Genomic DNA, 144179 nt, shown 5'->3' with positions numbered 1-144179 from the left:
TTTAACTCACTTAACATTAAAAGTGTGTGTTTTTTTAGGTGCCTACCTATAACCTAAAAAAAAAAAAAACCACAAGCTGATGAAAGAGGCGCTCAGAATTATTGTTAGTGTGTTCTCTGTCCATATAAAACACTATCCTATAGGAAAACAGGTATGTATTAATAGTAACTTTTATTTTTTATTATTTCTAATATAAAAAAGTAAAATGTTATTAAAATAAGTAAAAGTACAAACTTATACATATAAATCTGTATTTTTCCATATAAAATAAATTTTCATCAGATTCATTTGATAAATTTTCATATTCTTCGCATGTAAAATAACATTGATGTTGTAATATTTTATGTGTCATTAGGCCTAACTCCCAGGAAAAATTTATTCATTTTTATTTGCCATACATAAAATGCCATTCTGAAGACTTCCGTTTCTCGTAACTTGTCATCAACAATTCCTTTTTATTGTATCCAAAGGCAATTTTTTTTTTTTTTTGTTTTCATACAAAGTGAAAAGAAACTTTTTTTATGATAAATTATAAAAATAACATAAGGTTATAAAACAAAAAAGACGGAGACGCAGAACATTATAGTGAAGCAACAAAAGAGAATACAGATTCAAAAGCCAATGCAAATTCCCGGTATACATCTATTCACTAACAAAGGCTCCTCCATGCTCAATCGGAAAATAAAGATCTTTTTTGTTCTCTTTTCTAATTTTGTGGTACATCTTATTGGTTTTATTAATTATTATTTCTTATATAATAGTCAAAAAAATGTATTCTCATCTCTATCATTGTGTGATAGTGCCTGGTGAGACTATCTGCAAATAGTAGAACACAAGATAATTTTGAAATGTAATTGTTTTTTTTTTGTTGTGATCTTTTATCTACTTCTGGTAGTCCTGCTAAAAAAATGTTATTGACTTGGATTGGATACATTAGACAAGTTACATTTGTGTGCGTGACACGATTTACAATACAGACAGCAAAAAAAATACAAATTCGATCATATTATTTTATTAAGAAAATATTAAATGAAAGTGCCATCGTGAAAAAATAAATTTATGGTATTTTTAGTCACTGACAATTTTTGATACGTCAATAATTAAAGTGACATCAACTGTCACGTAATAGCAAAAGGACGCATTGTTTATCGCGTTGTACCGTATTTTTTAGGTTTTTTACCCACCGAAGGCTACCGAAGCATTTGAAATTGGAACACCGATAACAATCTATGGAGCATCTAAATTGGTACAATCGTATTATACATAGATTCTCATCAATGATGCCTTTTGTATTAGATGCCTGGTACACTCAACTGTTAAAGTATGCGAGTCATCTTACTTTTACCAAATTGCAAACATCGTAGACCAGGAACTAACGGTAAAACAATCCAAGTAAATTGTTTAAATTATGACGACATTTGTAGGCGTCGAAATTGATAACGAATTAGAAGAAAATAATGATCAAAGCGGTGTTCGTCGGGGTGTAATCGAAAGACGATTCATCTAACTTTTCGTATAATGGGGGTTCCAAACGATTTGGTACAAAAAGATTTTCGTGTTTCCTGATAGATAAATAAATAAAACTAACGCATTTGATTACTGTAATGTTAGATAAGTTTTTTTGTAAGTGAATAAATAATAAATGTCGAATACTTAGTAAATTGTTTTATTACAATATAAATATTTGTAATCTATTATTTCGTAAGTAAAATCAAATCTAATTAATATACTTTATTTAAGTATGCTTTTGCAAGCAATTGTGAATTATTATGTCATTTAAATTACATTTAAAGCTACTAACAGTTCGCAATGTAGATTCTACCGAAAAGAACCGGCAAAAAACTTATTAGTTACTCGTTTCGTATATTACGTATATTGAGGAATAAAAAGTGAAATTATCTATACTAAATATTATGAGTACGAAAGTAACTCGGTCCGTCAGTCTGTCTATTGACGTGACGACTACCTCATAAAACACGAGTAAAACCGCGGGCGAAAACAAGTTCTACATATTTAACGTTATTTCGTCTTGTTCGAAATTTAAAATTGCTTAGCTAAAGCATGAGACAAAATTTAATTATCTTGAAGAACTCGCGATAAATATTCTATTTTGTTTACTCTAGACTGGATTACACTCGGAATTAAAACGCTCACCGCTACTTTCGTACTAAGTTATTAAGCCGTAACATTCTCAGCAACGCCGGTTGCGTTGCCAAGTTTTTTGTTTATGTTTTCCTTTTTCACTTGGCACAAATACGCTGCGATGGTGAAAGTAATTGTTTTAAACTGTAACTCGCAATTAGGTATAGATTTGTTGATAAGATTTCGAATTCATTTATTTGAGTTTCAGGGGCGACCACACTTTCACTTTTTTTCAACTGGTGTTGATTTTGTTCGAGTTTCAATAGTAGCTGTACATTTTTGTTTTACTTTTCTCATAGGGTGACCAATAAAGACGCAACTCTGTCGATACTTTGACATCAAAATTAATGAATTAGCATGACTAGCGGTTACAATACAAAAATATTGGATCAACATACTATATTGGAATATTGGAGTTGAAATAATCGATTGATGATTAGCCCGCGTGTAAAAGAGAGGGTGGACAGGTGTTAAGTACTCTGTCTTTTTTTACCTTTGTACCCCTGACAATGTATATGCACTTGATGATCGGTTGAGAGGAAATCCTGAAAGCCATAGTAGACAAATAAAGAAACTTATTTTGTACAAATATTTATGAAATTTATCAACAAAGAAATTAATTTTAAATGATAAATATCGTATTACAGTTATCAAAACACAAAATAAGTAAAACATATCCTAATCTGAAACTTGTTTTAAAGTACATTTTGTAGTCCCACTACAAACATTATTTATGGTTCCATTTTAAAAAAAAATATGGTACTGTAAACCAAATGAATGACAGCGAAGTGTAGTTAACAAAGTAGCTCTGTACAAACGGAATATTAAAAAAAAAAAAACCATTGAAACATATTATGAAGTGCAGCTCTCGAAAACGTTGCTTTTGCTTTTTTAACAAACATATCCTACCTCAGGTAAAATGTATGAGCATAGTCTGTTTAATTCCACTTTGTTTACACCTACTCACAGATATAAGCTTTCCTTTGTAACATATTTTTTAATGTTAAATATTCTTAATAATTTGTTTGGCACTTTGGTTCGTTTAGGTTTATCAACATTTTGTAACATTTTTATTCATCTATGACAGTTTCAAACTTATAAACTACTAAAACTAAAATATAGTCTAATTATAATATTTACTTGGTGGTAGGGCTTTGTGCAAAACCGTCTGGGTACCACCCATTCATCAGATATTCTGCCGTCAAGCAGCAATACTTGGTATTGTTGTGTTCCTGTTTGAATGGTGAGTGAGCAAGTGTAACTATAGGCACAGGGGACATAACATCTTAGTTCCCAAGGTTGGTGGCGCATTGGCGAAGTAAGGGATGGTTAATATTTCTAACAGCGCCAATGTCTATGGGCGGTGGTGACCATTTAACATCGGGTGGCCCATTTACCTAAAATTATACCATACAATTTAACATAAATTGAATTATAATAATTATAATGGTACAAAATTATAATAATCTAAAAATATATATTTAAAAGAAAAAAGTGGAAACCAAATATATAAAATGTTCTCCTATCTTTATATAAAGCTAAATGGACTGATCTCCGGAATGCAGCTAGACATTTGTTCACAGAGGCATACAGAGCTTATTATAAAGTTGACGTATTTCTGAGATTGACGAGGATTCAAAACTGTTGACCGCCTTGAAAAATACAATAGCGATTTAATTTCTTGGATATTCTACCATTAATCTTAATTTAAGCTATTAACGTAAGAGTCAATTTTGTTATTGAAATAAAAATAATTATTTAAAAAAAGAATACGTTCTAATTTTTGGCTTTGCGTTTGTAGGAATTTATGTTAAGACACGTTGTCTGTCATGATGACTACGTAAATTTTTGAATGTTACCTTCGAATGTTTTCCTATTAATAATAATATTAAGATATTAATAATAATATTAGTCGTCAATATTAAGATGTTAGTGATAAGTTGACGGTGTTACTATTTTAATAAAAAAACTAAGATATCAGAAAAGCGCTTTGAACTCACTCAATCCTAACCATATGTGCAGAGCAATGTGGCTGCCAGATGACTCTGCAAAACTCCAATATTTTAAGTACTAAAGCTTTGTATAAATAATATTTTTGTGCTAGACTCAGTAAATTCCGTTCCATTTCTCAATACTACGATACCTCACATCGTCAATTTAAGGTATAAAAGTTTAGTTTCGATCTAAAGATACTCTCAAATCTCTAATCAACCTAACTTCTCTCAGATAAGTATTGCGAAATAGGTACAGGAAACATAAATTTCAGTGTAATTTTTTGTGGGTAATTTTTTTTTCATATTAAGTTCAGAGCTGTTATCATTGCACTACTCTAACAAACTCTTATACCGCTTTGTTACAGCTTAAATAAAAGGTGTACAGCTTAAAAAATTGTTACTGATATCATTGACAATATCATTCATAAATATTAAAATAAAATAACCGGTTGGACTTGCACAAAGAACAGCCAGCAAATATAATAGTAGTTTATACTTGTCAACGTTAGTTGTTAACTATGAAAGAAGGGCTTAACTGCTTAAAATTATACGAACTTGTTCGTTTTTTTTTTTCATAAGTTACTCTTAATAACTGCGTATGTGTGTTCTTAAATGCTTTTGTTTCGTTGAATAACTTTAAAATATATGTTTGTTTGTTTAACTACATTTACTGTAATTGAGTGTCTGCGCGTTTAATACCTTTGCATTTTCAACAGAAAACAAGTCTATAACAAAAATAATGTTTTTTGTTACTGTCCAAAACATTTTCCTAGTTACTCCACAAGCTAAGGAATATAATTATTTTTATCACAAAAAGGGGTGCAGCAATACCTTCAGTATAATTGCCATGCATAAATCAATAGATAAAATTACGACAAATTAAGCTGGATCAATTATAAAAGTCGACTATTTTAAGCATATCATAGATATGACATCGAGACATATTTAACATGGAAGGCAAATTTTGTCTACGCAACATTCTATGAAACAAAAATTTAATAATAATTTAAATTTTAAAGCAAATAAGAAGTTTACAGATAAATTATAAAAGTCTACTATTTCAAGAATCTTATATAACTATGAGACATACACGGTAGGTTTAATCCTGAATACAAACAAGTATTCGAAATTTGAAAAAAAATGCGTATTCAATTTTAAATATTATTTTGCATTAGTAAACTCAACTCTTTAGTAAACTCGTCTTTTAATTGATTTATATTTTTGACTTTTTTAATATTTAATCGAATCGTGTTTGAGAGTTTTAATTTTAAACAAATAGCGATAAGTGCTAAGCGTGCTTCAGTACTTATTTTAAAAAACACTGCTATATTAAAAGATTATCGTTTAAACGCTTGTTACCTTATATATAGACTTATAAAGATTAATCATGAAATCTAATAAAAATTTATCCAGCCTGACACAATGTTTAAAATCAATAATAATGTCATTAAATATTTTATGGATCTATAATATCCGATAAAAAATATAATTTAGACTAAAATGTATTTTTTAATCCCACAACTCACTCATTATTGTTTTTACTTCAAAGAAGAAAGAATACGGCTTTTTACCTTATCTTAATCGATATATTTACCTATCATTAATAGATTTTAATACTTATTTTTTATAATCAAATGTTTTATCTCGATCCTCGATTTTATCCGTCTTTACATCGCCAATGCGTTAGTAAATTAACAACTGCCGTAGTTACAAATCTCTCACTCATATTTCAAACCGGAATACAACAATACTGTTCAACCGCTAATCAACAATTGATTAGCGGTAGAATATATGATGTGTGGGTGGTTACCTAAACGGGCTTGCAGAAAGCCAATATTTGTTTCCATGAATTCATAGAGCTCTCGACTCACTACATAATTCTCATTCACGCCGAACTTCATGAGAGTACAGGAAATGTTATGGAATTTAATAGAAAAGAACACACAATATAATTAATTCTTTAACACATTACGTAAAGTACTCTAACACATGGACATCTAACAAAAAATATATAAAACTCAACTCAACTCAACTTAAGTCTCCGTGTCTCATTGCAATACTGAACATATTTCAATAGATTTTACGTGATGAACGCACAATGAAACAAAAAATCATATATATAATTGTATGTACAGAGATTTAAAATAATAAAGGAAATTAATTTCCTACGTTGGTTGGTTTCAAATCACTAATTGCACATATAGCCATCGATTCCATCCATCCACGAAAACCTTAATTTTATTTGTTCAATAATAAGCTTATTTACTTTTTTTTAAATCGTAAATTCATATTTGTATTAGTTGACCTGTTATTACTTATCTTTTAGGCATAATTTTCAATTATGTTATATATCTAATTTGGTTTACATAATACTAGGGGTCGTACTAGGATCAATTTTTGAGTCATGATTTTTCCTTATTTGTATAAATGGCCCATTTTATCTTCATAATATATCAGACATAAAACAGCGTGTTTGATTGTTAATTAAATATAAAATTATAGCAGCACGTGTAATGTTCTTATAAGCAAATTTTCATCATAAATACACGTTGTGTCAAAATTAAACAAATTGATCTTTTATTCTTCATATATACATATAATTTGCAATTATGTACGTATTGTTTTATCGATAACTTTATAATGTCAATAAAAACAACAATCAGAAACAAAATTAAATTTATTATCTAACGATTGATATAATCAGTACCTTAAAAAAATATTAAGTACTTTATTAACAACTAAAGAAAATTCTCAACGGAATAGAAAATTTACTGCAAAAACAATTTATGATTAAACAGTTTTGGTTTTGACTATAATTTATGAAAATTCAACAAAGGCAAATTTTTCTTAGGGAAGTAAGAAACGAGAAATTGTTCGAGTTTATTTTTATTTCAATAAAAAATGAGGTAACTGACAATATATAACAAAAATGTATTATATTTCACAGTTATTTATATTATATTAATACTTAAGCGTTTATTACATATTTCGGTCAAGATTTATTTTAATTTTGAATCTTATCGACTATGTTTTAAAAGATTAAAACGTAAAAAGGAACTTTTATCAGGCAACGTATCTATTTCAACCTAAATCTTAATTCTTAATAAATAACAATGTAAGATTTACTGTAATACTTAAAAAAAAATTAAGCAAAAATTATGATACTGTTTATTTTTTTAAATATCTTGTGGATCTATAACTGTAAATCGCGATCTTGATTTATACTTATAGATACTACAACTACTTTAATTGCAAAATAAAAAAATATACTTAAAGTTTCGACAAGATTGTTTTGCTTCGGAAATATATATAAAGCTCTGTATTATCAAGGTATAATGGAAGCTAGCAAAGCGACTAGATGTAAACGTAGAAAATATGATCTAGACGAAAATCTACTATTAATTTAATCGTCTCCTCCCGTCATCACCTCCATGAATTCTGAAAATGAAATAAAATGTGTTTTAGTTTTAAATAAATAAAAAACAATTTTGTCCAATACTCTGTAAGTAAAAGAATGTCCCAATGTCTCGAAGTCGCAATATTTGATTAAGCCTATAAATCTAACATAACCCTATAAATAATATAGTTCAAGGTCCAGACAATCGAAAAACAAAAGTAGCTAAGTATCTTGGATACAATTTTTAGACGGCACAGCATGACGAATTTATTATTTTTGCTTATTATATAGTGCCATTATTGATTTATAGACTTCAAGTATAAATTGCAAAAAATTAGAAGATAGTTAGAAGCAAGCCAAGTCAAGCAACGCGAATCCGACCAGCTGATTTGTAAAAAATGGCGTATACGGCGTATTATAATAAAGACTTACAAAGTTATAGAATAGCAATAACATTTAATTTACAACTAAAGTTAAAGCATCCCGGAATGCTAAGTCACAATGATGTAGTTCTGATAATGAAAATGGAGAACTAAAAACGGGCAAGTTGCCGACAACAGCTGACCTTAAGAAAATACAGATGTCTAATTTAAAATTACATCTTCCATATGTACGTTTCATTAATTGCATTGTCACAATACAATAAGTCATCTTTTAATTAAATTCTTCGTTTTTATTTTATTCTTATTTATTGTTTTATTAATTTCATGACGAACGTCGTGGGTATTAAAACGTGATATGATACGTATTCTTTTTTTTTTAATTGAAGTTATATTACTTTACTTCAATGATCAGACATTTGGAGCCAAACAATAATAATTAATGATATGATAAATCAAATATACGTACACTTGAAAGATTGCCAGTTCGTGAATGATTGCCATTTAACCGCCAATAATACGCAATTGACTTTGGCTGATTAGGATTGGCCCTGATATTAGTTGTATATATAGGGCTGACATTATGCGAATATATCTATATATATATAAATTTATGATTGTATGTATTATGGCATATGTCAAATATGATACGTGAATTACACATTACTATATATTTTATACGTGATTTAGTTAGAGTCTATTATCTTGAACATCAATATAGTTAACCATTATTAACCAAACAGTCATACAGTTTTAAAATGGAAACGATAAATTTGTCATCAATGATGCTTAATCAAGGATCACACGAAGAGAGGAATCGCTGTCTGAACTCACGTTGACTATCGTTTAAATAATCAAATTGTTAATGATAATTATGGTACAACAACTTTAAAGTTCCATATTCAAAAAAAGGGACTAAGAAATCAATAACAATTTGTTCGATAGTTGGCTGATGGACGATGACTGACACAATATTAACTTTAACTGTACAAAGATATAAAACAATAATTTCTTTTAATTTTAATATACCGAGAAACTAAGAATTGTTTTGAATTATATCACGAAACTTTAATACATTTTTTATTTTTTTATTCTGAGTAAGGCCAGCTCATATTATCTCTAAGGGGGATCTACGCCCTTAGATACTAGCACTGTAAGAAATAAAGACCACGTATATACTGTCCACACCCAAGTAAGGACTCTAATATGATATGTTTAATTATACTGGCTTGTTCGATTAGTCTATAAAATTAATCGAGAGAGGGTACAGACCAGGACGAGCCAGTCACTTGAACAGGATATCCTACCACCATCGAGATTTATAGCTAGAAACAATAACAGCTTGTAAACGTCTCACAGCTGTACTGAGACCTCCCATTTTTTAGGGGATAAAGATTGAAGCTAATATCGCCACATTGGTCATAGTTGCTTATGTACACATTCTCTTACATAATTTCAACAGATTATATTATAGTTATTAAAAAACCTACCATCGAAGTCAACGGTTCCTGATCCGTCAGAATCAATTTCCTCAATCATCATGTCTAATTCTTCAGCGCTGATCTTGTCATCGAGCTCTCTTAAGATTTCTCGTAAAACTTGAGTTGTGATGTAGCCGTTACCTGATTAAGCAATTAAACATAACAACCCTTAATAAGTGACTATAAAAATAAAAAATATTCCTTCTGAATGCTATATTGCATGACTAACTTACATAAATACTGTTTTAAAACTGTATTAAGTTTAATTTTTATTATTTAATGGCTTACTTTCCATTATTTATTATGAATAAATTACACAAAACAGTTTCGTTTTAACTTTTCAGAGCTTCGAATAGTTTTTCCTATAATTGGATCCGAAAATTGCTAATCCAAAATTTTGTTTGAATTATACGAATTATACTTCGAAGAATTTTCAATTATTTTTTTAATAATTTTGTTACATTTATATATAGTAATTGTATTATTATATATCTTAAAATAGAGTTTTGTCTTTGTTCGACCAATCTAATCATACAAATATGTATTAGTTGATTTGTAAATATATAATGCTGATGAAATTTACTTTTATGAATATATTATAAATTAATATTAAACATGGATCCTAACCTTCTTTATCATATAAACGGAATGCTTCTTTAAGTTCCGCCTGCATGGCTTCCGCGTCCTCCTCAACCATGAACCTTGATGCCAAGGTTACGAACTCCTCGAACTCCAGCTCTCCAGATCCTGAAATCAGTACACTTCCTCTAAAACAACAGACTATTTAATTATTTTTTTTTTGTATTTACGGCAGCATATTTCTTCATCTTTTACTAATGGAATATTTTTATCAAAATAATTGATCATAAATATTAATATAATATTACATTGTTTTTTTAAATTATTAAAATTTACCTCTCTTCCCAAAAGTATTTCAGTGGTCGTGGTTATTCCCTTTTTTTTAATCTGAGATATATTTGTATTAAAATAAACAGCAATTTAGTCTCATATTAAAGAGTTTTTCTGTATAATTAACAAGTTTAACTCACGCTAACGGATCTTTGACTGGTCATTACAAATATGTACAAAACTTTCAATTAGAATGTAATCTCTACTAATATACTCTTATAATATAAACAAACTCTTATCTTTATAAGATATGAGTTTTATTCTGGAAATATTTTTGCGTCAAATGTATCATTTATTGAAAAATATTCTAGACTATAAATCTTCAGGCTATAGTCCATATCATATAGAACTACAGATGCATTTGAAATACAATACTTATTACAATATTTAAATTAATTTATTCTATTCTTACACACAAATGTAATTTAAATGTAAATAAATGTAAATAAGAACACTCAAAAGTTATTTGAAATCAAAATATCTGACGATTGCGTGCTAGGAAAACACCAATATAATTATATACCTAATTATGGATGTTTTCAAAACTCAGAAAATTGCTAGGATACCATGAAAATTTTAGGTACTTTCAAAATGAAAATCAAATGCTGATATTGAAATATTAATCGTTACGTCGAGATTAACTCCCAATATTTAATACCGGAATGCGAGCGTGGAATAGGCAATATTTCATTTATTATGTGGACATGTCATAACAAGTCATCGCTCATCACAACGTGTCGTAACAAGCTCTCGGATTTCAACGCAATATGAAAAATAAAAACCTCGCAAAACTATTGATATTCCAAAATTGGACGGCTTTGGATTTTGTTTTTACTACCTATCTTTTACTTTTAAAAAAATGTCGAAAGTTAAGTTAAATAGTAGTCACTATTAAACTTAAGTTATTTTTACCATGTTTGTGCTATATGTTATGAGAAATAAGAATAGGGCAAGTTATACTTTTTATCAATAGAATCAGGTGAAACTTTTAAATTGTATTCATTATTTTAATAAAAGACTGAAAGAGATAAAACTAATATATGTATTTGTAATATGTACGTTAATATAGAAATCAAAATCGAAAAATGATTATTATAGTCCAGGAATGATCAGATTTATAAATAAATATATCACTATAAGTTAAATTGCTGTCAATGTTAGAATGATAACAAGCGCAATAAAATTTGTTGAAGACGACCCTTCAAAAATTAACGAATTATCGGACGCATGTAGTCATGACGTTTTCCTTCGCTGCCGAGCACGAGATGAATTATTAACACAAAATACGCTTATGAAAAAATCTGTTGGCCTTCCCAGGATCTAAACGCCAGTTCATATTTAAAAGTAAGGGGTAACCACTGAGAAATGTCGGTTCAATTTTATTATTTTCCGAGTACATGATTAGCGAAATAATCTTAATATTCGCTTGGCAGTTGATAAGAATTTAAAACGACTGCATTCATTTTCGTTCTGTGCCAAAACAATCAAACAACAAAACCACTTTATTTACCTTCTTATTCTACATTTTGTACAAAATATATTTTACTATTTATTTTTATCGTGACTACATTTAGTGTACACTAATATAGCATTAACCTTAATAATACGAACTTCAAATAGTTCATATTTAAATTCACGCAATAAAAATATTGAGCATTTTAAATAATGTTAATGTTATATTTTGTCAAAAATCAAGAAATATTAACGTCACATGATGATGTTGATGTTATAACTTATAATATTTGTTTTGTAATTCATATGTAAGAATATTTTAGGTTCTCACCATCCACGTCCACTTCATCGATGATTTCCTTAAGGGTGTCGTCTGTGACCTGGTGCCCAAGCATGCCTAGGATAGTACCAACCATCACAGTACCGATGCATCCTTTCTTCTCGTGATCGAAAGCCTCAAAGGCTTTTTTGAGAACTGAAAGTAAAATTACTTAACTGTATTTGTATGAAACGCTTTAAAATATCCAAAAAAAAAATGTTAATACGTATAAATTTTAAAATGAGAATTGTTTTTCAATTAATCTTAAATTAATCTAAAAGTCCTTTCGAAGCATTTGAAATATTCCTTAAACGAAACAAAAATTAAATCAACAAATATTATAAATGAAAAAAAAAAAAAAACTTACTGGTAATTTGTTCCTTGTCAAGTTCCTCCTGAAAACAAACAGAGGATAAATTATAAACGTTAAAAATATCCAAAACACCAAACAAAGACTGATTTAAAAAAAGTAAAAAACAACAAAATCCACAATCACTTCACGACGTATCTCACCATTATTAGAAAAACAATAACAATGTGTAGGCGATCGCGAACCAAAGCACTAGGAACACGAGTCCTTTGAGCTGAACGACTTGAGCGACTAGTCGCAACCTCGCGATTATCTCGCCCAGGTTAGCTCGGACGAGTACACGCCACAGTCAACCACGAGTATTCTCATTTTGGCCACACGACCGCTTTTAACCGTTATTGTTAAGGCCGTAATATATTATCTTCAGAACACGGTGATCCGATTTCCGAACGGCCAGGCCAAATTGAAGCAGTATAATACATCAAATTTATTATATGCAAATTAATTAACATAGCATTGGATGCATGCCATCGCTTTTGCAAGTTTAGTTCGTTTGAATAATTTTATCCCTAAAAATTATATTCAGGTCAAATAAAATAACAATCACTAGTTTTATAATATCTTTATGTTAGTAAATTGGATCAGCAAAATTCTTTATGGCGGTTTTGTAGATAAACAAATTATCATTCAATTCAATATATATATATATTTTATATTTCTAAGAAAAATGCTTCAAAACTAAAATTTTAGAATAGGTACTACATTATTCGTATACTTATTTTACCAAAAACAAAATTCCGCTTAACAAATGAATTATATTTTGAATTAAATTGTATGCTGTCGGTTTATTGTAACTCTTCCACGGAAATAGGTTAATAATATTTCTTGAAAATGACAAATGGAAAAAACAATTCCATAATAATTGATACATTTAATATATATAGTATTTTTTTAAATTTATAGTGTAGATAATCTCGTAACACAAAACTAAAACAATATATTAGCGACGTAAAGTTAGATGCGGAATGGCATAACAAAGCGAGTTTTTTAAACGCAATTTATTTGCCCTATTATAATCAAGTACATGAAAATGCAGTATATTAAATTCTATAAAGTTCCCTCGATAAATCATAATAATATGTAATATAATTTGTTATGGAAATTTCTGAAATAACTATTCATATAAATCATTTCATTCCATTAAAAACCAATCTTTTGATGGAATGAATATTACATTATATTTTCTCAGTCACTCCTTTATTTGTACGTAAATAATACTACACATTAAAAGTCTCATTCTGGAGTATCAAAAGTTACACAGTCATAGTTAAAAGTAACACACACACTCGTAGGCTTTTCTCTAGAAATAATATATTAAAATGCTGACATGAAATGTCACTAAATACGCATATTAAAATAAATGAGACTTGTGAAGGTAATGAGGTAAGGTAAAAAACTTCCGCGAATAGAGTAGATTCGTGTAGTATTAGTTTTTTTTTAAAATAAGAACCACCTAGAAGAAAGATAAAAAGAAGTTAATAGAAGATACGTGACTAAGAAATCTGTTAATATTTTATCAAAACGATAACTATATTAAGCATAAGCTTACGCCTGATTGGTTGCCTATTACGTAATCGACTGCCACCGACCAATAACCATTCAGACTGAAACCAATTTACTTAATTTGATTTTGATCAGCTATTCAGAAACTGAAAGCTATTAAATTCAAATTTCTATCAATTTTGTATACAAGCTAATAAAAAACAAAGCTATACTATACTAATATTGTAAATGTGTAAATATCGTTTGTTTCTATGGGGGTAATGTCCACATATACGATTCTAAAATAAATACTGGTAAAAAGCTACAATATTCTTGAGTGCTTTAAGATATAAATAAGAGAAGTTATGGATATGAAATTATAGAACTGGATACGGATATAAATAATAATTTACCGGTTTTAGATATGGTTACGGATACCTAATTATTTACGGATTATCCGATTACTACGGATAGTTTCACTTACGGATATCAGATTGCTTAAGAATTTATAAAAGCGAAATACAAATTGTTACCAAGAAACAATCCGACTTTAACTGTAGGTTTTTATTGAATATGAAGAAGTAAACAATTACAGTTCAAAAATATAAAGTTTCGGATAGATTATTATTTCGGATATCCGATTGTTACGGTTACGGAATTCTATAACATCCTTGGTATAAAAATTATATTTACATCCTAACAATTTCTTTATTAATAAATTGCAACCGTGCGAAGTCGCCGCGGGTCGTTATTGAGTAATTAAGAAATGCAACTAAAGTCATGTTTTCAATAATTTTCCATCATATTAATTTTTCACGTCAATTTAATTATTTATCTTCAAGGAAATATTTTCACTCCAAGTTTTACATGTAATTTAATTACATTTTTACATATATCTATAAAGTTTAACAACATTTAATCTCCATGGCATAAAATTTTCACACTTGTGGTCGAAATTTATTGAGTTAAAATACTTTAATTAAAAAACTATATATTTAAATAGTGTGTATTGCCGACCATTGCCTAATCGGTAATTCGTAATCATCAGAAGGCGAATATAATTCTTCAACATTAATGCACGTTCTTAATACAAAATGTATTATGTCAAACAAAAATATGTACTACCACCGACTGTATGTTACACTTATAACATTTTAAATAAGTCTGTTCTCTATGTGACAGACTGACATATTTGTAGCAGTCCCATTTTCTGTTACTCTTCGGCCGCAGCTGTGACCATACACTCGGAAATAGTTGATATTTTAATATCTCGGAAGTAAGACATAGTAACATTTTTTTAAAAAGATTTAAAAAAATGTTCGTATTTTATCAAATAGTTTTTCTTTTATTTCGTGGGAAATAAAGTATTTTAATATTATTATTGATGTAAAACTGTTATTGTTGCGCATTGGCGAGAATCAAATCGTACGCCATTACGGCACATGGTATGACACTTATGCCTTCGAGTCCCCTCTCTACTCTCTTTTGTCTTCGTGACGCATATTCTATAAACTCATGGCTATATATTGCTATAATTTTCTACAATTATTAATTCTTCAAATTGCCAGCCGGTTGTCTCGTGACGGCCACATTTTTATACGAGAGGAGCACTTACTACTATTTTTATATATAAAAATATATCAAATAAATTAAACGTGTAAGACCGTGAACAACATGAAGACATATAATATTCTTAGTTGATAAATCTAAAAATTAAATGATTGTCTTAAGAAATTTTAAATAAAAATGTATTTATTAAAAGTAAAAATTTTTTTATACAAATTTAATCGTGTTTAGTTTGTTTAGCTATTGACTTGATGGTATTTTAGGCACCTATTGAAAATACTTTTTCAAAAAGTACTAGAAAACTATAAAACAATTTTAAAAGTATAAATCATTGGTTATATTGTTAATAAGCTATCGTACCGATAACCCCCTTTTGTACCTTTAAGTAATGTTTAAACTGCAAAACCATTAAAATAATACCAAATCTATAAAAAACTGAAAAAAAAACTCATGCTGCTGATCCACTACATGATAGTGGACATATTTATATGTATTTTAATTTTTGAAGATTTTAAATAAAAACTCAGAGGCTATCCATATTTGACCTTACGATCTTAGTCGAGGTTTCGTATATTCTGTCCAACGGACAATCTCGCCTCCATTGTATGTGTCTAGACTTATGTTAAAAATGAGTGAGCTGGTCTAATAATAATCACACAATACGTAACATTGACGAGCGTCCGGCTAAGTGGTTATTTGTCTCTCGCATCAAACATCACGAGATCATTTTCTGTCCGTGACATAGAAAATACTGTAAAGTTATCTATGAATTTGACTTACACCAAATTTTGACGAATTGTTAAAACACCTTTGTTTGGAAATTTGGAAATCAAATCAAAAATTTTACTAACCCGTGCTTTAGGGGTCTTTTTCGAAATCTTACGATGCAAATTATTAATAAGACGGTAATTAATTCCGTACAATCATTTACCGTAACCCCAATTCAGGTTATTTCTATAAATAATGTCCCTTGGTGTGTTTATTACTAAAACAGCTCTTATGCAATTTTAAGATTCTAGACCGACTGAGTTGTGCGTTGACAGATGGCTTAATCAGTCAATATTAGTCAGTGACCAGAGTACTCTTTATATGTGTAATATATAAATACATATCTATTATATAAATGTAATACTACGATAGTATTATAACGTATTATTTATATATACGGATATAACAAAACATAGAACAAAAAAATCACTGTACTGTTAGTTTTTTGCAATTTATTATGTACTGTAGTGAATTGGGCGGTGAGTTTATCTAACACGTTATGTTTTATTCACTACATTTCGTCCCAACATCACTCAGGTAAAATGAATATTTCACACAACCTTTTTTTTTTTTAATTCATCTATAAAATAAAATAATTATAGGCCAGTACGTACCAGCATCATCATCTCATTATTATCATGTAGAGGATGATAGCAGGGAGACAAAACTGTACTTATAATACTGTAGTGGGTTAATTTATATTTTTACATTACTGTTTATACTTACTTATATTTAGAATAAATTTAACTAACTAATTTTTGTATCAGATTGAAATTATTGTTATAATATTTAAACTGTCTTAAAAAGGAGGTGTTTATCAATCCATCTGTATGTAGGTATACCTACATATGTTCGTGATTAATATGTCTGTTTACCAGCCGATCGTAATTATACCTATTACATTGGATTCATCATACCCCTAAGGCAGTCCAATTTTAATTTCACTAGTAATGGTTTTTTAATATAAAATAAGTAGGTTGAGAAGATGTGTACTACCTGAGGTAAGTGATCACCATGCCTCATAGACATTGGCACCGTATGAAAAATTTACCGCTCCTTATAAAACCAATGTGCCACCAACCATAGGAACTAAGATAGACGTATCCCTTGTGCCTGTTCACTGGCTCGTTCACTCTTCAAACTGGAACACAACAATACTGAATATAGTTGCTTGGGGTGGAATACGTGATTACTAGGTGGTCCTTAAGCAGACAGACTTGCACAAAACCCTGACACCAAGTATTAGTATTGAACTTGGTCTTCAAACAGTCCCAAAACAACGACGACGTGGACTGAACTTGGACTGCGAAGACCTACAACGGAATTACGGAATGATCTTCTTCTTCGTGTGCTTCATTAGAAGGTCGTGCTTGTTCTGAAGTGCCTACGTCGATTGGTCGACTAGTTTTCTCCTCACACTGTTCCTTCACTCTGTCCTTAGCTTGTTTCAGGGCAGTCGCAATATTGAGCCCCGTTATATTTTGATTTTAATCGGGCAAGCGGGGAGATGATCGACCCCGTGTTCTATACTACAACCAATTTAACAACAGGAACGATAGACAGCACGAAAGTCCAGATTATACTTACATCATGAATATCATGACATCCTTCTGATTATCCTACAGGAAGGGGTACCTTTTAAATGACACCAGAATGAATACGGTAAACGTCTAAAGACATTCCATAAAGTTCATTACATTAATTAATGTACGGTTTCATTAACAATTCAACAATAATGTGCTGACTGGTTAATTTTTGGCTTAGAGAATTTAAATTTCGATTTAACTGAAAAATATTGCTAGAATTATTTCACGTAAATATGATTTGTACTATTGTTACTTTTAGTTTCGTTTATTTAATTTATTGACTCCAAAACAACATAATTTTGTGTATTATATTTTACATTCGGCGTGTGTTAATTATTTATATGCTTTTATGAATGAAAAATAGGCAAAAGTCATAGTTCTTATTGACTAATAAGATGATTGTTGTTTTCAGAAGACATTTAACCGACTCAATAAAAGGAGGAAGTCTATATCTGACGAGTATTTTTTTTTATTTAATATATATTCACTGAATTCTCGTAAGCTTTATGATGATATACCCTTTTTATTATTGAGGCAAGTATCCGAATTTTTCCATATATATATTTTTTTAACGTATAACATAACGATTTTTTGAAAAAAGAACAAAACCAATAGCATTTAGATTATCGTCAATGTCAAAATATTTTCATTCACTTTACCCATTTCATTTGACTAATTTTAACTAATTTTGATATGATTACCTGTTTTAATATTTTCTTGGAAAAAAATATTGAAATGCTTATCTCTTTTCGTAATATAATTATGTTTTTCAGAAGTAGACATTATGTGAGGGATAAATTCATTCGTATCTAAGAATCTTCCATTTTTATCTCAATTACTAAGCGCTGCGCGCTCGATGTATACAATTTTCATGTCGCGCAGATGTAGATATTGAGATGGATGTGTGAAGTACCGAGAATGGATAAAATACGAAACGAATATATAAGAGAAAGACTGAAAGTAGCGCCAAGTAGATTTGGTGTGGACATGTGAGGCACAAAGAGGAGTTACTGTAAGAGTGATAAGCATGAAAGTAGAGGGAGTAGGAAGGGATGAAGACGACCTAAGGTAACAAGGATGGAGTGTATGAGGAGGTATATGAGATAGACGGATGTGAACGATCAGATAATTAATAATAGAGGAGAATGGAAAGAAAAGACATGATAAGACCCCAAATAGACTGGAACACGGAGAGAAAAGAAAAGAAAGATTACGTGTGCAATAATTATTTAATGGGTACCTTTCAATTATTGAAACGAGCATTCGCAAAGGCATCCATGAAACAATAGGAGTAGTTAGCGTGTAGTCAAACGATGGTGTTCGAATTTCAAAAAGAGAGTTCAGTCTTTAACTAAACAGTCGATAAACAACGTTATACTTAAGGCCGATATAGTCTATTTATATAAACATTCTAATGGCTGAGCATTTAGCAATTAGTTTGGCATTAGAACGATTAAATGGTTGTCATAATCACATCCTATACGAATTACGCCAGAGATTGTCGTTGATACAAGTTTGAGAATGGCTATAATATAATCGATATTTTAAACAGGTGTTGAAATTATTTTTGTCCAAAAGAATTATAAGTTAGCAAACAACAGTAAAGTACCGGTTCGAAGCGCCAGCAAAGTTTCAAAATACATCTCTTGTGCTATGAGAGTTTGTATCGAATATGATGCGGTATTTTAAAAGTGACTTTTGAATGTGACATTGTATTACATAGATGTATTTATACTCTGGACATTGTTTCGTTCTACTAAGTAATTTAGTGAAGGATATAAGGAATAGTAAGATTAAATATTTTATGTTACATTAACTTTGAAATCTATATATTTGATGTATTATATCAAAATGTTTAATTATCTTCGAGTGAGGTCTCGCGGACGTATTGAATAATTAAACAAGTTTAACTTCTTCGACTCGAATGTAACCTTTTTTTTTCAAAGATTAAATTATATTTGGATAAAATTTATATACAATTTAAACTTGCGTGAAAATCATGTCTTTTCTATTAAGGATATTTGAATATAAGTTTTAAATATATAACTCGACAGATACATGACAGGATTGACTATGTACTGTATGACTTGTCTATGTAACGTGAATACAATAACATAAAAGGGAAAAAGAAACAAAAAATTGTTTATTGATTTTTCGTTCTTTTTTCAAATAAAATGTCATTCAATATGTTATCTGTCAAATTGAAATTTTATAATAAATGATGAATAGGCAGTAATCCACAATGCTTGCAATATTTGGCATTGACGCCGACACAGACGCAAATAAAATGTTTTAACCGCGTCGATTCTAATCAGGAATGCAGGTGTTCTGCATTTAATAGAGCGATGTCTAAAAATATTCCAGTATATTATAATCAAATTTTAAACTATGTAAACACGTGAAAATTTTGTAATTTATAATATACTTCCTCACGCTTTAATAATAAATTTTGACGCGTCGAGTAATTGGTTATGAATAATTCTATCGTTTTAGTATTGCGAACAGCTATAGATGGATCTATTTATAGTTTATAAATGAGTGCAGCTCGACTTTGTTAGCCTTTTTACGTGAATAGATACGGCAAATATATAAAAATAATTTACGACTTTCTGATAAAACAGAAACGAATTTTTTTTATGTAAATTTATTTTCATAGTTATAGTAGTTTATTTTTTATAGACTTTTATTCATATTCAAAACGTGTGTGAGTCTATATCTAAGTCTTCCAAATCATTGAGATGACAAGACGATAGTATAAATTTAATACCCTTTAATCCAATAATTAAAGCCTTATTTTCAAAAAGTTTTTATATAAATGTATTTTTAATGTGATATGGCCATTGCTGGTTCATTTTTGGCCAGAGGATCGGAATTCTTTTTGTATATAGTTAAGGAATTATTCTTATGTTTTTAATGATTGAATAATATTATTTGTTCCTTCAATATCAACGAGCTTGCTGAAATTTAATACTTTAACTTACCAAGAAATACTTCAAGAACTTCATAAGATACTTAAAAATAATGTTCTTAAATAACCTAAATATCACTAGCAAAGAATTACACAGTCCGTCATGGACAATTTCTGTATTGTACTTATATATTAAAAAGATACAACAATCAGTAAAAAACTAGTAATCATGAAAGTTAAGCAATTTTATATACAATTTATAACCATTGTATATTTACGTAAAACTATACTCGGTCTCGGAAAATATAAAACTTTGGAAAAATATTTAACACAATATATATACTAACAGTATCTAAAACGGGATATTTACCATGTTTTCTATTTTTATTTGGTGGAGCTCGATATTTCGACATTATCTACGAATGTCTTGTTCTCGTGAAACTCCACCAAATAAAAATAAAAAACATGGTAAATATCCCGTTTTAGATACTGTTAGTAATAAAAATAACCATGTTAATTTAAAATCTTATATACAATATATATATATACGAATGAAATCGCTAACATTTAACTCCGAACTATCGAAGAGTTGTAGTCGGGAAGTCATCATCATAATGTCATATCACGAACTAGACCAATTTTATTATCTATTCGTATAGTGTGAAAAATCTATGTGATTCTTTATCATTTTATGCTTCAATTAATATATTTATTAATTATATATTTTTTCAATAAATAAATAAAACATATATATAATATTTTTTTAATTAAAAATTTGGTTATTTCCTAGCCTGTTAATTGATACGTTCACGTTGTAAAGAATGGTTTTAATATTTCTTCTTAATATTATAGAACAAACGGTGACCACTTACCGTCAGGTCGTCATTTGTAAGTATTTCATCAATAAAGCTTTCAATCATTGCATTTAATTAACTTCTATTTGATATTTTAAAAAATAATAAAATATTCCGTACAATATTGCGGAAACACTTATAAAAATTAAGGTACGAATGTCACGCAATCCGGCTGTTTGTCACCAATCTTAAAATGTAATTGGTCCTGGATTTAAATAGATGACAACTGTTTTCCTCTATTGAACAATAGGAATAATTTTGACGGTAAATTTTAATCACCCAATATAAAACACGTGCAAATATTGGTTGATTTAAATTTATTAAACATTGAGTTCACGTCATATTAGCATTTTGTTTAAATAGTATATTATTTAAATATATGAAACATAAATGAAAACAAAAACAAAAAACGAAAACAAAAGAGCAATCATCTTTGACAAGAATCTCAAATGCATATTTTGCTACACCTTCTGTGATCCCCATACGTCTATAACAATATTATGCTTGCGAAAGTAACTCTGTCTGTATGTCTGTTATGTAATCACGGCCAAACCATTTAACCGAATTTGATGCGATTTGGTATGAAGCAAGCTTGAATCCCAGGAAAGGACATAGGCTTATTTTTTATAAGTAACACCTGACCACAGAGACCTGAAACACGATCGACTTATTGGTAAACTAAATAAATGAGCTCTAACTACTCCTGGCTTCATTATCAGCTCGATGGTATCAATCCATTAGAGAAACTAATTTTCTATAAGCACTAGATATTAGGTTATACAAAGTGTTAAAGATACGGCATATTAATTTAAATAAAACGAGTAAAAATAAAAAGATATTCGTTTATATCTGTATAATTGCTTAAAATTACAAGTAAAAATATTTTCTTGACCTTAGAATGTTCACAGTAAGATCTTTAATGATTAAACATCTCGCTATAGAGCGCCGGCTTCGTCACTAAACAAACAAAGTGCATTATTTTTAGTTTTGTTCTGACATTTCTTTGCTCAGCTTTTCGCTACTGCTTTCTAGATCCTAGCTTGTAAAGCGCTTATATAAATCTTCTGTTGTACACTAAAACTGTACAACGTTTGAAAAGGATACATTTAGCTCGCTGTTTGAAGACAAATAAAATGGACATTATACGGAGTGATTTCTTTAAATGTTTGTTTATAAACCAAACAACAATGCTATCACATGACTTTGTTTCCTTAATATACAAAACTTAAAAGTAAATTTAACGTATGGATTAAAACACAAGTTCTCTTCCAAGCAACCTTTGGGCAGTTGATTGATTGTTTAAATAAATGTGGGAAGGGGTGCAATTGTTTTGGATTGTGAGACAATAATATACTGCATGTATAATATAAAAACACACACATAACTATAAATATAAATAAATAAATACATAAATAACTATGTCTGTTATATGTAACTATAATATATACGCACTCATATAATAAATACTCATATAATTTATTATTAAACATTTCCAAATTATAAATTTCTTGTTAGTCTTATAGTTGGCTTCTATTGTACTAGTTTCAGCCCACGAGTTCGCCCGCGTGTAAGGACGCCACATGTTAGGTTAGGTTAGACCTTTAATATAAAACGGACTACGTGTAAGCAAAATTTCATGATGATCGGTTAAGTAGTTAATGTGAAAACGTTACAAGCAAACTCACTTTTTATATTCATAATATTAAAATATATACGGTGATCTTTTCACGAGATCTTTTCCCATTCCAATCCCCCCCATGCCATCCCATTGGACTGTGAGAGTGAGGTATTATAGAAAGAGAGCGCAACTGTATTTGCACACACACCTGTGCATTATAACAACCCCTACGCAAATGACCTTGATGAGCCATGACTAGATGAACCATATAAAGAAAGAAAATTGTTTGAATTATTTTTCGTACTATGTAGAATCACTCGCGTGTCGATTTGTACGTTTATCACAGGATATCTCTCAATCCAATACAGTATAACGTACATCGAATATACGAATTTTAAACCAAAAAAATATTAGAAAATTAATATATTTTTAAAGAGCACGATGTGACGTAATAAAGGAAAATGCTCGATACGAGTGAGACAAATATTACATACTATTTATGTATTAGAATTAAATTTAAACTATTTTAAGAAACTGTACAAAAACTACGAAGCTTTAAATCTTGAAAAAACACGGACTATAAGACTTCACTCAAAACTTACGGGATAATCTAAACTAAAATTCTAAGTCTACAAATCCGTGCGGAAAACTGAAAATATTCGTAAAGAGAAAATGCATACGAAATGTAATACTTAACATCAAATAGACACAACAAGATTAAAAGGGTTCTCTAGGAGTAGCTACAGTTTATAGTTCCGACGAAATGCAGCTCATATTTTGCAGATATTATGTACCTTATATTTTTTCTATTTTTGTTCTTTGATGAAAAGTTTTATCAAATTTAACAATAAATAAATATATTGTGAGCACATACAATTTATTTATAAGCTTATATAAAATATGTAGGTCGAATTTTACAATTGAATTCTTGACTAGGTCCGACCCAATTGATTGGGCTGAAATTTTGAAAAGCAATTGTGTTATGGAAAATCAGAAGTAACGACGGTACCACATACAACCAGACCCAAGACAACATAGAAAACTAATGAACTTTTTCTACTTCGACTCGGCCGGGAATTGAACCCGGGACCTCGGAGTGGCGTACCCATGAAAATAGGTGTACACACTACTCGACCACGGAGGTCGTTCTATTTTATTCTGTCTATAATAAAGTGCTTAATCGAGTAGCATATATTTTTCTATTCTCATTTTCCATCGTACGATAAAATCCAAAGCCCTCACTACACGAATTGGAGTTTCACTTATCTGGATTTTTGTTATTAAGTAACATGGTTCAAAGTATATTTTAGTTTATAATATAAAATCATTTTTAAACTAAATAAAAGTGTGTATGGTATATAATATAGTTAAAGAGTTTACGTACTATATATTTTTAATAGTGGTTATTTAAGACATCATACGATTTTCTAAGAAATGCCGTGTGATGGTGAATTCCGAGATGACACGTTCGGAGCTTTTCTAGGTTAGCGCAGACATAAAGACAGATACGTATTATATTTATTGTCATGTAATTATTGTTATCTTTGTGGTGAATTTTTGAATAAAATGAAATATTTTAATTACATCAGGTCCGTTGTAATACCTACGTTATTATAACACGATCAATTTAAGCTGCTATGAATATTCGTAAAGTTTATATTGTCATTTAAGGGCTATTCCCTGAGGCAATAAATAATTTCCATGGCCGAAAATTATGCTAAACTAAAATATAAACATATTATATAATAATATAATATACTACAAACTCTTGTTTTAGACAGCCGCGATGGCCCAGTTGCTAAAATACGTTAATTGTAACCGACAGTTTTCAGGGTAATCAATAGTTTTCGTTTTTGTTTTTTATTCAATCTAATCGTCAGGTACTGCCTCGGGTATCCAGAAATCCATATCAGCGCAGCGTGGCGGATACTTTTCCTCATCTTATTTTAAAATATCGTTGTACTTGTATATTACTTGAAAGGTACTTAATATTTTTGTTTTTTTTTTTTTTATTATATCAGTTATTTAAAATAATACAAGATTTTGGCAAATAAAATTCGAAAAAAAAAACAAGTGAACAATATTAAACTTACTTATATAATTTTTTAATTGTACATATTATGAATAATAAAATAACTCTAACATCGGTAAGAAAATTAAAAAAAAAAACATTAAAAGAACAATATACTTTATTCCATGATATTAAATATGAAAACAATCTTATACAACCTTAAATAAGTAATTAAAAAAGAAAAAAAAAACTCTTTTAAAATAAGAATCTTAATAATACTTTTAATTATTATCCCATTTTAAGCAACAACGTATAAACAATATATGCATGTGTAACATATTATATCCTTACGATTAATTTATCGTATTTGTTAGGTCGTGTTTCTTTTATTGAGCAATCAATCGACGTGATATTTAAACGCCATAAAAAGCGCCAACGAAAAATAATAAAGACATTTTTTTATGCTTGACAGATGCACGAAAAATAACCTAGGCTCAGGCAGAGGCTATTTAAATTAAAGTTAAAATAAACAGTAAACATAATAAAACAATTAATTAGCTTTATTGCGCATTTTATCGCGTAAATAAAATAAAATAAATAATCAAATTAATTACAGATATGTGCCAAGAGGTGCATCTGACTATATGCCTGGTGATAGCTCTTATAAAGGGTACAGTCGTTTCCGAGCGGACGGCCAAAATAGAACAGTCGTCCAATGACAAAGACAATACATATCGTCTGCGCTGGCGCAGCTCATTCGAAACAGCTGTATGAAATTGATTCACTTAAAGGGCGCGGACGTGCTCATATGGCTGACCGATTTGAGCGTCTCGCACGCGACCAGAATAAATAGTCTCTCTGCTTCCTCAATATAATGATTTATGACGTTCGAAGAACGATAATAACTCGTTAAGAGTTATGTACATTTAAATGGCGTCAAAGAAATAATTTATTGCATATATTTAATATAATACAAGCAAACCCCGCCTTTCAAATTATTTATTTGAAAATGCACATTATATCATCAATCATAGTATTGGTGTTTAATGATAAGTTCTCGTTATATAACACGCAATTAATAAAATCTTGCATTTGTTACATAATTATGATATGCATTGTACTCATATATCTATTTTTTATAACAAAATAATATAGTTAAATTGTATCATAGACAATTTACATTGAAAGTAGCCATTGTGTAGCTATGAATGCGTTTGGAATTATTTAACAGTATAATATCCATATGTTGAAGCTACACCAGTATTCTCACTCTAATTTCCTGTATATACCTGTACCCAGCACGAATATGTCGTGCTGCGCTGCCTTGAGCCATTTTTTAACGTTCTTAAAACCTTTACAATGTTTAGAATTAACTGACCGTGATAATTTTAAATCGCAAAGAAAAAAGCTAAAACTTCTGCATAATTTACCATTATTAATGTTTTTAACATAAAAATAGCTTACTGATTAATAGACTAATATTTATTCAATATTTTTAAGTAAACACAATTTCACAAGTATAACAAAAATGTACATTAAAAATGTGTCATTTATATAATACATTGACTTAAAAGATAAAATATACTACACTGAATATGTTTGATCTTTATCTAGAAGCCTTAAATTTTATTTGTGATAATTTTATTCCAATCAGATACGAAATGTTTGCGTGAATGCCTTAAAAATATACCTTATGATTTATGTAAGAATGATTTAATAATTTTAAATTAATATTGTTTCGGGACTTCGTAAAACCTCTCGCAGGTTTGAATCGAGTAATAAGGTAAAGACTCTTGGTCGTAAATGCTAGACAATGGCGATGTATCGATATCGGTCATGGGTATGTTATCATATTGCTCTACGCTTTGATTAGAACGCCATTCGTTTATCTGTTCCTCGGTAGGTGGCAAAGCGGATATGTAACTTGCATCATTACTGTCACAGCTTCTCATCGAAATCGATCTAACAAAATTCTTGGGAGATAACCTGTCAAAACTATCTGATAATAGGAAAATCTTCTTTTTTTCATAAACATGACTGGTTATCGGTTTTGGCTCACTTAAGAAATTCTCGCGTTTCGGTAACTTTGGTGGTAGTATTAGTGCCTCGATTGACTTGTGTTTAACAAGTATAACTCTTTTGTTTCCCTTCAAAAGATTTGGATATCGTTGAATGATCACGTACACAGACACAGCGCCGCACAGAAGACATCCAAATGAAATGCAAATGTATAATATCAATTCATAATTATTAGATCTATATATTGATGTTGTATTTAAAAAATTAAATGATACACATTGATGGCTTAATACTTTATCGTTAGTCAAATTAAATGGGCAGAACGTATAGCTTACGTCAGAATCTATATTATAAATCTTCAGAACATGCGGTATCGCGTTAGTGCAAAACACTTTTTTAAAACATAACGACTGATACCAAAGCAGACCAAGCCCTGGTTGCTCGGATAATTCCATTTCAACCATCGAATGGATATCACTTTGAATGGAATACACGGGTTTTATCCAAACCGGACGGACACTCATCGATTCGTTATCAATATTATCATTAGAAAAGTTCAGTTCGTTATCATTTATTCTGTTTAAAAAACACGTCTGCTCCTTAGATACTATTCTTACTTGATCGTTGGTAGAATTAGTTTCAGAACATGCATTATTCATATACAAGACTTTGGATATATTTTTACAAGGTTTACCTGTCGAATCGTAAACTATTGCGTTTTCATTAACGACTCCGTTGCAGTAACCTTCTAAATCAGAGAATGTCATCCCACTTACTGTACGTGGGTACCGGCAAATAGGATCAACTATTAATAAGCCACTGTTAAAAACATTCCTCAAATCATTTGCAGAACAATCACAGTGCCAGATATTCTCTTGTAGAGCAATTCTTGGTTGAAGTGGAATAATTTTATCAAACAATCCCACTGGAACTGTAACCAAGTCGTTATCGTTCAGATACAATACTTCAATGCTATTCAAATGGTCAAATGTACCTGGACCAAGCGATGTTATCTTACAAGAGTTCAGAAATAAAACTTTGCAGTAATTTAGCTTGGAAAAACTCGTGTGTTGTAAAATGTTATCAAAGTTATTTAGTGACAAATCAACAAAAGTTAAGGATTCAAGTTTCACAGAACCCGTTAAATTAGTTGGATTAAAATCTATAGTCGCTTTGATGTCCAAAAATTGCAAGCTCTCGGCCACTATTCTTAAGGCATATTTTCGTATATCATTCAGAATACAATTCTTGATATAAAGTTTTTTTAGTCTGGTGAGACCTATTAACATATCGTTATCCCAGTGATTTATTTCTATGTTCTCTAAAATGAGTGTCCTAAGGTTATTGCTGAATGGACTCATAAATGCGTACGAAGGTATATATTTAATATTTCCTCCAATAATGGCCAACTCCCGAACATTGGATCGAATTCTGGAAAGCCAATGTTCCGGTATTTTAGAATTTTCGAATGTTGGTCTGTTCAGCTGGAAAGCAATGCTGTCGCAATTAGCGTCGACTTCCTGTAATAAAATTATAATATCATTAGCATTTACCGAGAGACTATGAATATTACTCTTGGCTTTAATTTACACATTTAAAACCGTTACTTTTTCTCCATATCGTGTAAATTATTTGAAATATTTGAATATAGTACGTGATTGCAAAAAAATTTACATACCGCAGCGGCATTTACAATGTCGTTCTCATAGTTCCCATAGAATGGTGCGTCATTGCAAGTAACTCTGCAATTGTTTATAGTGCATCTCGAATTACGAACTGTCCCTCTATGAGAGCTATTCAGAGCCATGAGCACGATCAAAATGAAGCTGGTCACGATGAGAATACCAAAAATGATTTGTACGACCCAACGTAACCATCCTCTGTTGCAAGATGTGTTCCTGTAAATAAAAAATGTTATGAACATCATTATGACAATATTAGTCACGCATATATTCCTATGTATTATAATAACAACAATAACAACTACGCAAGACATATTATAAAACATATAGATTTGTACGCAAATACTGTGAACTCTCTATTCCCTTAGTCTCATAATCGGCTTGGAGGGTAAATCTGATTCGTCTGGAAAGAGATCAGGTGTAGAATCAACGGCGTTATGTGCTCCTCGAGGTACGGGAGACACAATTCCATCTTCCAGACAAGAGTCTGGAATATTACTGAAAATTTTTCGACAAAAATACCGACTAAAATTTTTAATAGAAATTTATAAGTAGTGATAATGTTTCTAACATTATTTGAAGACATTTTAAATTTTACGTTTTCATTAGCTATTTTGTATTATTAGTTAGTTTGGATAACATTATTTGTCCCCATGTAATATGACTACAATAAGCAAGAAATTCTAATTAATGTATGATTTAGAACAATAATAATGGTAATATAGTGTAGGTGCCATCCTCGTATTTACGTGTTACACGATTTAACAAAGGATAAATAATATTTCACTATAACAGTATATTCTACAAATTGAGTACAATCCCAAAATAAATACATCAACGCAAACTATTATTACTAAACTATCTATAGTATAAATAAAATAGAAAATAACTCACAAGGAATATTAAACCCATAACTGGACAAAGAGACCATTAAAGATTAGCGAATACATATGCCAGATTATATATCAAAATTCTTTAGACCAATGTTAGTTTTCTCGCAATATTTTCCGCAAACACCATCAATATTCAAATAAAGGCGCTCAAAGTGATGCTTGTGAGATTCGAGATAAAAGCGTAAGATCTATTCTTTACTTATTGTATACATTAGACAAACTATACGAGTATGACTAGTTGTGAAAAAAAGTGACTTTAAAAAATTATATTTTAATTAATAAAAACGACTACGCTTTATATCTTTGTAGTGTATATAAATCGATAACCAATTAGAACTATGTCAACTTTCTGGCACCGTATTTACATTACGTGGCACTACGTCATAAGAAACAGCGCGCTTGAAAAAAAAGACTAATATTTGTAGCATAGTTCAAACCTTAAGTACTATTGTGGAGGAATAGTACTGCAGGACGTTTGAGGAACGTATTCGTGAGTTTTCAGTTCATTCATACAGAAAAGCTGTACTATCGGTATTATTCTTTTAAAAACATTTTCTTTTCATTTATTTTGATTTCATTTAATTGTAAACTGCAATTTACTCATCTATATTTGGTGCCAAAATAATGAAACTTTATTCAAATGATTTTTTTAATGTCAAATACTACACATTAGTTAAGTTGAAATTGGAGTCTTGTGATAACAATTTACTTTAATTTTGTTCACGTTTTTCATTGTTTTTCTTATACTTTAAGTTTGTTTCGCTCTCTAAAATTAATTATTTTTTAAATTGTAATAATTTAGTAAATTGCAATCAAGAACCCTATTTAATTCTTTGCACATCTACGACTGGAGCTATCAAAATGAGACCAAAACATATTTTTTATATGCAGCTATCGTCCCATAATCACTGGGACAAAAATCGGCTTACGCTATTAATATATAAGATTAGTTTATATAAGTATGTCATAAATGAGAAACATGAATCATAATTTTATTAGGAAACCTAGATCAAAATGTCTTATTAGAAAAAATTTTTTTGGTAGTTTTGGATTTGGATAATAGTTGTCATTGCACATAATTTATATACTTTGACATCTTAAATATTAATTTGTATTAAAAATCTAAGAACATTTCTAAAAAAAAAGAGAAATTTTTTAAATTACAAAAAATGCGAAAAAGTCATGAAACTAAAAACCTCCCACGTCTTCGTCGGTAATAAAATAACCTTTAATTTTTGCTATGTTGTAATAGATAAAATAATCATCATGAGTTAACCTTAGAAGAAAAGTATGTGTTATTGCTGATTATTGCGGTTTTTCCGAACCGATACGACTTGGGAACCTTCAAGAAAAGAGCGTACTCTTTCCTGAAAGGCCGGCAACGCACCTGCAAGCCCCCCGGTTTTGCAGATGTCCATGGGCGGTGGTAGTCACTTTCCATCAGGTGAGCCTCCTGCGCGTTTGCCACCTCTAACATAAAAAAATAATAATTGCGTAGGACATTTTAAAATCTACAATTTTCTAGTACAATGTTTTGATACATACCCTAAGGTTTATTCATCGTTAACCATGTGTACGAAAACTGTTTTTTGGATATCACACCGTAATGGTACAGTTAGAATTATTTGTTAGAAAATATTTACAAATAATATATACAAACTTTTTCGTTTATCGCTCTTTCTATTAATGAAAACCGTAACAAAATTATTTGAGTGGTTAAGAAGAAAAAACCGGCGGTACAGACAGAAAAAAGTGGTTTTTCATACTATTTATAGATATAGATTTACATCAATATTATAATTTAAATGATTATTTACTTAAAATAGCCATGTAGTATCTAACACTATAATATTATACGAAAATTGTTCTTTTATACTACGTAATTACAGTCTAGTTTCGTACGTCAATACATACTTAACTAAGCTATTTATAAATTCAGTAATTTATTGAAAATTATACCAACGCTGTGTAATTAGGTTACCAATTTAAGAGTTGATCAAATGTAATGTAACTGTCTGTGGGAAAATGATTGAAAGTTCTTACCTTACAAATGAAGATATAGATAACCGTCTCCTCTTAAACAAGTCGATTGGAACAAGTTTCATTTTTCATAACATAATATCAATATCACCTTTAAATATATGACACAATTTATATTTCTTTTTTTTTTTTTTAATAATTCGTTCAAAAACAATAATGACCGCTACTTTGCTAGCACTGTTAACAGTTATAGTCAAATGTAAACGATATATTATTTCCTATAATCCATGTCGAGATAAGCCCTGATAATAACGCTGTATCAGGCTTTTAATGGACGTTTGGAGAGGATAAACTCAGCAAACAATAACATGATCGAGAAGGCAATTTCACGGACAAGGGCGTGATTATTATCAAATATCCTGTAATATTGAACGAACAACATATCTATGTATGTATTGCTTTCTAGGAAATGGTTCTAACGTGCCACGAAACTTGATATATTAAGATTTTAAGGGGTAATAAATTGGACCAGATCCGTATCGTCACACAGTGTATCCATTAATATCTAAACTGGTCCTGTTAATGTTTCATCAAACGTTTATTTATTACTTATTTTTGTTGTGTCAAAATTTGCTTCACGGAACGTGTTTTTTTTTTTCTCATCGAAAATCTAGTATCTTATTATGTCTTGTAGCTTTTCGTACATCAAATACATATTTTTTTTGTGTATGTATTAATGCATTACTAAGATTAAATTGTTTTACTCTAAAATTCATTTGGTTATCTTTTGCACACCTTTATAATATGTATAAACTTACGTACCAAATTCCTTTAGTTTGCCTAAAGAATGATATTAGCTTAATATATAGGACTATATATAGTCCATTCCAATTGAAGAACGAATGAAGATAAACAAACCTTCGATTGATGTATGCCATGCTATTCGCTATATCATACATCATAAATAATTCAAGCTGTCGACCAATAATACCGCGTAAATTCGATGTCAAATGCTGTTTACTTGTATTTTGTCCTTTTATGTTTGGAATAGGTTATATATGTATATGAGCAATGTATATATGAGCTATGTATGTGAGCTATAAGTATGTGCCCCAACTTTCATGGTGATCGATCAAGCAGTGTCGTAGTCTATCGGGGTTAATTTCAAAGAGATATGTATTCACCAGCAGACATAAATAATATATATATAATTACATTATCGAAATAATATATGTTATTATATATTTACTGCTTATATTTAGTCACTCACTCACACAGAAACATAATATTATTGAGTATTGTTTTATAGATGTTTTTTGGTATGTAGGTTAAATTATTTACTCATATCACTTTTAAAATATATGTGGAATGTACATAATTATATATATATATATATATATATATATATAAACATATTACGGTGATAAAAACATCCTTCAATTTAATTGCTCTATAACTTGAAATAGCTTGTCTCTTTTCCGTAAAAGCTTTTATGATAAATGAGAAGACTTCTGACATTTAAATGAACATTAACTCCAGAATTTTGTACACGAACTTTCTTATAAAAAAAAATAAAAATCCGTTGTCTAAATTAATTCATATAATCGTATAATATTTTAGGAAATTATTACAAAAATCATACTAAAAATAAAACTATATACATATATGTAACGAGACCTTCGTTCTTATTTATTCCAATTCTACACGAATGTCTTCAACACGGACACATCCTCTTTAATCTTTACGATTAACAAATATGTTTTTTTTTTTTAATATATGTAGGCGGACGGGAAAATGGGCTAACTGACAGTAAGTCTGATAGTCACTACCGCCCATAGACATTGGCGCTGTAAAAAATATTAAGAATTTCTTCCAGCGCTACCAACCTTGGGAACTAAGATATTTTGTCCCTTGTTAAATTTTGATTTTATTTCCCCTTCTTGTCATTTACACTGATACACTCATCCTTCAAACCGGAACACAACAATACTTATTGTTGTTTGGCGGTGGAATATCTCATAAGCCTAACCTACCACCATTTAAATATACAGATTTTAAATAATTACTTGGTTTTTTTTATGAGGTTTTTATCAAATTTGAACTACAATAATTATTTTTAAAAGGAACCTCAGAAGTCACATTAAAGTAATTTTATTCATGAAACGTTATCATAAATACGTTCTGTTGTTATCAGAAATTATTTCATTTTCCTTTTATATCTAAAGGTAACGTTGAGCGTAAAGACCCGTTGTTTTGGGTTACTACTATACGTTTCTCAAGGGTTTACATTTCTCTAAACGAAATAATTATATTCGTCTCTTATTTTGACATCATTTATTTTCATAAATCAACAAATATTTCAACTTTAAATAATTCAATTTATATTCAAATCAAATACTGTCTCTTGAATATTTCGAATAAATTTCGGTAACTAAATAAAAACAATGAATTTTAGAATAATCTTACTGAGAATCCGTAAATATTCAACTGCTCGCTGAGTTTAACGGATAGAGTCATTAGCGTTCGAAATCAAGGAACATTTTTGCTTCGACATGTTATTCCCAGAATCCACAAAGATGATTTGAAATAACTTATTCACGTTAGTTTCTCAATTTATTGATAAAATCTCGCTACGACTCAAGGGGCCTGAGCGGACATCTAGTGGGTAGAACCGCTCAGAGCCCCTAGTAGCTTATTAATAAAACAAAACAAAGTACTGTTGTTTGTATTGAATTACTAGACATACCGTTGCAAAATAAATAAACTGTTATTCAATAATATTATTTTATTTAATATATAAAAAATTTAAAGTTCATGTCAATTTCGGTTCAAAATTATCTTGATATATTTTTTAAGATATATCGCAGGAGTCTCATCTGATGGAAAGTGATGAAACCACCGCCCATGGATATCTGCAACACCGGGGGGGCTCGCAGGTGCGTCGCCAGCCTTTCAGAAATGTGTACGCTCTTTTCTTGAGGGTTACCAAGTCGACCAAAGCTTATTTACTTAATACCTGGAAAATTCCACGTAATGACAGGTATATGATTATCGACGAATTAAATGTGCACAGATTACAGAACATATATTAAAAGTTTGGCTTAAATCAGGATTAATTAATAAAATATTATAATTATTTGTTCGATTGTTCATTATCCTTAATTTAAACTGTACATTGTTTAAACGGTAAATTTATTATAAATGCTAATTAAGTAATGGGGACGAAATTAATTAAATTATAAAGTTGTGAATATTTATAAATTTCAAATTAACAATATTGTATTATTTTGCAGTAATTGCTTGATAAGTAATTATTTTTGTATATAAATAAATGAACAAAACGATCACTTGAATGGTTATATGCCATATTTATACCCGTGTATCCATTCGCTTAAATGATACAGATATCCATTCTAAGCGAAGTAAAAAGCTAATTTCAAATATAATTACAAACTATTTCGATTTTCTTTTCGAATAATGTATCCACAAGCTTATTAAATATTTTCATCACAATAGAACAAGTACCTCGAATTCCTGATGAATATATTTAACATCAAAGTATAACATTTTTGAAGTTAGAGCCTTTAAGCCACTACTGGTTAAGGCCTCGACTCACATTAAAGACAATGTTAAGATTAGCCTTTTCCGATTCGATATTATTAGTTTTTTTTTTTTTTATTATTTTTTCTGCTTAGTACTGGTCTACTGCTAGCATGTCCTCATCGACTTAAAGTTAATGCTTGGAGTGCTCAGTGGTGGTTACCTAGATTTGAACCCATAACATTCATTTAATCTTTTAGCTTTTTATTATTGTTTCAGGAGAAAATATATTTCCTGCAACAAAATGATTTGTTATTTGTAACAAACCTTGCAGCAAAATTAATATACCCATAGATCCACCTACTTTATAATCCAAGGTTATCACATAAACATCCGAGGTTCAAACAGACATATCTAGTAACGGAATTGTAGGAATTACTGCACGGCACAGCCGTACCGGTCGCAGGAAACGCAATAAATCAAGCGTCGCCAGTTGTTTGAATTAGTTCCCGCATTTATTGTACTTTCCTTGAAACAACGTATACATCACTATTTTACCTGTACCTATATTTAACTGACGTCTAAATTCTTAGAACTATTTGATATTCATAAACACGTTACAATTATATCATAACGCCGGTCTAAGTTCGCTGGTCAGATATTAATTTAAAATGAGCACTTTTCCTTGATGGTAGGGCTTTGTGCAAGACCACCTGGATAGGATACCAACCATTCATCATACATTCTACCGCCAAGGTGTTCCGGTTGGTAGGGTGAACCTGTTTAACTAAAGGCAAAAGGGATGTAATAACTTGGTTCTTAATGTAACGAATGATTAAAAATTCTTACGGCACCATTCTCTACGGGCAATAGTGTCCACTCACCATCATCACTTACCGTTTACCCATCTGCCTATCTATTTAAGAAAAGATAATCCGGACTAATTATAGTCTTATTACAGTTTTATATTCGTGAAAGTACCAGAGAGCGTGCCTCCGGGGAGATCAACTTAAATCCGTTACTCTATTGACTTGCATCCTAATTATTTGAAAATGTATCAACAGATCCAGTACCTCGGAATAGGCGGCAAAAATAGGAACAATGGCAGAAAAATCCTCTAAATACACAACACAGTTCTCCCATAGTACATACGCCCAATAAAATTGATTGTTGTATTGTTATTATATCTATAATTACTTGCTAAAACTATTTTTGAAGAGATTTTACCACAAAATCTTTTTTTAATAAATGTAAATAGTTCACAATTTCTTCGTAGTGTCGCACTGGATAAAATGCGGGTTAAGTTTCAACGTCACAAGCTATTCGTGTCGAGAATTCATAGTTAGTGCAGGATTTATAGTTTAACTTCGAATTAATGCATTCGCGTTATAATACTATTATTTAACTTTTTATTCTATAGTTTCCTTAAAGAATATATAAATGTGGATGTGTGTGTATGTCAATTAATCTCAGCTTATCTAAAGATTTATCAGATAAGTAATTGAAATTATTAAAGAGATTACTCAGACTCACGTAGCTAAGTCTCTAAATTAAATTTATGTTACACTCCTTACTACAGGCGTACACTATTATGACCTTTTTTATAGGGCATAGGTTGGCGGACGAGCATATGGGCCATCCGATGGTAAGTGATCACCACCGCCCCTAGACAATTGCTCTGTAATAAATATTAACTATTCCTTACATCGCCAATGCGCCTGGTATATAAAAACCTTTGGAACTAAGATGTTATGTCCCTTGTGCACAGACACCGGAACACAACAATACTGAGTACTCTTATTTGGCAATAAAATATCTAATGAGTAGGTGGTACCCACCCAGGCGGGCTTGCACAAAGCCCTACCACCAAGTAAATATATTTATGGTTCAAATATTGTAGCCCAACATATGAAAAATCGAAATGATGATTATAAAAATAATGTCATTGTTAAAGCAATGCAGTATACAGTACTTACGCTGCGTATTTCCCTTGAAAGAAGACGTGACAGCATAAGAGACCGTCATTGTATTTTTTTTTTAGATTTACATGTTACTATTTTCACGACCTCCATGGTCGAATAGTGTGTGCACCGGTTTTCATGGGTACGCCACTCCGAGGTCCCGGGTTCGATTCCCGGCCGAGTCGATGTAGAAAAAATTAGTTTTCTATGTTGTCTTGTTTCTATGTTGTCACCCAGACCGGGTGTTTGTGGTACCGTCGTTACTTCTGATGTTCCATAACACAAGTGTTTTAGCTACTTACATTGGGATCAGAGTAATATATGTGATGTTGTCCAATATTTATATTATATACATCTTTGTACCAAATATATGCCAAGCACGAATTGGCCCCAGTTTGAGTGGTTCGGTTTTAAATTTTTTTTCTAGGTCTAATCCCATAATATATTTAAAAGAATAAACAAGTACTACGAATACGTGCTTTGCTATTTTTCTATTCTGCTAGAAGCATCCGAAGCATAACCGTAAATATGAGGATATCTGTACTTCGATTCAATTATTCTGCCGCTAAACAGGAATGAATTGCATCAATATATTCCAGTTTGAAGGAAATTGAGCTATACATGGAGAATATTAGGCTGTCTTCACACGATGCTGGAGACTAAGTCACTGTTAATTTTAAACAGGCTTGCATTCTCGCGTCATAGCGTAGTACTGCGGCGTCAAAGGTGAGCAATTTTTAAAGAAAGTTTTTTTTTAAATATTAACAGCCTGTAAATTTCCCACTGCTGGTCTAAGGACTCCTCTTCCTTTGAGGAGAAGGTTTGGAGCAAAGCACCACGCTGCTCCAATGCGGGTGGGTGGAAACACACTTGACAGAATTTCGTTAAAATTAGACACATGCAGGTTACCTCACGATATTTTCCTTCACCGCCGAGCATAAGATGAATTATAAACACAAATTAAGCACATTAAAATTCAGTGGTACTTGCCCAGGTTTGAACCCGCAATCATCGGTTAAGATGCACGCGTTAGATTTTTTATAGAGACTTAATACATTATGTCAGGATATTTTAAGATAATTTCTATTTCTTTATTATTTTATTATATTTTAAGGTCATAAGACAATAAACGATTATATATGAAACACAAATATTTATTTAGCCATTATAATAGCTGTAGTAATCGTAATATTGTAACAATTAATAATTACAATAAAACCGTAATCAAAATATACTTTATTCAAGTAGGCTTTTACAAGCACCTTTGAATCGTTTAACAAACTATTTAAAGTAAAGCTACCACCGGTTCGGAATGTAGATTCTACCGAGAAGAACCGGCATGAAACTCAGTAGTTACTCCTTTTCAATATTCAAAAATACAGTTATGTTAGTTAAATACAATTATACTAACTTTGTATATATAATACTAACTTTGTATATTGATAATTGCAAAAACATAATTCATATATTCATCAATAATTTAACAAGCAATAACAATTATATTATATCACAAAATTATATCGTACCTTAAATGTTAGCAGCAGCTTGCTGGTCCAGGATCAAAGTGAAAAGTAAAAGTCGAAAGTGTTCTGTACCTTTTTTTTTGTATCTGTGGTTGTGTATTGCTGTTGGCCCTACTGGCCTTTACAGCGTCACCGAACGTTGGGGCGAGTGCTAAGACTCTGCCTTGAGGTGAACCCTTTTGGGCTCGAAAGTGACGTTCGTCCTGAGGGTGTCTCCTATGAGATCGCACCTCGGCTCAGAACGTAGTCGGTGGGGTGTGAATTTAAGCACTGAATGAATTTACTGACGTCACGGCCGTCTCCGTGACGTCGCTAATCTGGGTCCTCGTTTCCGCCGGCGGAAACGCTGTGAGTGTGAGTTGTGTAGTGTGCTGGTTTTCCCTACTACTAGTGGTGCGTTTGCGATAGTGAAGCTATCGTCGTTGTCGTTCAGGACGTGCATAGGTCGCCTGAGTCTGTTGGGTAGATTACCTCTTAGGGAGGTGTACTGGCATGCTTGTGCTATCAGCGGATTGCTGTGTTGTTTAGCTCTCTCAAAATACGCCGTGGAGAGTATTTTCAGATGTTTCGCGATCGAATCGACGTCGAAGTCTTTATGTAGGTCGACGTTACGTATGTACCACGGCGAGTCCGTGGCGATACGAAGGAAACGGTTTTGAATGGTCTGTAGTTTATTTAGTTGTGACGCTTTGATGTGGGCAAAGACAGGGCTCGCATAGGTCATGATAGGACGAATGCAGGCTTTGTATAGTGTCGTCTTATTTCTAAGAGACATTTTACTCCGCCCGCATAGTATCGTATACAGTCTTCCTAGTACGAACGCTGCTTTGTTTCGGACTCTGGTTATGTGAGAGTGGAAGTTTAACTTTCTATCTAGGGTGACTCCAAGGTATTTAGCTTCCGATTTCCACGGTATCGGTTGGTTAAATAATTTAATGTCTCCCGGTTTGCCCTGATTCCACTTGATGTAGACGGGGTTTCTAGTGAAGTGTACTGCTGCGCTTTTGTCGGGATTTACCTCGATCCTCCATTTCCTAAACCAGTCGCCTAGTGCGTTAGCTGCGGATTGGAGTCGTGTGGTGATGACTTTGGTCGAGGCCGAGGTGGTGTATAGTGCGGTATCGTCCGCGAAGAGAGCTAGGTTGACTTTTTTAGTGACGTTCGGTATGTCGTTGGTGAAAAGGCAGTACAGAATCGGGGATAGCGCGGAGCCCTGAGGGACTCCAGCCCTGATGGGGCGAGATGTGGACAGGGTACCTTCGACTCGGTAGCGGAAGGTGCGATTCGACAAGTAGTCTCGTATGATGAGCACGAGTCTGTCTGGCAACCCTAGTAATTGCAGTTTATATAATAAACCGTTGTGCCAGACTTTGTCGAATGCTTTCGCTACGTCGAAGAATAGAGCTCCTGTGGAGGTGGCTTTGCTGAAGGCGAAACCTTTTAGTATGTCTTCCGTTAAGCGGTGGACCTGATTGACACACGAGTGTCCGGCTCTAAAGCCGAATTGCTCGTTTATTGTTATTTGTTTGGCCTGTATGATGGCCTTGATCCTAGCTAATATGATTCTCTCGTATATTTTGCCGAGAGTGCTCAGTAAGCTGATGGGACGATAGCTCGTGGGCTGATTCCTAGGTTTTGGGATTCCTATCACTATGGCTTCTTTCCATTGGTCGGGAAAGGAGCAACCTGCCAGAAGGGCATTATATATTAGCACTAGTAGTGCGATGATTTGTTGCGGGAAACGCTTGACCGCTTTGTTTGTTATCCGGTCCGCACCGGGAGATTTTTTAACCTGTAAGGCTTTGACGATCGATTCGATTTCATCGGCTGACGTCGGCGTCAGTGGTTCGTCCGTTGGTGGCATAGAGCTGATACGATTTACTGCCCCGTCCACCTTTAGGAGGTGGTCCGGGTGTACCGGGTAGTTGCTCGGGGAGCATTGTGTTTCTAGTGCGTCGGCTAAGCACTCGGCCTTATCCAAGTCGTCTATTGCGGGTGGAAGATTTGGTCGTAACAGTGGAGGCATGGTCGTGGGCGATGAGCCTTTGAGAGATCTCGGCATCGACCAAAACGCAGTGTGTGATGGCGTGATTTCCCCAAGGTAATCGCCGTCCCTATAGTTACGGAATTCCTCGAAACGGGTTTTGACGTCCCTCTGAAGGGCCCGGAGTTTCCTCCGGTTTTCTTTTGAAGGAAAAGCGTCGTGCGCTCGTGTGACTGCATTTTTCCGCGTGATAAGATCTTTGAGGTCTTCAGGGAGTTCATAACGCTCGTTAGGGCGCATTTGAATATCCCTGGAGCACTCATCTATCGTGTCGCGTACGTGAGTCGTGAGGTTAATCGCGGCCGCTTTCGCAACATCGACGGAGTCAATACTGTCTGGGATGTTTTTTAAAAATGTCGAGTCTAAGGACTGGATCTGCTGTTGGAATTTCTTCCAGTCAACGATCGTTTTGGTTGGGCGGTGAAGTGGCTGGTGAGGTGGCAGGCCCTAGTTCTATGACGACTGGACGGTGATCGGAGTCTAACTCTGGTAGTGCCTCGATTGAACGCAACTGTAAGGTCACGCCTTTCAAGATCACCACGTCGAGGACGTCTGGCCTATCTCTGTGATTTTCTGAATGTGGGAATCTAGTGGGTGTCGTTGGTGCAATGACTGTGAAGTTACACGATATGGGGTGGGCTAGTTGTTCTAGTTTCCTGCCCCTTGTATTGGCACGTCTTGAGTGCCATTCGGGATTTTTACTGTTTAGGTCGCCGGCCAGAATGACCGCGCTACCTGTTGCAAGAAGTGACCTAATGTCACTTACTAATAGGTCTTTAGTTGGACTAAGGTAAACTGATGCTACTATGACGGGCTGATGGCCTGTCATGCTTATTTGACATATTGACGCTTCGATGTTGGTAAGCGGCGGGCTGTCGAGCGGCACGCAGTGCAGTGACTTTTTGTAATATATGATCGTGCCTCCGCCTTTGGCGGAGGTACGATCGTTTCTGATTGTGCGGTAGTTGGCCACGTTTGGGCTGCGCAAATTTGTTTTCAGAAACGTCTCCTGCACTAGCATGACGTCGACAGGGTGGTTCCGTAGGAATTCTCGAACTAGATCGATCTGTTGGATAAGCCCGTTTGCGTTAAACGTGACTAGCACTAACGAGCGAGGTTTTATTCTACTAACGGCGGCCATTAGGGTAGCGTAGAGCGTCTACCTGTGAGAACAGGTATGAGTACCTCACGAAAAGGGCCGCGATGTTCCTTGGATCGGCTGCGTATTCGTCCAAGAAGCATTGGATGCCGTCCAGGTCTAACTGGTCGCATAATGCGAAGAAATCGCGGATGTTTTCCGCGTCTTTGGCTGCCATAGTACGTGGCCTTGTTGGCTGTCTATTGGCGTTGGCGTTTATTGATGTGGTGCGCGGCGCTGAGTGCGGTGGTGGTGCTGCTGCGGTCTTTCGGACCATAGGCAGCGGTTTTTCCCAGGCGCCTCTGTTGGTGGCCTGAGGGGCTCGCGTCGGTGCCTGAGGGGCTGTCGTCGGTGCCTGAGGGACTCGCGTCGGTGCCTGAGGGGCTCGCGTCGGTGCCTGAGGGGCTCGCGTCGGTGCCTGAGGGGCTCGCGTCGGTGCCTGAGGGGCACGCGTTGGTGCCTGCGGGGCTCGTGTCGGTGCCTGCGGGGCTCGCGTCGGTGCCTGAGGGGCTCGCGCCGGTCTTGAGGCGCGCCTACCCTTTGGGTCGCGTTTTAGCGGGGCCCTGGGACATCCGCGGTAATTCGCGGGGTGGCCCTGGGTCTCGCACAGAACGCAACTGGGTGGGTTTTCGGGATCGGGCTGCTTCCGCTCGCAGTCCTCCGTTAAGTGCCCGCCTAGGCATTTGACGCACCTAGGGTTGCCATAGCAGTGGCGGGCTGAGTGTCCGTAGGACTGGCATCGGTGGCACTGGCCGGGTGTGCCTCGGCTGCGGGGAGCTTCCAACTTGAAGTCGGAGAGGTCGCAGATGGTGTCGACCGAGAATATCTTCTTTCCCTCGGGGGAAAGGGGCAGTACGACCAGAACGAGATCGAATCGCTCTTTCGTACGCTGGTTGTACATTCGGTGTACGTTAATCACCGGGAGATTTTCTTTCTCCAGGCTGGCCTTAATCAAAGCCTCAGGTATTTCCTTCGGCAGGCCCCTAATGACTACGCGCAAGTGACGTTCGTCTTCTAGCGCGTATGTGAAAAATGGAGTTTTTTCACTCCGTAATAATTTTGTTAATGCCCGGTGGGTCGCAGAGTCCTGCACCTGGACTCTGATCCCTTGTAGGACATTTTTTGCCTTTGTGTAGTGGATCCGGCGTTCCACTAGGATACCTGAGATCCTAGGCCATTGTCCTTTGTCCTGAATGACAACCGGAGGTGGTGTTTTTTGCGACCTTTCGGCTTCGCTGGCCTTCGGGGTCGCTGAAGGCGACTTCGGTGTCGCGGGGCGTGCGGATGATGCTATGGGCGTCGCGGGGCGCGAGGACGGTGAAGCCGGCGGCGGCGGGCGCTTCGAGCGCGGGCTCGACTTTCCGGGCCGTTTTTTGGGGGGAGGCGGGGCTTGAGGAGCTTTCGCCTTTCGTTTGGCGGATTTGGAGAGAACGGGCTCGAACCCGTCGCTCTCCGCGTCCGAGAATCCTACATCGGAGCCGACGGACTCCGAGTCTCGCGACCTCCCGCCATCGCTGTCTGATTCGACTTCCATTGTCGAACCGACAGGTGACGTTAGGTAGGGCGACCGAGTTCCGTCGACTCCGACGGAGGGCCCTACGGTGTCCTCGATGTTGAGGGCTATGCTATTAAGTGCGTCGACCGCGTCTGGAAGGTGCTGGTAGAGCAGCTTTAGGAGCTGCTCTTTGCTGAGCATGCTCACTGGGTCCATGGTGGCCCGTAATTGACGAATCGTTTGCCTCCCTGCCGTGAGGCAGGGAGGTGAGTGCCTACGGTGTGATCCCTATATGGAATCTGCCTGTCGGTGGCAGAAATGTGTGCCTAGTCCTATGGTGTGTACCTATTTCGAGTGTACTTACTGACGGTCGGTGGCGGCTTGCTACACTAACACGGAACTCGCGGTTTCGCGCACAACACTTATTCCGGTTTTGCACAACACTGATCACTTAGTTATTGTTTTGTCACTGGCAGGGTGACCCTTAACAACCCAAGGGTCGGTCGGTCGGTGGCTCAGGTAAGCGAGCAGGTATGTCGGCAGGTAGTCGTACCCGACTACAGCTTCGGCGGTTGGTGATAGAGTAGTATCGGTGGATCTTGATAGAGACATCCGCACGGGACGAATGTCAGAACAAGAGTGTTCTGTACCGAGCTTCCATCACTTATATAAGCCTCACTACAAATTACGTGACTCACAATATTGAAGATAAAAGTCAAAGTACCCTCTTATTTAATATCAATGTTATCAACACAATTCAAAAATAACTTAAATTAAATTATTTTTATTACAGAATTGATTAAAACATACAATACATAGTGTAAGCCTTGTTTGTAATTGTCTAATTATTTATTTATTTCTTACTTAATCTGACACACGCGTTCTAACCACTGGGTCATCTCGGCTCTTTTTTTTTAAAGAAAGGATATTTTATGTAAATTGCTTTCATTGTTTTATATAGGTGATAAGTTGCTTCTTGTGTCAATCAGTAAAGGTACACTTACTACCTGGTTGTTCACTTATTCGTTTATCTAGAAGACGCTTATGTGTATACTAAAATATAACTACACAAAACAGCAAGTAAATATCAATGGCGGAATTATTTAAGGGTCACCTGGCGACGTAAAATGTCACCGGATCGATCCGGAGTTCTGCTATTGTCATCTCCTCTCCTAGCACAAGCTTAAAACTTAATTAGAGTAGTAAATAGCAATATTAGTAATTCTTTAAAAAAGGCATATTGCTATTGTTTTTAAAATGAGTAAATAAAAAAAATAATGAATCTGAAAATGTTTTGTCTGAATTGTTTGATATATAGAGCAGTTACCATATATAAATATATTATAGCATATTATAATTGAATTTATGGTTATTGTTCTAAATAGTATTCAGATATAAACACTAATAAAGGAACATCTTAAATTAGTGGTATTTTCGAGTGACTTGCTATAGGAACGGATCAAAAAATTGTTTTTCTTATTTGACACATATACCTTGGAACTAAGATGTTATGTTCCATTTGCCTGTTCTTACATTGGCTAACTCACCTTTGAAACATGAACACAATATTAAAAAATATTACTATTTGGCAATTGAAAAATTTATGAGTGGATACCTACCCTGACGAGCAGCCAACTAAGCAAATATTTATATAATCATTTACTTATTTTATATATCGTTGTGACGTAATCCCTTTTGTATCCCGAAAAAATGAAACAAATAAAACTGTTTATTAAAAATGTAACCGATGTTTGTACATCAGTTGCTATACGAGTATAATTATAATTATAATTATGAAACACGAGCCATTGTTGTCTTTGATAATGTATATGGATTGCTTAATACATACACAAGTACTAGAGTTATTAATTAAACATGTGAAGACGTTGAACAAATTCAAGCATAAATCCTTGTTCGAGATTCTCAAGAAAATTTCTTGTTATTAAAAGTTTTCCTCAGATCTCGAAGTGTTTTAGTACAAGTACCGGTCCCATTATTCTGCAGCCAAGTTTCTTGAAAACCACTTGAAATGTGTTTGTTCAGTATTTCAGAGTATTATTATATTGAACTATAAAATTGTTCAACTGAATTTAATGGACAAATCTTTATTGATATTATAGATGCGAAAGTGACTTTGTATTTTTATTACGCATTCACGGTTTAAATATTTAGTATGTGGGAAGCTTGAGCGTAGAGAAAGAATATCGGTTAATTATACCAATTTTATAAAGCGTAAATTTTCTTCATTCTATATTAATTCTAAACTTGAACGTGAGAAGCAAAGATTTACTTTATAATATCTTTATATCTTAATTATTCTTCTTTAAGAAAAATATTTTATTAAATATATACGCTTAGGCGTTCGATCTTAAACTACATTCCTTTTTATATAACAAACCACCAAACCATCCCGATATTCGCATGTATTTAGTGAATTTTATTTTAGAATTAGATCCTTAGTTCCAAAGATTACTTCATACATACAAACAAACAAAATTAACCTCTTATTATAGATAGGAATTGCTTTATCATAATTGTTTGTACAAATTACGATAAAAAATACCAGCTTCCTTCTTAACATTATTGATACAATTTTAACATATGCTACCAACCTTGGATCCAAACTAAGATGGTATGTTGTTTGTGCCTATAGTTACACTGGCTTACTCACCCTTCAAACTGCAACACAGCAATACTAAGTAATGCTGCCTAGCTTTAGAATATACGATCAGTGGAATTCACCTACCACTATTGAGAAACCGTTAATGTTTTTCTTGATCTTCATAACCCTATGCTCACCGCAAATATTACTCATCATTTTAGTGGACACTTTATTGGTATTATTATTAATATTTTATACAAATTTCTGTTTATTTCCCCAATTAAAATTAAAGATCATATCAAAGTCAAATACTAACATTTAAATAACCCAATAATTTGGTTTTTTTTTATGTTTTAAATAAAACGCAACATCAATCGTATTTATATTTTTATTAAAATCAAAATTTGATACAACTTTACAGCGAAAATTCAATATTAGATTTAACTTAAATAATAAATGTGACTATAAACTTTATGAACACTTCTTTTAAATTTATATCAACAACATCAAAGATTAAAAGGAGGAGTATCATTGAAACATTATTTTTACATACAAAAATTATTGCTCACCGAAACTACGTACCGGTCACTCCCATTAACACACCGCGAATTCGATACTTTTCATTCACAGACAACACCTAAGATATACGGATGAAAACATCGAATCACCAAGCTTCCAGAATACACAACAACGATTAATAACAGTAAATATGAAGAACATTAAAATGCACAACAGTTTACATTAAATGTCTTAATCCTAATTTGATATGCATTGTTAGGTTTTGGTGTGAAGATTGCTTTATGCGTAACTCTCACCTTGTATCCTTCCGATATGTTTGATGTTGGTTCGATTTATATATTTCTATAAGACTCATAGCAATCAATTTATTCATTAATCGATTAGGTATATTTAACTTGCGTCCTATAACCATAAATATATTAAGAGTATAGTTAGTAAACTTGATTAGCAGATTGAATACGATTCAAAGCACAGTCATATCTTAAATATATCAACGTTATTAACTGATTTGATGAAGAATAACGGTTCTATTTATTCAAATATTTATTAGATCGTAACAATAATGATCTGTCGTCATAAATTTGATGTCATCAAAAATAATTCGCATCATCCGTTAAACTATGATTAAACTGCGTTTTGACTCGCGACCAATCACTAAATGAAATTACATAGACAATAATTACAACATTTATATTTTTTTTAAATAATGATAGTATATGAATATATTTCTAACATAGCATTTATAATACTCATCATGAGATGGTGAGGTGTCCTTAAGTTATCAGGTTTTTCGACTCCGACCATTTTTCGTGCTATTAATACGATATAAATATGAGTGCGTAATCGATTACATATAGTGCAATAAATACTTATTCCTAGTGAATAAATACCATTTATAAACTGCAATAGACATGTCCATATTATAACCACATATAATTATATTTATTTATAAAATATGTAAACGCGTGTTAAAGAATACAAAATAGGTATTCAATCTCGCGTCCTACACGCGTTAAACATTTTTATAGAAACATACATTACAAACATTCTAAAAGATCGAGGTTTGAAAGGTATATTTTTTATCATTTCGATATATTTTAATAATTTATTACAGAAGGTTATCACATAGAAAGCTTCAATTTTATTCGCAACATTTGTATATCATACGAACATACTTAAATATACTTATGTAATTCAGACTAGGGGATATGTTTTTGGTTACATTTATCACTTAAATAATTATTATGATCACACATTCATTATAATATTAAATATAATAAGGTTATAAGATAAAACGAACGCTACAAGAATGGACTACATCGTTACCGTGTGATTTCTGAATAAAAATTGAGCGTTTGCGTCAAAGTGAAATTAAAAAAGCAAAACAAAAACGTGATTAAGCATATAGCAAACAGCTTAGAGTCACATTTATTACCCTATTGATAAATTTTAATAAAATCTATACAAAATATCATATAACTCATTTAACTATAAACGAAATAACTAAGGATCATACCATGCCTTTATGTAAAGACTATCAATATTAAAATTATCAAAAAAACTCGGCCATGCAAACTTAATTTTTAATTTAAAATAATTTCATACCTTAAAATCAATTGTAACTATTCTAAAGCCGAGCTAAACAATAATAAATTATATAAAAATATAAATTAAAAAATAAAACTATTCAACTGCATATTTCCTTATATCTAACACTTAACTATTTATTACTAATCTACAACGAACATCCAAGGGCTCCATCTAACGCATAGCGTCAGTAATATCATTTGTAATAATTAAACTAACATAATTCATAAACAAGAGGTAGAATTATTCCAAGGAAATATATGGAAACACATTAGAATTTTAAATATAATTATAATCCTAAATTATATATAAGAGCCCTGCATTCTTACGAATATAGAGATAAACATTGAACAGTCAACAGGGTAAATGCGTAAAAGCTTACTAGAACATTATAAATACGAGTAGAATTACATAGTAAAGGCGAGGGGTAAATGATAAAAAATATTAAAAGTTTATATTAATATTAGGTCAGTTTCAGAAACATTTACGCTTCTGACGCGCTCAAGATTGTTCAGCTCGTTAATGACAAAGTTCTAAAGACGACTCTTTCAGATACTCCAAACTACTATTCCACTTTCGCCTATATCTGGCTGGCAATACTCTAAAGTAAGGCATACCTACCTCAAAGGTATTCTAATTAAAATACCTAGTGTATCTCACATCTGAAATCATCCTTATCACAAATTCATTCCAAAATTCTACTAATTTTTCTTCAGCCCAAATTGATATGTTTAGTTTTTACAAATTCATCACGTTACAAATGAATATAAAGAACGAAAAATCGTATCGAGGCATCCGGCCACAGTTAACCCGACAGACCTTTCGTTGAACTTAATAGGGAAACTAAAAGGGTTTGCACTCTTAGAACCATTTGGTGATGGATCTAGAATATAGTGTCGGTAAGCCAATTTATCTAGAGCCATCTAACGATGGCGAGGAAGACAAAATTGGTTACCATCATCGGGCAAGTGTTGTCGGCGCTCGAAGGTCTTCCGTAGCCAGGTTTCCTTTTGCAGTTCATCTTCTCGAGGGGTATTTTAGCGACGCTATACTCCCGGTGCTCACTGACCATAGTGCAAATCGTTCGTTTTTTCTGCATCATCTCGTCATCTCGGTCGCGGAGTCCAGAAAGCCAAGATTCATACCACGCGAGATCGCAGTCACAAATCAATGGATTATCTAAATGAAATTGAATCTAATTTAAACACTATTATTAAAGTCAAATCATTTGTTAATATTTAAGTGTAACAAGATAAAAAATACATTACTTTTTTAAGGAAAAGAGAAATGAGATATTTTTTTCTTCAAGTCTAACAGATAACAACTGTTACATAAGCACCTAAATACACAAACCAATGATTGCAAAATAGCTACCAGAACTGATTACTCTGGTAGATATATTTAATCAATTAAAATTTAAAACATAATTATGTAATCATTCCAGCTTACCCATAATGTCAACAACTCGAAGTGTATCGAGAATCGGCTCCATGATCTCTTCGGGGATGTGCTGCAGTTTATTGTTCTGCAGATTAAGCGTCTCCAGCGAGTTTAAGTTATCAAAACCCATTGTGGGCAATTGGTGAACCCTGTTAAATATAATTGAAAGATTCCTTATTATGCTCTGTAATTCGGATGCTTTGAAATTATATTTCTACACACTCTAGACAAATTTTTTTTCAGGACGGCATCAAATGGATTTCTCAGAATTATACGATCGGGATCCCACATGGGAACGCTCTTAATGATGGATCTTCACAACCTTACGGGTGGTTGAGTTGCTTACGTAATTAGGATTCCTTTGTCGGATCTTACGTCACCGACGACTCTAGATCCATTGCAATCTGCCCGAACCACATGATTGTATCAAGAACTATAGTATCTAAAAAATGTGTTACCGTTTCTACAATTGACTTCGTAGAAAAAATAACTAAGTTAAGGTCTTTTAGCGAGTTTACGTAAAACGAAACGTAAACAACATCTGGTTTTGCGTAAATCTACCATCGAAATAACCGACAAACACATTATAATACACACATTATATCAATAATGTCGATCAAATAAACTGTACAAAACTGATAATTGGTTAAACAAACCTACTCCCCTCGGGTAGGTATGTATTACGTCAATGTTAGCTGACTAGCAATTCTATTCGAACTAGCAATCTAAATCAACAATGCTTCACAGTGTAATCAATTTGCCTGCTCAGTTAATTCAAGCTGAAGTGATTTTACCTCTTTGTTTTTTTTTTTTTAAAAGAAGAACTCTATTGTTTTGTTTTTTATGATCGATATGGCACTGCCTTGTTGGAAGCAGATCCCAAGGTCCTGGATTCAAAACTTGGTTTGGATTATGAAAAGGAATTGGATATTCAATCATTTATGTCTGTCTCGTGTTGATGGTGAAAAACGATGACATTCGGCGTTCAACGCTCTGTATAGTAGCGTAAATATATTTAAAAAAAAAAACAGTGATTTGACATTAGACAAACGTTCATTATAATTCCTGAAATACATATGGTTATCACTGATTTAGAATCGTTTTTTAAAATTCCTGTCATTAAGATTGGATCATTAGCATTAGCAGCCTGTAAATTTCCCACTGCTGGGCGAAAGGCCTCCTCTCCCTTTGAGGAGAAGGTTTGGAGCATATTCCACCACGCTGCTCCAATGCGGGTTGGCGGAATACACATGTGGTAGAATTTCGTTGAAATTAGACACATGCAGGTTTCCTCACGATGTTTTCCTTCACCGCTGAGCACGAGATGAATTATAAACACAAATGCCTGGGTTTGAACCCGAAACCATCGGTTAAGATGCACGCGTTCTAACCACTGGGCCATCTCGGCTTGGATCACTCAAATCGATTTTATTTTTTTTACCTCGCCGAATAAAAAGAAACGAATACTTATTATTTTGGATCAAATCGTGCATCGTCATTTTCTTATTGGAATTAATTTCTATAACTTTAAATTATGGAAAGATAACAGTTTCTATAAACACAGTTCAAAGTTTACTCTATCGGTTACTGGTTGCGAAAGCTATCTAGGAGAATGTGAATTTAATTGTTTGTGAAGGAAACAAATTAAAGTCGAATTGGTATATGTTTAGAACAACCGTGACACATACTCTCACTAAGATCGTATATAATGTAACGACAGTCGAATCAATACATTGGCAAGGTGCTAGGACGTTCCGCTTTGGGCACAAGACGAAAATATGTGGACAGCGAATTTTTATATCACGTTTCTTGTCTCAGTTTTCTTGACTTCCTTTTTTATTTATTTATACACATGAAAATTCACGCATGTTGCGTCAGTGGTCTTCATTTAAAGCGGACGAAACTGCGAAACGTCGTTATTTATTTAATAAATTATAAACTAGAACCTTCTCCGAAGCATATTGCATTTTCTGTAATAGTTGTATGTATATTGGCTTAGTAGTATTTTAGTTGATTACACACGTTGGGTATGAGATGATCGCCTCCAGGCTATTAACAATATATAATAATAAAAATTATATTTTCATTCATTATATTAAAATGAAAAAAAAATAATAAAAATTGGTAGCTTTTTGACGATCAATAATCAAGCGTAACATTTCCATTTTGATTAAAGATTAGATTTTGTTTTTGTCAGTTAAACTATTGTTTTGTTAATTTTGATTTCAAATCCGACTTTAAATTTTTCTTTAAATTTAAACGAAATCAAACGGGTATTGGAAAAACGGCTAGTAAACAAAGCAAAAATTATCCGAATCAGTTCATAAATGACGGATGTAACAATAAATACACTCAAATTGATAACCTCCTTATTTAAAAAAAATAGTTAAAATAGAAAAAGAAAAAGCTAAATTCCAAAGAAGACAGACATAGGCTACTTTTTATATCAACCCCTAAAACCGGAGCGAAGTCTCGGGCGACAACTAGCAATAAATAATTTAACATTCTGAACTATATTTTCACTGACATTCACTTGAACTTGTCATTTTGTAACACAAAATTTCTACTCTGTATGTATTGCACCGCTGTTACGAAGAAAATGCGACAAGAATACAAAATAAACATGTAAACTGGGCACACAAAAAACCGAAGCTTTAAGCATTACAATTTACAGAAAAATAAAACTTATTTTTTAAAAGAGGTCTTATTTTATTTGTTGTGTCAATAATTTTTTTTTCAATTCGGTGAAGTGTATGTGGAACAAACCTTATAAATAGATTATAAATCCGTTCTATCAAACTAAATAAGCTGACGTTTTGGTTATACAATTTTAATGGTTAAACGTGGTAAACTAACAAGGGTATATTAAGGATTTGTTAAGGGTTTTCTTTTTTTTAATTGATTTTATTTTTGTTTCAGAATAGTAATATTGAACATTCATACAATAGTTCATTCATTCATTCACTGATAACACGACATTCACCGTCGTGTTATCTTGACATTCAGACATTCACCGTTGTGTTATCTTTATTATTATGAAAATCAGTCCTGGGACGAAAACTCTTTTTTTTATACACACAGATGGTCATCTAAGTGGGCCAGCTGATGGTAAATGGTTACCACTGGGCACATTGTCGATTTGAAATCATTGTCATTGAAAATTAAACCATTCCTTACATCGTCCCTTGTGCCTGTAGTTAAACTGGCTCAAACTGAATTACAATATTACAAAGTATTACTGTTTGGGCGTAGAATATACGACCCAAATATACCCAAAAGCACTTAAAAAGCCCCACCATCAAGTGGGACCTATAAAATAATTATTTAATTATTTTAATTATGAATACTGAGTTTGGAAGTTGTCAGCGTTTAAACTCTCTCACACACTCGTGTCCCATAATATCCCGCGAGGTTAGATACTATCTTGTGAATGTGTACACCATTCTTTAGTTAGTATTTAACAATAACCTATATACCTATTATCTAATTCACTACGTGTAACCACTCAATTGATTGATTCATTTTCATTTTAAGATTAATTATTAACAAAATATTTTAAAAATCAAAATATACTTTATTCAAGTAGGCTTTTACAAGCACTTTTGAATCGTCATTTAACAAACTATTTAAAGAGCCACCGGTTCGGAATGTAGATTCTACCAAGAAGAACCGGCAAGAAACTCAGTAGTTACTTTTTTCAATATCTAAAAATACAGTCATGTTAGTTAAATACAATTATATATGTATGTTATGTCTCCTGCCTGGAAGTCGACAAGCATTAACTCCACGCTTTTTTATCATCAATATAATCTTGTATGGAATAATATGTCTTCTTTAACAATGTATTTTTTACAATTGACTTGAATCTATGAAACGGCAAAATTACATACTTTACTCTTCGAATTCATATTATTTATCACATAACAGTTACTTTATATATATATATATATCGCATATATAAAAGTGACTGTATGTGTATACACGATGCTTTAAATATATTCTCGACATGAATCAATTAATAATTTTCGATTCAATACGGACAACGTCACTTAAGACAGAATATTAAACGAATAATTTCTCACGATTAATCAAGTTAAACGTTTAAAGGGCAATACAGTCGAAGAGAAGCTGAAGTAACTCCGAAAATTAATCTCAATTAATACCGACAATGTGCTACGCAACAGAATTAATAATAAGCCCGCAACGTTCAACGAATCGTTGCTTGTAACGTAATATTCGAATATTTTCTTTAAAATCTATAAAATTACATTGTATCGTTTAAAATAATATATACAAAATATTATTTCTCATTTTTGTTAAAAATTTAATATGAATGTTCCTTATCTCGCTACTGATTTTGAATGTATGAATGTAATCATTTCGAGTGACGACGCCTATACGAGGATGGCAACCGCGTTTTTCATTTATTGGAACGAAGTTCTTCTACGCGGCATACACTCGAGTGAACTGGTAGAAATCGTCTAAAACTGGAAAAAGCGTTTCTCTCTGTTTTTTCCTATTTTAATACACTCTTATATATTATATAAACTTATTCGCAAACTTTGTTGTTTTTTTTTTACTTTTATATAATATAGCAACGAAAACAACTTGGTTCTAACTGGGTGTCCCCCACTTTGTAACTTTTTCTGTTTGAATGTCAGTCAAATTTTAAGTCAGATCCACTCATTGTTTGCAATTTGTTTTGATACCGATGATGAAGAAGCGAATTGATTAAACAGCATACACATACATTAAAAACTTATAAGTAGACTAAACGTTTAAAATTTTTAAAAATATCATTTGTTTAGCAAATAAATTGAAGCTAATGTCATACAGCAAACAATTATAACTGTTTTTTATTCATTAATATAATAGTCTTATTTAAATTATATGATGTCTAATTGAATATAACGAACTGAATGTTAAGTCTACCGTACCTATAGTCTGACAAAATAAAGAGGTGTGATCGGTTAAACATGAATATGATATTTTATAAAATGGGGTTATAGTTTATCGAAGGATAATATACATACTGACAACATGACTCAAATTTCTAATTTAGAACTAGTTTGTGTTACTTAAGACAACGTTTACGTGTCAAGAAATATTTAATTTTTTTACTTACATATTCTTCTGCAAATTCAGGAAGGTTATGGAATCTCCGTAGCCAGTAAAGGCATCCTCGCTTATGTATGTGATATTATTTGAGCGTAGATCCAAGTGACGCAAGCGATGCAAAGGTCGGAGAGCCTCGGATGGTATCTCGTGGAGACGGTTGTCACCGAGACGTAGGTATTGCAGGTTTTCTATAAGACATATTTTTTATCATATCTTGTAATGATAATAATTATGTTTATGTTTATGTATGTTTACCTTCCAGTCCAGAAAAAGCCTTTTCGTCTATACGTTGGATTTGATTGCCTTCTAGCTCTAAAGAGTTAAGGAATATCAAATGCGAAAACACATTAGCAGGTACCTCCCGCAGTTGATTATGTGCCAATCCCAATGAATCCAAATTCCGCAATCCTATAAAAAAAAACACATTAAAAACTCAAACTATCGATACCTAAATTAATAAAAACATGTGATATCGATTTAAAAAAAAAATTGTAACGTATGGTTTTACGCAACGGTGCTTTAAACTAAATTTAAACATATGTGCTTGTATAAAATTTGTTTATCAAAAGTAAATACGCAACTTTAAGAATTTATGTAAAATATACAAACAAAACTAAACTAAATTTTACCTTGTAAATCAAAATTATTTAGAAATATAAATAGATTAGGTTATTAATATTTTATAATATTTGTATTTTATACTATTACTAAGTAAAAAATCTTCGTTGTAATATTATACATATCATAAATGGTGACATAAGTTATACCTGCAAAGTCTCCTTCAGTTATAGTAGTAATGCGGTTCTCCTGCATTTCAAGTTTCTTCAAATTCTCGAGTAACGCAAGAGCTTTCTGCGGTACGGCTGTCAGTTCGTTCCCGCCCAGATTTAAGCGCTTTAATTTCCTAAAAATATATTTTAATCGTGAATTAAACTTATAATTGTGATAATTTTTATTTTGAAAATCGTAATAAGTAACTTTTAATGTATAATAAATAATAAATAAATAAATATTGGACAACATCACATACATTACTCTGATCCCAATATAAGTAGCTAAAGCACTTGTGTTATGGAAAATCAGAAGTAACGACGGTACCACAAACACCCAGACCCAAGACAACATAGAAAACTAATGAACTTTATCTACGTCGACCCGGCTGGTAATCGAACCTGGGACCTCGGAGTTGCGTACCTATGAAAACCGGTGTACACACTACTCGACCACGGATGTATAAAGTATAATGAATTGTAATTTAAAAAAAAAGCCAATTTAAAAAGATTATAGAATTAAAAAAAAAAAGAAAGACATACATACACCCTGAGTGCAAAATGTTAACTTAAAGTAGATTTGGAAATTTCTCGAGTAAAATCAATCAATCCCTGTATAATTTCATCACACTTTTATTAAACAACTTAAATTTATTCTCAAGCTATTCCAAGATGAGAAAAGGTTCGAATAAAGCGGAAAATCAATTAAAAATGTATTCCACTTACTTTTCCAAGCCCTTAAAAGCCTCGCCGTCGACAACCGATATTCTATTTTCGTACAATGTCAGGATCTCCAAAGTGTCGAGACCCAAGAAAGCCCTGTTATGTATCGCTGTCACCTTAAAAGAAGGTATTTATAAGACTTTCAGTTTTTAAGAACGTTTGTAACACTTATTTTATTTATTATTTATTTTAGGATTACCAACATGACAGTTATTAAAACATAATAAACAATTTTAAAGTGCAGTCAATATCTAACAGTTGTCATATTAGAGGTAACCACGACATAAATAGACAGTTGCCACGGAACATATATAATTTAAAATAAAATAAATTGATATATTAAACTTAAGACACTCATACAGTTAGTTAGTAAAAACAATAACAAATTAATAAACAATTCAATGATGCAATGGCTTAGTACAAGTTACAAGGTATCACCATAAGAACATTTCCATTAATTTCATATGAGAGACTTAAATTTTGCAATCTTATTTGAGATGTAATTGTTTCCCTACAATTCTACAATCTGATCCGCAATTTGATTACTGACTGATTTCGTGTAAAGGGACGGAATTTTGTAACGGGAAGCTGGAGAAGCGCGCGCTATTTGATTTGACCAATGAAATCTTTCTCGATAAATAATTTTATTGAATATTTAACTGTCAATAACAATAATGTTAAAGATATATTAAATATTTTATACCACAGAGAAGTTAATTGAAACCAAAGAAGTGCACTGATTTAGTACAGACCGAAAATCATTTGATTTTTAATTTGTATATGTATTTTTTTCAATAAATACGACATACGTTCGAAAAATACAATAAGAAAAAAATTAAAATAACTTTGGCTATTGTACCAATTGTAAGACGTTGCCAAATTAGATAAAACACTTTATAAAATGCCAAAGAAGCAATCGAGTGCCAAATCGTGTCATGCTAAAAACGTGGAAAGATAATAAATATGTTCACATACGATAAAACAAGAATATATTTCAGTTTATAGTCTGAGTGACATATATATTATATGCGACATAAAAAAAGGTAGGTTCTCTTTAACCCCGAATTTTCAAGATTAATTTATAAAGTATAAACTCTTGTAATAGTTTTAGTATATTCAATTTGTTTTTGTATTTAAATAATTATTAATATAATAAAGATAAAAAAATATCGATATGTCTATGTCCTACAGCTGTCCAGCTTATGAAAAGTCCATTTTCGGAGCTGGCTCCTGGTTTATAGATGGTTTTCATCCGAAACAATCAGGATCCCTTTTGATGTTTCCCTTCACCGAGATCAATTATAAACACAATTTACATGAAAAATAGTGGTGTTTTCCTGGATTTGAACCCGCAAACATCGATTAATATTCACATATACTAACCACTGGACTGACCGCTGTATTAAAATAATCGTTTTCTACTTAATATATAAAAATTATAATTGAGACTGTTTTAAATAACTATAAATATATTAAAAATCAAAATTAAAGAGTACGTTTACCCACGTTGTATAAACTTACCTTATTGTGATTCATGTTGAGTATAAGTAAATGATTAAGATGCGTGAAAGATGAGGTCGGTATCGTCGCGAGATTGTTTTGAGACACGTCGAGTTGCGTCAGTTTATTCCCTGAAAGTGTTATAAGTTTTAATTAAAAGTGAAGACAACTCCGTTTGAAACCTTCTCGAATTGAATTTAATAAATACGTTTTTATATTATCTGTCTATATAAAATTTTCTGGTTACTAAATTCAAATTTATAATTTGAATAATAATTTTAATTCAGTCGGGAAAAATAATAACTATTTTACTAACTGCCAAATCTGAAAGTTAAGCGATATACAAGCCTTTATTTTTATTAATTATTATCAAACGACAATAGGGAAGATTAATTGAAAAAATATGTACTAAATGTGTATTTTTGCAATTTACAGAGTTTTCAGGGTTCACACTTGATTAACGAGAAAAAATATCAACTGTTACTTACCAATGGAACTTAACGAAGAATCTTCTATAACGGCTAAGCTACTGTTGTGTACAGTAAGATGACGGATGTCAAGGCTCAGAAATATATACGAAGGTAACTTCGCTAGGTTATTATGACGCAGCTTTAAGTAGAATATGATCATGGGCTTCGATCGAAGTGTGTTCATTGCCTATAAGAAAGAATAAAGTTATTTAAGAGTACATTTAAATTCATAAACATTTTACAGAAAGCATATTTACAGACCTAATCTTTTAAAAAAAATATCGGCATCATTATAAATATTTAAACGATCCCTTTAATTTTGCTAAACAAGCAATTCAAAAATTGGAAATGTGTTTTTTTTTTATTACAATTAATTTTTATTTTTTCGAAATATAAAAGAACAAACAACAAATTACAAATTCCCATCACGCGTCTTCGCCCCTGTTTCTTTTTTCCTCAATTAAGTAAGTTTTTTTTATTTTGTTTAAAGCCTTATTTTAGTTGGTAAACTAATAAGTATTTTATTAAAATGTTAATTTAAAGACTAGGCTTGAGATGAAAAGGAACAATTATATAAAAATAATCAACCAAAAATAAAAGTATAATTTAATTTATATTGTATAAAGGTTTGAGTAGTTACCACCCACTCATCAGAAATTCTATCGCCAGGCATTGTTGTGTTCTGGTTGATGAAGAGTTATCGAGCCAGTGTAACTACAGGCACAAGGGACATAACCTCACAGTTCCCAAGGTCGGTAGCTTAAATTTCTTTAATCTTACAGCACCAATGTCTATGGATAGTAGTCCCCGTTAGCTTACCAAATATATAAAAAAAACGAAAATTAGAACATAATTAGTTAAACGAAATTCTACTTGGCATAGCGAGTTGTAAACGTTACTAAATATATGGCTCCACTTGAAGACCCATAAATATTTGTGCGACAAAGTGACAGACAAAGTTGTGTGTCCGAACACGTAATCCGATCAGTACGATTAATTGTTCTGTGATTACGCTCCGAGCTCCTCAGAGCTAGATCCATTATTGTGATTCCATTAATTATTAATTACTGACAGGTCTTCGACTTCTCTTCCACTGTCTGTCATGCTGAAGATTGAACATCTTAAATAGAGCTCGGAACTATAAATTACTGCAAATTTACAATTATATTATTGAGCATAAACAAATCATTCACCTTTTGTATATGTTGTTGCTCAGTAAACTCGCATAAGATATCAAGGCCGTTCTTTTTAACGGTACAGCTGCAGGGAGTGATAGTGTTCTGCGGTGGGCACTGCTGAGCGCCCTGAGGGTGGACCGGCCTCGCGAGCAACACCACACAGCAGAAAAGTAACCAACGTGGCACCATCTTGGAATATCTGGAAAGATACTTGTATTTAATTACATAATTTTATAAAAGAGTCGCACGTAACTTATTGCTATGATATTTTTCAGTTGATTTCATTCTGGCGACCAATCTCGAGGGAGACCATCCTACTCAGGATATATTGTAGTGCACAAAAATAGGTGCAATCTCTATTCCGTGACTCCCATAATCCAATGGGATGGCTAATCCGATACGACTGGAAGAGTTCAGGAGCAGGACCAAGGGCTTTACATGTTTCCCTAGGCGCGGGAGTGTACACACTTCCAACTTCTAGACTTTAGGCTGTTATTGTACATTTTTCGACAAAGACCCCAATATCTTTTTTTTATCGGCCCAACCTTTTTCAACCTCTGGGTTCAAGACACTTGACCAAAAGGAAAATTGCTTTTCAGTTGTTTACTGTCCCTTTCGTACCATAGTCATATTATTACAATTCAACACTCTCATACTTCAAACCGTGAGGGAACTCATTCATTTTATCTTTTAACGGTAGAATAAATAGTTCGTGTTCAAATTTAAAATAAGAACCGAGTGAAAAAGGAAAAGAAAAGGTTAAAGGGGCCTTGTGTCAAATATGTTGCGGAATAATGAAAACATACTGATATAATAGAAAACATTAAGTTTATATTGTGATTTGAATGAATGAGTGAATGAACAGCCAAGGATGAGGTAAATTAGAACTTACTTTTATTTTAGTTCTTTTGAAAAGAAAAAAAATATATTACAGTTACGTAACGCGATTTTCGTGATTGTGAAAACAAACTTAAATATTCTTTAAAGTAATTACGAACACTTCATATTTTCAAAGGCAGATATTTCTTATAAACTGGAAACATTTATCTTTTAAAAGAAGTCCAAAAATATTTCCGTAGGCGAATTTTTGTATTGTGTAACAAAAATACAAAAAGCATTCATGAACATCCATTTCACAAAAACTTGTTTTACCCAAGGGACTTAAACTTTCGTAACGAAATAGGTGTATTATGCTTTTACTCATAATTTCGCATTACAGAAAATTGAATTTTACCTTCTCGCTCGGCGGTAGATTAAAGAACTGGTTTTTTAGATGTTTTTATTAAACCTTGCATATTATTATGATTCAAATAATGCGACTAAATTTAAATCCGGTTTTAACCAACCGAATCCGGAACGGTAAGATAAAATTAAAGACTCAATTAGAATATAATCAGTATATATCAGTCATACTGAGGCGATAGAGACCTGGAAGGTAAAGTGCCCTAATGATGATATCCCTAAGGAAGTTACAAAATAAAAACTTTGGGATTCGCCATTGGTCCACGTTACACAACAAAGTTGGCACAAGATTTAACTCAAGTCACTGGTTGAATTCATTAGCCTCTAAAAATCTTGGTACACTTTTAGATGATAAATGTTTCCGCAAATCAATTGGTCTCCGACTGGGAACACCGCTGTGCTTTGAGCACAGATGCCCGTGTGGAAAGGAGGTGCACTCTTTCGGTTTACATGGTCTCTCGTCCAAAGAGTTCAGGTAGGCTTTTTCGCCATGGTTCTCTTAATGACACAATAAAAAGAGCTATTGCCACCATCGACGTCCCTGATCTTGCTGAGCCTCGTGGAATTCGTATTTGTATATATTTATGGACTTAATGTTAATAATTCTTATATTAATAAAAATATTCATTCATTAGAATATAATGCTTGATATTAAATATTATATGAATTATTTAATTATTATTTGTATATTACAGACGCGTATCTGTCACTTTGTATATTAATAATTATAATATTATCTTTTTAATCTGGCAACACTAACATTGACAGATAATCGTCGTGGCGGAAAAATTGATTCACGGATATATGTATATATAATTGCGCATTGAGTAAAACATTCTTTATAATTTAAAAGTTTTATTAGATAATATTGATTTCATGTATTTAATATTTTTTACCATTTAACGATCATTTTTTAATAACAAGTAACGATCAATTACAGTCGTTCCTATGAGTTTTTACGTCACACATTTCATAGCTTGTGAAATGTTTTTATACGACGCTTTTGAATTACGCCTCGTTGACAATTCTACCATCCGTTTTAGTAACCGGACGTTACTCATATAACATTTTGTTATTTTAATTTTATATTTCACGTCCTAATAATATTTCTAAGTAACTCATGTTGGAAGAATTAATACGATTATATACTTTTAAATAAAATTATGTTTAAAAATTATGTAGTTGTATCAATTTAATTATGAAAAATATATATTTCGAGTATTTGAAAATTAAAAAAGAAAACGTACTAAGAACTGCAGAAACGTAATATTTGTCATTCATGAAAAAGATTAATTACAGAGTTTCGAAACATTTTATTCTGTAATTTATGAAACTGTGTAATTACTGAAAACATTCTGAACTGGTTCTGAAATTAAATTTAATGTCGTAAAATGTTTATATATATAATTAATGTCCTAAATGTTTTGTAAGTATATGGTATATTTTGATTTGTATATGTAGAAAAACGCATCCCGCCCAAAGAAGTACTTTTTATAAAACGCATATCACATTTTATAAAGCAAAATTTTGGAAGTCATTCTCAAGATGCCAATCTCAAACCTCTTTTATGTTTGATTCAACACAGTACTATATTATTATAGCTCTAGTGCCCGCTATACCGACTTCCGGTGCCACGAAGGTCGGTTCGAAACACGAAACAGCTCAAGGTTTCAGGTACCAGCTATTTGAATCATAATTTATGTTAATTACTTTCAATGTTTATGCATTATATTTTATTATTAAATCTATAAATTCACCTTTATCAAAACATTGAAAATTAATTATTTAACTCGAATATTTCTCTTTTCTAGATATTTTGTGTCTCTTTAATTATTGTCCATTAACGAAGATATTGAGGGTAGTCCAGACAACTTTCTGTTTATTGACAATAGTTTATTTGTTAACATTTTTAATTCAATAAGCGATTGGCTGATCACCAGCACCAGTGGTCACTGTCATCAATATACACAGGTGCTACAATAAATATAAACCACTCATTACATTGTTAATTATTGGGCCATCAACCCATGACCTAAAATGTTTTGTCCCTTGCACCTTATCGTACAAAAAAAAAACTAAAATAACATTAGTCATATAAGTTGTGTTAAATAACAAAATGGAAATGATAGCAAAGCGTTTAACAAGCCTCTGAGCTCGGCTTGTGTTGCAAATGTATTCATTTCAGTTGTAGAGAAAATGCTTTTACATTTTCATAACATTTACTTATTTTTAAAACTCAAGTAGATAATAATTTATTCCAATTACGAAAAATCATCATTTATGTAGGTATTTCATTCGTTGAAAAGCCATCTTTTAAATAGTAACCTAATCAAAAGCTTTGCGGAATTATTAGAACGACAAGGATTTTTTGTCATTGATTACAATTCATTTAATAGAATTATATTAGTAAGGAGTTGAGTCACCATCGATATTATTATTTTTATTCCTCTTGAATTTATGATAAACACATTGTTCTTTTTTTTAAACCGGCAAATTGCATATATATATTTATATTTGCCCTATATATTTTAGTCTAAAACTGTAAATTATTGCTACAATCACCTCTATTGTAAAATTCATGATTTTTATATTTCAACTGCTATAGAAGTTTTTAAAAATTCGCATACAAAGAACAATAGATATATAAAATTGTAAATGCTCAGTTTTACATACAGTAAACTACTATGAAACTATGAGCGAAACATTTCTTTCAAAAAAAATTTAATACTAACTTTACGTGGTGATATGGTTTGTGCAAAACCCCTCTGAGTAGGTACCACCCGAATATCATATAGTCTACCGCCAAGTAGCAATGCTTAGTATTGTTGTTTCAAGGGTGAGTGAGCCAGTGTAATTATAGGCACACGGAACAAAACATCTTAGCCCTCTCTTAACTCAAGAAGGTATTGGTGATGTAAGGACTGATTAATATTTCTTACAGCGCTAATGACTATGAGCGGTAGTGACCACTTAACACCAGGTGGCCGTTTGCCCGTCCGCCTAACTATAACATAAGAATTAAAATACAAAATAAAATATAATTTTAATTATATAGAATAAAATATAAAGATATATTTAAAAAAAATAAACATCAAAACAAGCAATATGAATCTACATTTTTGATGATATCATATCAGTAGAAATTTTTAACGAAGAATGTTTACTAAGTATACACCAAATAATATCGGTCACGTGTATACCAAATGTTCACACAATCATAGCTTCCACTTCCTTTATAAATAATACAAGTGTGTGTGTAAATAATACTCACGTATGTATGAGTGCGTGTCAGGTCGGCGAGTACGGTGAGGGGTGTGCCGCGGTCATGTGGCACTAGGTCATATTCTTAGACATCCTCTGCCCACCCTGTGTGAATAATTATATCATAAAATATGCATATAAATACGTACAGCTTTGTCGTACTTTTAAATATGCAATAATTTTCATTACATTTTTGTACTTTAGGTGAGATGAGTGTATTTTTTATATTTTATGTAATTGCAACGTTTACATATTTCTACATATATATTATTTCATGAATTGTGGATTAATAAACATAAGTTTTATATTTTGGACAATGAAAAATATGCAAATTTAAAAAGTAAAAACGTCTGATTTATCGTTCTACTTAAATTAAGTTGGTCACATAATATTTACCCGCGATCGAACATTATTCATACTTTTATCCCAGATTAAGCGAAAGGTAAAATATGCGAAGGGTCGGCGGGACAAAACATTTCCTACATTAATCTACGAACCAAATATTTAAATAGTATATGAGATTAAGTGATCTCATAACTTTTTATTAATAAATGAGCATCGCACAGAAAATAATTTGTAGTACATTTATTTTGATAAAAAAAAAAAAGAAAATGAAACTTATATTATGCAATAGATATCCGTTATAGTTTTTTTTTTTTTTTGTTTAATATAGCAAGGTTGACGTGCAAATCGGCCCCTTAATGGTAAGTCAAGACATTGGTGCCGTAATAAATATTTTCCGTTCCTTACATAGCCAATACGTCACAACCTTGAGAACTAAAATGTTATGTCCCTTGTGCTTATATTTACTCAGGCTCACTGACCCCTCCAACCGGAACACAGCAATTCAATATATTGGCATTTGGCGGCGGAATGAGTGGGTGGTACCTATCTTGACAATATTGCAAAAAATAAATACGTAACACGAAGTTTATATGTCTAAGAGTAAGCGAATTTCGCCAAGAAAAAAACATTAGAACTATTGAGACATCCTTAGGTCGAACGTTTTGATTCTCCCCAGTGTCATAAGCTGTGACGTCACTGGAAATATGACGGATGGTAGTTACAATATTAAGCTCGTTGACAAAAACGCCATTGTTTGAAAACAAAAACAATGTTATCCATTGTATTAAAGGATGTAAACGTTTCTGTAATTTTCGAATGAATTAATTATGTGAATATACGACTTCAAGATTACTTATAATCTTTTATTAAAATTCATTTATGGTAACCTTATTGCAGTTACTGAACTTTTTCGAAACTATTCGCTTATGTATCTGTAGCAATAAACAATTACATACATTTTTATTAGATTTGAGTTTTCTGTATTTACATAGTTTTGGTAATAAATATTCTGTTCACTATCATATTCGTAGATATACGGATAGAGAGAATTTATAGTATTTAACTTAACACAAGGAACACTGGATGGAAAACAATAAATTTTTGGAGATAGCTTATGTAATATTTAACAAATTCCTAATTAATAACATTTTAAATATTATTACACCTTAAAATATATGCATTAACAATACATGTAATATCCCCATAAAATAATCCTAATCATATCATAATCCTCCCCGAGAGGAAAGGCGGGGTTTGTATACATTGTCATTAAATCGTTTATATTGATTAAAATGTTTTATTTGCATTACCGCTTAAAATAAACTTCGGTTGATGGTTCAAGATTGTCTGGTTAATTTATATTTTTCAAAAATTACAACAACCCATATCCATACTTAGAGTTATGTAATTCTGTGTCACATTGTGGTTTGAACGGTTTGTAATAGTCGGTGCAATTATAGGCTCTCGAGAAATTGCATTAAAGTTGACGGTGTAAAAATGCTCTTCTTACAGTTCCCATGTCTACGGTTGATAGTGACCACTTATCCGCCATCCTTCCTGTTATGAAAAAAGACATACTTCAGGTTTTCACATTCTTTTTAACTATTTATGAAAAGTATATCCAAGAATTTCTTCAAGTTCTACGAAAAATTATAAAATTGCTTCGTCTAAATATAAATTATATAATAGTCATTAACATCAGAAAAACACCAAGGAAATTGGGCAATTCTCCTCAGGGAAATTTAAAATTCCGTGATTATTCAGTCTAAAGTAGGGTCGCCATCTAAGTGGTGAAATCAAGGACAAAATGGCGGAGAATTCGGACCAACTCACTTAAAACAGGATGCTTTACCTATATGTTTACGGACGTAGGTTTTAACGAATCAATCTTTGTACTCTTTATACAAAATAGGTGTTATTTTCTTATGCTCCAAATGTTTTTAAAGAATATAATTTTATTTTACTTACTTAAAATTTATCTTAAAAGGATTTATCGGAGACAATCTCACAAATGATATCCGGTTTAACTTATGACATCAAAAATAATCTATCCTAATATTATAAATGCGAAATGTCTGTCTGTCTGTTACTCTTTCACGGCTAAACCGCTTCAACGAATTCGATGAATTTTTTTATGAAGCAAGCTTGAATCTCAAGGAAGGACATAGGCTTACTTGGTGGTAGGGCTTTGTGCAAGACCGTCTGGGTAGGTACCACCCACTTATCAGATATTCTACCGCCAAACAACAGTACTGAGTATTGTTGGGTTCCGGTTTGAAGGGTGAGTGAGCCAGTATAACTACAGGCATAAGGGACATAACATCTTAGTTCCCAAGGTTGGTGGCGCATTGGCGATGTAAGGAATGGTTAATATTTCATACAGCGTTGTCTATAGGCGGTGGTGACCACTTACCATCAGGTGGCCCATATGCTCCTCCGCCAAACTATCCCATCAAAAAGGCTTTTTTTGTTATATCTAACATCAGACAACTAACACATAAAACGCGAGCGAAGCAAGAAGCAACAACAAGAAAGTAATCAAAAAGAACTATAAAGAAAACGAGGTGGGTATATCTTGCTTTCTTTATCCTTCATTTCAAGTTTTAGGACCTGTTCTTGGATAAGAATAAAGTTGGTCACCTTAATCTCAAGTAAAGTAACTAAAAGCTTTAGAATTATTCTGCATCGGATAAATTTCCTTCGATTATTTATTAATTTTGCTTCAAGCAACAACACGGCCTTTGTACACTCTTGGCTCTTAATTACACCAATCCATAACATGTACAGTTATAATCTATCTATTATTTTACGTTGACTTTAATTACCATGAATATATAACACCTGTAAACATTAATTAGCTATTTCAATGATATTTTGTGTGAAAAGTAGTTGCCCAATGTAAAATGACCTTAAAACTCCTGATTAGTAAATATCACTATACAATACAGCTCTTAATACTAAGTACCATATCAAGTACAAGTACGCAAATTAACATGTTTAACATGTTACTGATACTGTTACAATATTGTGACCTCCAGGGACGTCAGACAGATGTGAAACATTGAAATTGATGATTATTGATAACAGCGAGCTCGGTTGATATCCCTTGTGTTATTGGGCTATTTTAGCTATTGGGCTATTAGGCTATTTTCGTACCGTGACGTAATATAATATAAAGAAAATAATTTTATAATAACTATAAAAGGAAAACTTAGTACGTACTAATATTAATTAGCGAAGTATGGATATTTATCTACCTAGGGTACGAATAGCGACTTATACCGGAATATAGTAAGATTATCATTGATGTTATAACTTAAATATGAGATTATTGGCTAGGAGATACAAGTACCCTTGCTTTTAGACTTTTATAGACGTAATATAATATGAAGAAAATCATTTTATGGTTACGATAATGGAAGAACGTAGTACGTAATTCTAGTAATGTGTGAACTGGGAAAAGCGTCACATCCGATTCAGATATGATCTTATTTTGTGAGTTTAATACATGGCTATTAAGAAATATATAATATGGACTCCAAAATAAACAGAAGAACTCCAAGAAATATTTGCACAGTTATTGTATATCAATAAGAATAATTTGGATATGATGATAATGAGGACTACCAACTTTCTTTGTAAAAAATGTTATATTTAACTTTTTATAAGGATCTTTTTATGTTTTTATTTTTTTTGTCTCCGCTTAATATCAATGCACAGACAAAATTAATTATTCTAGGAAGCTGAAATTTGGATCGGTTTGTTTATACAGCAAGCATCCTCTAACGAGGTATTTTTGAAGTTACAATTTTAAGGGGGAAATTCTATAGAGATAGTAAGGGTAACTTTGTATGAGTTTTAGCTGAACGAAGTTGGGTTGGGCAGTACCTTATAAATGAAACATGAGCAGGCTCTAAGCACGAATCTCAAATGAGATAACTTTCCCTTTCTACCCTTATTCGACCATCAGGAAATTATTTGAAATGCCGTATCAATTGGCATTAATGTGGACATTATATGACGTTCTCTGTATTTTATCTCAGGAAGAGAAACAAAAATGTTACCAGGTGGCGCTGTGCAGGATCTGGATAGCCAGTGGAGGCCTGCGTTTGAACATTTGTTTAGTAAATGTTGGCAGAGACACTATCTGAATAGAAAATGTATCGAGGCCCACAACATCTTAACAATACGATTTTTACGAAGACTTGTTATCGTCTGGTATTGGATACTTTCTGACACGATATTTAGTCACAAAAAAAAAACAAAACGGTGAATTTGTCGAAACACTGTCTCATTTTACACAATATTTTATGATATAGGTAAGCGGACGAGCAAATAAGCCACCTGATGGTAAGTGGTCACCACCGCTGTAAGAATTATTAACCATTTCTTACATCGCCAATGGTCCACCAACTGTTTTTATACTGGCTCACTCACTCTTTAAACCGAAACACAATAATCCTTGGTACTGCTGTTTGGTACCTACCCAGATGGGCTGGCACAAAGCTTGGTCCAGACAAAGACCAAGTAGACACATAGTGTCATCTGAAAACGTATACTTCAATCTTTTGGCCAACATTTGACGTATATTTTATCATATTTCATTTAAAGCGGCTTAGCCAATGAAAAAAAACGTCGAGCCCTGATGAGCGAGACACACTCAAAAAAAAGTTTCATTTGAAAATAGAAGATGAGATAAGCAATCAGACACTGTTTACGTTGATAGATACTTTTGTTTTTATTCATACAGCTGGTTATGCACAAATAAATCTTTTATAACACGGAACTATGTAACGTTAAAAAAATAATGTTGAACTTTATTTTTCACGATAAAGAAAATTCTGCTACACTTTACCCTTTCGCTTGAATCACTTTGCAATTTAAAGTGTAAATAAATACAGCAACGTTAAAAGGCAATTTTACCAACAATTCACGATCTTAAGTAACCATTTATTCGACGGCGTACGAAATAGCTTGTCATTCAAAATAGGTTTATTTAGGAAATAATAATATATATTTGTATATGAGGTCAATTATTTACGGAAATCAATTGAAAGACATTTAATTACACTTTGTTAAAATATTCACAGTTGAGGTTAATTATAAATAAATTTTAATTCTTAACTTCATGTAACCAAATTAGTACTTTGCCAAAACAAACTATAACACACAACTGGTATTTTTAAAATTCGTTTTTAAACGATTAAATAACGATTAATATGCTTTAATCTTCACTCTTATTTAATCTCTCTACAATTATTTAATTTATATTAATGTTTATAAACTAAAATCATATGAAATAAATGATCTGAGCTATATTGAAAATGAGTAGGCACAGGCGTATGGTCACTTTGTTTTAAGCTATTTAAAGATAGAAAGGTTACGAACAAATAAAGTGGTTACCTCCGCCCATATACATTGGCGCTGTGAGACATATAAACCATTAATACCACTGTCAAAAAGCTACCGATGTATCTTAGATTTTTTGTTCATTATTACACTGTCTTAGAACCAGACTAGTTTGGTGGCTGTTAAGTGGAAGGTGTGTACCCAGGCTTTAATATTAATTAATACAATTTATAATAAATAATTTTAGTTTCTAAATTATTCTGTAAATAGAATAAAATATTACCTACGTAACAATGATAAATTCAACCCAGCACTAACACTGATTTGATGTACGGTTTATTTAAAACGTCATAATATCATCACATAGGTACTTGCGACACAAAATCACGCACATGAGAAACAGATCAACTTTGAGAATATAACGCGACAAAATTAAACTTCAACATAAATAAAATACGCGACCTCAGACCGCAGGTCTACGTTTAATTTAGTACAGTTTTGAACTTGGTATAGTTTTAGTTTTATTTATTTTGTATAGTAGACTCTTTCGCAGATTGCTATCGACTGCCTAGGCCCCTTGACTGATCATCCATTATCATTTGATAGCCCATCTCCGTCCGCGTGTCATTGTGCGTAATCGCATTCAGTGACGAGCTGCCGGTTCACGGCTTATGAACGGCACTGATCAGTGAGTCGGTGAACCCTTGACTAGGATAGATATCACTTTTGAATAAGACTCATTAAAGGCTTGAATATGTATATATAAAGATAATCTAATTGTGGATAGGTAAATATATTCGCATCTATCAGTATAATTAACACAAAAATTTATATTAGATTTTTTAAACTATGAATATTTTGTGCACCTGTTTGTGAACAGCAGAATATATATTTTGTCAATAAAAAAACTTGCGTATAATTAACTAATTGGGTGTTACGGCTTATCAAAATTTATCAAGTCGACCGTGAACTGCTATAGGCATCGGTTAGATAAAATACTGTGGTGTAATAAGTTCGTATATAATACTCAAGTACAAAATGGAATGAATTATTAAATAATGGAGCAATAAATCCAAATATATTCAGTATAAAATAATCCAATACTTACAATACTATTGAATGATTGAATTTAGTTCCCTCGTGACCTTTATCATACGGAACATACCAGAATACTCTAAATAATCTGTGATAAATAGGCAGTATGTATCCGCCTTTACTTAACCAACACTAGTTATTTAAAGAAAAAAGTGTGACGTAATTTTTCAAGGGCAATAATTAAATTCCTAGTATTGTATGTCTATAAAAATATCACTCATCGTATAAACTAATCAACCGTTGTATAACTGACGTCGAAAATAATTCGAACAAGAACAAGTTTAATACCCTGAATCAAATGGGTTTAGCTGGAAGCCATCCGAACGATGCTGCGAGCGCGGTAGATAATTTTACAGACTAAGATATCGATCCGACTTACTATATTTAGACTCTTCCTGTTGCCCCGTCAAAACACCGAAATTGCGATTCCTTATAGGTACGGTAGGTAAGCACGTTTACGGTTTTATATATGTTCATCGAACAGTAATTTTATAAATATTATAGGATCTGTTTTTTTTTTTTTTTTTCTTAATTATATATTTACTGCTCAGGGTGATTGTAGCGATATAGTACAAAATGCCATGCCCGTATTCAAATTTAAATCTAACTTTTAAAACACAATAAATCATCAAAATCTCTCCAATCGTTTTTGTGATACCCGACATTTACTTGGTGGTGGGATTTCATGCAAGCCTGTCTGGGTAATTACCACCCACTCTTCGTATGTTCTACCGTCAAGCAGCAATACTTAGTATTGTTGTGTTCCGTTTTGAAGGGTGAGTGAACCAGTGTAATTACAGGCACAAGGGACATAATATCTTAGCCCATCCGCCTACCTACATCATAAAAAAAAAAAAAAAATTTGAATTACAAACATAGTCCTTACATTAAATCATTTTCATAAATATTTTATACAAAAATGTGTCATATAAATAATAACGGTCTTCATAAATCTCGCGTTTTAATTCGCATTGTTGTTTTGGAATGGAGTGTTCAGCCTCCAAATAAAATGTATTCTTTATGTCTTATATAAATACTGTACTCAGGTACTAAAATAGTAATTACGCTAACATAGAATTCTATTTTTCGCCCTTCTTCGTCCGCGTGTTGGGAAGTTGTAGGTTTTAGGTATAAAAAATTAAGCTTCTTAGAGGTTCAAGCTTCCTTCTTTCCAAATTTCATCACAGTAGTATTTAGAAAACGTAACAGACAGACATACAGCGTTACTTTGAAACTTATGCGAAATATTCTAAGCTATATAATATTTTTCGTAGGGACTTTTACTGGTCTCTTTTTTAAAGGGTACTTAATTGTTTTAAAAGGAAATCTATACTTCGTTAGGGAAGGTATTCTACCTTTTCCTAAAAACATTGTAACTAAAGTGTAAACTATGGAATAGGATTTTTTTTTATTATTAGGAGCATAAGGCTTAGGTTTTCCTTTGAAGTTCAGTAAAATTTAAGTATTTGTTTTGGTTATGATTTATTTATAGAATTTTCGTAATTCTTATTTAAAACGGAATGTTTAGCAATTATTAAAAATGGAATAAGATTAAAGTAAACTCAGATTTACATTTATAATATTCGAAAGATTTCAGTAATACTTGAAAATGCTCTCCTTTATTATACCTGTAAGAAATGACGTATTTACAGAATATCCTAAATCGCTCGAATTGTACTGAATACTTTTGAAAAAAGTTTTGAGTTAAGGCTCCTTCTTGAGCAATTTATTGTTCGCCATGCACAAAGAAAGACAAGACGAGAATTCTGAAATCGCTATATCATTTTTTTAATATATTATGTTAATACTGCTCGACTAGTAAACTCTCGTTATTTTCATAGTATTATGTTTTATGTCATTTTGCTTTGGGGTAACGCTACAGATTTTGAAAATCTTTACATCCTACAAAAAGAACTATGCGATCTATTTTTTGTTTTTGCATTTTTACATCTTCGGTTTAACAACGAATTCAAACTTCAAATTCGATATACTGAATATATCGAATATATTTATAATGGAGTTTTGAAGTTCGATAAAAACTTTATAAAACATATTTCTACCGACCTTAAAAAAATTGATTTTTGACCCATTGGAATGATTCTCCGGAGTTTTTTTTTTACCCACCACAGGAATTTGAAATATTAAGTGTGAATGGCTGCAGTTTCCTGGTTGAGTGTGTCCAGATAGCTGCTGGGGCAACTCCAAGGGTGGCATGCCTGTTCCCTTAGATATAAACAATATCCACGTGTAGCTGGAAATTTGGTGATGTACCCACTTTAATTTTTTATACAAACTTAGTTACACTGGCCTGGCGAACGGTGTACTAAATAATTAAATATACAATCTTTGAATCGTCAGTGGCGCCTAAATTTTAATATTTAATAAGATAAATTATAATGCATTAAATTTTCAAACATTCCTTTTATCCCAAGTTTTTTTTTTTTTTCTCGCTGGAAAAACGCGTTACGCGCTTTCCCCCACGTGATGGAAAGTGGGGGGGGACTCCCCGGAGCCCTGAACGCCGAGTGCGCCCAGGTACGCCGCGTTTACCCACTAAAAAACCAGCGGTACCCTCTCCGTCTTCCGGCGGGCGCCACGGGATCGCTTGCGCATGCTACCGTGACGTCCTGACGGTCGGCCCGCCTATGCGGCCCTACAACTCCTAGAGGGGGTTCTCGGGGTACTGAGACCCCCCCTAGTCCCTGCGACGCCTATTGAGGCGGGGGGAGAAGGTGCGCGTAGCGCTTCTTCCTCCTCCCCGGTCGTCTTCGGCGGAGCGGGTCTGCAGCGGCATCCTCCTTCCGCTCCCGCTCCGCGGCTTCCTTCTGCGACATCATCCCAAGTGACCCACGCTGAGTCTAGCTGGCATATTTTTTAATTATCTATAGTACGAAAGTTGTAACTAAATTAAATAACTAAACTTATTGTAAGATTTATAAAGTTTGGTTTCTACAATTAAATAGTTATATAACAAAAATGTTTTCTTCAAATCCATACCCGCAGAAAAAGGTAACAGTGGCTTGTCTTATCTTATCTTGGAGTTAGAGAATCTCTTTGGGGTGATTTTAATAAAGTAGGTATACTTACAGATGCCACAATATGTTCACAACAATTTTATGTACATTCACAATAACATAAATCTTTTTAAAAGAAACGATACGATACGGACACGAGGAGGAAAGATAAACTAATAACACCGAGTTTGCGACTTCGCTAAGTTAATACATCCTTTTTGGGGTACGGTATTCGTTTCGATAATAACATTTCACAGTTATTTTTAACTTGGCCTATTAAAAATGTAAAGCTCATGTAACAAAAAAAAACATTTAAATAAGACATATTACTCAATACTAGATTATATTAATGATAAAAAAGCAACTAAGAGAAATTATTGCTTTGTCGAGGTATAATTATACAAATTTAATTGTACTTTATTAACATACTCTGTGATTAGAATGGAGGTCAAGAATAACTACTGAGTTTCTTACCGGTTCTCCTTTTTCAAAATATTGATGTAACCTAAATCGGTGCGGGAACAACACATTTATTTAACATATATTTTCTTTATATAAATGTAATGTTTTTGATATTTTTTGGTGTTTGTATATTTTTAACCATGCGTATGATTATTTACCTGAATTTATTTCAGATATTATTATTTTAAAGTACGAATGGAAACGAACGAAGGTTGTAACCATTTCGAAGTCTTGATAATTGCTTTTAAAGTTCGAGACCCAAAAGTCTGTTCTTGCTGCAATAAAACAGCTAATTTTATGGTAGGAAAAATTGGAGTGTCTGTTTTATTGTTCTTGACAGCTTGCAGCTGTGACATTTAAAGGCATTGTTCTCAAGAGGGTAAAGAAAGGATAACGTTCTTACCTCTTCAGGAAAATACAGCATTTTATGTACTACTTTTATATCATGTGGATTTTTTCATTCCAAATATTTTTTTCTTAGTTTTGCACCCTGAATAGTATTTTTTTTATTAAAATTTTTAATAAAAAAAAAAATACTTACATAGAGGACATGTATGAGTATATACCAAGTAAAATAAAATCGTTTCTACCGCGATGAAATGATCACAAGCTTTTTGCCATTTATTGACCACAATTTTGAACCTCAGACCAAGATATTTGGAACTTACGTTTAATCTACAGTATGTCATAAAAGTATAAAAATTAAATATTAAACGAAAGAGAGATATCATTTATAAATTATACCTGAAATTAAGGTAGAGTTTTCTAAGCGAATTTTTCTTTATGGAATGGGACCATATATTTACATTCATATTAATTCGTTCCACTCTGAAGCTCAAACGTCTCTTTTCAACGAATGCGATTCCCTTAAATTGAATTAATCAAGACATATATAATTCATATGATATAATATTAGATTCACCGAAAGGAACTGTCCGGGTTTTTTTAATATTTATTGGCATTATCAGAAGGTAAAGTATTTCTTTTGATCCAGAAATAATTTCAAGATTATATTTCACTAAAATAGTGATCTGAAACGATAAGACGCCTGGTCTTGCAAACATCGTGGTTTCAAATTCGGTTTAAGCATTGCAATTTCTCTTACTTCATTTGTGCTTATAATATTCATGTCACGATCGATGGCGAAGGAAAACTTCGCGTCAGATAAAATTCCACCATACGTTTATCGATATTTAGGGGTGTACAGTGAAATCATATTCTCCAAACTTTATCCTTTAGAATCCGAGCATTTGCGAGCAGAGGGGTATTTGCTATTTCTATATTTTGACTTTTAGATGAGAAAACTAGAGATGTAACGAATAGAAAAGCTAAATGTAGGTATGATGTCGCTAGGAAGGTATATCAGAATCACCTACAGCTTAACTCTGAAATTTTCTAGTTACCAAAGTACAGGTACATATACCTTTTTATATGTGCTTGTGAAAAAAATTACGTGTATATCCACCAACATATATTAGAGCGGTGTGTAAAATAAACTCCAAACTATCTCCTCTTTACTTTGCTTTATATAACTTATGACACATTTTTCATTCCATCAAATACTAAAAAATCAAAATTGTGTCGTTAAAATTAAATTGATTTCGGGAATGTCATAAAATTATATTAAGAAAAAAATCAGTCAAAAGGTTTTATGTGTACGTGTCAAGTCCAAACCGTGTATTCTGACTGCGAGAATACAAACATTTGATTTACTTTTTATTTATATTTTATTATACAATTTAATGTTTGAATCTGATATCATTCAAGAATATTCCAGTATTTTTATCCGAAATGGAGTCTAAAAATCCAGGTTAAACTTTATTTATTCCATATTTAAAGAAACAAACAATATCTCGGGATAATCCCGCTTCGTATCGCAGCTCACCGGACTAAGTCTAATTCCGGTCTACGTTTGAGGTAATAAAAATAGCATAAAACAAAAACATTGCGCATAACCGAACTAACGTGTGCCGTTAACCTACAAACATAAACATGAAGTAGCCATTTCAGTATACAGACACAATGTAATTCTTTTGTTAAAAAAATACTACAAAAGTCATTTTAGAGCTACCTCGAAATACACTTACGTCATTATTTGATTCATGCCGGCATTTTAATAATAGACTGCGGCTCATTTTTTGGTAATGCCTAACTAACTTTACTTGGTGGTAGGGCTTTGTGCAAGCCCGCCTGGGTAGGTACCACCCACTCATCAGATATTCTACCGTCAAACAACAGTACTCTGCATTGTTGTGTTCCGGTTAGAAGGGTGAGTGAGCCAGTGTAATCACAGGCACAAAGGACATAACATCTTAGTTCCCAAGGTTGGTGGCGCATAGGTAATGTAAGGAATGGTTAATATTTCTTAGAGCACCTTTTTCTATGGGCGGTGGTGACCACTTACCATCACGTGACCCATATCCTTGTCCGCCAACCAATGCCATAAAAAAAACTAAACTAAATTACAAAACAATCATACATAAAGTTAGACCAGAAAATGCAGTATGACTTGAAGATTTTAGTTTATATTAATCTACAAACGTAACTGTGCTTCGCAGTTTCAATCGCTTTAAATTAATATTTTAATAAATTAATAGTTAACATTCATAGCGATAATTACGACAATATTAAGCAATTCTTGCTGTCCCTGTTAAGCAAGAATATGCAAATGAAATAGCAATACTTTTAATCCTATTTAACTAATTTAGTATACAGTGCACCACAGAATCGAAACAATCGCCAATATTGTCAACAATAACATTAATGATACAGATTATAAAATAAAAAAAATTATGATTGACATTATAAATCCTTTTTTTATTTGATTTGGTTTTCACAAGTAACTATCAATTTTTATAACATGCATTCTCTTTTACGCAAGTGGTTATTACTTATTAAGACAATTAACCAATGGTATTTCAATCGTGCAATTAAAATGATTAATTCCTACTCACATAATAATAGTAATTTTAATAAAAACAATATCTGAATGAGATCTGTAACATTAAAATTTCATTTATTGGTCTCACTAGCAGTAGCGAAGCGTTAAGCCTAAGTAATGTTAAATACTAACTTTACACGAACGTCTAAAATTTCGGGAGCAAATATATTAAGCGAAATATATTTCAACGGAGCGAAGTAAAGCGGTTTTAGTAGTTATCTTTGTACGATATCTTTCTGTATAACTTTAAGGCTAATTATTAAAAATAAATTAACAGTATTACAGTAATTAATCAACATTTTATCCAATAACATATTGTAACATCAGTGCTTCTGATCATCGATTATATATTGTGATATTTATTTATATAATGCTGAGGGCATGTTACAATTTAGTACTCTCTCCTCAATTCTTATTTCTGAATCACGCATCACAACAACAAAACATTTGTTCAAATTAAAAAAAAATATCTTCATTTAACATAGAAGGATAACACTTTCTTATTAATTTTAAAATTTCTACTACCCATTCTTTTGTGTGCCAGAATGTGTTAACAATGTTTATGTACTGTATTTTATGAAGGCGTATTGAGTATACTCGTATATACATAGTTAAGTACAATAAATTGTACAGACTAATTAAATAAGTTATAAAAGTTTTCATAAAATATGGAGATCGATCAGCATCGCCTATAATCCAACATTAATTATATTGATCATCCAATGCTTCGGTGTAGCGTAAACTACACTGATATGACAGTCGATTATTATAAGAATGGTATAAAGCAGTAGAAAACAGCACTAGAAGGCACATTGAAACGAATATCAATAACACCACATCCTTCACAGTGCTCAACTTTTTAAAAACGTCGTAAATCACTATAATTGCTTAAGGAAAATGGTCGCTATTACAAACTATAAGAATAAATACACCAATATCACTTAACAAACGTTCTTACTACATAACCTACTAAACTAGGGACATAAAGTGTCAGATCGCAAGGTTGGTGGCGCCTTGGCGATGTATTATGGTTAATATTTCTTACAGCGCCCGACTCTATGAAACTACACCTTGCATCATATTTCAACAAAAATAAATTTTATCGACTCCATAGTGCAGTATAAACACGCCTTTACAAGCAGGTGTTTCAGACACTAATTACCAACTTATTCAATTTTAACCGCTGAGTGCTCGATGTGTATGAAACGTGTTAATGGACTATCAGCGTTAATAGTGGAATAGGAATAGTTTGATCGATTCTCGTAACGAGTGACTACATCCACATTAAACAAATGTAACTTCATTTTACTTTATGGTAGGGCTATTTGCAAGCTCGTCTGGGTAGATACCACCCACTCATCGTTATCAGAGGTTTTCTGGTTGGAAGAGTGATTGAGCTAGTGTTATACAGGGAACTTTGTCTTAGTTTCCAAGATTGGATTGGAGTTGTAGGGGGTAGGGGGATGTTGATATTACGACGCGGTAGTAACTAATTACCATCAGCTGGTTGTATTAAACATTTAGATTTTTTAATTTCGATAAACACAACTTGTTAATTTTTTAAGGTTACATTTGCTGTTTGAATTCAACTTTTACAGACAACATAATAATTTAAAATATTAATATTAGGTAGTTTATTAGTAAAAAAAAATTATAGAATTTTTTACTTTATTTCTCAACAATTATTTTGAATGTATCATCGCAATTACAGTCAAGATCAGGTTACGTCTCCTTATTCACTTAATCAGTATTAATTCAGTACCTCAATCACTCCCAGGCCTCTTATTCCGACTAGAACTAAGAGGCAATCCATTTCAGGGCTTAACAACACTTTTTGGTTAAGAGTATTATTTTACTTACACAGTATACCTGAGTTTTTTTATATTATTTTCATGCTGATTTCATATCAAGCCCTATTAGAGAGCTATTCTATAAAAAGGAACACGTAACTCAGAGCAGAACATGAAGGTGAAATGTAAGATGGTGATATACGCCGTTGACTTTAATAATTATTATATTTATAGGATACACGTATCAAAATGGCGTATCACCGTAAGTCGATTGTCAATATTTCACGAGTGAGATACGAAGTGAACTCTTACAGAATCGCACTACATTGCGTATTCTTAACATTTGAATAGCGTTTGTATGTTAAGCATAATTCGTTCATTTATTATATCGTAATATAAATGATGTTATTTATCTAATATAAAAAAATAGATTGATAACTAAATTAAACAATACACTACCTTGACGCCTTGAGCATTGACTCGCTAAATCAAAAGCCAATTCGGTGACAAAGTAAGGCTTTTGTGAAATTCCACCTTAAAATTAACTTATAGGCGAAAGCTTTCAAAGTAAATCAAATAAGGTATTTTTTTAAAAGGTTTTTTTCGGTATATCGTCTTTTGCTAAATTTAATTTTACGATGAATGTTTTAAATTACGATACATATAATACTAGTAGTAGTAATATGTATCAAATTCATAGTAGTCAAACAAATTCATAGTAGTCAATCAAATTCATAGTAGTTAATGAAATTTATAGTAGTTAATCAAATTCATAGTAGTTAATCAATGTTCAAGGGTTAAAATCACAGACAGGGCTAATCAGTTATTGGATTTAACTGTCAAGAAATTTCCAATATTCACCTGGATTTAGGATGTTCGTCGGTAATCCACTTCTGAACATCGGAAAGAACATAAATACATTTGACTGGAGATCAGTCAGATTATAGATAGTACTATAAGAGTGAGGTTAGAATAGTTATAGAATAGTCATAGAATAATTCTATGCGACTATTAGTTCCATAATGTGTGAGGGAATATGAAATATACCCGTGTTTGCACACACACGACACGGCCCAAAATTAAGGAATGTTATCTAGCAAATGGATGAAAAAAACGTTTTTTTATGATTACGATTTTTAAACGCAAAAATGCAAAATTACAGACACAATTTACAGGATCCTAATTCAAGTAATATCTACATTCCAAATCTGTCCGAACTACTTAATTTAATGTAAATCTCAATTATAAATATAAGTCGAAGTAAAGGAATAAGAGATCAAACGGACGAGGCCAGACAGCGTAACAAATGAAAAGCCCTTGACGTTTAAATATCTCCTTATCCATCTCCATGGAAGCTCGTAATGAGCTGACCGCGCCGCTGTCACTGCCTCAGATATTCGTCTTACTCAAGCCAAAATTTATAATCAAAACCATTTTCTTTTTTTTATGATATAGGTAGTCGAACGATCAAATGGACCAGCTGATGGTAAGTGGTCATCACCGCCCATAGACAAGGGAGCTGTTAGAGATGTTACCAATTCCTTACATCGTCAATGTGCCACCAACCTTGGAAACTAAGTTGTTACCTCCCTTGTACCTGTAGTTACACTGGGTCACTCACCCTTTAAACTGGAACACAACAACACAGGGTACTGTTTTTGGCGGTAGAATGTCTGATGAGTGAGTGGTACCTACCCAGACGGACTAGCACAAAGCCCTACTATCATGTAAACATATTCTTTATTCAAGTAGGCTCATAAAAGCATCGATTGAAAGCATTAACAGTGTTGAATTCAATGTAACGCTACCACCGGGTCGGAAGTAGATTCTATGGAGAAGAACCGGCAAGAAACTCAATAGTTATTCTTTTCCACTCCAATCCTAATTCCAATTAAACAGTATGTCAATAAAGTACAATTAAATTTATTTATAGCCTAAAAATTAACAAATACGAATCGCACGCTTTTTCATAATTAATATAATCTTATATTACGTAATATACCTTATTTATTAATGTTTTTTGACATGACCTTTAAATATTTTTACCAAACCGATTAATCGGGTTTTTTTCAAATAATTTTTACCGTAATGTTAATATTTTCATAAATATATGGATTATTCGGAAAGAGTTCAAATGTCAGACCAATGGGATTATATACTTTTTGAAGTTTGGTAGTGTGAACATGGGAAGGGAAACTAAGAATTTTTCAACAGTAAGACGCAATCGATTCAGTTTTAGATGCCACGATCGCAGGATCTACGGCTTTATAAGCTAGCCACTGGACGCACGAACCAGCTAGTCAGTGTAAACACAGTTTAGCTTCATATAAATTATTTATTCAATGACTTCAGATTATGCACGATAAACACAGATTTCGCCTGAACCGCGTAAACAGTTTATAGTTCTCAAAACAACTAGTAATGAATTTGTAACTTATAACGAACATAGCTTTGTAATTTAGCATACCCAATGAATGACCATTGACCATGAGCCTGCATACTATAAAGGAATCGAACTAAAATACTATAGGAACTTGCATTCGTAGCGAAGGTATCACATGATAACATAAATATTTGATAGGATCAAAGCTTTACAAGCGCGTATTCTCAACAAATGTTCTCAAGCCTGTACTGATCTTTAAAGTAACAAACAAAAGTGTCGTTGAATTATTGACAACGGGGAGGAGAATTTGGGTCTTATTTTGATAACGATGATGGCCGATTTCCGCCACGGTAACCATTCTCAAGTGAGACTAGCTGTCTCCTCTGGACATATTATATTGCAGAAGTATGTGCGTCAACATAAGTAAACTCACTATTCCTTGAATCTCATCAGATGACTGAAATTGTTCAGACGCTGGACCAAAGGCTTTCCATAGCATAGAAGTGTACACACTTTCAACTTCCAGTATCCAGCTGATATTGAAAATATTGCGACGGAAAAATCCCATAACTTTTATCGGCACGAACCAGTGTTTGAACACAGGCCCTTTGAATCTGCAGCCTTATTGGCTAGCCACGAGATTTAAGAGTCAAAATCAGACCATACTGACTGTACAAATGCTCACTACATTCCGTGTTACATAACGTTCAAATTATATAGGTCAGTTGCCACCTTAAGGAGTAACCAAAAAAAAAACTGCGTTAAAAAACCATTAAAAATAATACTTGTATTTCAATTATACTTTCATTTAAAATATTTATACACAAAGAAATACCTTCTATAAATTCAGCAACATCTTAAGACCCCAGGTTTCCAATGTTCTCGGGGGTGTCGTTTAAGAACCGTTTATATATAAAGTGCCGATATTCGTTTAAGTACATGCTATAAACGCAGGAATATAATCAAATTTAGGATATCCAATTATTTTTAAGCGATTTAAGTTTGACTTCCAATTACAAACATATTGTTTTATTGTTCAAACTCTAACGTAGAACATAATTAAATTTTTCACTATAACAAATACTCGGCTACATTCAAATATGATTGAATAAAACGTACCAGGATTGGAACGTGAGATTTATCTTGGAAAATTTCGTTTCATTTCGTTGGAAATGCTTATATAAAGTATTGCATGGAATATGTATTATTTATTGATGCAAAAAAAAGCTTCGTTTTGTTATGTAGGTATATCTAAATAGTAATGTAATTTGTTTATAAGCAGGTATAAAAACGTTTGATAAATAAATAAACCGCTTCCATATATGCAGAAAATATTTTCTTTTCAATTAAAAATACGAATATTTTTTTTTTGTTACATAAACGTCTTGATCTTAGTAGAATAATTAGATTGTGTACTGATAAATTTAAAAACTTTAATTAGTTTATAATTAGTCTGAAGTAAGCTAAACATAGTTTCAGACAGCCAATAAACGCTGTCGAGTAATATCAATATTCTTCTTTCTGCTGGTCCTGCACTTCATTACTTAAGGTCATGTCTTTGAAAGACTTGCGTTGCTTTAATAGTTATTTGCTTTCAGCTTCTCTTAGCGGAGTTATTAGTGTGATTTAGTGTTCAGTAGCGTAGTGTTTTCCCAACATATTACGTCCTGTAATTTATAACTAGTCATATACTAAGTCACTTATATATACTTTTTTCTTTAAATATATTTATTACTAGCTGCTGCTCCCGACTTCGCTCGGCTATATTACAGATTCTGTCATTCATGACTTTGCTTGATCATTGACAATTGATCCTAACGTGATGGAATATAGCCTTCCTCAATAAGTGGACTATCTAACACTGAAATATTTTTTTAATTCTGTTTAGTAGTTGCTTAGCGCGTTCAACCAAACAAACGAACAAACTTTATAATATTGGTATAGATTTCGCCTCAAAACATGATTTAGTACGAATGTGTGATAATTTCCAAAAGTTTATATATAATCAGTAAATAATATTATGTTAATTTACTTTACGAACTTTTATACAGTTTAATAAAGTATTATTATTAGGAATTAATGAATTATCATTCATTTCTAATAATAATAATAAGTACGTTGATTCGAAAGGTATAAAAATTAGGCTCAACTGGGCGATACCTTGTCACTATTAAAAAAAAATTCAAATGTCAAAAATAGGCTCATCAATTTTTAACTTTGACATGACGTGTCATCATTGAGTATGAAGGTAAACTACGAATGTTTCATATTAAATATGCATATAAGCGTGCCAAATGCATGTAATGTTTTCTTTAATAATGTATTCCTAATGCATATTATATAAAAATATAAGATTTGTGCTTCTGTGTAAACTTTATCTGTGCCATATTTGATATTTCGTACTTCTCCGTTCAGGTAATTTTCGTAAAAAGTGATCCAAACTTTGCTTCACATATTCATATAGATGTTTATATATTTTTTTTTTCCTAAGGACTTATATGACTATATAACTCAAAAAATATGTTTTATTTATCTGATAAAAATTAACATTTTGATCTTTTATTCATTATGTACTTTTTTGTATATTTTCTGTCGAGGTTGCAAGACTTGTGGTAAACCTTATAGATATATGTATGTATTTTTTATATTATTGGTATTATATATGTATGCGATATTATTATATAATAAAAGAAAATTAATAAATAACGGTAATATTTTTTATATGTTATAAATAAAAAGTATTTTAAAATCATATCAAGTTTCATTCCGTATCAGTGTTAACCACGTAACCGCTAAAGTTTTAATTAGTCCCGCGTTCATTTCACTTCTTTTTCCCGAGCAAGTGTTAAATATTCAATGCGCGTGCTTTGTATTTTCTTTTGATGATAAAAATAAAATGTCTCTTGCGATGAAAATTGTAAAGGTTGTGACTGGACTTCGTGACGCTCATTCGTAATGTAAGGCAATGAGATTACAAGGTCTTCTATTGATTTTCATCTTATACCGCATTTAAAGATACTTCGATAGATAGATAGTATAGATAAGAACTATCTTGTACTCGATTACAATAACGATTGGAATTTATGCAGGATTTAGGTATGTGTCGATGAGAACGACTCATATTAACATTTATAAAATTTAGCTATGTCCTTTGTTTTTTTTTTTCGTGACACTTCTATACATTGCAATTGTCTACGGTAGACGACAAACCACTAACCATATTTTCATTAGCTACTTGCCAATATGACCAGAAACACATTTTACGTACGTCTTAGTTATATATTTTTCTTCTTTCTCGTAAAAATAACACGACGCATGATAATCGTAGCTTTAAGTAGAAACCTTAGAGGTTTTTGTAATGTCAGTTATAAACTATTTTAAATAATATGATCTTGTTTACTTTATGGATATTGTTTTAAAGACTTTCAATATTTGATGACGTTTATTATTGTTAGCTCGTGATTCATATTGTATGATTTTTCTGGTTTATTGATGAAGCTGTGATTGTTTATACAAAATAAAGGAACATATTTTTCGATTTTTAACGTTATCAGTAAGAAAAACATATTAGAAGATTTATGCCTTGCTATATTTAATAATTCGGTTTGCTTCCGGATGGTCCAATCGCTTTATTAAAAAATATCGCAATAAAAAACCTTTTGTAAGTCTTGAAGTGACGCGGATGACGTGAACGACTACGTCACGAGCCATTAAGGCACGTGACTCGTCAAAAATGAAACTAGCCACAATCATATTTAAAAAAAGAGTAGTGTTACTCTTAAAACTGCATAAAACTATTAAGGCCAGAACTTCCTTACGTTTATATTATAATAACATTAATATCTACGTAATCCTACTAATAACTACTCTTGTAAAATACATATGATATGACGTCCTCTTATCAAACTTCGGGCTACTGAAAATTAGTTGGCAGAAAAACACAATTTTTTTTATTTAACCCGGGGTTTATACATGTGGCATCAGGGGACTAATATCTAGCCACTCGACCAACAAAGCCTAATTAAGTAGAAGATAAATTGAGCAAAAAATTAAATTTTTAATTAAATTACAACCCTAAACTTCACTTAATAAGTATCTTGAATATTAAATATGACCGTCCCCTTCCAGTGTGAATTGAGACTTCAATATTAATATAAATGACCTAAATTAGCATTATAGCATCAATTAATTGAATGACATTATTAATAATAACGAGAGATTATTATATTCGATGTAATGTTGTACGTTGTAATCTTGATTCAAGAACAGCAGCCTCGTTGTTTAAACCTGTTCACCTCTGTTAAATATTGTAATCTGTTTGAATCCGTATCGGTCATTAAAAGTTATGTGGTGTTTTGTTAAGATTATTATAAGCAACGCAATGTAACCGTACATATTTATTCATGAACAGGAACAGCTAATGCCACTGCTACACACAACACACATGTGCTATTTCATTCGTCGTTGACAAAGGAACAAAAAGTATAAGGATAAAGAAGTCTGCCACTACACCGTATTTTACCATGACCGTGCTGTGAACGTATCAAGTAATGAAACAAGCATACGACTAGACGAGGGGCAGATACGACTTCAGTACCTTCAAGAAAATAACCTATGTTTCGTAAAGATCGCAGTGCTTCTGCAAGCCCCGGTATTGCTGATGTGCACGGGCTGTGGTAGTCACTTTCAATCTGAAGCCTCCTCCTCAAGTGCCACATAAACCATAAAAAAAAAATTTAATTAGCTGCGCTTTCCTTTTTTACGATTGACGTGCCAAGCGTGAATTTATCTTCTTGTAATACAGTTACGTTTGTTATAAAATATTAATTAAATATTAGAACACTCGAAAACATAAATAAAACAAACTATTCCTTCAATTATTAATTAATTACATTAATCAACCAGTACTCGTTAAAGTAAAAGGAATATTGTACGTTATTGAATAAACATTCTCGATTAAATGAAATGTAAATATCGGAAAAAATGTAATATATGTTTGAGTATAGATTTTTCCGAGAAATGACTTTTTTTATTCGACACGAATACACTACTGTATCGCCTTACGAATCAACAGAATATCACCCCCGTACATAACGGTATTAGTGACCGTAACATGTTCATAAGATCCGCGTGTCATATCCGTATAGCCGACCTGAAGACCCGTTCTCTCAGTAAATAACTTTCCCGGTGCTGATACGCTCCGAGTACGTGACGGTTTTTATCGGCCTGTCACCGATAAACTGTGTAGTGAGCATGGTTCTCAACGCAGAGTATTTTACTATTCCAAAATAGTTATCACTAATAGTAATATTAATACAAATTAAATACCATAAAAACAGAAGTGCCAGATCTGTAATGTTATGTATGCGATACTCGTGACTTATAGAATGTCGTAAATCTTTAAAAACTTCTTAAAAATAAGCTAAAACAAACTTGGTACGATCTTTGAAGGTAATCGTGATAACTTTATTTAGAAGGCTCGTGACGAAGCTAAGAGACGTGACATTTTTTATCTTATCAGAAAACTGAGAAGATACTATTATTTAAAATGTCAAAAACAATCGCTTTTTTAAGAACCCTACATAGTAGCTCGCCTACGTAACTGCTTTCCAAGATTTTTCCTGCTTGAAAAAAAGTGTCAACCTTCATCCCTCCCCGTTTGTATATAACGAGGTTACGAGCTTCATTCCTGTTGTATGAGACTAAAAAAAGATTCGATTTTACTTTTAATAAAATCTAAAATTTCTAAAAAAAATAAGAAATTAGTATGCCTCGCAAATTTTATAAAGCAGCCATTTCTGTACTTGCACTCTCTCGAAATATAAGAGTTACGAAAGAGAATACTGTTTAATCAGTACACTCATAAACCTACATATATGTAAATAAACTGTCATATACATTTGCATGCTGTGGACGAAAACATATAAAAACATTTGTTTATTTATATATATAAACATTTTTTAAAATATATGTATATATACAAAAATGTATACACATCTTCACTTGTTGATACGTGAACTGTTATCAATGTAATGGTACCAAGCGCTTTTATTCCCCTAGCCCCACTGCAAATGAAATGGACGCCGTAACATTCGTATAGCCTTGTAACTGTCAAAATATTATTTACGAACGCACAGTTTCCCATAAATAATAACTGTAATCGAAATTTATGTCTTTTTTACGTTTAAATACTCGATCGGAAAAGTCCGTCGCTCTATACGGAAATGTTTCATGCAATAGAGTTACTTTAAAACTAAAATAAATTGTACTTACTTATTTCAATGTATGTATGTATATTTTAGACAGTGAAATAAAAATAGTTCTGTAGTTTATAATATATCATATATCAATTTACGTACAAAATATATTATTAAAAATAAATAATTTTTATCGGTAGACTTTCCCTTATACTATTATTTAGTGATTTTTAATATATAATTTATATCAAATTGAATATTAAGTAAAACAGACTAGAAGTACTGCCATCCATAATATTATGAAAGCTTAGAGCACCACTAAAGTCTTGTACAGTAGCAATATACTTCGAATAATTAACCCTTCATAAATTTATAAAAAAATATATAATTTAATCATCTTCAAATTTTATCTATATAAAAAATATTGAATGCCTTAATAACTTTGTAAAGCCATTTAAAAAACCCGTGCAATATTTTTAAAGCTATGTATAGTAAATGCAATTTCCCATACCTTTTAAAATAAATAATTTCGTTTTTGTTCGGTACCCGCGCGATCAAAGGCACGCTGTATTAGATTTTATTCCGTACAATGGCAACCACATTACGGTAACCAACGAAATTATTCTTGCAGTGCATATAAATGTATACTCTATTCCAATCATAACAAGAAAAAGACAAATAAACGACATTTGACAGCAAATTGACGCGATATCATGTTTTTTTTAAATATAATAATATGCTTTATTCATAAAAAATGATTTACAGATAAAAATGAGTTCCCTGGTTCTTGTGATAAGCAAAAGCCTGTGCGACAACCAACCAGTGTTCTCTTCCATTATTTATTTCTTAAAGCTAAATTATACATATGAGAACTTAAGCAAATTATACATAATGAAATAAAAACAATGAAGGATAAGGAGAATGAATGTGTGTTTGTGTGTCATTGGTCGAGAGATATTATTCTATGATATTCAATATGGATTTACGAACACGAAATGAATTATAAACAGAAATTAAGCAAATGAAAATGTAATATTGCTTGCATGGCATTGAACCGTCGTTAAAATTCCTGTATCCTAACTACAGGTCTCGGCTCATACGAGGAATACAATCGTATAAATCTACCGCAATAATTAAAATTATGTAATAGATAAAAGTATTTTATTTCCAAGCTTAAGTTGAACAGTTATTAACGAATATTTAAACTGCTTTACGTAATGCAAGTCTGAAACTTTCTGCTTAAAATTACTTAAGCCGCAATTTTAATAAAGTAAAGGATAAAATGAAATGAATTTGAATGAGAAAATTGCTAAACAGCCAGAAGAAAACTGGTTTGAACATCGCAACATTTGTATTAGACAACATACATATCTGAATTGATGTAATAACAACTAAATACATTCAATATTTTTTGAATGAGAAAATATATAAGTTATGTATTTTTATTGCAATATATGTACACACTCTTTATAACAGCGTTTGTAGGGTTGAATTCGGTAACTTAGAAAGAGAGCTGTGAGCTTAATGTTCAACGAGTGTGACAAAGCTTTCGAATAAAATGTCAAGCTTTGCAAAATTCGCGTATGCAATACTTTTGATATAATGATTTTAAATTAAAAATAATACATGTTTATTGTCTTCCAATAATAAAATAACAATGAATAATAATATATCGAATTGTGCAGAAATGTTCCAAATGACAGAGACACATAAAAGTTATTAAGATTTAAAAGGGAAATCGGGGTTGTGAAATAAAAAATATATACTTAGCGTTATTTTTATACCTATTTTATATATATATATAACCTATACAGTTTAAATTGTTGATGTCATCATAATAATTTTTTTTCGGTTTTAATACTTCAATCACCGTCCAAAACCTACGTATATGACAAATGCGAAAGTAACTCTGTCTGTTAGCTCATCACTCTTAAACCGCTGAACCGATTTATATGAAATTTGGTATAGGGATAGTTTGAGGCACGGGAAGGCTACTTTTTTTAATTCACTCCTCGAGGGGGTAAAATGCGAGGTAAAGATTGTGTGCGCTAAAGTTTTATAAATATCGCTCGGGTAAAGGCACTATTCAACTAGTTATTTATATTTGTTACTATGACTTTGATTACTCACTTAACTTTTGCGTCATAATTGAACAATATCATAATATATCGACTGAAGTTTGTATTCATTTCAGCGAAACCATAGTTTGCAAGTAAAGTGCGCATAACCAAACTTTACGAAGGCGTAATAATTTCATCTCGCTAAGTCGCAGAAGTTACTCGGGTCGGTTAAATTTATGCGAGAAATTAACATTAGTATATCATCTAGGGTGTAATGTTTCACTATATTTACTTGGTAGGGCTTTGCGTTAGTCAGTCTGGGTAGTAACATACACTCATCATAATATATTATATCAATAATCTTGGTTCGTAATATTGATTAATTTCTCTATTCTATGATTTATTTCTATATATTGAAACTATATATTTGAAAATAAGCAAACCAATGACTAGTGATCCACCGCCGCTAATAGATATTGGCGCTGTAAGAAATATTAACCCAATACATCGCCAACGCACCACCAATCTTTGGAACAAACAAGTTATGTTCTTAATGCTAGCTAAAGTTCCAACAAACTTAAATTAAGTACATGAACTCAGTTTCATGCCAGGCTTTGAACTACGTTCTTTAATTAAAATTGACATATTCTATATAATAGTCCATTATGGCTTTAAAATAATTCAATTTCATACCGCTTTATTAATAACAGACACGAAAAGTATAATTTTAATTTTAAATCATTTCAAACGTTGTTATAAGGCGAGGTTTGAACCTGGTGTATGTTCAAGGGCCTCGTGTCCAATTATGTCAGATGCTATTAAACTACACGTCCGATTAGTTAAACTATACGTTTTAAATATATTATTTAAATACATACATATACAGTTAAACCGATTAAAATTGAAAATTAACTTTAAAAATTTACCTGAAAGTACGTTTCAATGAAATTAAAATTACCCAAAATCAATGAATTGAGATGGTACCACATTGAAGCCGTAAAAAAAATATATCGAGTACATCTTAAAATCAATGCCAAGTCAAGTCAAAGTGAAATTTTTTTATTCAATATAGAAATGTTACACTTGTTATTTTTTAACGAATGGTTTGAATTTACGTATCGACTATGTTAAAAACTATATATAATACATATTTACAGTACAATTTACTATGACATTGTTCAAGCATTAATGGTAACATTGACGGCAAGTGATCATGAGAATAATTTATCATATTAATTAAAAATCTTGTCTACTTGTATATAATATAGGTCTTCATTAGCAAATATTTGACGATTACATAAATATTACAATACGGATACGTACTATAAAATAAAAAAAGAAATCCTTTATAACTGACAGAAGTCGCAGTATCGTAATCATAAATGAATTGAAGCGATTTTTATTCAAAACAGATATTGCTATGTTACACATATTGCGAGTTCCATATTCGGGTCTGTTTCAAAAGAGTTTTTATTTGTGTCCCATCTAATAGTTCACGTACTGCGAACGATAGCTGGAACGCGTTTCCATTCATATTTGCACTGTAAACGCTGTACCGGTTTTTTCTATATGTTATTTTTGTAGTTAGCTAAGTCTGATAGCATTACAACGATAGCAGAGCGGATATTGCAACGGTCGTAATAGTATTTTATTTTACAGAGCTGTAAAATAAAATAACTATAGGTTTAAAAGAATCAGATCGACATTGTTTTTAACACGCTTTTATTAGCTTCACTTGTAACTAACTATGTATGTAAGATAATCTTGGATAATATATATATATGTATATATTTACATAATCTTAATTTGACCCACTTCCCGGTCTTCGATTAGGATGAGATTTTGCACATGCTCTGAGTTCTGATGACAATACACGACTAGCTAAGAAACATCATTACAAATCCAATATGGCGGCCTCCCCAAGATGGCGGACTGGCTGTTTGAAATCCAGCCCCATGATATTTATATCAAATAAAAGGGTTTGCTGTCAGGAATACGAAAAAAAAAGTCATTTTGTAATTTTTAGTGCGTGCTAAAACCGTGTTTTTTAGTTTTTTAAACTATTATTTTTGGACAAAACGCTCCATTTGTAATTTTTAGTGCGTGCTAAAAGCGTGTTTTTTAGTTTTATAAACTATTATTATTTATACTACTAAAGTAATATTTACTGCGTAATTTCACGCAAAAGTCTAGTAGCCGCTTTAAAACACACATATAATTGGAATCATTGACGAAACCAATAAACAGAAACTCCTAAAACAGCTTACAAAGTCATGCTGTAATGTCGTCAAGAGTTTGCGCTCTTGATTGAACTAGAGAATGCAATCTACAAACATTGTGAGTTAGACAGTTACCGTCTACAGAATTAATCAACTCCGGTTTAGTACTTGCACAACGCTTCAAATTATTTCAAGTTTCAAACTATAATTATGATATAAACAAAGCACATGCGATAATAATGTATACTTATATATAAGATCTTATATATGTACTTATATATAAGATCCTTAATTCTTTAAATGACGATATTGACGTAGAATTATGACGCGTAATTTGCATTAAATAATACATAACAGCAACACCAAACAGAAAGTTGATTGTGGACTAAATGACATCCAGATTAGAATGTTTAGCCGTTTGTTGTGCGCCAGAACTCTTCCCACTCGTATCAGATTGCACTGCCACTGAATTTTAATAGTCATGTAACAGATAGTGCATCTGTGCTTGTCCTCCATCCTTTCCTTCGTTAGTTCGCTAGTTTCAATTGAAACGGACCGCTGTAGCCGGAATCGATGAGAAGGATTACAATGTTAACAGTCTAAGCCTATGTTAATATAACATAATATTGATATAAATAAGGAGAGAAGCGATTTATCATTATTTATATCATGGGAATAAAGAGATGTTCTGCCTCCTCAGGCTACACTCGATAAGACGACGACAAGACTCGATAATAGGATGGGAGATTAGTGTAATGCTTAATACAGCTGGCTTCCGCGCTAAATTAATTTCATTACTCGTTACAAGGAAATATACTTGCAACATATTGGCATGTTTAAATAATAATCAATGAACTGTTTTGATATGAACTATATTGATTTGACCACATTCACTTGAAATTATAATTTTTCGTGGTTTCCTTGTTTTCTCGAAGCTCACATTATAATGGATAGATCCCGGGGTTCCTCAACGTCTAATTACATAACAATTACAAAAAATTCTGTATTTGTAATATTAGTGTGTAAACTCTACTTTTTTCAAGTAAGCTCTTGTGAATCAATTTAAAAAAATTATAGAAGAATAAAATAAATTTAAAGTTATCACTGATTCGAAAATAGAGTATAATTGATAAGACCCGAAAAGAAAATGAGAAGTTAATCTTCTCCATCAATTATATTACACAAATACGTTGATTGAATACAATTAAATCATTATTAACTCGAAGTTGGTCAAGCAAATTATTTACCATATCATGATTCATCAAATATTCATGCGCTTCGTGGCATATCGCGTTAATAAGACTTCAGAACCTATTAAACATGAGCACACTCCACCGAAATGCGATGAGAGGTACAAGATTTTATCGTGTATCGATTTCCAACTCGACGCCTCAACAAATGTTACGATAACTTCACTTCATCGAACTGGATTTTCAAATAGAAATACGAAATACGATATTACTTGATTATTATTTGTAACGACTAAAATCTATACTTGATAGGGATTTGTGCAAGGAATATAACATCTTAGTTCACATGGTTGGTGGTGCATTGGTGATGTAAGAATGGTTAAAATTTCTGACGACGCTAATGACTACGAATAATTGTGACCACTTGCTATTGAGTGGCAATATTCCCGTGTGCCAATCACTCACATTAAAATAAAGCTGTTTACATTTTAATAGTTACTTTTATTTACTGTAAACTTAATTAGTTATAAAATATTCATTTTAGTATGTAAATACTTTAAAGTTGCATGGGACAGTTATTTGTAGGAAAATGACTGAATAATTTAGAATTTCCGTTCTAATTTTTAACTGAATAGCAAAGCAGTACGGGGCTAATATGTCAGGCTGGTGGCAGACTTTGTGCGTGGACAGTGTATAGGCGTTACAAGGGTAGAACGCTCGAGCCTCTATCTAAAACACAATGCTCAATCATCTCACGCTCAACTAGCCAGTGTTGACTCGAGCCACAGCCCACACCAGACACAAACTGTTCATGATCGTGTTTAACCTGTAAATTTTATCTTACTAAACATATCTGAATAGCGGTAATATATTATTGTTCGATCGTTCTTTATTAAAGCTAGATCGAATCATAATATAACATATTTCTCACACAATTCCAATGCGTTCTTAATGGGGCAAGTTATTCGATTGTATAATTTCCCGCAGGCGCTTTAACATACCTATACGTATTGTCATAAATTTAAAATTTAATTTAAAAATTAACAATAGACAATCGGTATTAATCAAAATATAGAGGAAGCTAAGTGACGACCAAAGAAACGGTGGATGGAAAAAATGTTAATGTGAGATGACGTCAGACAGAAAAGTAGGGAAGAAGACATGCTGCGCCGACCCCAAATAAAATTGGGATACGAGCAGGAGGATGATAATAGTATCGATTTACACTAAGATTACGTATATGATTAAATTTAATGGTATTTATTAAATAGATGAAAAAGACTAACTACTGTGTTTTTACATATCCAAAAAATAGAGCTTATGTTTCGATACGATTTAAATTTCTAACTATTATGTTAGCGATTGATTGTTGATATCTATGTATATGTAGCAACGATTACAATAATTTAAAATACATATAGTATATAATTAAATGCTACAAAAATATTATATAAATAAAACACATTCACATTTAAGGACGTTAAACATACTTCGTCTTAATTAATTTAACTTGTAATATATGTAAACTAGAAACAGCAGAATAGCAAGTTGCAACAGGTAGGCTTCACATTTAAGTAGATAAGCCACTGTTGCGGTTGTTCCGTACTTGACAGCGCTATCTTGCTAACTTGCTAAGCGAGTCAAGGCGAATACAATAGAATTTAACAAAACTTATGTAAATGTAGCAGCTGCAAGCTAGGTACAACGCTTATAAAACAAAAATGACAATCCGACACATATCTGTAGGTCATTATACCTAAGTAGGTATTGTATTACATAAGTATGTAAATAAACTATGTTGACTTTCACATTCGTGCCGTTTTCAATTTTGTTTATTTTTATCTACTAAGCTAATAAACCGAATGTTATGAAAGGCCTTCTATATATAGAATAGGTAATATTTGTAACAGCGCCATTGTTTATAGGCGGTGGTGAGCACTTACCATCATGGCCCATTTGATCGTTCGCCTACCGTTACCATAAAAAAAATGTAGCGTGTATTCCACAGCAAATATGGTTACGTTAAGGACTGAATTAATATTCACAAGTCATTACTGTTTGTCAAACCATTGACTGACTGACACACAGTGCACGCTTAGACCAATATTTACATAAGGCAACAGCCTGTAAATGAGTCACTGCTGAACAACGACCTCCTCTCCCTTTGAGAAGAAGATTTTGGTGTTTATTCCACCTCGCTGCTCCAATTCGGGTTAATGGATAACATTGTGGCAGAATTTCATTAAAATAAATAAGACCCATGCAGGTTTCCTCGCGATGTTTTCCTTCACCGAATGAACAGAACGAGATGCAATATAATAATAATATAAATAAAAACTAAGCACATACAAATTCACTGGTGCTTGAATTGGTTTGAAACAGCAATCATTGGTTTAGAGGAACGCGTTCTAACTTTTGGGCCATATCGGTTGATTAACATATGTGATGGTAAATATACTAATAAGAATAAGGTACTCAGTGTAATGCTTTTATTTTTTTATCGTTTTTAATTCCTTATTGAAAAATGCTTACATAATTTAATTGGTGGAATAATAGTTGGGTCGGATGAAACTCTGTCACACCTTACAACAACCGTAAATAACATCAATTTGAATAAAAACTTAAACTATTTTAAACGTTAAATTAACATTTTTTTTTTATATAACGGCTCCTAATACCACGACATAGGAAAAAATGTCGTTCGAACCCCGACTCAGATTTACTTTGTTATTATATTTCAAAAACATTTTTTTATAAAGTAAATTGAGGTTTGCGCTTAAAAATACCGCATGGAATTCAATCAAACTTTAACTTTTATTTTGGATTCTAGCCAAATTTTAAATGGAATGAAGCAACAAGCCACATTGAAAAACCCTTACGGATTACAGAGTAAAAATTAACGTAGAATTCATTAAAATAACGACATTCACTGCGGTTACTTACAGTTTACGTAACACGTTAGTCCCAAGCTACAGAGAAATACTTAATTTGGTTAATAATAAATTATATCAACGAGATTAATTGCACGATTAATAAAAACTTTTTTTCAGTGCTTTTTTATAATTTACATTATAAATAAAATCCTACTGGAAGCTAATTTCAGCTCAGATTCAATCTCTTTGGATCGTCACTTAACGAAATAAATTAAATGTAGATAAATAAAACTTCCGCCTACGGATTGTAAATTAAGAAAAAAATAAAATCAAAATATGCTCTATATACGTTGACCTTTAAAAGCAATTTCGTATCGTCATTATACAAAATATTAAAAAAGTAAAGCTACCACCGGTCGGCAAGAAACTTACCCTTACTGGTTAGTAACCCTTTTTGATTACCCTTGTACATATAATTAGCATATCCGAGTTAATTTAAATGTATTAATAATAATACAGGAATAACATCCTGCATCGAAATCAACTAGAGCTAACTCCACGTTTTCATCGTTCGCATACAAATATAGAAATAATAAATACAATAAATATTTGTCTTACACAGATAATAAAACCTTTTTAATAAATACTGCTTGCTCCCAAATAATAGCTGAATATTATAAATATATAATATACAATACGAAAATTGTACGTATACGAATATATATTACAAAATCAGTATGAACAAATATAACAACAAATCTGCCAATTCTATTACATATACCTTCGCTGTATATTTAAATGTCAGAGTTCACGAAAGCTTTTAAATAAAATACTCGCAGAAGATCATTAGTCTACGTCGTGCAAAATTGAAAAATGTTATCGAGGAGCGCTCTCAAATAACTTAATAAATTAACTTGTAATTAATCTTCTGGTAATATGATCCTTTAAATAAACACTCCAACACATAACCATCGATAAGCGAATCATGTGCGATACTATAAATAAGAAATATTTGATTGTACATTAATTCACTTTCAATAAATCAATCAGACACCTGCTCAGCTAACGCAAGGCGACCTCGTAACAAAATCATCTTTAATGTCGTAGCTGTCATAGCATCTGCGACCGAATAAAATAACAACAAAAAAGATTGCTCAATCACATTAATGTGACTGTAGATTTGCTCCACTTTATCATGATTGTTATAGAGCCCTAAAATTATTATTTTACAAATTATTTTCGCACCAATATTTGAAATCTCGTTTGAATTTTGATAACAATTATATCATCAATAGTAAAAGGTATCAGTACTCTCCTCGAAATACTAAAAATAATAATAATAAGAAAAATTGACTATTATGTTAATAGTCTTTTCCAATATAATGTTTATAATTATTTAATAACATTTTATTATTTTCTAATGATTAATCTATATTTTATAGTCACTTGTGTTATAATAGATGATATTTTACGTTAAAATAAACGTTTATTTTTAATAGCTTTCATAAAAACATTCAACGATACTGATAAAAGCTTTCCCGACAAGGCCAGATAAAATAAAAATGTTTACGTCGCTGGCCGTGTCAAGTTTACTGGTACGGATTTATTATGCAAGTTGTTTTAACGACTGTAGTCACAATATTTAGAGGTCAAACAATGTTCGGTGTCCGAAATTTACGTGACTGCTGTTAATTCGTTTTACTGAATTATTTAGTAAAAGCGTGCCGGTATTACAAATACGTTTTCAGAGTTATTTCGAGGATGCCAAATTAATATGGAAATATGTATGTCGTAGATGAACTGGAAGGTCATAGATAAATGTTCTATGATCATCGACTTTGAGATCAATGTCCATTCAATTCAATTCCTAGTTTAATGGTTTTTAATGGATTATTTCGCCCATGTCACGTAGGATGAAGAAGACACGAAATATTGGTACGGTTGAAGAGAGATCAATGTTAATGTACGACTAATCATTTAACATCAATCTACCTTCGAATTGTTCCGATATAAGGTTATATGCAATAAAGATGACCAAGAATGCATTTATTCCGTCACAAAAGTTTTCCACTTTAATATATAGTTGAATCACAACATAAAACAGACTGGTTTAAACTTAAAACTTTTGTAATTTTATTTAACGAAACTTGTTACTTCTGTTTTTATTTTGTGCAACGTAAATTCTTATAAAACATAAAGTAATATTAAATTTTTCACTAATTTTCATAGCGTTTTTTTTAATTTACTTCATAAAAAAACTCTTCGATATCACTTTAACATATGACTAATAAAACATACTTATCGATCAAATATTGGGCCTCAAAAAAATTCTATTCAATTCACTAATAATAATCGTCGGTCTATTATTTATATACAGATTTACGTTATGTTGTACTATGAACACGCTGGTATATTATGTTTATGCTTTGTAAATATGATTAATGTGAGTTTTAATTTGGTTAAATAAATATTTTTTATATATAAGCCCGATACTTACGTCGAGAATTGATTTAATTTCAAATGTGTAGGAAATAAGAATATTGATATTCTTTTATGTTAAAACTAAACCGAAATAAATAAACTTTAAATAAATAAAAGTTTTTATATAGCACTGTATAGTTTTTTAACGGTTTCATTCCACATTAATTCCGCCAATATCAACTAAGAACAGTTTTTTTTTTCTCTTACGGTTTGTTTCCTGTGTATCATTTGAGCGCAAACTATTCTGCCAATGTCACGTGTAAATGAAATTAGATGAACAGTTATAAATCTATTTATCTCTTTCTGATACTAAAAAAATGGTCATATAAAAGAAGTAACCAAACTACTGTCTAACCATACAATATAATAATTTGTATGTTTAATATGTATATTGTATTTATGCGTATGAAACAATAAAATAAACAACAATACAAAATAAATTACAATAAAGAACAATACTTCTTAATAAGGCTTTCGATCAAATTTGTTGTAAGTTAATATAACTTCGGACGGAAACAGTTTCCCCGAAACGATCTTTTTTTTGTATATTGGGTAAGAACAAGATATCGTATTACATAGAAAACAAGATAATAAACAGCTATGCTTGTTTATTTGAATACATCGAAATAATTTATTAACCAATTTCGTACGCCAACAGAGGAATGAAAATATGCATGTATAAGGAAACCAATTTAAAAATCAAACACGTACAAGTAACAAAAGTATTTATATACTACAGTCTGAAAGAAGACGCATATATTTTCAGTCAGTACGACTACGTTAGTTGAATACTGAATTTTAACCTGTAAAATAACACGCGGAGTATTTCTTCCGGTTTCACTCATAATATACCAAGCTTATGGACGAATTCATACATTTCGATAGCTAGAAATTAACGTTATACTATAAAATTGACCAATTCATGTCTAATTAATAATGTGTAAAAAATAATTATTAAAATTAATAATATAATTAAATTCAAAATTACCAGTAACTTATCGCCAAAACACTGCAATATATAGTATTGTTGTATTTCGGTTTGAAGGGTGCGTGAGCCAGTGGAACTACAGGCACAAGGAACATAATATCTTAGTTCTCAAGGTTGGTGGCGTATTGGCGATATGATGGTTAATATTTCTTACAGCACCAATGTCTATGAGTGGTGGCTACTACTTACCATTAGGTGGTATTTTTATGAATATAATTTATATATAAAAAAGTATTATTAGTACCTTAACTATTTAAATAAGAAGAATAGATTGTCCTAAAATATATACATATAGTATGCGAGTATATAAAAATATTTTAATGTTTATAGCCACTTTACTAATCTACGTACTATATCGGTTAAGTGACTTTGTCTTCTTTCGAATGTCAAATTGGCGATGACAGAAAGAAAGTGAGTATTTTACTATGGATCGCTTTATTATTTTTATTATGAAAATGTGTTACAAATATTTTGAACAAAGACCAATACAGTTTATTTAGAAATTAATCATCTTTAATAGTTCGCATAAGAGAAATATATAATTTCAAGAACTATTTTTAGTAGTTTAATTTATTTTGTGAAGTTTGAAGGATTTCGACCCAAATACTAGTCTGATTTCAAAAAATATTTTGCAGCATTGTTAAAGTGCAAAAATAGTCCGTAAAACAACCATTCTTTGAAATGGATCCGGAGCCATAAACGGAAAGCAATCCGGCAAACTGGACTAAAACTCATATATTTGAAAAAGGCATATGTGATCGACCGTTGTGCTCCAAACATTCACGTCGAGAGAATTTTGCGCATTTGTAAAATATATTCAAAAATCTTTAATATCACTCAAATTTAATTCAAGGAATTAATATAAATCACATACATCTAAAGCATGTATCTTTATTTTTTAAATACAAACACTTTATTTATTTACACAGACACTGTTAGGTTTGGTCTAATTTATTTTTTTTATATGGAAGAGGGGAGTCACCGTTCACAAATCCTTACCAATAACTTACTAGGTTCTGGTTCCTGGCCCGTTATAGATTAATCCCTTTGTATATAACACAATAAACATTTGTATTATTATTAATTATATTACAAAGCGAGTACCATGTTCAAACCAAAAAAAAAACGGAATGCACCCATATGTGAAACATTAACGTTATTGAAAGAAAACATTCTTTAAAATCAATAAATTCGCTGTCGAAACACTTGGCCCTTGGAGTAATGGTGCAAAAAGCTTCATCAAAAGTATAACACCTCGCCTTATTGCCTCCACTGGTGACAGGAGGGCTGGTTCGTTTTTAGCCCAGAGGATCGGAATTGCGATTCACCGGGGAAATGCTGCTAACATTCTTGCCACCATTCCATTCGGTCAAGATTTATACAGTGACTATTTTTAATTGATATTTGTATATATTTAAGCACTTAATGTTATCAATTCTTATGTTAATATACTATTTATAAATTAACATTTTATAAAATAAATAAAACAATGTTTCGGTAATAATATAATATATTTTTTATTATTATTATATTGTAGAACAATAAATTATAAACACGTCACATACACACACACACACACACACACACACACACACACACACACACACACACACACACACACACACACACACACACACACACACACACACACACACACACACACACACACACACACACACACATACGCGAGAGACGTGATATACATATCATTAGCCGTCGCCGCATGCGACTTAATCTTATCCCCTTATAACGTCAATTTATGTTTCACATCAAAACTGTTGAGTACATCTACATACAATATTTGTTTATATTTATCTCGAAAAATATCGTATCCGTGCATTTAAGCTGGTACTTACGAACTTACGAGTAGTATTACGTATATTCTTAGTATTCTTTATGATTACACAGTATGGAAAGTCCCGATCTAGTCTTTGTTCAATATTATCTGAGAAAGTTTTTAATACACTGATATAACCATACAAAAATTTAACAAGTCTTCTGAAAGTATTTGAATGAAAATAACTGGCAGTTTCAAAGCTGCAGAAGAATCCTATTTCTGTCAATGTACATATAAACATAGTTACTATATGCTTATACAAACACTTTTAAGTTAATATTTCAAAAATATAAATTTAAATAATAATTCGATTAACAAAGCTTGTTATGCCATTCTAATTCAGTACAATTAATTAGATATTTGTTTTTTAAATTTTCATTTCATTTTAATAAATCGCCCATTATATATACAGCATTTGAGCCAAATCGTTAGAGCCAGTCCAAGATATACGAAATTAATTTATACAATAATTGCTTATTAATATTATAAGATTTTATATTTGCTAATAATTCAACGGGCGGGTTTCAAAGTGAACTAATGTTAATGTTAAAAAGAACGTGATTAAAAGGAAATAAAAATCCGAAGTCTAGATTATTTTTAATGGGTTAAAATAATATTTTATTTGTCACAAAGCGGGCGCGCGTATTTTGCTCAAAAATAAAAATAAGGGGAAATCTTATTCCTTAATTTAATTTTGAATAGATTAATAATGTGATTTAAATCTTCTATAGACTATATTGGAACTAACAATACCTTTGACAGGAAGGTCGAGTGAGGTACCAAGGCTCTATTGTACCGTGCCCTAATTACCATTTTATCGATTAATAGAAATTTAAATGTTTTATTATTTAACCATTTTAGTTCCATTTCGTGCTCATTTCTTATAGAAATTCGATATTCATATTATATTACATCACTATTATTTTTACTTGTATTATTATTTCTTGTTCTATTAATTTCGTATTTTTTTTTTTTATATTAGAGGTGGCAAACGAGCAGGAGGCTCACCTGATGGAAAGTGACTACCACCGCCCATGGACATCTGCAGCCATATGTTGTAAGCCCAAGCTCACACATTCTTAATTCTTATACAGAATGATATTAATTAAAGGGACGCGCCTTCTTGCGTGAATAGATTTATATAATTTAAACACAATCTATTATTTAATAAAATATATAAAAAATTGGACTATACCTATATAGACATCAATGAATTCCTCGAAATTGTAACGAACACGTTTCTGCAAATACATACTATTTGAAAGTTATTGTGTCTTCGTCTACGTCTGAAATGTTTTTTTTTTCATATTTATGTTTACATGTATGACAATAAATACGAAAATGTTCCAAGAAAATAGCCAAAATCTAAACGTTCGTGCATGTTCAACAAACGTTCGCGTAACATAAATACAGATACTAAATTTTAACTATAAATTTAACAGTGGAACGACTGATTACTAAGCGCTGGTTGTTACGTGATTCGTAAATTACACAGTATTTATGGCTGTTTACGTAATACGAACGGTACATACATCCAACTGTTATAGTTCAAAGGCACGCTTTGTGCGTGAACATCGTAGGCTTTACACAAACGCTCGAATGCCCGACGTTAGATATAATGCACAATAGGCAATCACTCCTCGCTCGATCCGGTTGATTCAAGCCCCTCGGGAAACTTGTATTTTTTTAATATATTACACTATTTCTCAGTGTGAGCCTGTTGTTATAAACATTTCGTTTAAAAATCCAAAATTTTGACATTTATATGCGAGGACTATATGTGTGAATCTCAGGCAATAACTTCAATGTAGGCATCAATAAATAATTTTGAAAGTCCGTGTAAACATTAAACACACTATATAAATAAATTTTTATGTTAATTTTATTTACTTTAATAAAGTATTCGTTAATGATTTTTTTAAATAATCAATTAAAGTTATTATTTTAGAATGTCGTGTCTTTAAGTTATATGGGTTTGTATAAAATACAGGTGCCATTTAATTTTTTCATTCTCATGATATATTTCATATATATTTCTTTCGTCCTAAACATATAACACCAATTTTGTATTATTTATTATTGAAGATAAATAATAATACGATTCGAAACGTATCATTTCTCAAATAATACATCAACAATTTTATTATACTGATATATCTTATGTGAAAACAATTTCGTCCTCCATCAAAAACATATCATATTTCATTTGAAAGGAACCTACTAGCTGTATAAAGTCCCCGACATAAAACGCAACAGGTGACACCCTCATTTTTCAAACTTCAGATCTTATTGTGTCGGAGCCTGTTGCAATAACGGCTTGAAGCGATCTTTATAATGGAAGAAAAATTGTGAAATACTCATTCAAATGACGCTTTTTTCAGAAGACGATTATGAAGCGTCCTACTTATCGTCAATAGTAAAATATTTTTATTCGTATTTAACTACAGTTGTAATGAATATATTTGAAAATATGCTAGTTAAAGTTACGCACTTGGATGTGTTTTTGTTCTAATTTCAACGTCAGTTTTGTATGTAGATTTTATGTATACTGTTGTGAATATGAACATATGAAAATATCTTTCAAGCTGATGCTTGACTTGCGGACGTGTTATTCAAAATCCAAACATTCTTTATTCAAGTGGGCTCATAAAGGCACTTTTGAATCATCATTTTACAGTTTCGAATTAGATGTAAAACTCCTACCGGTCCGGAATACTAATATTAAGTTCACCCTTTTTTACCTTTAATATAACCTCGTATTGAGTCATATGCCTTATTAATCAATTTCTAAACCTGATCATATTGTGATTATTTTAGAACAATGATATCTTAATATACTACTAATGAATATATTTATTAAACAAGGAAATTAATCCTTAACAAAAAATATTGTAAGAATATTTTTTCAAAAATGTAAACAAAAATTAAATTATGTATAGTAAACAGAGAGCTTTATTGTATTAAAGTAACACTTACTCTAACACCGTAACGTTAAAATCAGTGAACAATTATAAATACAGGGGAAAATCTATACTAATATTACAAGTGTGAAAGTAACTCTGCCTGTCTGTCTGTCGCTCTTTCACTGCCAAACCAATTAACCGAATCTGACGAAATTTGCTATGAAGCAAACTTGAACTCCAAGGAAGGACATGGCTACTTTTTGCCTAACGCATGACAACCCTTAAAACGAGCGGAGCCGCGGGCGACAACTAGTAAATAATAAAATTGAAGCACTGAATTATTATTAGAAGACAACATTTAAGCATTCCATGTTCCAATGTCATAATACAAATTAGAATCAGTTAACAGAATGCCTACTTAATAATTCCTACTATCCATAAAGTTTATAGTCTATAGTGAAATGTGAGGAAAAATAATTGAATTGAACGTAGAACATCTACGCCTCTCTATTTCCGAAATTGCAGCTTCATACTCAAATACCTGTATTGTCAATACAAGAATTTGTCACAAGCGGAAATTGCTTTATTCGGGACAATGGTCAAAGTACACGTACAACATATTACTTTCTAAATCAGACAACCTTTGTTTTATTCTCATCATATGGTCATATTTGTTCTTTACTAACGTAAAATAGAATGTGTTTCAAGCAGAGTAAAATGACATGTGTTTATATGAAAAGAGACTGGTCACAGATTGAATTTTTTCAAAGTAATTATTTATAGCAGCATTCCGACTTATCTTTTTTTTATTTCAGTTATTTAAATATGCAATTAACAAACGAGGACAGAACAAATAGAAAAAACTCTAAAAAAAAAAACATCAAATTTTCGAAGTACACGATTCCGGCTTCTTCATCACGAGAAGAATTATAAACACAAATTAAGCGCATGAATATTCAGTGGTGCTTGCCTGGGTTTGATCCGGAAATCATCGGTTAAGATGCACGCGTTCTAACCACTGGGCCATCTCGGCTCTCATACATTACACATTTACCAACAAAACTTAACATTATCCTCCTACGTTAATATAAATAAATCTATATTGTGATTGAATTAGGTGAGCTTAAGTAAATAAATAAATAACTCTACATTGCTACGTAACCTGTTGTGCCATGTTTACATTCATCTAAAATAATCATAAATAAAATTACAAGAATTAAAATAATTGTCAATATTTACAATTAAATGAAATGAATACAAAGGGATTAATTAAAAACTAGTAAAACAAAAATATAAAGCAAGATAGTGTTTTATTAATTTTATGAACAAAGAAAGTCTTCGTCTCGCTTTATAAGAAAGAGAACTCCATTCATAAATTAATAATTTTAAAAGCTTTTAATGAACGTCTACGAAGTGTTTATGTTTAATACTGTTTAGATTTCAGTCTTTTGTTTAAAACACTAATGTAAAAGTAATAAATAATAAAACGCAAACGCATTTTGTGTCAGAAACGTTTCACTGAAATTTTATACAAACAAAGGTTCTATTTAAATCGAGGTAACAGAGTACGTTATAATTGCAGGTATTTTATGATGCTGAATTCAGAACAAAAGTGTTTTGATATTAGAAAAAACAAATATAACCCAAGGCAAAGACGTACATGTTTGTGAACTAAACGGTAAACGAAAATGTATTCAAATTCGACCTTGAAATTTTACTCTCATCCGTCAAGACAGGTTATTTAAAAAAGCTTGATTTTATATTTTAGCAAAGAAACGCAAATCACCCTTCAAACTACTTCTAAATGCGTTTAATCCTTTGGGATATTGCGGCGTGCTTAAGTAAGGTTCAGGTGTAATGTAGTCTCTTGTAATCCCTATTCGTATAAACGCAGGTCACGTCACATAAAGTCTGACCTCGAATATATAAGTGAAATAGAGCAACAGAATAGCATCGAGCCGAAACTTGGACACTAAAGGCTCAAGGCTACTTTCTTGTAATATTTTATTATTAACTAGTTATCCGAAGCGACTTCGGAGAGAGTTATTTCCGAATTTACAAATATATAAATTATTAGTCCCGCGAGACAAATAATTTTTCTAGACATTTCTAGACTACACTATTATCTAGACATTATCATATTCTATTATTTAATAATATGTCTATTTGTTGTAATCAACATCGGAGCAGCGTGTTGAAGTAACCTCCTAGCCTTTTTCATTTAAATAGAGGAGGCCTATGACCAGCATTCGGACATTAACAGCATATTACTCTTTATTCTTATTGTTCGGTTTGCGTAATCCATTAGCACCCTAAAAGCATCTTTTAACGACTTCAATAGAAAACATAAAATTTCTTTGCTACAATCAAATTAAACATGATTTTATAATTCACTAAAACTTTCCATGATCCAACCAATTTCTGAATCCAACGTTTAACTTAGAAGGAGTTAAAGGAGAATCTTTCAGACAACAAAAGATATTTTTCATTGTACTTTTTAGAGTCGCTTACTATTTATTGCTTACTTTTTTGCCTCTCAGTCATCTCAGTCTCTTGTCACTGAAGTCCGCTAGTCGCTTATTAGAATGTAAATATGAATAGACTTAGATAAAACCTAAGTAACTTTGTAGCTAACCTAGCTCAACTTGGTAGTAGGACTTGTGCAGTCCGTATGGGTAGGTATCACCTTCTCAACAGATTCCACCACCAAATGGCCATACAATGCTGCAACGACAATAACGCTGTGTTCCGATTTGAAGGGTGAGTGAACCAGTGTAACTACAGGCACAAGAGACATCTTGGCTCCCAAAATGATTAGCAAATTGGCGATGCATCGAATGGTTAATATTTCTTACAGCACCAATGTCTAGGGAGGTGCCGATCACTTATCAACAACACCAGCGGCCGCATTTGCATGTTCGCCTAACTATATCTATATTAATAATTTATTAATTGCTTTTAATCAATTATAGATTGTTAGAAAATAATTATTGTTTAGTCGGCAAAATTCTTATAATAGAGATGATTTCGACATTTAATCCATAAAATCCAATGCCATGAAATTCAACAGGCGGCCATGTTTGACGTTTACAGGTGCGTTTCAAATAAAATTTTCGTGTAGGAGGAACGTAAGACTCGATGGAAACTTATCCACAAATAAATTATAGATCATTCAAAAAATTATAATTCCGAATCAATAACATATATCCGCAAAATTCGGATTGATTGATATTTCGTTACATAAAATCACGTTATGAACCTGGCAACCATTACACATGTACTGCCTACGGTACTATTAAGAACTTTTATACAATGACACCTATCAAAAAAACTGCAACGCAGTATCTTAGTAGTCTATGAGTGTGAAAATTGTAACTACGCAACCACGGTGAAATAAAGGTTCGAAATTTGAAACATTTTTACTTCTAATTTTTATTTATTTTACCCGAGTAAAGCCGCGTTTTCATCTAGAGAAATAAATCAGTACAGACCAAAATCATTTCATCGCCAATACGTTAGTACTATTTAGTTTCTCTACGTGACCAAGGAGGTCAGGTCAATTCAGGCTTTATTTTATTTTGTAATGTCTCTTATGGCAACCACTGGCAAAATTATAGTAGAAAGCTCCATTGATTATAAATGAAGTAAAATAAATTTAAAGTAAAAACACACATACATATCTCAATGTCCAAAAACTTCTGACCTCTAATGTTATGAACTTTTACCACACTGCCTCAGATCAGAAATAAACATATAGCACAATATAAGTTAATTTATTATCGAGCAACATAAACCTACAAATCTATTCAATACATAGGACAGAAAAATACTTTAAACATGTATCAGTTGTGCTTGTTCTTTTAACCTGTGGTATTCGGGTACAATCGTTAAATTCATAACATATTCTATTATAACGATTCGAAGTCACTGACACAAATTTAATACCCCTATCGTCAATAGATTATTAAATCAATAATCGTGAGTTGGAGTAGCTATACATTGAATAGCGTCAATCTTAATGAAGCGTTAACACGGGTACTGGGTTACAGTAATAAAAGAAAAAACCGGCTTTCCTTTAATCTTTTATATAAATGTTACGTAATAATATTATACGGAACAGTATTATGTTTATAAGTATTTGAAGAAACCTGACATCAAGATTCGGAGTGCGCAAGTGCTACGGATCTGGTAGTAGTTTTTATATTCATTACCTAAATAGCCCGATCTTAATCGGAGGAGGTGGTTTCAAATTCAGGCAAACACAACAGAATTTTCACAAACTTAATTTGTTTTTATTGAAACATTCCGTGTTCGGTGAAGGCAAACATCGAGAGGAAACCTGCATGTGTCAGATGATATTCTGTTATGTATAATCTACAATTTGAGTTATCGGCCACTCATGTCACACTGACATACGTAACGTGATATTTTTAATGATATAGGTAGGCCGACGTGCAAATGGGCCACCTAATGATAAGAGATTACCTCCTCCCATAGCCAATGGCGCTGGCATTTCTTACATCTAAAATGTTATGTAAACTAACCTAACCTATACCGTTGGTTGCCTGGAATAGATCGCTATGTATATAAGGGCGCCAAAATTGTACGTATCTTTTATTACGGCTGGATCTACGTTGTATTTATTTATTTTCTCTGTGTCGTGTACAATAAAAAGTAGGTTATGTCAATTTAATTACACTGGCTCACTCACCCTTCAAACGCAAACACAACAATACTAAATATTGTTGTTTGTTGGTAGAATATCTGATGAGTGGGTGGTACCTACCCAGTCGGGCTTGCATAAAGTAAAACGGTGGATTAAACTCTAAACCATGTCTTCAGATGCATGTTAGTATTATTAATATCCCATTTTAATAATACTTACAATACAAATGCTTACTTTTATTACTTTCCTTAGCAGATTTGAAATACAAGAAATTAAAAAAAAAGTTATGTAGGACTCTGTGCGTTACCTTGCTTCTTTTTATAATTGACTTCATATAAAAGGCATTTATAATATGTAAGGAAGATTTTTCATTCGTGTGAGTTAATTTCAGTCGTTGTAGATAGACTACAGCGTATCTGTGCTATCGTATAAAACCTTTTCACGACTCGGAATCAAAAGAAAACATTCGTTTGAAATAAAGTTCTATAAGAGTTATGTATAGTATGTGAAATATACGACCAAAACACGGACAATATTTTCTAAAGTAATGCCCCAAATTAATTAAGGAATTACTAATATTCCTATTTACCCCTCCTTATAAGCTTATCACTTGTGTTAGGAGTGGGTACGGCGGTGGGTAATAACCCAAGGTCAGGATCGATCCTGCGACTTTTTACATTGTAGCGACTTTAACGATTGCGTTATTGACGCTAAATATTATAATGAAACAATTCATAAGTTCAAACACCTAGAAATATACATAATATATATATATATGTATATGAGTGAGCAATTTATACAGAAAAAGCAGAATTCACAAGTCGAATCACAACATCAAAGTATTAATAAAATTGCTCAATATCCTATACCGGAAGAATAGAGAATACCGTTCCAAGGTTCTACATTAAAAATTTATCACGCGCGGATTCACGACAAAGGTACATTTTTCCGTAAAAGTTTACAACTGAAAAAGCCTGTTCACAATTCCACTTGACACGATAACGAACTGAATACTTATTCTGTACCATTTCTGTTCTAGTTTTACTGGAGTCTGCTTGGAATCTTAACGAATCTCAACTAAGTTATTTAACTCAGATTTTTAAAATATCTCATTTTTTTCATATTTTATTTGGGTTAATTTGCTTAGTTCTTAATTTCGAGCTGAATAACTGAATTGCATTTCAAATTTAGTCATTTTTATACGTTTCATAACGTATTTAAATAGAAAGGTCATGATAAATTTAAATCGGGCTAGTGGTTCGTGATCATCACCTCTAGATTAGAGGTCATCATCTGTAGATACTGGCAATGTAAGAAATGTTAATGTATCATACTCCGCCAATATGCCACAGTCAATTAAGATTTACAAGACAATACAGACACAAATATTTTATCTGTGAACTGAATCTATTCTACAATTTATGAGTTTGAAACACTTCTTTTAGTATGAGAATATCTATATCGTAGGACTTCCCTCTTCCACGGTATAGATTATTTTGATTAAGCAATTATAAACATAGTTAATATTATCTAATAAATAGCGTAAGCCGATTTTTGTCCCAGTGATTATGCGACGATAGCTGCACATAAAAAATCGGTTATGATCTCAATTTGAAGAACTCCAGCCGTAGATGTACAGAAAAACAAAGAGGATTCTTGATTGCAATTTACTAAATTGCTACATTTTAAAATATAATTCATTTTAAAGAGCGGCAAAATGTTACTATTGTAAGAAAACATAAAAAAAAACATCAAAATAATTTGTTATCGATAAACTGCAATTCTAACTTAACCAATGTTTATTATTTGAAATTTAATTTAATTTAAATAATTTAATTATGCGCCAAATGAGTAACTTGCAGTTTACTGTGAAATTAAATCAAAACAAAATCTGTAATAGGTTTCGAATTTCCTAAACAATACCTATTATTGCAGTTAACGGTAGAATAATTAATAAGGTCACAAAGCCCTACTCTCAGTAAATTACCTTTATGACATAGTTTGACTTGTATATATAAAAGATTAGCGATCACATATTATATATAAACATAATTATAATATTAATCAACTTATCGTAATTAATTTACTTACATTCAAAATATTATAGTTGAAATAAAATGAAATTAAATTCGAAACCGTGGTTAGCTGTATCGTACCTGTCTGACCACAAAGCAGTGATTTTAATTAAATGTTTATTTTAAAGTACATAATATTATTTAAAGTACATTACTATGGTCTAAGTTGAAGAGAAAATATGTATTATAAGCTGATAAAATTAAAATATAATTTTAGATAATTTATTATTACATAATCATAATCAGCCTGTAAATTTCCCACTGCTGGGCTAAGGCCTCCTCTCCCATTGAGGAGAAGGTATGGAGCATATTCCACCACGCTGCTCCAATGCGGGTTGGTGGAATACACATGTGGCAGAATTTCGTTGAAATTAGACACATGCAGGTTTCCTCACGATGTTTTCCTTCACCGCCGAGCACGAGATGAATTATAAACACAAATTAAGCACATGAAAATTCAGTGGTGCCTGCCTGGGTTTGAACCCGAAATCATCGGTTAAGATGCACGCGTTCTAACCACTGGGCCATCTCCGCTCTTTTCACTGGGCCATCTCCGCTCTTTTCACTGGGCCATCTCCGCTCTTTTCACTGGGCCATCTCCGCTCTTTTTTTATTTTTTTTAATTTATTATTAGTAATTGTTATTTATTAAGATCCAAAAGATCAGATCAGATCCATCGACGGCTGGCATAACGGTCCGCCAGTAATAATGTTACTCTGGCGGGTCGTCAAACGAGTTGACAGGCAACAAAAGTATAAGAACACTCTCGTCTAAAAATTGATAGTCTCGATCGATGACGGCGCACAGTCTTGCCGTCATTTATAATTTTAACAATAATGTCTAAATACAAACATTGTTTACGGATTTAGGCTTATTTAAGTTTCCACATTATGTACCTTAATGTAAATAATCTTTGCTGGATGAAATACAAATTCAAATTGATTTATTATATAAAACTAAATTGGACACTTACGTATTGTTTGTAAAATTAAATACGGATCGGAAATAAGAGCTCTAAGATCTAGTGAAAGAAATACAGGAGGTACTTTTACATAATTCATTATTATAAAGAAATAGCTAGGCAGCGATTGTTTAGTTCCAATGAAATATTAACGATCTTCCCGGGTATAGTGTTTGGTATACCACGAAGGTTTTACATCCTTTGTATTTATAGTTAATGTCTTGCTCAAATCCAACTTTGTAAGTCTGATTGCATGTATCGTATTAAATTCATATATCTGTTGATGTCCTGCTGACTGATTTCGCCAACGGCAATTTGAATTTCCATTAAAGCAGACCAGATTTTCTATCCCGGATATATTATTATCGATTTTGACATCTGCAACTTGCCAACTAGCCAATAGACCACGAAGACGGTCGCATTTCTCAAATGTATATGAAGTCAATCACATAACAATTAGAAAAGGTTTTTGTCTAACATTATGACGTATGTACTGTTACTTTGTAGTAAAAGTTAAATTAGTTCCCTAGCCACTCCTAGTCACTACTATAAAACAACGAAAGCCATTACCCGGGTTATCTAGAATTCTAACGATACCTTAATTAAGTTTAATGTCTTAAGACAAACATTGTTTACCCATTTAGGCTCAGTTAAGTTGAAACAGGTTATAATTTCGTATTTGATATTCACTGAACTTCGTATCATTATCAGAAAGCAAATTCAGTCTCACGAAAATATAAACGTTATCATGATAAATGTATTTATAGTATAACTAATTTACAATATATTTTTTTAATTGTCATAGCAACAATTTGTACTAGCCCAAGGTGGATAAGGTTTTTATAATGAAAAAAGATATCGCTATGTAGCCATAAGCGATAAGGAAAATTGTACGCTTCTTTTATTTAGGCTGTATTCACGTTTTGTTTATTTACTTTCTCTTTGTGATGTACAATTAAAGTATAAAGTAAAGTAAAGTATGTTTTACTTTTACTGGCAATTTATCTTTATAGAAATTGGTTTCAAAATAGTATTCTAATACAATGTGCATTATTATTATAGATTTAAAAAAAATGATTGTGTTTCTAAAACATTCATCTGATTGTGATGATACCAGCGTCGTCCTGCGTATGCATGAAAATTTTCCAGACCCAAAATAAAAAAGTGTTACTGTCAAGGTGCATGAATATTGACCTAAATGAAGTGTTCTGACGTCATCTGACGTTCGAAGTCTCAGTTAGCCCAACCCTAAACCAAGCGCGAAGATGTTTACATTCAACAATATTTTTTTCTTCGTATAGTTTTCATATAAATATATTATATACAGTGTTTTGTTTTAATATAAACATATTTTGTAGTCCCTGAAGCGATATCAGAACATGTTACTTACTCAAATTAATAACAGGAAAACAAATGAGTATCAGTATCAAAGTTAGGTTATTGAGTTTCAATCTTTTTACAATTCAAACTTCAATATGTTGACATAAATCGCAAATATATGAATATAATGTTTATATTATAGAAAGTAATAATATAAAAAATATGTAATAAAGCCACTATCAACCGATTTATATTAGTCAGCCAGTCACTATATGTATAGAAGTTTTGCTTATAAATCGAATATTTGATCTTTAACTTTAAATTAAGATTGAATGAATGAATCTTACTAATAAAATAAGGTTATGATTATATTTTAGTATTAAATTGATTGTTTTGCTTTCTAATCTATAAATAAATCTATATATTATTAAATTGCGTTAACTTTTATTAGTCTTAAAATAAATGTTTATATATCAGATTCATATTTAAAGTGAAAGATGCGTGTACAAACTTTAAGTTTTCTCTTTTACATATATTTCGTTTTTGTTTCGTTTTTCTTTCAATTTTTGTGTCGCAAGCAATAATAATTAATAATTTAACTATCATGTAGTGTTTGCTTTTCAATGATTTTACATAATCTATGCATGTATATGATTATATAGATGTCTAAAAATGACCAATGTAAAAATCGCTAGCAAACCTTATAAATAAAATCAAAAATAGAATGTTGAAAGTTATAATAACCTAAAAAAAGTACGCAAGTAAGTAAGTTTAAAACAGTGCACACTATCACGTGACTGAGAACTCCAATCAGCGCGCGTTACGTCATTGTGTTAGATATAACTCACGGGACAAGCTGACAAGCTGTCGTATTGTTTGTGGTGGAATTTTTTCTTGAGCTAAATTGCAATCAATGTGAAAAAATATTATAAACGAAATAATTTGTACACGTAATGATTTTCAATTTAAATTAAGATACTTAAAATATTTATGTTATTAAGTTTTAATTACCTCAAAGACGGAATATACCTACAACAAAAAGTTATTGAATGAAATAAACGATTCGATGTTTTTTTATTGAAGATGTAACTATCATCGACATTTACATGAATGTCTATAAAAAATTAACGCGATTTTGTTACAAATAAAAATATTTTTTAAATTGTACATTTCTATCTACATTATGAAAAGTTAGTATTAAAAATAATTATTATTATTGTAAATTTTCTTACCTTAAACAGTTTTAAATTCCAATAATGAACACGAACTCTTCACTTCTGTAAACAATAAAAAAAAATTAGATACGATGTCTTCATTACAAAATAATAATATAATATAATCAATGCATTTTATAGTAATTGTGATGTGCACAATCAAATGCTTCTACAAGCACTTTTGAATCGTCATTTAACAAACTATTTTACGTAAAGCTACCACCGGTTCGGTATGTAGAACCAAACCAAGAAGAACCGGCAAGAAACTCAGTATTTACTCTTTTTCAACATCTAAAAAAAAAAATAATGTTAGTTAAATACAATTATACATGTATGTTATATCTCCTGCCTGGAAGTCAACAAGCATTAACTCCACGCTTTTTTATCATCTACATAATTTTGTATCGAATAATATGGCTTCTTTACCAATGTATTTTTTAATATTTTAAATGATTTGAATTTATGAAACGGCAAAGTTAAAAATGTCTGCGGAATTTTATTATAGAAACGGATACAAAGTACAAACATAAACTTGTTACTCATGTTACCCGACTACACAGGGTTAGTAATTCTTTTATGGAGCAATGAATACGCTTTTACAACAAGATGCCAAAAAACTTTTAAAAAAATTCTATTGTAAGATTCAAAAAACCACTTAAAAACATTTGTGTGTTAAAGGTTAACGAATTAATAGATGATTGCATCCCCTGGGAATGAAACGATCGCCTCGAGGCCGTAACAGATATGAATAAAATTATTCATTGTTAAAACAAATTTCTGACAAAAAAAACCCGCTGATAATCTTCCATTAGTTCTTGTCAAGTCTGAGGTGTTTATTTCTAAGCCGGTGATAGAATTTTGACAATCAACAAGAAACTGTAGTACTTCTATGTTGAATAAAGACATATGAATTTGAAATCAATGTAGACGACTATTTCAACATGAATCTATAGTGTATTAAAAACAAATATCTACGATCCAAAAAGAACCACTCTCATAGTTCTAGTTGACAATTATTGTCATTAAGTGGTAATTGTAGTCGTAAATTAATACTTTTTTCGATTTAACATTAATTGAATTCAATATATCAGTAACTGAAAGTGTATAGGTACATATGTATGCTTATAATTTAATATTTGTTTAACTTTATAAAAACCAGTTTTTATATGAATACATTTCTAATAAATGCTACTTTTTGATGAGTTCTGACAATTGCTATTAAAATAACAAATTCATAACTTTGTATGTGTATATATTCGGTCGCATTCACACCTAATCTGTGGAACTAATTTGCATACAGATTTCGAATACTAATGATGAGAGAAATCACTATTCCCATGGTTTATGCAAATTATATTTATAAGAATCATTCAATATACTGATAATATTTAAAGAAACAAGTCTACAACAATAGGAAACGAATCTATTTATAATATTACTACAATCAAAAATAAATATTTTTTACTTCTTAAAGTATATAGAACAATTTGTTTACTTAGTTTGAATAGACTTCTTTAACTTAAGAGAAAATACTTATGAAACAAAACACTTTTATACCATTTAGAATATAATAAAAAGAAATGAAAACAAAAGAACGGAGCTTAAGGCTTATATATTTTATTCGGTGCAACGAAGTGAAAATTCTTGTAAAACTTATGAATACATTAGACCCTAAAAGGACCCGGATAATGTGACACTTTAAGTTAAATTGTTTCTCCAAATATATTTTGATTTGATTATTTTCGTATTTCGAGAAGGAGGAAGAGGTTTTGGAGCTCGTTACATAATGGTTCTTTTTGTGGGTTTGTTGATACACATGTGGCGGATATCATCCGACACATGCACGTTTCCTCACGATGTTTTCTTCATCGATCGTATATTAACACTACAAAAGTGAAGCGCAGTTATACATAACACTATAATAATAGTTAAACACGTGTTAATTTACTTAAATCATTATATCCAAATTAATTACAGGTTTTGCGAGCGAGACTTGAGTTTACAGGCACATGTCATGTCATTATTTTCAAATTACCACAAAAGAAATAAAAAATTATACGTATATTTTCTTTTAAATAATACAACAAAACGAGGGTAGAAATATCTATGTCCACATATAAAATTCTGTATTCATATATGTAAACACATTGTTAATTGCTGTATAGATGGACCGCGACGGTAAAATATCTTATTAAATATTAACCGATGTCTACCCACTTTTTACTCGTCCCAAATTTAGGCAGCAAGCAATTCCGCCGTTCACACATGAATTTATAATGCACCCAGACTCGATGCCACAAGAGTTCTCGTGGGAACGACAAACAACAGGCTGTTTTTGTTACGGCAATTAATTCAAGAAAAGAATACTTTATAAACAATTACAAATACAATGATTTCATAATATCAAATATTAAAACCTTTTTTAATATATATATACCAACCAAATTAAGTTTTAATTGTCATACAATAATAAATTACTCAAACATTCCTTAAAAAGTTAGTTTAATCATATACAAAAACAAATTAATTTAATTAAACGTGCTAGTGTTTGTCCGCCCAGTACACAGGCCATACATAAAGTAATTTATCCTTATTCAGCCCTGTATCAAGGAAGGGTCGTTAAAGCGGCCCCGGCTAAATTCACACCCTAGTAAATACCGTACAGGCATCTGATTTCATCCCATGCTCATCAATTTACGTGAAGGTAATCTACCAACAAAGACGAAAATATTTAACTAAAGTAGAGAAGCTATTCTGCAAATAATGGATACCTAATCTTATACACTTGTCACGGATAAAAATGTTGAAAAAAAAAACGGTTAAATTATTAACACAGAAATATTTTTAACTAACAAAATATTTGTTGTATTTTTTTAATAATTTAATGTCATGTAAATCCGTAAAAAAAATTGCAGCACTTATTTTTTATTGTCAGATTTAATTTACATAAAAATAGGATTTTGAAAATTGAACTTTAATTATTTTAAATAATACTCGTTAAAAATAAAAAAGGTGCTCCGTACACCTGATAGAATTGTAACCTTTTGTGGCTGCCAGTTTTCATTTAAACTTTGCACTAAACCACCAAAGAAGTTTAAGTTACAAAAAGATGCAAATAAAATTATTTTCATTTAAACACATGACATAATACATTTTTTATATATAAATAAAATACACCAGCAGCATTTTTACATACCCCTTCATATCGTATGAATATCTTTACGTAACAAAACATGATGTGGCTAAGCGTGGTTAGTTAAGCTTGGGATGTGTTGAAGTGCAGCTCATACCGCAAGGAAATTAATTTTCATAATTAATGAACAATCTTCTGCTAGTGCAGAAAAGTAATCCCGTCTCGTTCTTTATTTATAGAACTAAAGGAATTTACAAAGATATTGTACGTATTTAAACGAGTTTAACGCTCTCTACTTTTATTCAGACAAGGGAATGACTTTGTTGAAAATTCTTATAGTACAGACAAAAAATAAAAATGAAATTCTTATAGTATTCTATCAGTGAAGTACCAAGAATTTATAGATATAAAATGCAATACTCCGATTGGTTGACTATAAATGAACTGCTTAAACTATAACTTGTAGAGGCTTCAAGTTTTAATGGAACTTTTGTTTCGTATGTACTGTAAAGGTACAATTAGAAAAGATTCTGTAAAGTATGGTGCTACACTATTAAACCAATAAATTTATTTTTAGCACATAAAAGAAGACAAATAAATAATACATATCATATATGTCTTTGGAATAAAAACAACTATTTATTATAAGAATTGAAAATAATAATTATAATAATTATTTTTTGGAATTAGGTAAACTTGTCGCAATAACAACGACGACCTCCGTGGTCGAGTAGTGAGTACACCGGTTTTCATGAGTACGGCACTGCGAGGTCCTGGGTTCGATTCACGGCCGAGGCGATGTAGAAAAAGTTCAATAGCTTTCTGTGTTGTCCTATTATTATGTTATTCCTACTTACCTTTTAAGCTTATCACTTGTGTTAGGAGTGGGGACGACAATAGCCCAAGAGATCATGATAGATCCTAACATCTATAGGCTACCCGTCAACCATTGCGCCATTGACGATTTTTATTGGTGTTACAGAGATAATATATTTGAAGGTAATACTGATTAAATACATAATTAAGATGAGATTTTTTTATTTTTTTTATTCAGTTATTATATATATATATATATATATATATTTAAATATTTATTTGGTTGGTATTCGGTCACATTTATGATATAAAGTTAGACTTTATATCATAAATTTGGTTTATGTAATGCTTTATTCAGAACTTCGGTTTATGAAATGCGGTATTACCATAACCTTTTACCGGACCCAAGTTTCCTAACAGACCAAAGCTACCTTAAAGCTTAGCCGAAACATGATCGTCATATATAGGAAAAAACACACGTGGATTTTAGTATAAAGTTTATACACAAAAAAACAATCTTTATTGTTTTCAGTCGTTCGTAAGTCGTATGAGTTATTCATTATATTGATTATCTTGAATCATTCAACTTCTAAAAGTCAATATTTTGTTATGATCTATTACGTATTGTTTTCAAGTAAACTGGGAGTAGAATCAACGTACAATTAATTTAACAGTACTAAAGAACAATTTTAGATAAAATAAAAATAGAAACATTGCTCATTGTGTCAACTCATTTATTTTTGGTGTACAACTAATGAAGAATACGTTTAATTTATATATTGACTATATATTGTGAAGAGTCTACCTTTACTATCTTCTATATAATGTAAACAAATTTTGATTTTTAATTCAAATATGAAGCATGTTATTGTTATATTTTTACAGGTATCGAATAGAGCCAATGTAGTTCGGTGGATAGAACGCATATGTCTTAACCAAAGTAAGCGAGTTAAAAATTATAATGCGTTCCATTTCTGCTTTCAATATATCAAACCATGAAACTTGCGCGTTGCGGAGAAACTGTATCATATGTAAATCCCCCGCAATGGAGCAGCAATGGAATTATCGCGTAATCTTTAACTGAAAAGGACTTTGTTCAACAAAAGGTTATTTTACTTTCTTTTATATTACAATTTAAACTTACTTCGAAGTGACAAACATCTTATGCTTCGTTTTACTTCCCAGTATTTTCCCAGTTATTTATCAACTAAATTACATTTATTTACTTGACAAGATTTATTACTGTCTCGCTCACAGAACTTGTTAAATATTGAATTCAAAATGAAACATTTAAACGTAAATATTATTGCAGTATTTGTGACTACATTCAGATCAAACAACCTTCTCTTTGCGATGTTCAGGTCAACATACTATAGACATGGACGGTATCTACAAGATTGTACAAATATTTGATCCGAACGGTAATGGAAAGTTTATCGTGGATTAAGTGTTGTTATCCAACTTCACTTAGGTTACTTATCGGAAAACGCTCGAAAAAACATCACCGATTGTGTCAGCTTCATGGTGATGTTCTACAGTAATATTGTAGAAAAATGTCGAGGATCTCTCGATAAATAACTTTTGTGACACTTGAACGTCTAATCACATAATAATATATATTAAAAGAGCATTTACAGCTCCATTGTGAATATATATATATATATGTAGGTAGTTAACAAGGTAGTTAAGATATAATTTTTAATTCTTAGTGCTCATAGTATTTTTTCAACTTTTTGTAGCGCCGCTTTTAACACTAAAATTTAATTTACCGGTCATAGAACTTCGTGCAGCTCTATCTGTAAAGTACCCATTCATCATTAATCCTATTACCAAACGCCAATAGTTTATCCTTGAATATGTCATATCATGTTTTAGATAGCATGTTATATAGGACGCTTGATAGTTAAAATATCGCTACGGGACTCCCGGTAGATAAGACGATCGGTTATTGAAATAATTTATAATTAAAGGAAAACCAATAAGAATATATTAGTATATAAATAAAACCGTTTTATTAAAGTTTCGTAAAAAAATTTTTTTTAATAATATTGCAACAAAATAATCTCGAACGTTTGTCATGATTTTTTAAATATACTTATATAATTTTAATTGAAATAATAATATGTAGTACTGCTTTAACTTTTAAATGCGTTTTTTTTTAAATTGAAATAACATGTATGAAGTATGATTATTGATTCGGTTATCGACACCGTGTTGTGGCACTCCCGCCACTTCCGTCTCGTGGCGTGGTGAGGCTAGCTGGTACTGCCTGGCACGGAGAAGCGCGGGATTTTTAACTGGAGAGAAAAACTGAGGACGAAGGACGGATTTGCTGTTAAAGTTATAAGTAATATATGTATCGAGTGGTTTTAATATAATAAAAGTTAATGTTATGTGAGTTGTTTTATTTTACGTTTACGTTAAACGTTACACGCACACAAGAGAACGGCGGCGTAGAGGTTTAACTACGACATAGGACACCGCCCTGCCGCTAGGTATCACGACGCGCGAGTCGGTTTTGCCACAAACCATTTGAGCCCATTAGATATTTCATATCCAAAAACAGATTTTCGTTACATATTATGTATTCAATAACATACACGATGGAATAAATTAACAATTAACTATTAAAACTAAGTCTTTAGTCGTAAAAGAGGATATCAAAATATATATATATGTATATATATATATGCCCATAAAAGATTAAGGATTTAAATTTGCATATAGATATACAGAATAAGGATATCACTTAAAAGCTTTTTAAGTGTACAAAGTACATAATATTTACAACAAAGGTCCAAGACAAACATTCGGCTCAAATTTCTAAAACAACTTCCCAATATTCAAGTGTATATTTAGGATTTTCTTTCACACTGTATATTAATGTAAAATGTAATAGAAAATTCTGTAAAGTACTGTAATAAGATGCGAGAATCAATACAGATGTTCATACTTGATGCAGATATAAAGAGCTGAAAGGTCCAGAGATTAAAACACGTGATTTTTATGCTCAGCTGTCAACGAAAAACATCGCGAGGAAACATGTCAGTTGCAAGTCGGTTAACGGTTGTTGATGTTGAACGCCAAACAGTAGTACTAAGTATCGTTGTGTTCGGAATTAAAGAGTTCTTAAGCTAGTGTCATTACAAGTAAAAGGGACATAACATCTTTGTTCCCACGGTTTGATAAAATTTCTTACAACGTCAATGTCTTTGAGCAGATATGATCACTTACTATTGTATGCCCATTTGCTCGTCCGCCTACGAAAGGTTTAAAAAAAAAGGTTAAAAATCTCAACAAACTTATACCATAATAGCTGAACCTGCGGCTTTACCCGCGCGAAATTTATAAAACACAATCTTCCAATCCCCCTTTTACCCCCTTAAGGGTGGAGTTTCCTAAAATCCTTAGATTGTCTACGTTCTATAACCGACCTGTCAAATATCAAGTTCCACTTTCTGAGATTTCGTAATTAATCAAAGAGTGGTATTTCGCTTTTATATATAGAAGATAAGTAAGGTCAAGTGGTAATACGTGCTACTAATAATCTAATTAATTAATAAGACTCTGGATAATTAAAAGTAAGAATTAAAACGAACACATTGATTAAGTCATATAAAGTTACACGATGCTCGTCAACGCATTACAAAGCTGAAAAAGGCTATATTTCTTCTAATTAAAATTATGTTACTCCTGGCTAACCGTCCCGGCTTCGCAAAGGTAGAATAAGGGTCGACAAAAAACATTTATATAACATGAAAAACACACAGAATTCTTCTTCTTCAGACACAGATCTGTATAACAAAGTTTCATCACCATCAGCTAAACGGTAGGAACTCATAAGGGACATACATATAAAACATTAATTTTCGTTTAGAAATAATAATTATATATTAGTGGTATAAGTATTATATATATTAATAACCTTATATAATGCTTTATTTGTAGTAGAAGGAGAACATCGTGAGGAGACCTGTATGTGTCTAATTTCAACGAAAGTCGGCAACGTATCTATCCAGTCAACCACCCAGAAACAAGTTGATTCAAATCAAATCAAATCAAATCAAAATATACTTTATTCAAGTAGGCTTTTACAAGCACTTTTGAATCGTCATTTAACAAACTATTTAAAGAACCACCGGTTCGGAATGTAGATTCTACCAAGAAGAACCGGCAAGAAACTCAGTAGTTACTTTTTTCAACATCTGAAAATACAGTCTGTTAGTTAAATACAATTATATATGTATGTTATGTCTCCTGCCTGGAAGTCGACAAGCATTAACTCCATGCTTTTTTATAATCTATATAATCTTGTATCGAATAATATGCCCTTTTTCACCAATGTTTTTTTAACAAATGGTTTGAATTTATGAAACGGCAAAGTTAAAAATGTGTGCGGATTTTTTTATAGAAACGGATACCTTGCCCCAAGAAGGATTTAGTGACTTCGCGAAGTCGAAAACTTGGCGTTACAAGCTTTGGATTGGTTAAATTGATCCAGCGTGGTGAAATTACCTCCGAACCTTCTTCTTCAAAGGGAGACGAGGCCTTAGCTCAACGGTGGGACATGTACTGGTTGTTACTTTATATGCTAATACTACTAGTATATAATTTAATAAGCCTATATTAATAATTAAGAACAGTAATAATTATCCATATTCATACAAAATACATACATAAACAATCATTTTAGGATTTGAAATAACATCGATATTATTTTTATTCAAACTGGTAATATTATATTTGCATCGATAGACGTTCAATTGCTTTTTTGCCATTGCAAGTTAAAAGTATGCCAATCGATTGAATACTTTGAAAACGACTGCGCTCAGAACCGATGATCTCTGGACCGTTTGAACGATGTTTACTTAAGCGATTGCTATCCGATAACAACGTAAGCGAACAAAGTCGTACGAAGTAGAGTAAATTGTTCGCTCCCGTTGATCAAGTTATCTCTTGTTTCAACCGACATCACGATAAACAATCCACAAGATTAGACAGGGCGACAGCGCAAAGCTTTTACCACGGCCGACCGTCCGCAACTAACGACAAAGCTTCATTTGAAATGGAAATTTTTCATTTTCTACACTCCATGGCATAAATCACAAGGCAAGTAAGCGTTTAAAACTATTTAAATGTGATAAATATAGAATCTTTCGTGATATTTGATCGGTAACCTAACCTTTGAAAATAAGTTATTAATAGAATAGTATTTATTTACATAAGAATTATTAACACTTAGTCCTTAAATATATACAAATAAACATTAAAATATTTACTGTATAAATAATGAACGCGTGGAATGATGATAAGAATGCTAGTAGCATTTTAAGTGGAGTTTAAAATAATCTCTATTAAGAGATAAACGAAGATTTACATCGAATATAATCAGATTAGTTATCAAAGTTTCCGCATGAAAAGCGAAAGAAACGATGGAATCTACAGAAATAAGGCGGCGAAGAGGCCGAGCAGCTACAAGACCCAATTACAGGAGCGCATTCCCCTCTTCGACGTAACGACACTTACCCGTCGTTACCGTTACGCTCTGTGATCTCGTATTACCTAAGAAAAAAACTTAATTTGAATTTGAAATACTATTTCAAAATTACCAAAGATAAATATGCACTTTGATTATATGTTACTATTAGTTGGGTAGCGCAAAACGAAAGGATTAGCATATCAAGGAAGAGTTGGTGTTGATTATATAATAATTAAAAAAATAATTCCTTGGGCGATTCTTCTCAGATCAAAATATTTTCTTTCCATTTTTGTTTTGATATATGATTCGACGTAAATTATGCCGAAATCTTTTTATTTTACGAATTACGTCGATGTCAAATATGGGAGAAATCTCAAAATAGAATACTGCGAATACAACGGATATTTATATCCGTTGTATTCGCAGAATATACAATAAAAATAAAATAACCAAATGTATAACTTAAAAAGACATGCAACAACAATGCGTATAATAAATTAACTGAAAACTGAGTCAAACATATCAAAATGACATATTTGCTGTATAGGTACAATATACAAACAAAATAATAGTTCAGTCGAGATAATCTGTAAGAGCGTGAAATGTTGGAATGTGAAATGAGTCATTAATAGTAATATAAGATACACGAATCACCGTATATCAACACATTTCATGTATGAGATACGAAGTGATTCTTAAAGAATAATAAGCACTACTTAATTTAAATTATTCAGTTATAGTTGTAACAATAAGGCAGAACCCAACTGCAAATCAAAGAAAAAAGAAATAATGAATTAGAAACTCGGAAGTCCTCCTTACACTGTCTTCCATAACAAAAACTGCAAGCAATCAAAGAAAGTTTTGCAATCGTGTTTGTAAATCTCTCACTAGCAAAGCACGACCCAAGCGAGCCGCCTCGCTCTGTGCATAAAGTTATCGAACAAACTTATTCATTGTTTCCAACATTTTCCATACGTATTTAATAGTTTTCAATGTCCCATTTAAACAAGACACAAAATGTCTCCATTAGTTATTTTGTATCGCAAACTCGTTGTTAACAGTTAAGTTAGTTCCAAAGTATATTTAAAGCATATTACAAAGTCGTACGTGTCAACTCTTTTGACTTTTATAAATAAAATCAGGGGACTTCGTTCTTTTGATTAAAGTCACGCAAGTATTACAATAATGACAAGTAAATTTTCTTATCTGTGCCAACAAAACTGGTTAACCCCTACTTTACCTGCACCTATTAAAATATTTTGATAAATATGCTTTTTATTTTCAATGATAAGAAAAAAAGTACTTTTAAAACGTTGAACATAAAACTTAATCGTTAAAGATATAACATGAATTGCAATGCATAATTATTTTAAATTAAAACATAAACTACATAAATGGCACATAAACTGTATAAATAATCGCACTTATTAAAACAAAAGTTAAATAAAGAGGGCTCGTAATTTTATTTACAACTTTATGTATATTCGTAATCATTAAAATAAATTTAAGCATCAAGTGGATTAAGTCTGATATCAATTCGAGCAGTAGCACTAACCTTTAACACGGCCGTCTCGTGCGGAGGTCAAAGCTCAACTGTCAAGTGCCTTTGTCGAAGAAACTCCGACTACCCAACAAGCGTTCAAGCAATATTTCTCATGAATAGCGACACGAAACTCACCGTTCATGGAAGAGCGCGATCTATTCACTGAATTACGACACCATTTTATTAGCTGCCAATTCGTCTTCTATTTGAATAATATGATAGAAATCTTTTCACGTTCTTTGAGATATACCGGGCCTGATTTTTTTCTTAATATCTTTGTAAAGACTGTTCTACAGTAAATTGAAAAAACGATTTCAGAATCGTTTATATTAGTATCTTATAATTTCATGTGGAAGCTTTCTTGAACCATTATTGAACCATATTGATTTTTAAGGAGAGACATAATTAACTGAAACTGTTGAAGCGACAGGACTGAATTAGAATTGTGACAATATTTTTGGGACTTTACGCCCACAAAGGTAAAAAAAACTTATACTTTTATTACTTATACAATAATATTTAATAATCTTTAAACACCAATTTACCCAACTGATACGTTATAATTATAATGTTATTAATATGTATTATCAGTAATTATGAAATTTTCTCACTCGTATACAAAATGTGTTACAAATTAAATACAAAATCTTATACATTAATAGCGTTAGCCGACTTTTGTCCCAGTGATTATGGGATAGTTTGCACACAAAAAATCTATTATAGAAGAGGTGCAACGGTAGGTGAGCAAAAAAATAAAGAGGATTCTTGATTAAAATTTATTAAATTGTTATGATTTAAAAAATAATTAATTTTAGAAAAAAGTTACTGGCCACCACGAGAGCGGCGCTATGGCAGAATAAAAAAAAAACAAATGTAAATGGTACGAACAGACGTCCATAACCTGTAACGTCAATAACCTGTTTATAGGTTTCGAAATTTGTATTTTTACAATTCTGTTATATTCTGTTGAATAAACGAGAAATTTCGCGTGCGACCCACAAGTTATGTTTATTCTTACAAACATGTTTAAAAATATACTGCTACGAAAATGGTCGATCTATAAATCCGCCTGTTCCGTAGATATTTTTAAAGCTACAAGGGTTTAGATGTCATTTGATGCCCTAACAATTTCCCTCTCTATACACTCACAGACCAAAAAGCCGGGTCGAGGATAACATCACGTAACTTCAATCGAGCATTTACCGAAGTGTGAAGCTGAGTAGTATACTATTTAATATAAACTGGTATTTTTAATATTGTCCTTACTTACCATTATATTTTACTGTTATATGTAACATGATATTATATTATATATGTCATTTTATTATATAACTGTAAACACTTTATAATGTTCGATATATCGAACAGGTATGGTACATGGTAATAGAAAAATTGAATATTTACAAATAGAATTGATATCGAATTTGAAACATATTTTTTTATAACTAAATATTGTTGTACAGCGCAGTGACATTTAGCACACGTATAGTTTGACACATGAATATTCATGACGTGGCATTCACTGATTGGTCGAAATATCAAAAGTTAAGATATTGATCAATTGACATAACGACTAGTCTGACATATTCGCTACATGAATGTGTGTCTGAAATATTTATAAGGCTATTTTGGACCGTATTATGCAGAAATGTTCCAACGCACAGTAATAAAAAAAATTTTCAAATCGAAAACTATTTTATAGTGAATTTTGTATATTTATTTTTACATTAACCTAGTTGCATAACGTTATGTTTATTATTTTAAAGATATTTCATGGCACTTTTTATTATTTTTCGCTTTTATATCTTAATAAATTTTATTAGTGTTTCTGTTGGTTTTAATTATTCTCCACTGAAAATTATTAACTTTTGGAACCAATTCAAAAGGTCTACAATATATTAAGATTATACGAGTAGAAAAACGCAAGGTTAACATTGTAACATACACGATATACATAATCGTTTATCATAATTTTTGAGAGTTTTTGTGGATTTGAAGTCTAAGAAAAATTAGAACGAATGGTAGGAGATTCTTGTACGCTTTTAGATCCAATTTATAAGTAAGGTATAAATTAAAATAAGGCTCAACAATAAATAAGCTAAAGCTTTCTTACCGTCTAAAAGTTACATAAATATATAAAACATTTAAACGTCTTCCAAATAATCTGAAATAATGGTTTTTCGGATATTTCGTGGAACTGGTGGAAAGGAACGTACTTTATAAGTGATCTCGCCGTCAGCGCCATTCTGATTATATCGTTACGACCTCTGGTATGCGAGAAGCAACTTTAATGTCAACCAAATAATACAACGGCCGAAGATAATTTCATTTCGAATTTCCATTTGTATGGTAATATTAATCAGGGGATGAACTGATTGCTGCCGATGCACGTGTTTCATTATTTCGAAAGTTTTTCATAATTATTTTTCACATCACTTAGTCTAACAATATTTTAATGAACGACCTGATTAGTATTAAGGGTTCTGCATAATACGCAATATGAGTATGGACGCGTACATTCGATCACAGTCGCTAAAAATCCATTATCGCTAAATACATCAATTTCCAATATCATATAAGATTTTCTGACATTTACAAAGGTTAACCGTAGTCACAATATACAGTCACAAGTCACAATAAAAATTGCCTTCAATTGTAATTCTTATATTTGATGGATTTGTAATAATTTGAATGAATATTTCGTGTCTATTGAATAGAACTTAAGACTGCAGATCTCGAGATCTTGTGTATAAATACAGGTTTTTCTGGCGAGCAATTTTGTGTAACGGCCTTTAGTTGTAAGCTCTCGTATCTCATAAAGCCAGTATGCAACGTCGGCATTTCCTGCACCTGACTCCTTCTCAGTGAATGAAAAAGAGTGCGGCCATCGAGAGAAAATCTATGTTATAATAACACACTTATCTACTCTATAATATCTCCTACCCGGTCGTGTCCCTTGAGAACGGAGGCATTCCCTAGCGTAACGAGGTTTATCAGTCAGAAATCAATATATTAAAAACATACTTTTGGCACTGCTTTAGCCCTATGTTTTTTTTAAATATTTCAGAGTTATAAAATTCGTAGTATATAAAGAGTAGCTATTAAAACTATTTCTAGCGGTAACATTATTTACAAGTTGACTGCCTCAAGAAAGCAAACTTTCTAGAAGCTCGAACTATAACCTTATTTTAGCCTTAAGCACACACGCCGGCAAAGTTTGTATTTGAACTGTATAAAACAGGTGAAACGTGTCTGAAACATAGTATATACGGTTCCTGAAATTTAAAAAGTAACGAAACGACCCGTGTTATTGTCAATACGTCAAAAATGTTGTCATATAAATTATTGTTGTTGATAAATTAACATTTTTTTTATTACTACACAGTACCGAGAATTGGCAATCACTTTTGACTTTTTATTCGCTTTTGTTACTTGCTCTATCATAAATAAACATAATCAGCCTGTAAATTTCCCACTGCTGGGCTAAGGCCTCCTCTCCCGTTGAGGAGAAGGTATGGAGCATATTCCACCACGCTGCTCCAATGCGGGTTGGTGGAATACACATGTGGCAGAATTTCCTTCACCGCCGAGCACGAGATGAATTATAAACAAATTAAGCACATGTAAATTCAGTGGTGCCTGCCTGGGTTTGAACCCGAAATCATCGGTTAAGATGCACGCGTTCTAACTACTGGGCCATCTCGGCTCTATCAACCTTTCGTTTTATAATCGGAATGTATATATTTGACTATGTATTTTCTTGTAGAGAAAGGCTAACTGCTGAGCTCCTTATTGCTTCTTCTCGGTTGTATGTACATTCCGAACCGGTGGTAGTTTTACATTTTTAATCCTATAAAATAACGGAGCAAGAGTGCTCACAAGATCGTACTGAAATAAATAATATTTGATTTTATATATGTATCTGTACGTTATACAATTATGTTCTGTAAATTGGTTCGTTGATATAATTGTTTTGCAATTTTTAAATTATTCCAGCTACTTTCGTACGTATTACGTTTGCTTACTTTCAATATAAAAATAAACTTGGTCGGTACGATCTTAGCAAATATTTTTATGGTTAATATTCCTGCAGATATTTTGTCATCTAACAGATTTTGCCTCCGAGCAATGTAGGATTCACAGGTCTCGAGAGAGTTATGTAACTGTTCGGACGACAATAGCAAGTCCCTATCGGAGTAGAATACAAAATTCATCGTACTCGTACAATGTATTCCACTTCAAGTAGACACTATATAGGTATATGTAAACTGTATATATATAAGAACAAAATAGAATTTCTTCTGACCCCATTGAAATAAACGAATGGGCTATGGGATCCGTCACGTGTTGTGTCAAATGTCGCTATCGAATTTTAACAACGCGTTTAGATAGAACACTCCTATACCATTCAAATTACCGTAAACAAACAAAAAGTGGAATAAATTTATTCTATTGCTTTTTAATCAAACATTGGATTACATTACATTAACAGCCTGTAAATTTCCCACTGCTGAGCTAAGGTCTCCTCTTCCTTTGAGAAGATTTGGAGCATATTCCACCACGCTGCTCCAATGCGGGTTGGTGGAATACACGCGTGGTAAAATTTCGTTGAAATTAGACACATGCAGGTTTCCTCACGATGTTTTCATTCATCGCCGAGTACGAGATGAATTATAAACACAAATTAAGCACATTGAAATTCAGTGGTGCTTGCCTGGGTTTGAACCCGAAATCATCGGTTAAGATGCACGCGTTCTAACCACTGGGCCATCTCGGCTCGAGCCGAGAACATTGGATTGTTATATTTTAATTTATGCCAAACGATACCGAAATAAAAGAAATATTACAACATTAATATTGGGTTTGTCGTGTACATCGCATGTGTGAATTTCATTAATACATTTAAGGAACCTGTTATTGTAATAATATAATTTATAACTGCGTTTTTTATTTATTTTATAACATAAGGCGAACAGGCGAATAAGCCATCTGATGATAACTGGTAACCTTCACCCAATTGGTGCTGAAATATATATTCAGCACTCTATACATCGCCAACGCGCCACCAACTTGGGAGCTAAGTTATTATGACCCTTGGGCATGTAGTTACACTATTCTACGTCTAAAGTAATGATTCGTTACTAATGGTTTATAAAAGAGGTCAACTTTTATTCTGTGGAATGACAATATTTCCAAAGTATAGCAAAAGAATTAAAACATAAGTTAATCATACGAAGGAGGTTGCGGAAATATAGGAACTCCTTAAGTATATATTATATTGAAGATTAATAATCTATGAAACATAAAAAGTGACGTATAACCGGTAATAATACTTATATATATAGTACATATATAACATACATTAATGATACCTTTTGCATTTTTTGTTAAAAATATTTGTATTCCAAACGGATTAATTGGGTGATATTGAAGGGGTGCGGTCTTAAATGCAATGCAACCTTTATACAGTGTGTTCTACATCAAGTATCGAAGGTATTTTTAAAATTTCAAATATATAACTTTAATAAGATATGCATTGATAAAATAAGTGAGACCACAACAAATATATTACATTTTACTTGGTGGTAGGGCGTTGTGCTAGCGAGTCTGGGTACCACCCACTCATCAGGTATTTTTGTATTCCGGTTTGAAGGGTGAGTAAGCCAGTGTAACTAAAGACACAAGGGACATAAAAACTTAGTGTACAAAGTTGGTGGCACATTGGCGATGTAAGGTGGGTGATGGTGACCAATTACCGTCAGTTGGCCCATTTTTCGGTCCACATATATATTACATAAAACAAATTTTGTCAAATCACAAGTTGTAATAATAACCCATTATACGCTGGTAATGTACAAACCAATAGTAGCGCGGCTCTACTATAAGTTTAGCACAAAGCAAACCACAGACTCTATAAATATTATTAGACGTTATAAACGTGGAACCTCAAAGATTCTCAAATGTAATAGTTACTGAAGTTGTTCAGAGTTTCATAATAAATGCATTCCGACGAGCACTTCAGATATAAATATTGCGTAAGTTTATAAGTGTCATAAACTTTGACGTTAGTATTAGTAACTCAAACTTTTAATATATATTATCTAATAATAATATTCATTGAATACAAAGCATCAAAAATTATAGAAAAAATATTATCATTATACATAACAATGGCTTTGCACATAAAGGAACCACGCAACAGCCTGTGGTGGTGGGTACCACCCATTATTCTACCCACAACCATGAATTCTCTGTTTGTGTGAGTGAACCAGTAAAATTATTGACACAAGTGATATAATATCTATGATTCCATGATCAGCGGTGAATGATATAAGCAGTTATATTTGTTACAGTGTCGATTTCGTTGAGGACGACTTACTTATCAAATGGCTCTTTTACTCTTTGAAAATTTAACGAAAAAAGTTTCAACTTTAAGTCAGCTTGAGCGGTTGTAAATATCTGAGTGATTTATTTAAATATGTGTTATATACCTGGACACATCCGCCAACTGAAATAAAACAGTTCATTATATTTCAATAACATTATTTATTACTAGCTGAACATGCGGCTTTATCTGCGTGAAATTTATAAAACTCATATGTAGCGAATGTGTCCGGTTACTCCGTCGAGGGATGAATTAAAAAAGTAGCCATTGAATGAATTGAAATGAATTAAAAAAGTATCCTTCCCGGAGACTCAAAAAAATCTTCATACCGAATTTGATCTTAATCAATTCAGCAGTTAAAGCGTGAAGCGATAACAAATAGACTTACTTTCGCATTTATAATATTAGTATAGGTTTTTTCAACAAGAGCCAGAATAGTTCCTTGTTAATATTACCCAAAGATTTCGGGTTCCTACACGGTTGTATTTTTTTTTTTTCGAAATTAACTCAAGCTCCGTGTTGAAGGAAAACATCATGTCAAAAAACGAATTATTTCCTATCCAGAAAAAAAAAACAATACTAAAACATTCTATTAAATTTATACACAAACAAAGCGATACTACTTCCAATCTTACCACTTTTCAAATTTACATTCGCTAGCCACAATAAATGATGCAAGATCCACTCTGTTTTATAACGTTGCTCTCGTAAAACTCTAAGGCGGAATCACGCTTTACGACATTCTCTGTACGTGTCAATAACAGCGCGAATTTATGTTAAAAATACACAATATTTTAACTTTATCGCATCAAGTTGTCTTGCCAAGAGATTGCTTGAGATAAGTCGAATAACTGGATAACTGGAATAACCAAGACGTGTGCACTTCGTCAGTCATGTTACAGTGTAGGTTCCACGTGAATGTCTGCCTGACACGTTTTATTAACACAATAACCAACCGAATTATTAACGTTTTGGAAATCGAACATGGTTCTTTTTTTATTATAAATATTTTGTTGTTATTTTTTTAAGTAGGTAATGAAATAAATACAGGTTATATTGCTATCAAAAATGACTACGTAAACTGTATATTTTGATAATAAAGTTTATGTTATAACTAGTAAGAATGTATATTTATAAATAGACTGAAATGTAACATATTCGTACTATATATATATGTAGCATGCAACTATCTACCATCTGTTACATAAAGCTAAATTTATAATGATACACTTCTGTTTCCAATGAGTGACTTACGTAAGGAATCATTTAACACTGTAGATACGTATACCGAGTATATTCGGTAAGGTAAATTGGACCCTGACAGCCATCCACCCGGCACTCGGCTTACCGCATGACTGCACCTCGTTGCCCCGTCCAATTGCCACTTGCAACACTCAGAATTTATTTTCATAACTTAATAGAATAATAACAGTGAAACACCGCTGTTCAAACATTTAGCTGAGATCGTTTATGAAAAATAAAAGCGGATTCATTTGATACAACAAAACGATAAAAAACACGATCGATTTTACACATCTAACTATAATAAGCATTCGTTCATTATGTTTTATATAAAAAATATACTCGAAAACGTTCATTAAAAAATAAAAGAACATTTTATTTTAAACCTAAGGAAAATCTCGTAAAATTACAGACTATAGTTGTAATGAATAAAACATTCCATTTAACATAATATGAATGACACGAACGAATGGAATTAATGAATGAACTTATTTAACGTTCCGTGGGACCGTCGTCAATGTAAACGTATGAGATAATATGACAAAGAAAATTAAAATTGGAATCAAATATTCGTTCATCATATTTCTCTAATATTCGATGAATAAAAACATGGAAAATCACGTTTCGAAGAGATAAAAATGCCCTTCAGTTATTTTATTCAAATGCCGATTTTGTATTTAATATTTTGCTGTATATTCAGTAAACGATCATATTTAATACATTATAACTATCAATTGGGATGTACGTTGTTATATTACAAGACTAGTTAGTGGTAAGTCTGTGTGCAAGCCCGTTTGTTCACCCACTCATCAGATATTCTACCGCCATACAGCAATGCTTAGTATTGTTGTGTTTCGGTTTAAAGGGTGAGTGAGCCAGTGTAACCACAGGCTCAACAGACATAACGTCTTAGTTCCCATAGTTGGTGGCACATTGGCGATGTAAGGAATAGTTTATATTTCTTACAGCGACCTCCTACCATCCGTTGGAGCATTTGCCCGTTCTGCTTACATGTATCAAAAAAAAAATAACAACAAGAGTTTTGTATTGTTTTTTTACTGTTACATATTGGAACGTAGTTCCTTTCATTATATATTATGTGTTAAACGATAGACAATAAAATAAATTGACAAGATTTGATAATAATTAAATGGCGAGAAATAAAATTATTAATAAAAATCCCGGGTGATTAAAAACAATAACAAAAAAATAATTTTATATAATACCGTGTACAATAGAAAGAGAAACAGAAAAAGAAAGAGAGAGGAACGAGAGGAACCTTTTATTTACGTGACGACATCTGCCAGTTCACCCTCTTGTAGGCCGCGTAAAAACTTCGTTCCAATAACAAACAGACTTCGTGAAGAATTTCAAGTACAAGAAGTAAGTACAATGGTTAAATTGAAAAGACAACACACGAGCATCCACAAATAAATTAGATAGGAAATTTCAAGTCAAGGCAGTCGCTTGATTAAAAGATGTTGATTTTATTTACTTTACAGAATACAATATTTTTTACATTTTTAATAATATAATCGTATAATTCTGTTTGTACAAATTACAGACAAAAAAATTAAATATGTACACCATGAAAATATTTGTCCAATTTACCATCGATAAGATTTCAGTCTGTAAAGAACGTAACTGGTTCTATTGTTCGTTTTTAAAAGAGTATTTATAAATGAACGAATAAACATTTTCAATTATATTTCCATATTCGTTGATCAATGCAATGGATATCTCCTTTGACACAAAAATGTTTGATGTAAATTTGAATCTGTTATACGAAAAAAAAGAATGGTTCTTTTCGTCGTGCTTACAGAAAATAAAACTGTCAAATCCAGTCCCCGAGCTAACAATTACGAGTACGATGCAGGCAAATGCTCACATCGATGTTACCTCTCGTAAAAATTGGATTACTCGTTAGCCTCCGGTTAAAAGAGAATGAAGGTTTTAATTAAAGTTACTATAAAACCATAAATAGCATTTTGTACCCATCTTAATAATATTGTTTTTTTTTTAAGAATACATCTATTCGAAATTTAAAAGTTTAATTAAAAACATCAATAATATTAATATAGAATAAGTTATAATTTTACTTAACAACTATAATCAACCAACTATGAGTACCAAGTAATATTACCGATATATTCAATGTATTCCACATTATGTGTATTTGGTACGTGTAACAGAAACAAGAGGACCAAATGATAGTTAATTGTTCCGATGGCCTGTCGCATCGCCCGTGAAACGTAATTACCGCCGAATCCGGTAATTAACCTGGCACGCCCGTGTACCTTCCTCCACATCCGCTGGGGCCCGTAAAATCATATTATCCGATTGTGCATGGTACAACGACAAACTTAATATCCGTATGTTACCGAGCATGAGAATACGAGTGCTCCTATATGAGGAACATTTATAAAAATACTATTTTGCGCATGCGTGAGGGTACATTTTGCCGGTACAAAAATTAATCTATGTGTTTCCGATTATAATCTATCGCCGTGTCAAATTTCAATCAGATCCGTTCAACTGTACAAGCAGGGCGTGATTAAATAACAAACATTCATCTAAATTTTCGCATTTATAAGTAAAATTACTAATAATGTATCTATTAATTGTTTTAAAAAAAATACATTCGAATACTAATTAAAAATATATATAAAAGTAAGGTAGATGTTTTTAGATATATCCATTCACCAACCGATCAGTGTGCCCATATTATGCTTATGCCTTTACAACACGCCGCGTATATATTCTAGCGTTTATTATAATATTTCGTAAAAGTAAAACCTATCTGTTTGAATTAAAAAAGTACAAAGTAATATTGCTTATACAAAACGTTTAAATAAACATATTAAATTAAGCTGCGTTGTCGCTCTTTAAAAAACGCATATGATGTCACTGACTTTTATAAAGATACTAGCTGTTGCCTGCGGCTTTGCTGGCGTGAAAATTGATTTGAACGTGAAAATAATTAAAAATGTTACGTTAATTTAAGACCTTAAAAAATAACGGACTTCCATACAAACTATCAACCCCTATTTCACCCCCTTAGGGGTAGAATTAAAAAAAATCCTTTATTATTGGGTGTCTACTGAATAAAACGATCCTGCTCACCAAATATCATAGCCCTCTCTGCTTGACTTTTGACTTTTGTTTACCGGCATTATAATATAGTCTATCATTTGCGCAATCACATGTTCTTACTGTATACCAATTTTTATAAGGATCGGTTCAACCGTTCTGGAGTTATAGCGGGACATAAAGATAGACAGACAAACATTTCAAATATGGTGAAACTGATGTCAGTGAGCCATAAAACGAATATTTATGACAAAACTCGACAAAAAACTTGAGGGTACAGACAGACTACAGATTTATATAGTAGTATAGATTTTGGAGACGTATAAATCTTTCAATTTTAAAACAGTTTTAAAAGAGTTCTCTCAGACCAAGGCATTTATTAAGTTATGTGTCAAAAATATTGCAAAATACCACGAGTATATCTGACACAAAACAATAAAACTACTCCGAAAGTTTCATAAACAGTAATTCACTAATATTTAAATCACATGCATACATTTTTAATATTTCTCACGGCGTCAATGTCAATCGGCTACGGCTACCACTTACCATCATTTATGATATTAATGGCGACATCCCTGAGGAAGTTATTTAACAAAAGCTTTGGATTTTTCCGTTAGTCCACGTTACACCACATCGTTTGACACGAAATTTAACAAGTGAAAAATACCGTGCCAGGCTTCTTGCGTAATCAACGAAAGAGTTAAGTCACTGGTTGCAAAGTTTACTCTCCATAAATTTGACGACACTTTTATACAATGAATGTTTTCGTAAATTAATTAGTCTCCGACTGAGAACACCGCTGTGCTTTGACCACAGCTGCCCAAACGGAAAGGAGGTGGACTTTTTCGCTTTACATGGTCTTTCTTATCCAAGGAGTTCAGGTATGCTTTACCGACTCGATTCTCTTAATCATACGATAAACAGGGCTCGTTCATCCATCGACGTTCCTACTCTTATTGAGGTCCTTAAAATTAATCGTGATGATGCCAATGGACCTGATGGTCTGACACTGGTTCCCTGGGGACGAGGACGGGCCCTAGTGTGGGACGCTACACGCATTGATACACTGGCCCCGTCTTATATTAGGAAAACAGTGTAAGAACCCGAGCCGCCTCAGAAAAAGCTGAAGCAAACTAACGATTCAAATACTCGTCTCTTATTCCAATTATCTGTATCCCATTTGCAGTTGAAACATTTGTACCTTGAAGTAATAGTGTAAAAAACCTTCATTAAAATATATACCTAATAGGTTATAACACCTCGCCTTATTGCCTCCTCTGGTGACATGAGAGCTGGTTCATTTTTTACGACTCAATGAAGAAATGCTGAAATTCCAATCTGTCATTATTTGTATAGTTACTATTTTTAATTTTATTAGAGTATAATAAAGGTCTTAATGTTAATAATTGTTATATAAATATACGTAAATATGTATTCTTACCGTCAGCCCTATATACTCGTCTGACGAATTTATTTTATAAAAAAAGCCTAGTGGTGTTAGGACTTATGCCCCGAGTAGGTACCACTCATCAGATATTAAACCGCCAAACAGCAATAGTCCTTAACCTACCAAGTGGCCCAAATGGGCCCAAATGTAAATGCACAGCCCACCTATTTTATAAAGTAATTTAAAATTAAAATTCAAATATTAAAAAAAAAAAACTTTTTACATTCTCATTTTCAGAAACGAAATATTAACAACGTATTTTAAAAGCATATATTGCCGTCGCTTTTAATAAATCTATTCCTAGTAACAAGAACATTTACAAATAAATTACAGCAATCACGTCCTATGTAATTACCGTCGTACTAAAATTAATTTTATTATTATGAGTACACGTACTCTTTCAAAGCTTCACTATGACATAATGGGTACTATATTTATCCCATTTTATTTCCAGCTGCGAATTCTTACTAAGAGATCACCATTTATCGTTACTCCTACGCCGTACTAAGTTATATTCATTACCGTTTTGTGACATACGCCTTTGATGTTTCCACAATTATTCCTATGATTGCTATTACAGATCGCTATTGTCCCTGCATAATTTTTAAATTTATTAATGTCCCCAGATACATACATATTTAGTAAGTAAAAATGTCAAAAGATCAAAAAATATCCCGATACAGTTAGGAATTTTTTAATACTTGTTTCATTAATCGTTAATTATTGTTATATTATTGTTACGTAACGACTTTATAATAGATACATTAATTCGTTCTAACTATTTAACTTAAAAAAAAAAAGTTTTAAACGTACAAAAGTCATTTTATGTCAGATAATGCTAAAAAAGTGACATGTATAAAAAAAAAACAATTCTTAAACTAATTTAACACTTAATTATTCGATAAAAGACTTTAAACTATATATTATAGAACAACTAACAAGTAACATCTGACATCTTACCTCGATAATAAGCGACATTATCATTATTAGCGCGCTTCCTATTTCACACTTCCATCCCTTTTCACGAAATCGCTCCCAAAGATTGCAGAAAAAGCGAGCGGAAAGATGTAACACTTCAATGTCAAACAATAACATATTTAATTGTGTTAAATTAACAAACCTATGTAAATCAGCAAAAAAGATTGACTTTCGAATTTATTTTCGACAGAATCTATATTTCAAACCGTTGATAGTTTTACATTTAATTCAATACTGTAACATGGTGATAAACAAGTGCTTTTACGAGTCCATAAATAAAATTATTTATTAAATCAATAAAGTATATTTAGATTTTGAAAGGTAAATTCCATGGTAATCTGTCAAAAAAAAAAAAACAGATCTACATCCTTTTTTATATATAAAATATAATTATCATGTTCAGCTCGGCCTACACTATTCACTTCTCATTCGAAGTTAGAGACCATTCATTTATTCAACTACTTTTTTTGCAGTATCTTTACTTTAAGAATATAAATAGAATTATTTCAGATATTTATGAATTAACACAATGAATGAAATTATGTAATGCATGAAGTTTGGTGTCGATTTCTCTTGCGAGTGCTAAATGTGAAGTAAAACAATGTGTTTCTTCATACATTCAACGCAAGGACACACACACACACACCTACTCTATATAAATAACTTCTAAATTGTTAATTAAAATATATTACAAAAATAATAAAAAAAACTAATTTAGTTTCGTACATAGTTCTAACAAATGTTATTACACAAGCTATTGATGATGAGAAAATTGACAATTACTCCGTTCCAGCGATCCGTGGATCCATTTTATTTTTATTTTACGATTCAAACGTAACTTCGACCCAACCCTTCAACGTTCGACCCAATAAAATCAAACGACGAACCGTACAATTAACCTTCACCCGATGAAGATCTAATGTATCCAAGTAGCTAAACTTGCCTTCCACGGGTAACACGAATTCCATTCCTCTGTACGCTTGATTTGTCTAATTTAGACTAATGAATGGCAACGTTCTAACATTTAAATGGATCTGAAATCACTATAGAGTAAGTTTTACCGTCTTTTTCGTCGTAGCTATATAATAACACGTTCTGTTTAATTCTTGTTTTATAAGATACCAAATATTATAAGTACGATAATGAATTTGTCTGTTTGTTTGTTACGCTTTCACGTCTTAACTACTCATCATCGTGATTTTTCGCTGGGCTCTACAGTATCATTAGTATCTTTGAATACAGTGTGTAATTTTTCATTCAAAAGTCATAGTGATAAACATAAATGAGAACGAAAAGTGAAAAATTTCAATTAACACAGCCTTTAGGATTTAAATAACGTATCTAGCTAGTATATGTCAACCTATTTTATACAAATCGTAACGTGTACGGAATTATAATGTTAGAGTTTCGTAACTCTCCGTCTATTGCTAGGCTAGCTAGAACTTTTAACTAGTATTGGTTATGCTTTAAACTTTGCTTTCCTAAATCTCAACTACTATGAAACATTAGACCTCAATTGACATATGACATTTAAATTTACAATTAAATAAATAGATTTTCAAAGAAAACTTTTACAGCCCTAAGAATATACAAAGAATATTTCTCGGAACCAGATAAAAACACAGCTATCTCATTTAGAACCACTTTATTTTAAAAGCTAAGAAGAAGTTCCTGTAGTGTGACAAATTTCTATTGAATATAAAGCGTTTCTCGGATATCAGTAAGAAGCTGACATTTAATTGTTATGTATCAAGTAAAAATAATCAAATATATATTTTTTTTAAATTCTTGAATGCAAGGAGTTATGACACTGTCAACTGTACTAAATTCCAAGGCAGATTGTATTAATAAACAGAAACAAATAAAAATCATAATATACTCCATTCGAATAGACTTTTGAATCGTTTGAATCGACAGTCGTCGTTAAATCGCCGTTTTACAAAAATGTATTAAACGTAAACCTACCACCAGTTCGGAATGTAGATTCTATCCATAAGAGACGGCATGAAACTCAGTAAAAGATGATAATTCGATTTTCTATTTACAGCAACACTTCTTGTCTTGATTTATATAAATATCAAAACAACTGTCGTATAGAAATAAAGTATATCTTTGAAATCACTTTTTGATAAATTAATAATTTACCAGCAAAAATAACATAATTTTGGTCTACGTATTTGGTCCGAAGGAATGAATAAACGAGTATCCATAGTATATTAAATTGTTAAATAACTAATAAATATTAGTACTAATTAACAATTTCTAACGGGAAGTTGTTAACTCACACTAACATTAACACTACATTTTCTACTCAAATAGAATATTAAAAGTGTAAATTTTAGGCATTGGTAATTGTTCTTTTTTATTTGATGAAAAAATCGTTTAAAAGAGCGAAATTTAAAAAAAAGAAACATTAGACAATAAAAAAGAGACATTAATGCGAATTATGGAAAAATTTTATTATTATATAATACGTATATACTCTTAAATCGTATAACATATATATCAGTATAAGTCATAATATATCCTTAGTATATTTATAGTCATTACTATTATAGGAGTATAAGAGTATTATATATTCAATTTAATAAAGCAACGTTAATAAATATCAGTTCAGTGCGTGCCAGAGCGTTAAATGTTTGAGTTTCCAGAGCCATGCTACTGGAACAATTCCCATCGTTTTAATTGTTCGCTGGACAACAAACTTCGTTTGACTTTAGTCAGTTTAACTAAAACATGCTAACATGCATTTAATATTGTTGAGTGTTCGTCATTTAATAACTCGATAGTGGAAAGTTTTTGAAACAGTGATTACACAGTTATATCAAATTGATTTTTCGATTTATTGGCTGTATTATAGATTTTTTTAATCTTTCACGAAAGACAACAAACCTTTGTTTACGATACATTTTTAATCGTGTTGGTTTAATCGGATTAATCCTGTTTATGATGTTGTCTTAGGTCTGGGTCTTTCTAGTACCGTCGTTACTTCTGATTTTCCATAACACAAGTGCTTTAGCTACTTACATTGGGATCAGAGTAATGTATGTGATGTTGTCCAATATTTAATTATTATTATTTATTTATTTATTATAAAGTGTTATTTTCCTTGTTATTAACCTCCATCTAGTGTTGTTCGTGTATTGTGTAAACACAATATCGATGGAGGTATAAAGCAATTGTTGAACGCAAATGAACGCTTTAAATCAATGTATTTATTTACCATCACATAATTTTACATTTAACATAACTGAATGCATAATTAATGCATAGAACTGATTTAATTAAAAACACAAGTTATAAATTGCATTGTAGTATATTTTAATAATTATTACATTGCATGTTGTAGAAATTAAAAACAACAATGTAATCCCGATCTTGCAGTTTTTTTTATTGTGTACTTTGGCTTAATTAGCTATTTGAAACTAAATAAAAAAGCAGAAATAATCTCTTTAGGAAATTCAGCTAATAAATTGCTTTATACAAATGATTAAAAAATTATATCTATATCATATTCTTAAAATGACAAAGGATTAATCTATTAAGTCATATTCCATGTTTTATAAATACTTATCCAATAAAACTCGTGTATTAATTATTATTGAAGATTGAAGTTTAGCATCAACTTTCATACAAATAACAACAATATATTTATTTATAAATAAGAAGTTCTTTTCGTTTTTATCATCATACATATTCACTTAAATATATAACAGAAAGTGGTAACAGGCGCTATCAATTTCAATATGGAAAATAAGAGAAAACATTGAAGCGTTTGAATTTGATCAGACAAATGTTCCGACCTCATTCGAAAATCGCAAACTGTAGTCGATTTACAATGTTAAAGAAGCTGATACTTTATGTGGGTACCCAGCTGGGTTTTACCATTTATTTACACTAGAATTTGTACCCAGTACTCACTCAAATTTATCGTTTCAGCAACCACAATTGATCAAGTTCTTTCTGAGCACGATAATTCTAGCAAACTTCGAATTTACATAAAATCATAAATGCTTTAGAATAATTGTGCCAAAAGTAACTACTTAACAATTTTCAAAAATCCTTTTGAAACATTATATACGACTAAACAAATATCCATACTAATATTATAAATGCGAAAGTAACTCTGTCTGCCTGTCTCGCTTTGACGCCAAAACTACTGGACCGATTTAAATTAAATTTGGTACACAAATAGTCTAGAGCCTGAGAAAGGACATAGGCTACATTTTATTTGGAAAAAAATGTTGTCAAGGGTTGAAAATGAGGATGAAAAGTTGTATGTTGTTGAAAGTATTGTCATTTTTAGAACTAGAAGCATAAAACTTATATTTTAAGATGTACACTTATAAACTAACATATCATGACACCCACTAAGGAGTGAATTTTGGAAATTCTACCCCTAAAGGGATGAAATAGGGGTTGAACGTTTGTATGGAAGTCCGTCATTTTTTAAGATATAAACATGAAACTTTATCTTTGGGATACTGATCAAAAATGAATAGATACTTATTTAAGAGTTTCTGCATATTTTACCCCTACGAGGGTGAAATAAGGGTTGAACGTTTGTATGGAAGTCCGTAATTTTTAAAGTTAGAAACATGAAACTATTTTTGAGATACTGATTAAAAATTAGTAAATACGTATTTAAGTGTTTTTTTTATATTCTACCACTAAGGGGGTGAAATAAGGGTTGAAGTTTGTATGGGAGTCAGTCATTTTTTAAGGTTAAAACATGAAACTTAATTTTTGGGATACTGATTAAAAATGAGTAAATACGTATTTAAGTGTTTTTTGATATTCTACCACTAAGGGGGTGAAATAAGGGTTGAAAGTTTTTATGGGAGTCCTTCATTTTGAAGTAAGAAGCATGAAATTTTATTTTTGGGCTACCGGTTAAAAATATGTTGATTCGCATTTACGCTTTTTTGGATATTTTACGCCTAAGGAGAGAAATTGGGTTGACATTTCGTAAATAGGATAGTCTGGAAGACCATCATTTTTGAAGTTAGAAGCATGAAACTTTATTTTTGGGCTACCGATTAAAAATAAGTAAATATGTGTTTAAGCGTTTCTGAATATTCTACTCTAAGGGCTGAAACACACATCTATGTGGTATACAAAGAGGTCTTTACATTAACGTAATATTTTAAATTAATTTTTAAACATATTCATATTTAACGCGAGCAAAGCCGCGGGTAACAGCTGGTCATAATATAAAATATTAGAAAAGCAAAAAAAAAACCTGCAACAATATTTTTTTTTGTAATAATTACAGACGAACGGGTAACTATTACCTATTTATTAACAATGACCTTCTGTTCAGTAAAAAATATTAAGTACCTACTAGTGGCCGTTCACAGCTTAGCTCGTGTTTCAGGGGTTGGTCAACTGAGGAGGTACGAAAAAGTATCCTGTTCCTTGAGGTTCAAGATTGCTTTGTACCAAATTTCATTCATTAATATCATCTTAATGCATAATAATAATAATAAGTTTTATAATAATTACATAGTAACCGAGATGGCCCGGTGGTTAGAACGCGTGTATCTTAACCGATGATACGGGTTCAAATCCAGGCAAACACCGCTGAGTTTTGAAATACCAATTTACTTTTAAAATACTATTTTATATGTGATCACTGATTGCTCCAAAAAAGGCTGAAACAATTAGCATGATTAAAAGTTTACTCGATTGAAGGAACAAATGGCCCTGTTTATTTTCTTTGAAGTACGTATAATACCGCGAAATTGTTTACTTCGCTGTCATTGACGTAGATGTTTC

The 144179-nt window shown here is 31.8% G+C and overlaps 3 protein-coding genes across 5 annotated transcripts; all 3 read right to left on the bottom strand.

Annotated features, from left to right (window-relative positions):
- Positions 1-7006: 7006 nt before the first annotated feature.
- On the bottom strand, positions 7007-12851 carry LOC113400014 (troponin C, isoallergen Bla g 6.0101-like). The gene is made up of 6 exons (XM_026639362.2): positions 12588-12851; positions 12442-12469; positions 12087-12230; positions 10022-10141; positions 9404-9535; positions 7007-7574 (listed from the first exon to the last, which is right to left on the bottom strand). The coding sequence occupies exons 1-6, from the start codon at positions 12588-12590 to the stop codon at positions 7540-7542; spliced, it is 462 nt and encodes a 153-aa protein (XP_026495147.1). The 5' UTR covers positions 12591-12851; the 3' UTR covers positions 7007-7539.
- Positions 12852-26819: 13968 nt separating this feature from the next.
- Positions 26820-31936, bottom strand: LOC113400013 (uncharacterized). The gene is made up of 3 exons (XM_026639361.2): positions 31875-31936; positions 28935-29154; positions 26820-28776 (listed from the first exon to the last, which is right to left on the bottom strand). The coding sequence occupies exons 1-3, from the start codon at positions 31934-31936 to the stop codon at positions 26965-26967; spliced, it is 2094 nt and encodes a 697-aa protein (XP_026495146.2). The 3' UTR covers positions 26820-26964.
- Positions 31937-46484: 14548 nt separating this feature from the next.
- On the bottom strand, positions 46485-114323 carry LOC113399937 (slit homolog 1 protein). 3 transcript variants are annotated; one of them, XM_064215494.1, is made up of 11 exons: positions 114304-114323; positions 63933-64027; positions 59435-59618; positions 58260-58428; positions 57793-57902; positions 56275-56387; positions 55546-55682; positions 55034-55186; positions 54786-54966; positions 49670-49809; positions 46485-49399 (listed from the first exon to the last, which is right to left on the bottom strand). In XM_064215494.1, the coding sequence occupies exons 3-11, from the start codon at positions 59606-59608 to the stop codon at positions 49134-49136; spliced, it is 1443 nt and encodes a 480-aa protein (XP_064071564.1). In that variant the 5' UTR covers positions 59609-59618; positions 63933-64027; positions 114304-114323; the 3' UTR covers positions 46485-49133. The 3 variants fall into 3 exon arrangements, with proteins under 3 accessions (XP_064071564.1, XP_026495030.1, XP_026495031.1); XM_026639245.2 differs by lacking the exon at positions 114304-114323 and adding an exon at positions 69900-70064; XM_026639246.2 differs by lacking the exon at positions 114304-114323 and adding an exon at positions 69904-70064.
- Between the last annotated feature and the right edge of the window lie 29856 nt (positions 114324-144179).

The sequence above is a fragment of the Vanessa tameamea genome, chromosome 8, assembly GCF_037043105.1.
Source record: "Vanessa tameamea isolate UH-Manoa-2023 chromosome 8, ilVanTame1 primary haplotype, whole genome shotgun sequence".
Lineage (NCBI taxonomy): Eukaryota > Metazoa > Arthropoda > Insecta > Lepidoptera > Nymphalidae > Vanessa > Vanessa tameamea.
This window is presented reverse-complemented; position numbering and strand designations above follow the sequence as displayed.

Excerpts from the sequence above, each read along its gene's own strand:
- LOC113400013 (XM_026639361.2), bottom strand. The coding sequence starts at position 31,936 with ATGAAACTTGTTCCAATCGACTTGTTTAAGAGGAGACGGTTATCTATA. Across the intron at positions 29,155-31,874 it reads TCTATATCTTCATTTGTAAG|GAACACATCTTGCAACAGAG; the intron begins GTAAGAACTTTC and ends TTTTATTTACAG. Across the intron at positions 28,777-28,934 it reads ACATTGTAAATGCCGCTGCG|GAAGTCGACGCTAATTGCGA; the intron begins GTATGTAAATTT and ends ATTTTATTACAG.
- LOC113399937 (XM_064215494.1), bottom strand. The coding sequence starts at position 59,608 with ATGGTGCCACGTTGGTTACTTTTCTGCTGTGTGGTGTTGCTCGCGAGG. Across the intron at positions 58,429-59,434 it reads AGCAACAACATATACAAAAG|GCAATGAACACACTTCGATC; the intron begins GTGAATGATTTG and ends TCTTTCTTATAG. Across the intron at positions 55,187-55,545 it reads AACTGAAGGAGACTTTGCAG|GATTGCGGAATTTGGATTCA; the intron begins GTATAACTTATG and ends TTTTTTTTATAG.
- LOC113400014 (XM_026639362.2), bottom strand. Across the intron at positions 12,231-12,441 it reads TGACAAGGAACAAATTACCA|TTCTCAAAAAAGCCTTTGAG; the intron begins GTAAGTTTTTTT and ends TTTTACTTTCAG. Across the intron at positions 10,142-12,086 it reads CGATGAAGTGGACGTGGATG|GATCTGGAGAGCTGGAGTTC; the intron begins GTGAGAACCTAA and ends TACTGATTTCAG.